The sequence below is a fragment of the Ptychodera flava genome, chromosome 4 (genome assembly GCF_041260155.1).
Source record: "Ptychodera flava strain L36383 chromosome 4, AS_Pfla_20210202, whole genome shotgun sequence".
Lineage (NCBI taxonomy): Eukaryota > Metazoa > Hemichordata > Enteropneusta > Ptychoderidae > Ptychodera > Ptychodera flava.
The window spans coordinates 40,644,150-40,767,402 of NC_091931.1; the positions used below are offsets into that span (position 1 = coordinate 40,644,150).

At 37.9% G+C, this 123,253-nt stretch overlaps 3 protein-coding genes and 1 long non-coding RNA gene across 4 annotated transcripts; 2 read left to right on the forward strand and 2 right to left on the reverse strand.

Moving 5' to 3' along the window:
- Positions 1-313: 313 nt before the first annotated feature.
- On the forward strand, positions 314-1,484 carry LOC139132288 (uncharacterized). The gene is made up of 3 exons (XM_070698677.1): positions 314-389; positions 589-780; positions 1,347-1,484. Exons 2-3 carry the CDS (start codon positions 592-594, stop codon positions 1,482-1,484), a joined length of 327 nt encoding a protein of 108 aa, XP_070554778.1. The 5' UTR covers positions 314-389; positions 589-591.
- Positions 1,485-46,180: 44,696 nt separating this feature from the next.
- LOC139130524 (uncharacterized) lies at positions 46,181-48,623 on the forward strand. The gene is made up of 3 exons (XR_011551890.1): positions 46,181-46,299; positions 46,584-46,772; positions 47,254-48,623. It is a non-coding gene; the product is annotated as an uncharacterized lncRNA (long non-coding RNA).
- Positions 48,624-55,585: 6,962 nt separating this feature from the next.
- LOC139131762 (uncharacterized) lies at positions 55,586-74,977 on the reverse strand. The gene is made up of 7 exons (XM_070697992.1): positions 74,180-74,977; positions 69,727-69,820; positions 63,829-63,923; positions 61,693-61,794; positions 60,788-60,847; positions 58,219-58,323; positions 55,586-57,302 (listed from the first exon to the last, which is right to left on the reverse strand). The coding sequence occupies exons 1-7, from the start codon at positions 74,246-74,248 to the stop codon at positions 57,237-57,239; spliced, it is 591 nt and encodes a 196-aa protein (XP_070554093.1). The 5' UTR covers positions 74,249-74,977; the 3' UTR covers positions 55,586-57,236.
- A 6,370-nt stretch (positions 74,978-81,347) lies between these two features.
- LOC139131761 (uncharacterized) lies at positions 81,348-110,374 on the reverse strand. The gene is made up of 7 exons (XM_070697990.1): positions 110,055-110,374; positions 89,410-89,503; positions 88,222-88,307; positions 87,002-87,094; positions 86,556-86,624; positions 84,481-84,561; positions 81,348-84,291 (listed from the first exon to the last, which is right to left on the reverse strand). Exons 1-7 carry the CDS (start codon positions 110,127-110,129, stop codon positions 84,001-84,003), a joined length of 789 nt encoding a protein of 262 aa, XP_070554091.1. The 5' UTR covers positions 110,130-110,374; the 3' UTR covers positions 81,348-84,000.
- Positions 110,375-123,253: the final 12,879 nt, after the last annotated feature.

Consider the following 123,253-nt stretch of genomic DNA (forward strand, 5'->3'; position numbering starts at 1 on the left):
TTGAAGTTACAATCAAATCTGAAGACTACTGATGGGAAATAAACTCTAATGATCTGCCATAAAAATATCTATTTCAAAACCTAGTACTGATATGACTCTTATAGAAAATTATGACTTTTGAATTGACAGTCAGTGATATTAAGTTGTAACATTTCGAAGCCTTCAAATACTGATTTTAGCCATCTAGCTCTAATTTTATCGCCCTATTGAATGTGGCATGCATTTACCACAGAATTTGATCTATATCATGCGCTGAAACACGTATATATATTTCACTCAGCGTCTTGAATTCGAAGAGAAAGGTTTATACTCTCCATGGCGACAGCGACCTGCATGTTGATATTCTGAATGTACAAGGAGGCTATGAATGCAGGGGTCACAGTCATCAGGTAATAAATACTATTGTCTATTCATCGTCAGATATCTGCTACTTAAAACATAGCAACTCCATATTTAGGTAAATACATATATCGTTGACAAACGTCAGGGACAGCATAACTAAAAGTCGGAACTTTTCATTGTAAAAGGGTATAAAATAGTAAAATAGCCCTTTCTTCAATAACGACATATGATTTGATGCATTTTCAGACCATGAATATCGACGCCCTTTGGCAAGAGATCTGTGTCAGCAATACAAGTTTCCTGCTGACCAAATGTGGAGAAGACACCGGTCCTTGCACTTACAGTATAAACGTTAATCAGGGTGATTCACCAGACGGGCAAAATCACGTGGAAATGCACATCGCTGTCATCGATACCCCCACGGTCCCTGTAAAAGAGGTAAGTTTGATGATAACGATGACAATCATCATCATCATCATCACCACCACCATTCACCATCATCGTCATCATCATCATCATCATCATCATCATCATCATCACCACCACCATCACCTTTTATCATCATCATCATCATCATCATCATCATCATCATCATCACCGTCATCGTAAATATGAAGCATGTTGTGAAATTATATTGATTATGTCGTACCGATTAATTTAGTGCATAGGCCGATATATAGGGGAACTACGGAGACAATGTGCTTGCAATTACGCCATGTACCGAGTAAAACACAGTTTTCCAAGACAAATAAGACTTGATAACAGTGTTTAATAACATTGTTTCTAATGATGGGAGAACTGTTAATAACCCTACGACAATCTTGTCGGTGTTTTGGTTATTGTTGTATCATCTATGCATAGGCATATGAGATACACAACACTAAATTTCCTCGCATGATTACTAAATAAAAGGCCGCTGTTCATATGGTTGGTGTAATAATTCTCAGTGTTCATACTGGCGTAAATATTTATATTTGTCTCGAATTTTGTTTGTTCGTCTGTAGGCTAACAGACTTCTTCCAATCCAGGAAACACGTCAGCCTGGCTGTTACTTCTATTCGCCATCGGAGGCCAGTGCGACGAGCTGGACAATTTTGTATCCGGCTGACCGTGACACAAGAGACAGCTTGGCGAGATGGTAGGAGAAAACCATGGCTGGAAACTGCTGGCAAGGGCTTTTGAGATTAAAGAAGAAGTCATAAGGGAAAATGCGACAAACACCCCGAGTGAGAGTTTGCTAGAAATATTGATGTCTCTCAATGTCTCTTTAACTGACATATTTGTAAAATTGAGTGAAATCCCTCTCTCAGCTGCCGCACAGATACTCAAAGAGTACTTCGAAGAAAAAGGCATAGCATATACGGAGAAACTTCCGTTTCCCATTCAAGAATAGTAACATTAGTTTGACATGTTTTCACGGAGAAAAAATGCTAGAAAGCACAGTTCATATTTCATTTCGGAAATAACATTCAAAACCATGTGAGATATTATGTCAGAAGTGGCATAGCCATACGAGAACAGAGCGCCCCCCCCCTCCTGCAGTCATGATTGAACATTCATTTCCAGGGATCGGTTGACTTGACAATGGACTCCTGACTATGATACTTTAGCCATGGAATGAATTTACCTCTGTTCTGCTATCATAAAGATTTCTACGAAGCAACACAATCAATATAAAAGTTACAGTGACTGTTTATTGACATTTTGAACTTGAAAACATAATCCACACTTAGTCTAGATATGTGTATTTTGCTAGCACTATGTGTTTTACGAGTGATCATGATACGCAAATTTTACACTCATTCAAAAACTTCACATAGAGATTTTTGAAAAGTACTTTGAGACTGAGGCACTCTTGGTAATCTGCAAACATAACATGAAACGGAATAAATATTGGACATGTAAATTTTCCTACGGCACCTCTTTCCAACACACCGCTTGCGTTAGTTTCTTATAGATTGCAAATGTGTATTGTTTTTGTTCTTTTAGTCAGTCATTTCATTAAAAATGTCGAAAAACATGATATGTTAAAATAACATATGATATAGAAGAAATCATTTTATGTAAGATATTATGTAAGATAAGATGAGATAAATGGTCCTCTTAAGTTGAATATCATCTGATGATAATGAGGAAATAAGTTTTGAGTTTTTTTTTTCATAAGAGTGTTCCTAGCTGAAAGTATCAATTTGGAATAAAAGTGAGCCTTGATTTCACTCTGTATATTTTCCCTTCTACTTTCCCGATGTCTCTGATGGTAAGAAGTAATACTCCATCTATCTCTATAGCAACAACAGCGATGGCTATTGAATAGAAAGGGTCTGCAATTTGCGAGATGTGGTTTCCGCTGTCGATGTTGAGAAAACCTTAAGTGACCAAAGGTGGTCGTCTGGAGTGGAAGTTTCACTGTAGCTAGGCCGGTTGACGATGCTACGATTTGCTGATTTCGCTGTAGCTAGGTGGTAGAGTACTGTTGTAACTTGGTGGCGATCGTCCTGTAAGAGTATGGAAGCATTCTATGAATATACCATCTCTCTCTCTCTCTCTCTCTCTCTCTCTCTCTCTCTCTCTCTCTCTCTCTCTCTCTCTCTCTCTCTCGTTCAACGGAATTCAAAACTGCTTAGATAGCTAGAGCATCGTGTTTTGTCGTAAATTTTCGCTTTAACTTAACGGTATAAATTTAAACTTCAATTTAGTTCAATTTGGAAGCATCATAAACACTTTTGCTACAAGAGATTATAGAAACATCAAAATGCACCCTAGCATACTCACCCACTTCCAAAAATACCAGCGCATTCGAAATAGTATTCGCCTTTTGTTAGTACCAATAATGTACATTTTTACTGTTTTCAAGTTCCTCCTTCCTTCTATAATGATTCTGGGTGTTGCTCCTATTTTTTACATCTTCCCCTGTCAATCTTTTCTACGACGCCATCGGTAGTTAGTTGTTCCCCTTCGTTTTAGTTCATATTTATTATATTGATGTCACCAATCTTTGATGACCCAAATTGTATTTTATTATTTACGTACAGCTATATTTTTCTGACTTCCTCAAATATTATTTTCCCACAGCTTCAATGTTGATATAAACGGCCAAAGGACCGCTAAAATATGTTTTTAATAAAGATAATGTTGAATTATGAAGCATTCGTTTCCCCCGGCACTGTAAGGGTTAATATAGGTCATTTCCTTATGAATCTTACTCCAATAAAATACTTTGCTACAAACACTTTAAAACGACTGCTACATAATTTTGTGTCATCAAAGTGATGTAATGCCAATTTCTCTTTGTCATGGACGGTAAAAGTCACTACTCTATATTTCGTTGAAAACGGAACATGATTTGTAAACATTTGCAAAGTGCTTTAATTTGTAAATCTCAGACTCCTTCGGATATTCTCACCACTTTCCTACACACCGGTATTGGTGTGCTCACATAAAGACAAACTCGACTATTTTTCTCCGCCTGTCAGTATCCTTGCATAGTGTTCTTTATAACCGAGTGCTTGGTAATGTGAGATTACGCAGAGCAAACAATAAATCTGTTGGAGAGAAACGAGAAAAAACAGCAGGGTAAACGTCTGTCATGAAAATTGAGGTTGCATGAGAATGACACGAACGAATTATGTTTTTTAGATGGGGGCGCTCTAGCTTTGTGAAGCAACCAAAACCCCCACGAAAAATTGTTTAGCTGGGGCAAAATATTCTTAACTCTTAACTTGCCAACTTGCCAACAAATTAAATCGATATAAAGCCGCAAAGACTGTATTTCTCCTGTCTCTTATCCCTATTTTCTTGTAACTGTTTAAAGACGTGGAAACATCTCACTGTAACATAATGCATACATCGATTTCCATACACTTGACTTTGTACGCAAGCGCTCCTGCTAGGCTGTTGATGTCTCTGAGCGGCTCCGTAAGCCTTAGCGAGCGTTCAGTTATTACGCCGGAATAGGCCGGCAAAATCCAGGGGTCACCTTAAATTTGAAAACTATGGAAATCCGGTCACGACATGCGACATGCGACCTGCGACTTCAAAACTGCGACAGGCATCCTGCGTGTTTGTCAAACTGCGACTTGCGTAGGGTTAGTGTAATAGGGTTAGGGTTAGGGGTTAGGGTTAGGGGTAGGGGTAGGGTTAGGGGTAGGGTTAGGGTTAGTTAGAGTTAGGGAAGTCGGACCCCCAACCAGAAGACAAGTTTTGAGCCTTGCCTCTCCCCAACGCCACCGGCCAGGGCAACGTGTAGCTAGGGTTAGGTCGCAGATCACAGTTTAAAGACGCAGGCCGGGGACGCAGGTACCGGTCACAATTACCTGCGACATGCGACCTGCGTCCCCTGCCTGCGTCTGTAAACAGTGATCTGCGACCTAACCCTTAGTTACACGTTGCGGAGAGGCAAGGCTGAAAACCAGTCTTCTTGTCGGGGCGTCGGCTCCCGGCGGCCCTACGTTGCCCTGGCCGGCGGCGTTGGGGAGAGGCAAGGCTCAAAACTTGTCTTCTGGTTGGGGTCCGACTTCCCTAACCCTAACTTAAACCCTAACCCTAACCCTACCCCTAACCCTAACCCTAACCCCTACCCCTAACCCTAACACTTACCCTACGCAGGACGCAGGTCGCAGTTTTGAAGTCGCACGTCGCATGTCGCATGTCGTGACCGGATTTCCATAGAAAACTGCAAAGGGGTAATGTATTGTTCAAACAACACAGGAGTCATTTGATTTTCAAAAGTATCCATCCCGCCGAAAAGCAATTTCGTTGTTCAAAATATTCTGGGAAATAAAAATATATGTAACAGTTACAACGAAAACAAACAAAAAGAATTCACATATATACTTAGAGGTTATTACCCAATATCACCTGTTCCTGTGTCGTATCAGCATGAGTGTCATTTGTGATGCGTCAGACACGAGACGAAGTCGAGTGTCTGACGCATCACAAATGACACGAATGCTGATACGACACGAGGAACAGGTGATATTGGGTAATAACCGATTTATCATATACCCATGCCCATATTTTGAAAAAATGAGAGAAATAAAGATTACTAGTTTCAATTTAAACGATCTCATTTATTCCGCCGCGCGCATTGATTTAAATTACAATAATGAAAACAGGCATCAATACATCATGCCTTTACAATGAACACAATGTGGCGACGATATATTCATCGCACTGTAATGGCAGATCCCTCTGGATTTACTCCATATATCTATACGGTATAACTAACGGGACACAAAGCCAACAGAAACAGTATAATTTGAAATTGGTAAGTCCACGAATTCTAGAAAATCTTAATTGAAGACAAGACACCGTGTCAATAGAACTGGGGAAACGGCAAACGATGCATCGAACGTACTGTTAAATGAGAGAATTCGTGTGTCGCATCTATTTATTCTTGAGAATTTTCAGACGTTGACGATGTGTCATAAATGACAGCCAGACGACGTCGTTTGAACGGAGGTTGTCGTGTCGCGGAAGATGGTCCAGCTGTCCCGTTCGAGACGTAGATGTTGAACGAACCGCCGTAAATCACTGCTCCACTGAATAGACCGCCCGTTGATGCTGCTTCCAACTGACATGTATTAGAACTGATGGAATCTGTTAATTTTAACTTGCGCCAGTGCTTGACTGTGAATGTTAGTAGGATGATGATGATGATGATGATGATGATGATGACTGAGGAGCGAGAATGTTTGACATTTCTTCCTGTTGTTTGAGAGAGGCGATGGCGTAGTTGTTGACAGACTGAAGTTGACTGTGACCGGACAGTTGTTGAACCTGTGTTGGTGGAATACCCGCGTGAAGCAACTTTGTGATAGCCGTTTTTCTCATACTATGGTTCGTCTTCTTACCTCTGATTCCAGCTTTCTCGGTCATTGTTTGGACTATACCACTGCCAATCTGTTTTTTTCCCATCGGTGTTTTCTTGAACCAGACAGTTGACGAGGGTGAATAATTGATCGCCAGATAGAAAGGCTGTCGGCGGTGTTATTTCGACGGGGCGGCGATAGGTGAATTCGCGGTACGTTATGATCGGACATGTATCGGGTTTCTCAGGAGTTGCGAAGATTTTCGGGATTTTTTAGTTTGGCTCCAGCCTGTCCAAATCTCGTCTTTGTTTCTCTTTCGTTGAATTCAAGGTACTCCTGATTACCGGCGGTCTTCTTTAGCTGGATGTCGCCCCATTTCAAGTCCCTGTTTTCTTGGCCTCCACGAAACCCTAACATCTTCGTATTGTTCATCCAAACCGCGTTGAACAGAGCTTCGGGGCTTGATCTTCCGACGACACCTTTTCAATCAAAAGCTTTTCTTCGTCTTCTGTAATAACTTCAGCGGCTTGCGGTTTATTTCCTTTTCCTTGCTTTTTCAACTCTACCCTTTTTGCCGCGAGACATTTTCGGGAGCGCTGAAACTCGTCGCCGCGTATGATGGAAATTGGGTAGCCGCTGTCCTGAAGAAAACGATCGATTCCTCGCTGATAATTTGTGAGCGTATCCGGCTCGTATTCTTCCCCATTTTTTGTCTAGCTCCCACAAAATAGGCAGCAAGCAGACCATCGAGTTCAGGTGGTGGAATTTGAACAATGGGGCGAGTTTCGGATGGACGCATGACTGACAACCACTCGTGGAATTGTTTCACCGCCGTGTTGGTACTTCGAACGGTGTTTTTCTTCTTTTGCTGATCCACGAACTCATCCAAGTCTGCATCGGTGAATTCAGCATAAGGGACTGGACGTAAATTAGCAGGGGGAGGGCCGGGGGGATTTCATAAGAGAGTGATCAAAATTTATGACCCTCCCCAAAGCAAGGCTGAAAAATTTATGACCCTCCCCCAAAGCAAGGCTGAAAAATTTATGACCCTCCCCCAAAGCAAGGCTGAAAAATTTGTGACCCTCCCCCAGTTTCAAAAAAATAGAATATTACAAATTGATCGAATCTTCAACGATCAAAAATTGAGGTGGGGATTTACAACACAGGGCAATGTAGATGGATACCAGCAAGGGATGTCTGCAAATTTCTTATTTGCTTCTGCTTGTGACAAGAACAAGTCTAGATATGGATGTCAGCCTTACCTAAGAATACTTTCAATGACATAGTGTCAGTCCCATTTGACCAGCATGGTTAAAACTAATCTTGTACAAAAAATCTCGATAATTCTATGCTACAGATTTTTCAGTACTTTTAATAAAAAGGAAACCCCTGATTTCTCTGCCTACACAATATGCCTTTTGATTGTTATGATAATGGTTTAATATACTGTTTAACTCTTACACTGTTTAAACTAAACCAATCACCAGATAAAGGAGTACTGGCATTCTTGTTTCCAGTGTGGTATGGGTGCATTGTTCTGGGGAACACCATAGGATAAACTCTATGACTAAATTAATTCATTGTTTGATTTTCTGCACAAGTTTGATGAAATGCTCTATTTTCCACTTTGTCAGCACACTTGTAAATGTGGAACAAACCACAAAAAACAGTTTAAGACTTCACTGGACACAAATAATGACACCACTGCTCAAGTGTCATCAGGCTATCCCGACAAACTGAATCAATACTGAGCATACCATGCTAAAATACAGCAGCTAATACTGAAAAATTGTGAAATCTTATGAATTTATATAACTCTGACCTGTAAAGTAAACATCAAAACCAACATCTTGTCCATACACCATTGTTTCAAATTACAGTGACTGACAGCTAGGCAAAACTAACAAAACAGCAAACATGGAATTTAGCCATTTTCATTGGCCGTTAAAGGGACAAAGTCACTCATTTTTGACAAAATTTTGGTAATTTTAATTTCCGTTGAATATATATGCTTTTCTGCGGCTCACTGAAATGGGCTTAATTGCAATCTGTGGTTGTCACAGCTCAACTCATATGCATGCATGGATATAACATGTGGTCACTTAATAATTTAATTTAAGGTATGTACCAAAAATTGTCACTGTAAATTTCCCATGTTAATGTGCCTTATAAAAAGTGAGAATTGAATTGCAATAACCAGAGAGTGAGCATATTTCAGTGAGAATGATCTATCAAAAGAAATTTAAATGGCAAAATAATGTCAAAAATGAGCAACTTTGTCCCTTTAACTTGGTATATATCTTTAGTACAGATTCTTTTAATTAAAATGTAAGGCTAGCAGCATGACCATTGCACTGTTGAAGTATTAAATATGACATCAAATCGATTCCAGCAATCATTATCATTCAAGGCAAATAAATTACCAGGTCCAATAAACAGTAAAAGCAAACACACAAAGAAACATAAGATCACTGACAAAATCGGTAGTACAATCTTGAACCACTATATAAGTGGTGGTACCAGGTGTCCGGAATGGGTAAGCGTACCCTGCTAGCATGCTACACCCGTCAAGATTGAACTAGTGTGACAAAGTTATTGTACGGTAATTCAGCTATCTGCTAAATTACTGTTCTGAGTCAAAGTCGGGAATACTGTCTTTCATCATCTGAGTGACAGATTTGCCATATTTAGATATAAGATCTCCATATCTACCATAGAACTTCTTAAAAGATCTAACCAACCTACTTTGTGAAAATCCTTGTCTCACCAGCTTTAAGACTAATAAGCTGTGTCTCTCTTGAAAATCTCCATATGAATCACAAGCTCTACAGTATCTCAGTAGTTGTGAAATGTACACACCATAAGCTGGACTCGACGGAATATACTGGTCAAGTAGGGAAAGTTAATGATTTCAAATTAAAATCATCCCTTTTATCATACAACTTGGTGTGTATTGCATTGTGTCACAGAGTAACATAGACAGAGTAGCAACACTTGCATGCCTTTTGTTCCATGGTCGTCTCGGTAGACTATTGGCTTTTCATATTAAAATGAGCTCCAAAGGTGTTAAACTTTTTGGAGGCTTTGTTTTGGTTGATGATTACACGAGATTATGCGAAACATACGACGAGATGGCATCGTACTGCCAGTCGCGTAGCAACCATAGTTACTTTGTGAGCTCTCAGGCCAGAAACACTGCTTCACGCCAATCAAAACATAACCGGCAGCAGTTTCATAAACATGTCCTTCCTTGACGCACGTGTAAAAGGGTACGACTGACCGTAAACCATTGAGTAAAACCAGACAGTATCGATGAAAGACTTTCAAATTTGGTTCAAACACACTCATTATATATTCATAAAAATATGAGAGGAATTTTAAAACGGTAAAACTCGTTTTCCTGAAGCTCAAAACACTCCCGTTTTCGCCAGCACGTCAATTCTGCTCAGCACCACACGACAACAACAACACAAACTTTGCCGAACATACTTTCGCTTAACAATTGGCGAAAATCCGAAAACTACCGAAGGATTCATGGTCGGCACTCTTTGGAAAAGAGAGGCGAGAGCAACCTGAGGCGAGGCGAACATGGATGGGTTACGTAACCGCTTCACGCCTTAAACAATACCCGTTGCCACTCTATCTATCTTTCTCTATGATTGTGTCTAATTTCAATAAATAGATCAAGATACGATGCTGAGTTCATGCTCTCCGTTGTTTCTTTAATTTCTAATTCATCTGGATATATGTGATGGAGGTAATTAGAAATTCCAGGATTGTTCAAACTGATGAGATCATCAATATATCTATATGTATTATTAAAGGACTTTGCAACTCTTTTAGATCCTGAACTATGAAGAGTCTGCATGAACTCAGCTTCATATGAATACAAAATAAATCAGCAAGAAGTGGTGCACAGTTTGTACCCATAGAATGCCTATAGTTTGCCTGAATGTCATATGAATATTTTTATAATTTGGTACATTGACAAGATAGTACTGTAAAATTTTGACAAAAATAGCTTTGTCCAAAGTATCATAATATTAGCCATTTCTGAACAGGGATGTAAGATTACACCACCATGTGAACTCACAAATATTTCCAATATGAAAGTGCAGTCCTCTGCTGAGTGTTGAATCATGTACTGGTATGTTGTACACCATGGAGGTAGACACCAAGCATAGCATTATGTGAAAAGGTACTAGATGACCACTAAACAAGATTGACAGTCCACTTGTTTCAAAGCTATTTTAAACTTTCCTCTGGGCCTATTTCACATCATACTTGACCCTCTGCACTTGACCTGCAAGCTGGTACGTACACGTATTCTGAAAAATGACAGTAATTTCAATGTCATTTTAAGTCAGAAATTCGTCACGTAAGTCATTAATTTCACTCAATTATTTCTGCCCGTTCTTCCTGACTGTCAAAATTGATTGAGGTCTATTAGTATTGAAAGTACTTAATTTAATGATGATTTTCACCAATATGTTTCACTTACAACTTGACTAAATTGTCACTACTTCCAAGTGTGACCGTGAATATCATTCTAAAAATATTCAAATACCTTCAACGCATACAAGTTTGTTTACAAGTTTCGCGCTGTACCAAGAAGTTCTCTGGACGTACACTGTACATTTTAGCCTATCATTTTCAGGAAATAAAGGTCTGTATGATTGACTCTTTGGCTTATGAAAAATATATTAAGGATCAGAAGGATGTTGATATTGCAATTCACAAGTCTCGGTGTTGTTTTCCCAAGCAGGAGCGTATTAGTATCACCTAGCTCTCCATGGCGAGGCTGTGTGTTACCAGCGCGCGTTATAGTATATTATTACACCTCACTCATTCAGCGTGCACTGCCATTGGTTAAACAAGACTCACGTGACATGTAAAAGAACGTGATGATGCCCTCTGCGAAAGTGATGATGCCCTCTGCGAACTTGATGATGCCCTCTGCATTTGATATTACATGGATGACGTCAGTTTATTCACTGCGCAACCTTTCTGCGCGTAACAAATTGTCGTTCGCTTGTAGGCCTACTTGCAGTAGGCAACTATGGCTGCAAAACGTCATGCAGAGCTATCACCGGCACAGTTGGACGATATTTGATGCAAGTAAACAGCAAACGAACGAAAATAGCAACAAGGAATGCAATTTCTGTGTTCAGCGACTATGCAAGCAACAAATTTGGATACGCCACCGAAGAGATCGGCAAACCTTCAGCGGCAACCCTAGACTTGGCACTGACAACATTTTACGCTGAGGTCTGGACTCGACTCATGCAGAAAGGCGAACTGTACTCGAAGAAGTTTGTTCGGTGTAATAAAATTAATAACACATGAGAGCTAGGGCAAGATCACGATTTTTTGCCTGCCCTCGGGCTGGTGGTCATGATCGAAATATTGATGATGCCCTCGCCTACGGCTCGGGCATCATCAATATTTCGATCATGACCACCATCCCTTGGGCAGGCAATAAATCGTGATCTTGCCCTCGCTCTCATGTGTTATTATTTAACTATACCACAGTCGCTCGAGAGCTATTCAGCTCTGGGACTATTCGCCCATAGACGAGTGTACAGAAGCGAGAACACCCCAAGTCTGGAAACAGAATGGCTATAAAAACCACGGGGTGTTTCTCGCTTCTGTACACTCGTCTATGGGGCGAATAGTCCCAGAGCTGAATAGCTCTCGAGCGACTGTAACTATACGGCCTCTTACCACACAACTGACCACAGGCCGTATAACGCTGGTAACGCACAGCCCTGCCATGCAAAGCTGGGAGCTACTACACTCTTTTGGTAGTACCGTGGTATCATATATTGCTTTATGTAGCTGCAGTTCCGGAACTGAAGGGTTTGCCTTTTTTCGAGTTTAAGCTTTTAGATTTTAGGGTTTGATCAAGTTGACGTCCTACCTAAGCAGCAGTCCAAATATTGAGGTAGAACGGCAATATTGCCCTACGCTAGGAGGATATGTGTACCACCGTCGCTACGCTAAGACTACTTACCCCAAAGAGCTCTCTCTCTCTACGGGTGCATAGGCCTTCGCGTCGCAACTGTGGTTGCACCTGTGTGATGAGTATGCCATTGTTGGAGGCAATCAAAGCAACCAATAGCTGAATACTCTTACCATTCTCGTAGGGCTTAGACTGCTACACCAAGTCAATGGCATATATCATGTCAAGTAGGCAGTAAATATGTACCCTTTCACTTTGGCTTTGAACTGCAGATGTGGAATGTTATGATTCAACAGACTGTCCAATAATTCCAATAATGAATGCCCAAATTGGCTCATAATGGAATAGAGCACACTTATACTCCATTAAGAGTGATTGTGATAAGTAATGCTCTTCAAATGTTTTCTTTTATATTAATGCACATGCATGTGCCTGCCATTTTTTCTAAAGAATTATAATTTAATATTTATCAAAATATCAATGAAATTCATAATTTTGGAATGTATCACATTGACAATTGAGGGAATACTGGAAACACAATGTGACACTGATCTCCATAACAATGATATATGGTCATGTACAATGTATTGAGCAGTTCAATCTCTACATGGGAAAGTACAATGTATGTTTAAAATGTGTTCCTGGTACAGATATAAAACTACGGTACATGTGTGCATGACCCCATTATTCACTGGATTTTATAATATTCATGATAGACCTGTGTAGTCAGAGAACTGAAAATACCTGTACATGTGCTCATTGCACTCATATCAAATCCAGTTTTACAAAATTTACTATTGTGTTCCAGTAGACAATGAGAAGTTTTGGTCATGTTGCCCTGTTTGTGGGGAAATGTCAACAGAAAGGCTGTGCCTATTCAAACAATAATTTAAGCAAACAATTCAAAGTATGGTCATGGATTGAATGCTATAGTGTGAAATTATGTGTTTTAAACATTGACAATACTTTGTCAATTTTTGTGCCTTGTTTCTTTGCATTTTAAACATATCACAGAAAACAGCCTAGATAATAGAGGATAGACTGATCCTGATTTGACACAGAAGTGGCAAACACTATTTCATGAACAATCAAGTCTCCATATTCTGAAATGACATTGGGATATCACCATATTTAATCAAGTTCAATCTGAATACGTGATCAACATGGCTGATTCACTGTATAAATTACCAACATTAAATTTCAACAAATGTCATATATCCTGCCATCGCAACACAAATGAACACTATCCATTCCAAAGATAGTACCCACGTGGTAGGCCAATATAAACTTGAAAAATGCCACAAGTAGCCATACCAATCAGATGACTGTACCTAAATATTTAAGTATACTAAAATCACTTTTCCGGAATCAAAATTATTAATTATCACACCAAAGCTTGCTCTTAATTTCAAACAATAGTATCTCTAAAAACTAAAATTCATGTACCTAAAAAGTGACTGATGCAGGGTGGAGCTTGGCCTTAAACTTTAAAGGGAAGTGGCTTATGAATGAGAGGGAACTTTTGTTGATCAACAAAAAGTGGAATGAGAAATAATATTGTCAAATAGTTATAGGTTCAAGATTGACTACATCAGTAGAACAATGTAAGATATTGTGGTAATATCCAGCAGTGTTTTTGTTAAGGGCGGTACCTAGGTAAATGTTACCGGGGTTCCCCGGTCATTTTACCAGGGTTAGCCTTGGTATATCAGTGCAGTCATACTAGCGGACAACAGAAATTTTACCAGGGTTCCCAATGTTCCCCAATCTTAGCAAAAACACTGTCCAAAAACACTACCGGTACATGTACACTGGGCAGCCAGAGTGCCACGGGTTAGCTGAGGAACAATAGATTGGATTTGCTATAACATTATGGCGATAAGAATAGCAACAAGAGAGACAATCCTACTTAAGATAATGGTGGGAAGAAGATACACAGAGAGTTGAGAATGAGCACTTAATAGAAAGTAAGAGGCAGTGTGCAGTGATGTCATGTGAGCATAATTGTCTATACAAACAATTTGCTTTCTACCTTTAGTGCACCGACAACAAGCCCAAAAATTGTGTGACCCTCCCCCTTAGAGGAGCTCAAAAAATTGTGACCCTCCCCAAACAGAGGCTCAAAAATTTGTGACCCTCCCCCAAATCCCCCCGGCCCTCCCCCCCTGCTAATTTACGTCATCCCTAACTATCTGGATTTGGATGCGTTGTTGTCGGTTAGACTGCTCATTTTCATTGATGATGCCTTTCCTGGTCACGATTGGTCTCATCACCACACAATTTTCAGCCAACCCCCAATGCAAATATTTCCTGGAGCTCTGGATAATTGTATGCTGCCATGATGGTTATGATATTGACAGTGAACATTTTCAACTAATCGTCCATGCAACCCCTACTTTTCGCCGTTTGAATTTTCATTTTATCGTCAGAATGGTTTAAAAATACAATGAATTGAGAGTCGATTTCTTTAATTACGAGAAAATTCGAAAAAAAACTCATTTTGATGCCTCGTTATACAATTATTGACTTTCTCCTTTTTGACCAAACGACGATGGAAATGTGGCGGTAAAAACGGTGATCGTCTGAGCGGGTACCGGGTCTAGGTAACCGCTCTCCGGCGGCCGCACGGCAGTACAGTGCGAGCACTTTGCAATAGCGGTAATCGAAAGATAGGATATCATCACATGTACAAGACAAGTTCAAACCCAAATCCTACATGTGCTTAACTCGTGTTAACCCCAAATTTCCCTGCTCTTCAAAGCCCCACCACTTTTTAATATCGATAGTAACATCGTAGGCGAACTTTGGAAGAGTGATAGCCATAAAGCTTATTGTTTGTTTACATTTAGTAGTGTCGATGTAGTTCGGGAATGGCATAAAATGATGACGTTTAACGTGCGGACTGTGACGTTTACCGTAAAATATCTACTGGGATATTTTACGGTAAACGTCATCAAAATATCGCAATATGGGCATGGGTATATGATAATATACATAAATAAGAGTGTTGAGCTAAGAATCCCTTTCACTTCTTCTATCTGATGATTGCAGGATGCATGAAACTTAAGTAACAGATATCATTACTTTGTACTTGAAGTAATTTTGTGTTATTATTTATAACGCTCTGCTTTAGCATCGAGCACTGTAATTTCCAACGAGGACATCTGTATTATATATATATATATATATATATATATATATATATATATATATATATATATATATATATATATATATATATATATATATATATATATATATATATATATATATATATATATATATATATATATATATATTACCAGACGTGGAACTTATCGTGGTTACTCTACAGACTGTTTCATGCGCTTGGCAATCGTCAGGAGTAAGTTGGCAGGCTCGTTGCTAGGGTAAAGTGTATAAGCAAGAGTGTCGAGCGCGTTCAAGTGTTAATGAGGAGAATTTGCTTCTGTGTCTACATTTCGAAGACATTCTGTACGTTTGTTTAGCAGTGTGACTTGTCTGAGTGGATAAGATGAAATTTATCCGTGGTGCAGAGGTTACAGCGTTTATCTTGGTTGAGTAAGGCTGGGCTCTGTCAATGATGAACCATGTGACATGGTCATGAAACAGTCTGTAGAGTAACCACGATAAGTTCCACGCCTAGCAATACCTATGCCCTGCGGAAACGCATCGAGCACTATACATTGCCTGAATTGACACAAAGCCACTGATCATATATATATATATATATATATATATATATATATATATATATATATATATATATATATATATATATATATATATATATATATATATATATATATTATATAAATTATATATATATATATATGTATATGTATATATGTATATGTATATATGTATATATATATATATATATATATATATATATATATAATATATATAATAATATACTTCAAGTACAAAGTAATGAAATCTATTACTTAAGTTTCATGCATCTTGCAATCTTCAGATAGAAGTGAAAGGATTACTAGCTCGACACTCTTACATATATGATTGGGACGAACCATTCTATTTGAAGGTGGTGTTAAAATTCGATAAATAATATTTGTTTTGGTGGCGACATTTTGAAACCAACTCAGAGCGTCTGTGTCCATGGTGACCCCCTGTCATGTCAACTTTGTCGAGCTCGTTTTACTTGCTGACGTGCACTCATACCAACAATTTTCCAGTCCTCCTAACAGCTCCTCTGTTGACCGTAGAAGTAACACTTCAAAATTCGTAATTATGCGAAATCAGACTATAAAAACTACTGAAGAACAAGAGAGTAGTGAAAACGCGTGTTCACTCATCCAGAACGCCCTCTATATGTGTGTGACAGAGTGGTTACTATCCATTGGCACGACCATACACGAAATCACACCAATTTGAGTTATACAAAATCACAGTGGTTTGGAAATATGCTGGCCAGGTACTCATCTGGTAAACCAATGGACTTGACACCAAAATATTGCGGACGTTGATTCATGGAAGTGTCATATCTCTATCATTCCTCTCGTGCCAGTTTGATTCCATTCTCATCATTTCTCCTATTTCGACATACTCGTAAGACGGGGGAAATTTCTTCAAATTCACACATTCCCCTTACTTAACATAATATTGACACATACTAAGCTACGATGCATACCAGCATGAGGGACTGACGCCCCGATATGACGCGTTCCGACGACCAAAAGCCAATGGTCAGAATATTAATTACTTCCATCTCCTTGCTTAAACATTTACAAAACAGGGATAAATAGGAGAGAATTTAGGCAAAAGAGGGATTCCGAGAGGCACCAGGCTGGCATGAAGATCGAGGATCTTTTCTGTAGTTAGAGTAGATTAGTTTAGTTTTCCAGTTCGTAGCGTATAGTTAGAGATTTCCAGGTGTCCCATCGTTATAATAGTCCAGCTCAAGTTGCCGTGTACCTCGAGCATTGCCTTGCGAGAATAATTCCCAGAAGACACTTCAAGACGGATGTTCCCCTCCCCTTCCCTTCTTTTATTTACTTACAGTAGGTTAAAGTCTTGGATTTCACTAACAGCTTTTCAAGCTTAAGCTTTACTTTCGTAACCTTCATTCCCGGCGAAATTTGGCTCACTGACTTGTTTGCTGCACATGGGTGATATATCAGCGGCATGCGATTACATTCATAAGGATCTAGATTAATAGGAAAACAGCTTCAATACTTGAAGGAGTTATATACATGTACAATGAGCTGATCACGGAAATACTGTTACTAAATATCGTCATTTTACACTCACTGAGACCTCTCTTTGTTACTGTTTGCCTAAATCAAGTTCATTTTTTGGGGTGAGAATAATGGCATATTTAAGCGTCAATCATGCCAATGACTGCAGTGATTCATGTGATGGCTGGCTCCTAGGTTCATAGTTTTGTTTTTGTCATCGATATCTGATAAAGTGAACTACAAGTCATAAAATTTTGCATTTACAAGTAACTGAGGAGTTTCAACTTGACTTCGAATCAGTGTGCCTGGTAGTGACACTTATGAACAATTAAAGGGAGAGCTATTGGATGGTGATAAGTCAATTAAATAAGTCATTTCCCTTAAGCTTACAGGATCAAATCATTTTTTCACCTTCACCTGGCGACAGTTTGTTTCACCAAAATCCCCCACTCCTTCAGAAATTAAATGGTTCTCCATTTCGAACATGAACAGAGAATGACATATTGCATAAATAGAGAAGAGAATGTTCATTGCCAGTAAACTTGAGACATTGTCACCGGGAAGTAACAATTTTTCGAGAGTCATAATTGAGCGATAAAATGTGGAGGCATATGGTCTGTGGTTGACGCAACGGAAAATAGAAAATAGTATACAGGAAATACGATAATGTTATATGAGGTTGATGTGTGTAGGAGGATTAATTCAATTCTTGTCTGTTGGTTTCAATTGACCACTGCCAACTAGAGAAGGATTGCTAATTGCAAGAACTGTGTGCTTGCATATTAAAAGTTACGGAATATCATATATATATATATATATATATATATATATATATATATATATATATATATATATATATATATATATATATATATAATTGCCTATGCTCACAGTAATGACAGTGTCGACATCTATCAGGAAATACTGAACAAAATTTCATGAAACATTTCACAGATGACAATCTTAGAACATTATTATGATACAGTGAGTGTCATGTAAATCATCTGCTCATTTGCACATTTAATGAACTTTTGTAATTAATCATATAACTCCGAAATTTCTATACCAAATTTGGTGATACCTACTACAAACATTGATCTACTGAGAAAATTTGGGCAGTGTCAAGTTAATAAATAGCTTATTTGCATAATTAATGAAGTTTTGTAATCAGTCATATAACTCCTAAATAACTTAACCAAATTGAGGAAATCTGCAGCAGATACTGATCCAACAGATATCTGACTGAACATTAAGTAGTGTGAAGATAATTAAGGTTTCATTTACATATTTAATGAACTTTATAATTGGTGATATTACTCCAAAATTACAGCATTAAATTTAATTAAACGTGCTACAGATGTTGATCTGATAGATATCTAATTGTCCCATGAAGCATTGAGCAGTGTCAAGTTAATAGACAGCTCATTTGCATATTAAATAGAGTTTTGTAATCAGTGATTTAACTCCAAGAGTACTGTGTGAAAGTTGATGAAACCCTTACGTATAATGATCTAACAGATATTTGATTGTTCTGTGAAATGTACTACTATGTAATGATTCTGTTGTAAACAAAATGAGCACATTTAGTTCACATCTAGTAATGTGTATGCAGTAGTTTCTCATTTGTGTATTGAATGATTCATAAATTATTCAAGAGAACTTTGTAATCTGGTTTTTTATTATTCATGGAGCTATTTGCTACTAAATATAGAGGTTGCAGTTGACGGTTTATCTTGCCGACACCGCCATAGGAAATTATAATAATGAAAGAGATTCCACAGCTGTATATTAAACAGCAAGGTGGCATTGACGGGGAGTGCTACGTAAAGGACGACCGTTACACTCCTTCCTACAAACGTAAATAAAGAGCACGCTATTGCCTGTATAAAGAATTAAGCAATCTAAAAAAAATGTTCAGCGATTTTCAAACATTTGGGTAAATCTTAAAGCTTGATATACTTTCAAGGTGCTTCGACCTCGATGGTCGAAATTCAGCTAAAACGCACATTTTCAAAATTTCTCTTGTTAATGTTAAACTTAGGTTAAACATTAATATAGTCTTATTGGTGCCTCGACATAAAAATATAATCTGTAAATAATTGTTTCTAAAAACAAACAGGGAAATAGGGAACAGACGCCATGTGGTTCAAAGCTTGAGTGTTTGATATAGTTCACTCAGGTACCATAGTGTCATGACCGAAAGAGCTAAGTTGAAATTATACTTGATTGTACACAGCTAATGACAAACAAGTCTAAATTTCTTCGTTCTCGTAAATAATTTGTTTCTAGAGATTTTCTATCTGTGTTAAACTACTCAAAAATAAGCGGTTAAACATTTTAAATAACAACTACAATATACCCCTTCTGTGTTTCGTTGTTTTCAGTAATTCGATAGCAGAATACCTATGGGCAAATTGATGGCATACTTGTGGTTTGCATGTTACTTTGTGATTCTCGCTCTAAGTTAGTAAAGCTATGATGACTAAAATGTCTGTGCAATACCAGGAATGAAGCGACCTAGCTGGTGACGCACAATATATATGTGATCTTGCGGAAGTACTTCCCGTGATGTTGAATCCCCTCCCTTTTCATTGTGAATGCACTATGGCATTTTGCCAAGTTAACATCGTGATTCCAGCGTCGCCTGTGTACCTTTCGAGGGTATTTTACTTCTGAATTTACAGGTGCAAGCCCGTCATCCTTCAAGTCATCGCTCGATAAGAGGCGACAACCATGGCTCCTGTAGGTAAGATATTTTCTACTCAAAGTGACTAAAACGTTGGATCGAAAAACTGTAAACAGTTACCTATAGATTGAATATTCGATGTTCTTCTTACATGGTGCGGACAAAGCTCCGAACTAGCGATTTTGAAAGCGATGGCTATTACATAGGAATATCATGACATTCTCCAAGACACATACAGTTGTCAATGCCAATTGCCTCCCGGCCAGTCGTGTATAGTATAAGTCCCAGTAAAAAGTTGTACCATTGTTGAAACGGGCACCTTCTCACCTGGTTATAACGCTGTCTGTTAAACATTTGACAACATTGATACATTACAGCGACGTCAACGTATTATTGATTAATGTTTGAAATATACCTCAAAGCATTTAATAAAGCGGTGGATAGGGAACTGTAAGTCTAGTGAACAGAGACAAACGACGAATTTAGACGAACTTCAATATTAAATAAAAATTCTGTACAAATAGTAACTTCTGCTTGCAAAATTGTGAAACAGCAAATAAGGACGACATTGCGATCATTTTGTAAAAAGCGCGCATAAAGAAAGTAGCTTGCGAATGTCGGAGGCATGTGAGACTGGAAAAATGCGTGTCTTTCGATCGAACAAATTATATGCGTTCAGCGCATCAACGTCATTTAAGTAATGTAGGTTGAATCATTGCACGTAAACACTATGTCATGTGTTAAGTAAGGAATCCAATCTTGTGTGAACGTATGTGCTCAACAAAACATGTGCAATTTATTTCAACCCTGAACTATTAATTCACTTCTCTATATGATCTTATCAAACTATGTCGAGTTCGTAAGCTGACTATTATTCCATTCATAGCACTCAATACATTTCAAGAGATGCATACGCTTATTGTTCATCATCTGTAACACCATTTAAAAGTTTCAAGAATAACTCAGAAAAACGTTAATGCGAGGAATCAACTTGGATCAAAATGAATGTTTGTAATTGCTATGGTTAAAGGTGTCATCATCGCTATTTTTAACTCGATAAGCTGCATTCGACGTTGTCATTGTGGCGGCCCTCAAAACGCCCTCTCCTAACCACAAAGTTGAAAATGTGAAAATCGAATGACAACATCATTATTAGAACTCCCTTCTACACCCTCTGAAATAAGAAACCCGTAATCGGTATAAATTGGTTAGAAAACGCTGTAAATGACTCGAAAACGAATTATGTACCGTAATCATTGGAAAATTTGGTCGGATTTGACCTACAGAAGAGTTTATTCCATCTTTTGCGACCGCTACGGTACTGTTCTAATTTAAATGATGATCTTTGTTAACATTTCTTTGATAAACATATGAACTGTCAAATTCCATTACCCTTGAATGCATCTCAAACGAGCGCCTGATATAGGCAAGTGTTCACGACTCGATTATCAAATGTAATGAAAGCTTGTTCGGAACATACAAATCTTGCCAAAACGTTCAAGAAATTCGAAAACAGTACAATGAACTTGATGCAATGCAGTACCGTGCAATATAACTTGTATGAAATCTTAATTTCTGTGTAATATTCTTCCGTTCAAAATTTGCTTTTAAAAGATTTCAAATATTAACAGTAAAGGTTACACTTGTGACAGATGAGAAGATAATAGATTTGCGTCATTAAACGAGCACAGATAAGCGTACCGTTATTTTATGACCATTTATGGTTACACCTTTGAAAGGAGATCGCAAAGGCAGTCACAATATCTAATTTATTTTTTTAAAGATGATCATTTGATACCCTTGGAAAATGTTCCCGTTGGACTTCGTTGGAAACAGTTGCTAAACAGAAAACGTAAATATGCCGAGCAGATACAAAAATACGCATTGATCCTGGTCGCCTGGACAATTGAAAATGCAGAAGTTACCGTCCCACATGCAAACTCGCTTCATAATGAAAGCCTTAACCATAGTAAAGTACAAACATCCGCTGATCCATGTTGGATTTCTCGCATTCAATTTTGATGAGTTATCCACATGCAGTTACAGTTTGAGATTAAAACGGCGGTCCAGGATCGCTGGTTTTTGGATTAGAATTTTCGGTCCAGGATCACTGGTTTTTGGATTAGAATTTACTCCGCGTAATGAGATACAGTTCAGTTTCAGTTTTACACATCTGCTTCAGCGCTGTCTACACAAATTCAGTCCAACCATTGCATACAAAACGTTTTGTATGGACTATCGGGAATCGAGTGCGAAGAAAGCATTCAATCTCGAGAATGCGGTTTTGTATAACCGAAATTGCATTCGGCTTGGTTCTTCAGACAGAAACTCTGTATCGTCTAATTTAAAAGTAATCTGCCAAAGTAAGATATCTGTAATGATCCGGTCAACATAAAGCAATATGAAAAGCAAAAACTCTATGACGTTTCGAATCTCTGCCGCGCTCTAGCAGTCCGAAAATAACGTTGATTTGTGCGCCGTTGTCAATCAATCAATCAATCAAATGCATTTATATAGCGCCAAGATCCATTACGAGGTAATGTTCTAAGGCGCTGAACAAGAACACAAAAATCAAAAAGTTCTTTCAAAGAGATGCGATTTCAAGCCCGTTTTTCAAGGTGATCAACGTAGGCGACAGGAGAAGTTCCAACGGAAGACTGTTCCACAGATCGGGAGCACATCTTGAGAAGGAGCGTTTCATATACTTTTGCAGGTTACACCGTGGCACATGAAGAAGACTTTTCATTTAAATCGAAGTAAGCGAGGTGAAGGTTTGGTGTGAAGCAGATTCAAGGGCATCAAATGATCATCTTTTAAAAATCATTGTTAAGGTTATAATTCTCACCAATTCGCACGAACGTGATTATTGCATGTGATCGATGGGAAATTTACTTGAAAAAATAATTAACAACTCTCGATCGTTTATTTTAATGAGGAAGCAGGAGAAATCATGGCTCGAACACATCAAACGAACCTCCTCTTATATAATCTTTGCTTGCGAAACAGAATTGTACCTTGACCTCATGCACTAACACCTTTGACCCATTGTGTGAAGACTGGGGAATCTAAGAAAGAAAAAATAAACAAAATGAAGAAAAAGGAAACAAAAAAATCCTCGGCATAAAAATTTGTAAAACATTGCAGAAATAGCATAAATTAGCGACAATTTCGATTCAGCGGTGACATCGTTTGAATAAGACCCACATCTTTGTTCTTCTGAAAATGGGGTCTTAGAATCGTATCGTCAATGTGAATATTTACCATTGCTGTCTGAAGTTTGGAATATTAAAATTCATCATAGGATACCTCTAAATGGCATGTTCACACGATGGCAATGGTCAACTACTACCACTTCAGGCGACCAGCTGAGGAAGAATTTCTGCTACAATAACTTTATATAAGCCACATACACCAAAACATAATCTTTCCATGTTCACCCTAAGTTGCTGCTGAAACAACTGATGGTCAGTTGTTCACGAAAATTGCTGGACTTTTGTATTTAGGGATTTTCTTGAATATAGTGACAATAGCGACTCGCCATACATTTTAACGTTTAAATTGTGCAGAATAACACAAATTCCATTCCTTGACGAGACTTTTGAATCAACACCGCGTCTCATTTTGTCCTCTATTTTCTTTCATTTTAATCAGCATTGTCAGATAATTTGTTCCACTACTGGCCGAATCTCCACAAGATGTCCACTCACAGCAGAGTTCAATTAAGTACAAGATTGAAGTTGAAGACAACAGTGTAAGTTGGTCATATCGAACGCAAAATGTACAGGGTCTTGACTTATAATTACATTATTCGCCAAAATATTTAATAGTGACATGAAGATTAAACAAATTGATTCTACGAAGACAATTGTATTTTCTCATGTTCTGAATACATTCATATATCCGAACCATGGTTAATTAAGGTCAATATTTAGGCCAATAGCAACTACTACATGATATAATTTTGACATATAACTACAAGGTTATGATACATCATATTTTTGGTCTTATTGACAGCCTTCAAAATACCGAGTTAAAATTCGCAAAATTATGCAAATATCATGCAAACAATATGAACAATGTATAGCAAATTATATCCAATGTAGCTACTATTTTCTCCATATTTTAAGGGTAACATATTATTTATGCAATACTGAAATCAAATTTCCATTAAATGTACCAGGTCATAAATAACATCATAGAATTACAAAAATATGAGTAGAAAAAGCTTAAATATATAAAAGTTATGTTTGACTTTTGAAGAGTATGAAAGCCATCCACATAATCCCAACAACGCAAGGATGGGGTGAGAATAGAACCTAAATTAGTTTGATATTTTCATTTGAAACATCACTAGTTGTTTATCCGATTTACGTCGTTATTGATTCAGTGTATCATTCTACAGTTCTTATTTGATTAATCAGACATTATTATCTAATTATTCAGCATGAGTGACCTTGTCATCATTATATGTCACAATGTGGTTATTCTGTCGTTTTTATATCGTTATTTGGTCATTATTGCTCTTATTTGGTTATTTAGTAGTTTTCATTGGAAAATATACACTCAATTGAACATCATTATTTTCAAAATCTCATGAATGCATCTAACACTGTGAAAGTATGTGTAATAACACTGTAACGACTGGTGAGTAAAATGCAACACAGATTGCTGCTAAACGGCATGTTCACACTGATAAAGATCGACGAGCCTCAACAGGCGAAACTACAGGGACATTTTCAGCAGTCACAACTCATATTGCACATAAACATATCGATAGATGGACAGGCAGATAGAAAGACATAGGGACATGCTGACAAATAGAAGCAGTAGAGTATCAATGCCTGTGTGAGAGCACATAAAACTTAGGTAACTATCCAAAACATGAAAGCGATATGTTTCTCGTATAGTTTGCATAATTGATAAAGTTTCTAAACGATATGATGACTAGCCACAAAGTTTTCGATATTTTTAGTCGTATTGTGTAAATTGTGAATTAATGTCATCGTATCTTCTATTCTCTTTTACCGTAACTTTTTATTGCTAGATCCAATCTTACTCGAAAGTTGGCCAGATGTTCACAAAGATATTAAACTTACTTCATCATCGAATTGGCCGACTTTCATTGATCATGGGATGAGGGAACATGACTCTGGTAAGTTTGTCTTACCATATACCTTGAGCCAGGAAGTAGGCCTTGTAACGGAGCGGAAGCTGCAATTACTGAGGGATACCAAATCGTGGCATAAGATGAGAAAAGAATGGGAGAAAAAATTAATATATATTTCTGTAATGATATGTGAGTATCAAATACCAGAATTACGTAAGGGCTTTCATTTTCATGACTTTGAAAAATGGTTCAGATCAGTCAAACTGCAGCAAATAATGACAGTGGTGTAAGATCTTCAAATTAAAACCCTATATAGGTTTTGATTTAGAGGTAAGGATGGGAATTCATGATTATGGTATATGTATAAGTGTTTAAAATGGGTAGGACAATTTATTTTCTGCTTTTACTATGTACATAGAATTCATTCTGAAGAAAGGTATCCTTTGCGAAGCTACAATAGACCACCGTCAGCACTCCATTACAGTGTCAAGATCAGGTGTAAAACTTGAGATTCCTCCTGGAGCTGTGACTAGTGGTAAACGAAAATACGTGTACGTCGGGGTAAGCTGGGTGGACGCCGATAGATGCAACTCCATCGATGGGAAGAGGAGAGTCAGTCCAGTTGTTGTCTGTGGTCCACCAGGAACCAAGTTCAACAAACCAGTCATTCTCTCTTTTCCGCACTGCGTAAAGTATGACAAAGACCAACCCTGCCCGCTGAAGATTCTTTGGAAAAACACCAATGGTGGTAGAAGAGGAGGGGATAAATGGATTGAATGTAGTGATGAAGACACTAGTTTAAGAGTGGCTATCGGTGAAAATAGGTGTGTCGTGTATACAGAACATTTTACGAAGTATACATGTGTTTGCGAGCAAGTTGATCATCCACATGAATATCTGCGGCTAAGTGTAATGGCCTATCATACGGTACGGTCGTTAACGATGCCAATTAACGTCAGAGTTTACATTGGCAATGCAAATCCTGATGAAAAGGAGGTAAGAAGACGCCATTAGTTTACTCCGTTTCGGTAGTTAGTCAAGTTACCTTGCAGGAAGAGACGCTAATCAAAGTGACAAATTCACTTCTATAGCTATGCTATCAATTAAATGGGGTTTGTCGCAAGAATAAGCTGTCTTTATAGGTAATTCAGCTGTCGTTCGTTATAATTTGGGGACATTTCAAACTTCCTAATTTAATAAAATTGCCCAGTTTCTTTCATAAGTAGTTTTTATGCCAACAGAGTGGCAGAATTCAAATTTACTCAGACATTGTCAATTAAGTCAGAGCATAGACCCTATGGTCAAAGAGAGAATGTTTCAATGTTTTGTCTGGTTTTCCTGAAAAGTTCTATCAGAATAACTGTTAGCCTTATAAATCGTAAATTGGTTTATGACTTATATAAAGATGATATCATTCTTCAGTGATTTACCCGACTAAATTCATGGGCGCCGCCATGGTTTTTTTTTTTTTTTTTTTTTTTTTTTTTTGAGTGCTCGTTAATAAACAATACGAAACGCGCAAAGTTTTTACTTTATAACATGCCATTTATAAAATGTATCTCTTCAAATAGCCGTTAGTATTATTATCCAACCTGCCACTGATACAAAATATCGTTACTATCACGCCTAAAATATAGAAAAAGAGAGAAAACAGTGTGCATATGAACGACGACATACTAAAAGAATGCTGGGATTGATTTTAGAAAGCGCCCTCTGTGTCAATAACCATAGGCGGCCCATACATATTGATAAGCTTATTATTGAGTTTTTCTCAGTTTTCTCTGTCACTGTCTGCCCCTCTCCTTTTCTTCATGCTCTGACTGATCGTAGTAAATAAATAAATGACTATATAGCCTAACCTATAGCCTCTTGACTCTTTATTCATTTTACACTCCATTACAAGGACGTATATCTCTCATACACACATGCTGTAATTGATTAGTCAACACAACTAATTATGATAATCCGTGGACTTATCAGAGTTGGTCAACATCGGAAGATAGTGATGTTAATGAAAAAGGCCCGTCTTTCGCGATGTTGACCAACCCGTAAAATCCCTGATAAGTCCAGGATTAGCATAATTAGTTGTGTTGACTAATTAATTACAGCATGTGTGTATGAGAGATATACGTCCTTGTAATGGAGTGTAAAATAAATAAAGAGTCACAGAGGCTAGGTTATGTTATATAAACCATTTATTTTATTTATTCCGATTATTCAGAGCATGAAGAAAGAAGAGAAAATGATAGAGAAAACACTGTGAAAAACTCAGTAGTACTTATTGGGTCGCCTGTGTCAATAACTTGATGCAAAAATGTCCCATTTTTTAGACGGAACGCTAGTTTTCAGCTTTCAGTATTGAAAGTTTGGCAGTGCAGTTACTATTAAATGCAACGATAAGGATGGCACAATACGTACCTTGTTAAACACAATAAGTTGTTATCATGGTAAAAATTGCCAATTTATGTCCAACATATTTACACAATCATTAAACAGAAAATCTATACCTGCCGGGTCTGACATCGTGTACGTGTATGAACTGTCATCAGAGGGTAACTGGGCATAGTGATCGTACAAACATATATAGCAAGTAACAATTAATTCTATTTTATCCTTTACCATTACTAATTATGATCCATACAAATAATATTTAATCTTGACACCTGGCGCGACACAAAGGGGTGAGACCTATATGCTATTGTTTTAATGAAACGCCATCTGAACAGCTGTTCATTTGTCTAAATAGTTTATTCAATCTCTCGCAAGTCATATAATTTGCACTTTTAATGCCAAATGATCAATATATGCACATTTAGTTAATTGAATGCAAGAACGATTCGAGCATTGTGACTATTATTCTTCTGTAAACGCTACAAAGAGCTTTGTCGGCTGCCGGAAACTTACGATGGTAGTAGTAAAGAAAAGGTGGTCAACTGGGATAGAGTAAGAATTTTTACACCCATTTTATTCATTATCTACATGAAGCGAAGGAAAAATTAACCATCCATGTAACTAAAGTATGACCCTGACCTATATACGAACTCACGCACGCGCAGCAGTGCATTGTCCTGAACTAAGCGGGAAATTCCCTGCTGAGCATGTTTATACATGTACGGGAAATTCCGTGTGAGTCATCACCATCAAACTAGCCTATATAAAGGAGCCCCGTTGTCAGTCCGGCCGGCCGGTCGCGGAGTCTAGCTGATGTTGAACACGAAGTTAACTAAATTTCATATCCATTTAATCCATAATGTCTTAGGTATCTTTCCAGAGGTGGACTAAATCCTTCTTGTTTTTGAATTTCTAGCGCCTGATGAAATATGTCCTGAATAAGTTCTGACCCCGGAGCCTCCTCGTTCCGAAGGGTTGCGCCTTTTTCTTGTATTTGTGTAAGCAGCTGTTTATATTGAACATAATAATGTTTATATTTCTCTCGTCTCTTTGCTACACCAGTTTTCCCTTGTATCACATCAATAACAACACCTGGTATAGGAGTTAAGGCTAACAGTACCGGAACTGTTGGAATTGCTGCTATGACAGCAGAGCTTACAAGAATTCCCTTAGTAATATTGAGAGCCATATCAATTCGACCCATTAATTTATAACTTCGTCGATATGCAGCACTTGTTCTTTCTATGTAATCAGCCAATGTTCAACGCTTTCAACAACTGAGATGTGCATTTTTACTGTATATGTAAGGGGGGATAAAAAATAATTGTAGTAATATAGAAATACAATATGGCAGAAGGAGGAGAAGATATACCACTCCAGGATTTCGATGATGCAAATTTAAATGATGATGATGCTACTGCTGAAACATTCTTTATAGACGATGATAATGCTCTTGCAGAAGCTGATCCTTTCCTGGCTAGCCCACAGGTTGATCGTTTGATTGGACAGAGAAGAGAACTTACACAAGATATGGCTGAACAACTCTTAGACAAATATAATATTACTAATCAGTATGCACGAGACGAATTGATTATGAATGCTGAGATTAAAGGTGGTGATCTGTATTATAAAAAAATCAGAGTTACAACAGATAAAGGAAGTAGATTTTTAGAGAAATCCTCAATAAAAAGGTTAAAAGGAGGTTCTGAATTTGTAAACAAAGTATATAAATATAGTGAGCCCGAATATGTGAGTCGTACATTGTATTCTGTAGATGTGGAAAACGATAAAATACCGGCTGAGAAGATGACGCCAAAAGACATGGGTATATACAAAGATAAACTGACAGAGTTACGGCAAGATGCTTCTGGTAATGCAGATAAAATACAAGCTTTTGAAAATAAAATCGAACAATGGAACAATCTAAACCCAGAATATATAGCTCTTAATGATGAATTAAAGATTGCGAATATGCATCTTGGCGAGCTTAACAACGAAAAAGTTAAAATAAGGCTAGAGAAAAGAGAAGTTGAAAAACAGTTAGAGGAAATTCCTGTAGAACACACCCAAGCAAAAGTAAAAGCTGAAAAACTACTAGCTGAACTTATAACAAGAGAAGCTAAAGTTGACAATCGAATTGAATACGAACATGGTAAGATCAGTGGGGCACGTGAAAGTCTGGCTACGACTAGGTCTCTTCGTGATGTAATTTCCGATCCAGAATTGTCACTCAGGCTGAAGCTAACAGAGTTATTTAAACGAAATGGTATAACAATCGCTGCAATACTGACTGCCCTTGGAATGACAATATCAACAATTGCCCTGGCTGTGACTAGAGGAGGAGGGGAGCAGGGGGAGCAGGGGGAGGAGGAACAAACGCAGGAGGTTCAGGTCCGCCCAAAGTGTATACAAAAGCGAAAGAAATTGTAAAGCAATTTGGCGAATGGTTAAAAACATTGGCCGCAAAAAGTGCTGCTGCAATACCAGGTTTAATCGGCTCCCTCGTCAGTTTTCTATTAAAAACAGCAGGATCGGTTGTCGGATTTGTCGGAGAACAGCTATGGATATTTTTAACTGGTTTAACATTAGTCATTATAAATAAAATTATGTATTAATATATGACACCCCTACGGCATCAACATGTTTGGTGAAAAGAATATTGCAAAGTTTCTTTCCAAAAATAAAGACCTGTTTGGTTTCTCTGTCGAATTGGAATGGTGCAAACTCCGGCGGGTAAATCGACATATCCTTCGAGCAAATCCAGGTGCCGACTCAAAGATGATAATCTATATCATAACATTTTAGCTTTCGTGAAGGAATGTCAGAAGACTAACTTCTTTAAGCGACTAGAATTCATAGCTGTATTCCAGGATACTGAGGATGACCAAGAGGCTCATCATCTCCAAGAATATTGGGTCCTTCGATTGATTCGCGACACAGGCAATCGATTTATCTTTCAGGCAGACGGAAATATTTACGTAAAGATGTGATTTATTTTCTTTTTTTCTTCTACTATATACATTACACGAAAAATGGGGTACGATAGAACATTATCACCGACTTTCACCAACCGAATACCGAATGGAACGAAGTCAGAAAGAACTCATCACGTGATTGCTCATAATCCAAGTGAGGCAGATCCAGGCCAGACACTTATCATACGATGTCCAAAGTTAGAAAGCGGAGTACTCTTAGTTCCAGATACTTTCGACCTGGTTTTTGATCTCGAAGTAATGGGAGATGAATATAACCGAGTAGTACAAAATGTTGCAAAAAATTTGGTGGAGCGTATGAAACTCACATTTGAGGGTCAGACACTTTTCGATTTGAATAAATATAACCTTATTGAATGTTATCGCGATCTCTTCAAACATAAAAAGGAGAGAACGAACATGACACTGTACGGAATTCAGAACGAAAATCTAAGAAAATTAAGAAGCGGTTCGACCGATGGAGATCAAAACGTCGTGGGCGATAAGTTACTTTTCGACACATATAACAAAAATATGCTATTCGTCTCACTCACCCCTCATAACAGGTCATGGAGTTGCATATCCAAAAGCGTTAGGGAGTCATATTGAATGGGAAATTACGTTGGCACCCGCCCCCCAATTACTTGTCAGTAATCAGGTTGTTACAACCAATTATAAATTAAAAAACATTCAAATGGAATACGAGACAATTTCTGACCTCGATCTCGCGAGGTCAACTGCTGGTTATTACAACGGTGGAAAAAGTTACCTTTACGAGCATATACATTATTTTAGAACAATCCCATTCAAAGAATCGGACACGGTTATCAATGAAAATATAAATGTACCACGACGTAGCATTAGAGGTATCGCAATACTCTTCACTAAAATCAGAATCAGCAGAACTGAACAGTGAACTTTTCTTTAACCCATCCATTGAATCTGTGTCTGTATCAATCGAAGGCATTGCAAATAAAGTGTACGCTCAGAAGATGATACCAAGACAATTTTGGCGAGAGGTGCGACGGTATTTGCTGAAGATAAAGATTGGTGTGAAATTGATATAGATGAGGCCGATTATTTGAAGAATAAATTCTGTCTGTTTATCGATCTGCGTAGTTTTAAAGATATTGAGTTTCATGGAAATGGTTTAAAAGTAATGAACACAAAGGACGGAATTCAACTTGAGTTCCTGAAGAAAGATACCGCGTGGGGTGGCGATGACGCTCACAATGATAATATATTTGCCCACATTTATGTTATCAGTGATGCCCTGGTCTCTATTGAAAATAGTAGATTAATGTCTTTACAATATTAACCATGACCCGTCGTCCGTCCTATCGGCCATGTTTCTGCCAGCCATTCGCCCGTGTCTGGATTGTATAACTGCACACGTTTGATATCATTTGGCGCCATCATGATTTTACTACGCTTTTCACTACGGATTTCTCCAGCCTTTTTCCGTACAAACTGTACAAACTGTGCCGGCTCCGGCTTCTTCCCAGTTTCAAATAGATCTTTATAATCTTCAAAGTTTAAATGTTTTCTAACACAAACATCTTTCACCCCTTTATTTTTTTTCGTCTCCGAAGTTGGAGTTCGAAAAGCATACACTTTCGAGCGTATGCCAACAAAATCAAGAATAGGTTCACCATTCAACTCATCTTTAAATTTACCTATCACTTTTTTATTAATCTTCGGAAAGTTGGGGGCCACCATGGGTCCGCTCATCCCACTAGTATCAATATATAGACTTCTCACCATTCTTTTCAACATCTTCTCGGACTATATCATTGAAAGTTACGTCCGGGTCCGGGATCGGCACACTGTAAACAAAACTATCAGTATCCATGTAGGCTAATCGTATTCCAGGGAACTGGGCCCGAAAGTAATTGTAATGCGTCTCATACATAAGCAGCTTAGAAAGTTCCAGTACTGCGGCGCCGATGAAAACTGGTTTTACATATCTATGCTCATCCGTTTTCAGTTCCAGTAGGGCACTGTCGCAGGAATCGCCATCCTCTTCGGAAGTTATGAAAGTTATATGTTTCATCTTTGGATTATACTTCTGAATCTTTTTACGTCCACTATCCGTGCCGTTCCAGTCCGAAACAAATTTAAAGTCTCTGTACTTTCGAACATCTTCTATTGTCTTACCGAACATTGCATTATTCATCAGCTTATAGAAATTCTTTTCGAAATCTGTCCTCCCTTTGCCCTCATTTTAGTGTTAAAGTCAATATATTTCGCGAGACATGGAGCTTCATCGAAAGCAAGCACCCGATAAATCTTTTTCAATCTCATTCCCATCCGAAGATAGAATTCCAGCAACTTGTAGTGTAAGACGTATCTCTCTCTATCCATCACACTTGTAATCAGTCGACCGCCCTGCCTCGGAAATTCATAGTGATGCGGTGCTAATGGCAAATCGCTGTGTTCTTCATGTAATTCGGGGGGATATTCTAAGTCTACTTCTAGAAAACTTGGTGGAAAGGTGGAACCAGGTCCCCACGCTCCGGCTCCGCCCCCCGCTCCCCCCTCGGCGGTCCATTCCTCCCACTCTTCCATCGTCATCCAATGAAGTCCGCCCGTAGGCATTGCCTGACTCATTGCCCAGCCGTAGAGATTGTTTGCATCGAGATATTTTATTTCGGTCACCGGCTTCTCTGGATCGTAATTCCCGCCGGCGGGGCCAGCGTAAGCAGGATGATTTGTCTGTAAATAATGAATATTACACTGGCTGATGCCGCCTCGAATTCCCCGTTGTACGAAAGTCATCTGCTCAGCATCTTGAATGAGTTTAAACTTATTACCTGTGTAAAGTAACATAGCATCCCATGTCAAGCCAGGCGCTGACATATAGTGGGCTGGATCTAACTTGTACGCTTCTAAACATGTGTCACGGAAATTTTCAAATATATTTGCAAGAAGTAGAACGTCAGTCTCACAATAGAATTCCATATAATCACGAATCGTCTTACATCCAACTTCGTCCCATACTCTTAATGCATGTTCGTAATCAGACTCAGAAATCCCCTCTTCCGTCAATTCGCTATAAAATTCCTCCCTCTCCGGGAGCTCACCCTCTCCCAGTCTGTCAACCGAGTCTAAATATTCGTAGGGGAAGAAACCTTTCGCCCTTTGAATGTCCGGGTACGAAAGTGGGGCCGCCGTCCACCCATCCTCCGGCACAGTTTTTGCCAACTTCGCCAATGACCCCATCATCAGCTGAGCACTGTCCATAAACTTTATAGAAAAGAAACGTCTCTTTATCTCCCTCTTCCCTCCGGCAACAACAATTGAGGCGTGAAAAATAAATGTTTTCGAGAGACCCATAATTCCTCCATTGCTCGTCTTAGCTATAATTTTAGGCTCTGGTCCGGAACCCCCATCATCTCCTTCGGTAACGATTTCATGTAATTCTTTCAAAATAAAAGAACCATCGTATCCCTTGAGGTTGTGAAAGTAGATAGGAATGGTTCTCGACGGCCGGCATCCTTCGCAATAGAAGGTCGCCTCCTCCTTCACTACTCGGTATCCTGCCGGCTCTCCACATGCAATACAGACTGGATCACATCCGTCGCGCCGGTAATTAGAAGGATCCCTCATCGGTATTATTTTCCAATAATACGATTTAGAATAATACTCGGCCCGTTCTTTCATATCCTTTAGAAAGTCTGTAACACAGGAGAGACCTGTGAATGTTCTTTTACCATAAACAGTGGGTCGGCCCGGGCCTCGTTCCGAAGGTCCCCACCCCCGTTCCACCATAACATACGAAAGACAAATTGGAATGTGTCGGCCGGTCCCTTCTCAATAATTGCCTCAGTATCTGCATAGACGACGTAGGGAGAAGGAACCTTCTTCCGATGTCCTTCAAATTGACACACTTCCTTAGGAAAATCTGGCTGGGCAGTGTCTGTTCCACAGTATACCTGATGTTTTTCTAATTCTTCTGTTGACTTAAAACCTCTTTTACAAACCATACAAATACACTTCCGTCTGCGCTCATTCTTTCGATTAGTACGAGAATTACGAAGGCGATTTTCCGCAGTAATTGGTACGAAGTGAGAACGGCCGCCGTCTTCACCAACTATCAGTAAGATATTTGCTATTTGATTCCTATCGGCTTCACCTTCGGAATGGGCTCCGCCTTCGGCTCCGCTACAGCTACTATATAACACATTTATGCCGGACGGATCGGGATCATTCTCGTAGATCTGAAATACTTGAAGTTTGATGCCTGGATTTTGCTGCTCGAAGCGCCTGAATACAGTCAGATCGGCGGGCGTAGGAAAGGGAATACCTTCCCAACAGTAGTCAGCAATAAATGGGGCGTACGTCTTCCAGTTTCTCCTTACCTGACCACCCCTCTTTTCACGAAACTCGGGGTCGGTCAACTTTAAACTTGCTACGATGGCGTATTGAAAACAGTTCTCGCTGCCCGAAGGTAGCACCAGATCGCTAACACAATGCTTATTTTTTAACCATCCGGGAAGTTGGACTGCGCCAGCCCCCGGGCCAGCCCCGAGTAAAACTTCTACTAGAATTACTTCAAAATTAAGTATCTCCTCGAGAACGAGACCAGAACCCTCAACATTTTCAATTGTATCAAGCATACGATCGTAGCGATCTATTAATTGTTGCCCCACATCCGCCCCTCTTACATCTTTTGTGTATGTATCATTTAATTTAACATACAATGAACGCGTTGTGTATTACCAGTTTTCGGATCCGATAATTTGACTTCCATTTCGGTATAAACAGAGTACATCTTTCGGGCCCCTTTAACCATACCTTCAATATCCACCAGCTCCCCGATATCCTTGACTCGCTTGACTTCAGGAAATTTTTTTGTAAAACTGCTCCCTTGAATGCTGTATGTAAACTGGCCATCTTTATGATATATACTATCCTAAAAATTTTTAAAATGAAAAAATAATTATTCTATGATAGGTCATCAAAATCCACTATAATATTTTTGGTCAGCATTTATTTGTTTATATATCTCGCCTAATCTTTCTAAGTCGACTAGTTCTTCCACATCTTGAATTTCTGGTTTATTAGGCGCAGCACAAAATAACCTCTCAACAGTGAAAGAAAGAGCACGTTTATTTAAGCGCGGTTTAAATGCTAAGAATTCTATCTTACTACCTTTCCTGATATTACGAGGTACAATAGCAGGATTTTCTCGGACTGGCAATGGGCTCACTGTTTTAAAACCGCAGTCAATTTCTTGAACCATATCAATACATGTAGCGAAATCGTGATTTCTCCCTCTCCCTCTTTTAAACTGAAATTTAAAATACGCCACTGGCTGAGGCCCCTCGCTCCCTCGCTTCTGATACACTTTAGATGGATTGTAAAATCCGCAGGAATTATTCTTGGAGTGAGCGGCCAGGCTTGCAGCATAACTTTTAGCAGTGCTTGCATCGAAACTTTCACCTAGGGTACGGAATATTATTAAATCAGTAAACTTTTGAAGACTCGGTTGCCAACGGACACACACCCCATCACATGTAGCTGGATCTTTAGAACCATATTTAGGTCCGATGTTGAAAACTACTTCTAGCTCACTGTCTACGTATATGAAAGGATCTACATATTCACCAAATACTAATTTGCCTCCATCATCAATTTTGATGTTTTCTCCGGTTTCAAGTATTTTTATTGCATCTGAAATAGAAAGGATTGTCATTGTCTTATCGTATATATCTTAATAAAAAAAAATTTAAAAAAATTTCTATGATATAGTATCCCAAAAATGTCATACATATTCATAAATGGACCAACTGGAAGTGGTAAGAGTTACGATGCAGTAAATTTGGATCCGTATCACGTACCAGAATTTGACACTAGTTTTTCCAGCAACATTGCCGACTTTTATAATGGGCGCTCCCACGTTTCGATTGCCGATTTTCAGAACCAGTTTATAGAACATACGCTTAGTTTACAATGTCAGGCTGGGAGGAGGAGGGAGGTTTCCCTCCCTTCAGAACAATACATTATTTGTGACTCTTCCATAATTCAACATCTGACTTTTTCTCGAATCCGGGGCGTTTCCGTGGCAACGGAAGAAAAAAAGATTGTTTCTAGAGCATTTGACCATTTACCCAGTTTCATTATCATATTCAAAGATATGCCTTGGGATTATTGCAGGCGGAATGTGTTGACTCGAGCCAGGTCGTACGAAATAGCCGCCTTAGAAGAACTAGAAGAGATTCACAACAAGTTCAAACAGACTTTCTTAGAAATTTGCCACGACTACAGACTTCCATGTTTGGTAATTCGGAACGCTCTTACCCCCCTCGTTCTCAAGAATATACTTAATCCAACAATTGATACCGAGACAGTCGGACCAGTAGAATATCCACGAGCTTTTGACTTTGGAATTGCATGGAGCGGCGGCAGCCAGGGATTTTTAATAGACGGTTTCAAGGAGGAGGAACTTGAAAAAGCGTACTTCCCACCTGGTCAAGAACAACTAGAACAACCTCGAGTCTCACTAAAGAACCTACACAAACTTCTTAACGCTTGTGAATCTGTGTGTGCTTATAATGCTTCGTTTGACCTACGAGCACTTGACATTATGAAAAGTGGGGACTTTGAAGTTACTTGTCTATGGCTTATGTCAGTTGTGTACATTATACTTCAACCAGAACTTATCGATAAAGCTGAACAAGGGGACTCGAAAGAACGGACTGTGGTAACATGAGAAGTCGTTTTGAAGATCTTGCAAACTTAATATGTTCAGGAACGAGGGGGTACCACCTCATCCACATACGGCCGAAAAAGATGCAGTAAGTGAACATTACTTACGACAGTACATGATAAATACTTGGCCAGGTGGGGGGTGGAAGTGGGGTGGTAAACTGACACTTTCGGCTTTCAAGAAATTAAGACTTTTTCCATGGTACTTATTGAATAACTTTCGTAAATACTTACGTTAGTACTTACGTAGTACTTGACAAGTACCATGGACAGGAACTTACGAAGTACTTACGTAGTACCAGCACAGGAACTTACGAAGTTCTAATAACATTTTCCTCCGGCTCCCAACTATTGAAACTTTCTGGATAACCTTTCCATTTTATCAGATAATATTTCTTTCCTCTAATTTTTTTCGTCTTCAAAATTCGTTCTACTCTGTACAGCTCGTCCGAAAGGGCGCTCTGAAGTTCATCAGAATAGAAAGTGCCGAGTATTTCCTCTCCATTCAGATCTTTTATTTTGTAAACTGGTGGTGTTCCCAAGCCAGCTGCGTACACAACTTTTGAAACTACGAAAATCTCCTCTGTCCAATTTGGTAAATATCCTTTCTTGAAAGTGGTCTTGTATTTTGTAATTCGGACTCGTTCTCCCGGCTTGAATTCAGGGTTGGCTCCCCCGGCTGCCAACTCAGGACCGAATAGTGTATAAAATGCCTGCCAATCGTTCTCCTCTGTTACGTCCCTGGGTTTCATTTTGATACTTCCGTGAACGGTGTTATTGTAATTCTCGAGAAGGTGGGGTAGAATAGAAAGCCATTCACGTGTCTGTCTGTATGTAAAGTATTTCCACATCATCGTCTTGAGGGTCCGATTAAAACGTTCAACGACGCTAGCTTTTTTGTCACTGTAGGTGTGAAACAATGAATGCCTGACTCCTGGAGCCACCCCTGCATTTTCTGATTAGTAAATTCCCGCCCCTCATCTGTCTGAAGTTTGTCGGGTCTTCTCCCAGATTTCTTAATCACATCTTGTAGTGCCTTCAGAGTGTCATCGGCCGTTTTTGACTGTATTGGCCTAGCCCAGGCATATTTACTGAGTACATCGATTACTGTTAGCATGTATCGAATGTTATGATTCTCTTTTGCGAATGCTGCAGGGAATTCCACAAGGTCTGCTTGCCACTGTGAGTCTATCGATGTTACAAAAACGCGTCGGCCGCCCGTAGCATGAGAACGAGGTACCGGTTTATGTAGATTATAAGTTAGCTGAGTTTTTAACCAGTCCTTCACCTCTTTCTTAGTGACGTGGAGTCCGCTGGCCCGTGCTGCGTCATACAATTTTTGTACACCTCCAAAACCAGTTTTCGGGTTGTAATATAATTCTCTAAGAGTACCTTCGGGGTGCCTTCGGCTTCAGCTTCCATAATTGCTATATTATACGAATAATTTTATGTCGTACGGATTCCGTAAACGAAATACTAGTTTACTGAATGGCCTACTTTTCAATTGCTTGATTAGGCCCACGGCTTCCTGTTCTGACACCTCCATTCCATATTCTTTTATAATAGTTTTGTTGTCTATCTTGTTCGGTGTGTAAAATAGTACTAACATCTGTATGTTTTCCCTGAATGGTTTACTAATACTAGTATATTGTTGAGTCAGAACCCAGACAGATAATCCGTCGTGCCTTGCGCTGAAACCAAGTTGGACTAAAACGTTACTGCGCTTCTTCATATCTTTGGACGAGGCGCAGTCGTCGAGGATTATTAAAGTGTTCGTGCCGGCCCATTCTTTATGCACGTAGGTTAATGTATCATCCACTGCATCGAGTCCGACTGGAAATATAAACACATTATCATCGGTGAAAATGAATCTTCTATTATACGCTTTATTATTCATGAATGTTGGGCAAATGAATATCACATATTCGAATTTCCTTAAGTACGGACCGGTGAGGAGGTCCAACATAAATTCTGTTTTGCCAGAATATGTCGGTCCAGTTATAATCATGTTGAATGGTGGGGTTACGTATATTGACATTTCCTCTGGATCTATATACTGTAAATTAATGAATCTCTTCTAGTTCTTTTAAGTTACTGGTTCGAGTTAGATGAAACCCAGTCACATCGACAGCATCTGAATGAACTATATAGTTAGTGACTTTATTCCAGTACCTACAATAGTAATGAATATTGCTAAAGATAACAAACCAATTTTACCATATTCGTGAATAGGGTCTGCAGATGCTGCCCGTTCCGGGGAGGGGAGGGGAGGCCCCCGAGTCGTGTCATTGTGAGGTGGTGGTGACTCTCCGGGCTCGTCCTGCCACTTCACAGGATCTCCCCCCTCCTCCCCTCCTTCCATCTCGTGTACAGCACTTTCTCGAACTTCCGTGTTTATATCACCGTTCACCCCGAAGGACATAGATTCGTTGCGTATTGCAATTCATTATTATAACCCGAGATTGCCGGGCCGAAAGAATGACCATTTCAGACGGTAAGAGAAGTAAATTGGGCGAGACTGCCATATCAAGTTTGACACCAGTATTCATTATTGTGTCTGATATCGCCTATAACTAATTACTTTGTCGGTATTACGAATTTCATCTTCGAGGAGAACACCGAATTCTTTTCGGACTTGCTGTGCACTGCCAGTATCACCCACTATGGTACTACGAATATTTGCTTGTGCGCCAAGTATGCAATATACGTAGGCTTCAAGGCTTTCATTGAGGCGGGCGAGACCGGCCTTTGTTAGTCCCGAGTCTCCCTTCAGAGGAATGAAACTATTGTATTGTCCCTCCGATCCATCATTTCGGAAGAAATAATAGTGTGGTCTGTCTTTGTCGGGCAGTACATGTTTTTTCTTTCCAAAAATGGTATGTGTATAGAAAACGCCTCCGTCGGCGGAGAGGAAAAAGTCCCGACCGTTGTATATCGCTTTTGGCTGTCGAACAGGCCCACGATTAGTGTAATATTCATATCCATAACCAAGACCTTTATTTTGACCTTTTCGATAACGAAAGTCGGACTTCGTTGACTTATATTTCCAAATTCTGTACATAGAAGTTCATATTGGACGAGATTGTACGGATTGTCGCCCGCTTTGAAGGTGGGGGTATCGTCTGGAAGTGCAACGCCCATTTCGTGAAGGATCCGACGTATTGTAAAGTATACATGGAAACGGCAGAATGATCGTATTTGCGGAGGAAATTTCTTATCGAAGAGATGGGCGAATGATATACCACAACCAGTCGTGCTGCACCATACAGCGAAATTCAGTTGCTGGTCCCAGTATTTCATCTTTGGACTGCCCAGCCAGACATTACTTTCTTTCGCTGATCGATGAGTGATTACGTTATCTTTGAACACATCCCGTGGATGGAAAGTAAATTTATCTGTCGGCGTTACATATATTTCTAAGTCCATGAGAATAGGTTTTATTCCCCGTCGGTTTGGAAGGAATATCAGCATGCTGTACTGTTGGTATGCTCGTCTTATTCAATTGAAAAGCAACTGGGAATAGGTCTGTACTCATTATTCGTGTTTCTATATACATATAGATTTAAATGGAGGAGAATTTTCTCGGAATCCCTGTCGGAATCCCTGTCGGTACGGTTCTGTTAGGGGTACTAACATTCCAGACTATGTTAATACTTTATTTCGGATTCAGGTTTAAACGAATTTTTTATTTTTTACTAAGAATAGATAACATACTGCAAACAATGGAGAATTTAATAAAGTCATCGGCAGCGGCAAATATGGCAGCGCATTCCGAAGGGGCTTCGGCACCTTCAGCGCCTTCGGACAATAATCAATCCATAATAGAGACAAAACGTGAAAAAATACTCTGTGTCATCGCAAGTGGTCAAAGTAAGTTATTTTTGGTAAGGAGATTTCAGTTGCTGACGTAGAAAAATGGAAAGATGAAACGGTGGTTAAAGCCTTCAAAATGTACGAAGCGAAATACAGTTCTCTTATAAGTGATACCATCACTCAAAGTTTCATAGATCTAGGAGCCCGTGCAATCAGTCAGGTAGTTCCAATCGATGATCGAGATAACTATGCCACTGATCTTAAAAAGGATTTTATTCTAAACAGTGAAATAAAACGATTATCAGGACGGATAGGGTACACGTGGGGGCCCTGATTGCTCTAATTTCCACCGGTTTAATTACGGGTAAACATTTAAATTTTAAAAAAATCGGTTTTAATATAGTACCTGAAATAAATGGATTCAACTTCACCGACTCAGCAAACGACTCCGCCAGGGACGACCTTACCAGGGACGATCCTACCACCAACACCGACACCTCCGACACAGCGCAACATAGAGAAAAGTGTCGTTACCGACGAAGCATCCAGGGAGAGTTGCTGCGGCAAGAAATTAGCGGAATGGAACAGGCAAAACAGGGAGAAGAAACTAAAAGCAATGGAGGGGAATGGAGGGATCGATGCGGTAGCAGACCTACCGCCTACAATGAAAGAACAGTGTGATAATAATTCACGCTGGTATAATAAATGTTATCTTGTTTTAGGAATTGTGGGAGTTTCATTGACTGCATTAGGGCTATATTGGGGGCGTGCTCGACATACCCCCTGTCCCGTTAATCGATCGAGTCCAGATCGGAAGATCCTCCCCAGAAAGCGAAAAAAACAGAGCCGTAGCGGCTCCCTCAAGAACAGTTCCGAGGGGAGGGAGGGGGAGGGGGGAGGGGGAGGGGGACACAGTCCTCTACATTGTATGAGATGGATTAACTCCCCATATTTTTTATTTTTATTTTTTATTTATATACTAGTCAGCAATCATGGATATTAAAACAGTTGTAAACACAATGTACGATGGTATTGTAATCGCAGGACTTGCGATGGGATATCTTATGATCTCCAGCAAATTTCTGAAAATAGAGGTTGGCGATCCAAGTCGACCAAATTTAACTCGCTTGGCAAAATTAGGCGGTGCGACTGCTGCCGCGGTTGCGACCAAAGATCTCCTTGAACAGAAAAATATTATTCCTGCAGAACCTTATACTTCGTAATGGGCACCTTCGGAATATTATTCATCGAACATTTATACTTAGTAATATATACATACAACGTACAACGATGATCATTTGGATGAAAGCAAAACAGGTGAACTGTTACTGTTAATTTTTACCCTTGTATTGACACGACACAGTTTACGAAGATAAGACTGCTAGAGTGCGGACTATATAATTCATGGCATAACATAACATCGACGAATAATGTAATAAAATATCAAGAAGGTGACCAACCGAAGAAGACTAAATCAATACGTCCAGGTAACTACAATATCGATACGTTAAACAAAGCAATCGGGTTGAAGCAAAAAATTAATTTTGAAAAACATCTGCCGACAAACCATGTTTATCTAACTTTGGCTAAAGATATTAAAGTCTATTTCAATGCCACAGGTAGCTTCGCCAACGTCGTCGGCTTTTCAGATAAACCTGAGAACAACCCAGTTATAAAAAGTACTATGAGTCCGAAGAAAGTGGATTTCTTAACAGTCACTAAATATATAGTTCATTCAGATGTAGTCGATGTTACTGGAAATTATGTTTCATTTGGTTCGGGTGCCTCCGGAGGATACATACAGGGGAAGTATCGAACTGTTTACAAATACTTCCCATCCGGGATACGAGAGAAATAAGTGAAAAGGTTACTTACGATTTTAAAAACGGAGCAATTCTATGCCATTGAGAAAAGGGGGAGATTACATGAATTCAATTCGTATCTGGATAACGATCAGGATGGGAACATGATCGATTTCAATAACTGGCCAATTAGCTTTTGTATTGAATTATTGTAGTCCCGAAGCGGGCCCCCTACCGGTGTAACCCTATCGGAAGATAAACCATCCCACGACCAATCCTCCAGCAATATAGATCATCTCATATTTCTTTTGCTCAGGACTGGGCTGATAATAATCTGAGAATTGAACTGCCCCTTCGGAACGGTCTGACGTAGAGTTGCTTTGCACCGCTTCTGCTTCTTCCAGGATTTCTGCATCTGTATCTCTTAATTCTGCCGCAGCATGTGCATCCTTTGCCTGATTTTCTCTTTCCCAGTCAGCCTGTAGTAATCTTTTTTCTGACCAGACGTTGCGATCATGTTCAAATTTTTCTAATGCTTTATCATGTCGGACCTTCTCTTCAATAAGAGCATCACCATTACCGGAAAGCTTTTGTCCGATAATATTTCCTCCTGTGAATGCCGTTGCATTTAATACAGCACCGAGAACTGTCATTCCTATAGCTGAAGCCATGGTTGTGTATATTACAAGGTATTATTTTAATTTTCACTGTATATAGGTCCCTACGGAGTATGTCTGATCCAAGTGGCTTCGGTCTAGGTACAATTCGTATGCAAAATCTTGAGCTTGAAGATCTGAGTGATGTTAAAGTTAACAATAATACTAAGATGGCTGCTAATCATAATAAGGATTACGTCCTTCGTTATAAAGACCGCGAAAAATATTTCGTTTTAGCCAATGCCGCGGTGCAATCCCACGAGCATGCTGTAGAATTTTCCGAACTTAAAGACATTGATGAAACTGTAATTGACGCCACAAAGGCTTCGAATGATCCTACTCCTTTTGCTCTGACATGGGATTCGGCTAGTCAGAAATTCATGCCTTATAATGTGCCGCGTAACATCTTAGATATATTGGATAGTGAAATTAGCTGGAGGTGTTACTGAACCTGCCAGGGACTCCAAATGTTATTTATTTCGATAGCAATGTAAACAAGTACAAGTTGCTAGATTTTCGTAGTTGGCTTACTCCTACGAATCCATACATTGCACTTCTTGGTATACCGATTCACCTTAAAATTAGTCCTCTTAATACAATAATGAAGGCAGATAATACACTAAGAAGGTGGATAAACGAGGGGGAGAATTATTGCTCGTATACAGCTAGCGGAGTTCCAGTTAGATTATTTTGGGACACAACTTTAAAGAAACTGGGTCTTAAAAGTGTCGGTGATGAGGCAGCTGAATCTCACTTTACAGACAGTAAATCAACAGATGACTGATAATATGAAAATACTTCAACATGGTACAGTTCTCATTAGATGTGTAAAGTTAGCTACTGGAGATGAATTTGACGATTTGGTTGGATATTATGCTATGAAAACAGATAACAGAACAACTTGTGATATTATCATAAGTATCGATAAAGATCGGGGAGGGGAAATGAGTATTGAATGTTTTGTTGGTGGGAATAGAATAGAGAACGACTTAGGAACTACATTTGTACGTAGAGATAAAAGAGTGAACACTTTAGATATCAGTACCATTCATCTGAAACGTCTAATATTATTTGAAGTAATGGTCTTCCGTCACATTTTAAGTTCAGAGGAAATTACTAAAATTTTATCTATCAGGTGAACAAGTTCGCCCCGATAGGAACTCCGAGTTCAGACCTCAGTCATGCAGTAGAAAAAATTCACATCAGCTAGACTCCGCGACCGGCCGGCCGGACTGACAACGGGGCTCCTTTATATAGGCTAGTTTGATGGTGATGACTCACACGGAATTTCCCGTACATGTATAAACATGCTCAGCAGGGAATTTCCCGCTTAGTTCAGGACAATGCACTGCTGCGCGTGCGTGAGTTCGTATATAGGTCAGGGTCATACTTTAGTTACATGGATGGTTAATTTTCCTTCGCTTCATGTAGATAAATGAATAAAATGGGGTGTAAAATTCTTACTTCATCCCAGTTGCCCACGTTTACTTTACTACTGATGGTTTCTTGTTGACACCGCCGTCGCCAACTTAGTGCTGTATAGTGAGGACTAATTGATCGACACATTTTGAACTGTGTTCGATTATGGTATTGTCTCATTCAAGTGTTAATGCAGTACTTCTTCTACATTGAATTTGTATGTTACCAGTACATTAAACGTGAAGAGCAGGATCTACATGGGACAATCAGTGATTCCACAAAATTTATTAATCTCCATGGTAATAGCGATCTGCACATTAAAGTTGAAGTGGAGAGTGAAGGATACCAATGTAAAGGTGATGACAACAAGGTAAATTGTCCTCGGATTCTGTTCTTGAAAGACTTACAGGTATATACAAAGAGCAATATTTTTACTAAAACATCTCTTTAAACAATGACTTTCTATAACCGAATTCAATGACATGTAGAAAACGATGTTAAAATTGTGATTAAGCGTTTCGTCACTAATTTGTACTTTCTCTTTGACAACTGTCAACCAGAAGAGTCGAAAGGTCATGTAGAAAAATTTCGCCAAAGTCGTGCTTCCTCAGAGTGTACTAGATTACAGCGGACCAAGCCCGTCATAATGTTTTTCACACTAGGAACGGATGGAAGTATATTGCCCTTCGAATCACCAGAAACGGAAAGAGTTGGTTCGCCATCGTGTCTTCATAGGAACATAGCTCGTTCCACAGGCGTACGGAATGTTTCCTAGATCGTCGTCGGATGGGAAGTGACTGACACTGTACTGTGAGGCCGAAGGCCGAACCTCAGTACTGTATAAGAATACAAGGTATGTCACGGAAAAATCGACCGGTGGCCCAAAACAAACGAAATAAGCATCTACCTCAAAAGAATTACATTGACCGGTCGGAAATACCTTCAAACTTTCAAATCTTTACTCTGGTTACAGAATTCTTTCAAATCTGCCAGTTATGGGCGATAATTGACTGTCCGGCGAATACTCGCACTTGCATTGCCACTCCGCCATTTTGAATAGCTGTTTTACTCCCAAAAGCCTTTGCAAGTGGACGAGTGACCCCGTGACCCCACAACCGCTAAATTCAACCGTTAACCGTTAGGTAAATTTCATACTGTCAGTGAATACAACTTCAGCTATCTGGCAACAAGGCAATCAATGCAAACCATTGCCTCGGCAGCGTGATGTTCAAATCCCGCCATCTGACATTTGTAAACAAACTCTTTACGGGTCACTCGTCCACTCGCAAAGGCTTTTGGGAGTAAAACAGCTATTCAAAATGGCGGAGTGGCAATGCAAGTGCGAGTATTCGCCGGACAGTCAATTATCGCCCATAACTGGCAGATTTGAAAGAATTCTGTAACCAGAGTAAAGATTTGAAAGTTTGAAGGTATTTCCGACCGGTCGATGTAATTCTTTGAGGTAGATGCTTTATTTCGTTTGTTTTGGGCCACCGGTCGATTTTTCCGTGACATACCTTGTATTCTTATACAGTACCCGAGGTTCGGCCTTCGGCCTCACAGTACAGTGTCAGTCACTTCCCATCCGACGACGATCTAGGAAACATTCCGTACGCCTGTGGCTCGTTCAATATTTCACAAATAGCGCTCTCTCTCTCTCTCTCTCTCTCTCTCTCTCTCTCTCTCTCTCTCTCTCTCTCTCTCTCTCTCTCAGATAATAAGTTCAGCCGAATTTTGGGCACAGGATTACAATTACAACAATTACAGTTTTATACTGGATAAATGTGGCGATGGCATTGTTCCTTGCATGTACAGTATAAAAGTTTTTCCGGATCCTCAATCAGACGAGCGAAGTGAAGTGGAAATGCGTGTCGTCGTCGATAATAACAATGGGGCTCAATGGGTAGGTTTCATGATGATAAAATGAGCAGGATCATGACCGTGGTGATTACGATGCCTGCAAAGATAACGGGATCTTACAAAAATCTGCCATTATAATTGGCAAAATTCTTCATCGTAATGATTGCAGAGTCAGATAAACAATATAAAGAGTAGTTTATATGTTTACTTTTTATCTTCAGAATTATAAAACGCTTGCAAAGGAGCATGACGAACAACATCCTAGAGACTTGAAAAGCGACGACTTTGACATTCTCATGATTAGATTAGTTTGAATAATATGTGGAGTTCATATTCCCGATTTAATTTTTTTGCATATTATTATGCTTGAATTCGTGAATTTATTTTTTTTTCTTTTTCTGTATTTTTTTATCACAGACAAAATATAAAACATAAAAAGGTTGACGACCAATCAACGTTTTTCGGATCCATATTATATGAAACAAACTTTTTTTTATTTTGGCCTCATGTTATTTCGTCGTCAGGTAGATCAAAGACCTCACATCGTCAGACAAGAAACTGGGTTGAATAGAGCCGAGGAGGAAACTTTTGGACCTGGTTGTTATTTAAATTGGCCAGAGTGCAATACGATGAGACTACAGATGTATTGAGCTGAAAATGACACCCATAACGATTCTGGTTCGTCACATGATAATGTTATTACAAAATTGACAACTTTATTCAATCATTGAGCTGAGTTTTTTTACAATATTCAAATTGAATTGTTGTCGTGTATTCAAGATTTATCTCAAGGTTGAGTGTCAACTTCTATCTATTAGAGGTAATAAGATCAGATGAGCATTTAGCAAACCACATTAGGATAGAAGGGTAGTTCTAGTTCAAGGGAGAATTAAATGTGTATTTTTTACACTAGATTTAGATCTAATTGAAGAATAATGTCGCTATGTCTGTGTACCTACTTTACAATGTTTTACGAGAAAAAATCTCCGAGGTAATTTTATCAAGATTGTAATTTCCAGATATTCGCATGTCGATATATTTGGAGAATCGAAGTTTGCACCATTTTGCTAAATTTGTATTTTTTGCATTCAAACGGCGACAGAGACGGCAAGGTGAGTTAGAAATTGATGTCTCTTTTGATTTTTGTTTTTCTAATCCAAACAGTTTAACGCTTTGGGATGTATCTATTCCTGAAGTGTCCAAGTATATACTGAAGTGTTATCTTTTGCATTGTAGTGTAGTCCAGAGGCAATAGTGCTGAAATAAATGATGATTAAATGTAATATAAGATTGTGGGCCGCCATTGAAGATATATCCGTCTTACGATTTATAACTGCAATCGGAGAACAAGAAAGCGATTCCTCTAAAGAACATTTTCAGATATATTGGCGTGCCTTGACGAAGCTTTACATGCTATATTTTAAAACATTGAATATTAGCCTTGCAGACGAACTTTCAAACCAAGATTAGATTATTTGTAGTCAGCCCCGACTTCATGTACATAATTAAAATACATATGAAGCAGATTCATCAGAAGAAGGTTCTATTGGAAAAAGGAATCCAAGGATAAATGTTATAGCAGTAGTGATGTCTCTTTTGTCTTGTATACCCATTTTATAATGTTTTACGACAAATAATTTCCCTGGGTAATTTTATTAAGATTGTAATTTCCAGGTATTAACATGTTGATATATTTGGAGTCTGTGAGTTTGAAGTATTTTGCCACATTTGCGTTTTTTAATTCAAACGTCGAGAGATGCTGTGATGTTAGGTAGAAATTAAGATTTTTATTTTCACCCAAACATTTTAACGTTTTGAAATGTATCTATTCTGTGAACTGAGGAGTAAGGACGCTGAGCGCCTTTGACTATGAACAAACATTTTTGAACTAACATGTCAGCTTAGTTAAATAAATATAAGCCGGCTATAGTGCTGCGTTAAGGTTTATTCTTATACATTTTGTTTCATGGCGAATTTGAGTTCTCTGTGACACAAAAAAGAAAGGTAGGAAACAAGAGCATGAGAAATAAGAACTTGCTGACGAGGCAATAAACTTAACTGATACCGTCATATATTACGATTGAAAATGTCTTTTCTATTCTTACTGCTATAAAGTATTAGTCCAGTCACTGACACAATAACATGTGAAGGAGCCTAAAATCAAACAAATTGCAACACAATCATTCATGTAGTTTTATACTCGGGATTCTGCTTAGTCATAATCAAAACGTAGAAAAAAATCGGAAGATATGAAGTTTTGTTTTCAATGTAGCCTAGAATGAGATAGTTCCATAACTAATGAGGTAGAGTAGTCATGAAAGAGACAGCACTACCAGGTTCTCAACGTTATCAAGCACTAGTCTAGCTGTAGTAATTTCCAAAATACAGTCATCTAAGATCATGCCAAAATTTGATGATAATTATTTCCCCACATTGATTCATATGCAATGAAAACAACCCTCTACCCATGCATATTTAATCCGGCACGTAATGAAATTCGCAATATTGACTAATTGCAGCGTTGCTGACCAATTGAATTTTAAAGCCTTTTAGCATTCTTTTGTTTCCATGTTTCCAATTCTAGACATGCACATAATGAAACAGGTGCACAACAATATACAGATGTAATTTGTTTCTTTACTTGTTCATTCATTCATTCATTCATTCATTCATTCATTCATTCATTCATAGTTATACTGGCTTGCTCCATCAGTCAAAATGTACTGATTTCCAGGGAGGGCCAGTGTAAAATAAAATATTGTAATAAATAAAACTCAAAATACATCAAAAGGATCTGGCAAAAAACAAATATGTTACACGTAGTCCCTAGTTCAGAAGACAATGTATTATTAATCTCACTAACTGAATCATCAGAAGCTATAATGGCAGTGTGATCGGCATACAAAGCAATTTTACACTTTGTTATGGTAGCTGGAAGGTCGTTAATATAAATTATGAAGAGCAAAGGGCCAAATATTGAATCTTGGGGTACCCTATAAGAGATGTATTCCTTCTCAGAAAGCTGACCATTTAATAAGAGTTGTTGAGATCGGTCTGAGAGATAGTTCTGAAACCAATCTAATACCGATGCGTTTCAGTTTGTTGAGTAAGAGATCGTGATGCACCTGTCGAACGTTTTTCCTGTAAGCTTATTATAGCCAATATTTGCATAGATATGATTCGTAACATCGATCAAGGTGGTCGACGTACTATGTTTTGAGAAAAAACTAGACTGGTTTTCATCAAAATACGGTTATCACGTAAATAGCAGTATAACTGGTCATAAACAGCCCTTACGAAAATTTTGCGCACGACCGGAAGTACAGATATAGGTCTATAATTGTTGAGGTCTGTAGTATAACCAGACTCGAAAAGGGTGCAACTTTCACTGTTTGCCATTCAACTGACACTATATTTGTTGACAAAGACAGATTGAACATCATAGCCAGTGGTTCAGCTAGAACACTGGCTTGCACCAACTTGGAAAAATCGAGTATAAATATTATCCAAGCCTAATGATTTGTTTGTTTGAAGATTACGTGGCTGATTTCGATTAAACTGGCGGAGATGTTCGCGAATGAGAAACTAGTTTGTATATTGTCGTAACAAGACAAACGAAGAATGTGCTCATTTTCTAAATCACTAAATTTCTTGGCCAGTAAATTTCTAACGGAGGTAAAGAAACGATTAAAACTATTCACAATGTCAGTGGGTTTTATAAATGTAGTAGATCCATCTTTGAAAGTATTAATTGGTAGCGAGGAATTACAGTGAACAACATTTTTGATGATTTTTTGGATTTTGATAGATTCTGATTAATGATCACTCTTGGTCCGAGAAATCGACTGTGTGACCTTGTTACGTAAACGTGTATAGTCTTTACAGGTACATGAATTAGGAAGATTTAAAAAGTACAATGAAAGTGATGCGATGCAGTGCCATGCAATATAACTTCTATGACATAACTGTGACCATCGTAAACTAGTTTCGTCCATTTAAATGTTTAGCTTTTAAATATTTCAAACATTAACACTAAAGATACGCTTGTGACAGACAAGAAGATAATCGATTTGCCTCATTTTTCAAGCACAGATAAGCTATCCGTTTGAAAATGTCGCCAAAGTTTTTGTGCCTGAAATTGTTTTTCGGATCATCATCCAATTATTGTAGTGCGCAAAAGAAACTCAAATTTCTTGCGTGTACCCTCTCATCTTACAGTCAAATAATTTCGTTATTTTACTAATTTTGACCACAGTTTATTTCTTACAGATAGTTTTCAATCGGATTCGAACCCACAACATACGGCATCAGTCGCCTAGCTGAGAGGCCAGAGACAGAACCAGTCGGCTAAATCTCCACTCCCAAAAAGAGTGGTTCAATAGCCGGCTAAGTTGTTACATTTTTCTGACTGAGACCGCTCAACACGTTGTAGAGTTCGTGAAGCACTCACGCACGCATGCTCACTATCATACATCGCACATACACACTACATCGAAGCGAAGAAACGAATTTCATCGCTTTAACTGGGCGAACAATAACCTCGGGGACAATTCTGTCCACCAGCAGTGTTACCAACCCAGGATAGAAAATACGGATAGTTTTCAATCGGATTCGAACCCACAACATACGGCATCAGTCGCCTAGCTGAGAGGCCAGAGACAGAACCAGTCGGCTAAATCTCCACTCCCAAAAAGAGTGGTTCAATAGCCGGCTAAGTTGTTACATTTTTCTGACTGAGACCGCTCAACACGTTGTAGAGTTCGTGAAGCACTCACGCACGCATGCTCACTATCATACATCGCACATACACACTACATCGAAGCGAAGAAACGAATTTCATCGCTTTAACTGGCGAACGATAACCTCGGGGACAATTCTGTCCACCAGCAGTGTTACCAACCCAGGATAGAAAATACGGATAGTTTTCAATCGGATTCGAACCCACAACATACGGCATCAGTCGCCTAGCTGAGAGGCCAGAGACAGAACCAGTCGGCTAAATCTCCACTCCCAAAAAGAGTGGTTCAATAGCCGGCTCGTGACCTTTGTCATGCATCGTGGAATTTAGTAAACATTACGACCAGTGTAAATATTGCGATGAGAATTTGGATTACCATATTTAACAAAACTTGTATTATTCACGCTCCATTTATTGAAAAACAAGTTAGACATATTGGACAACCTAAATGGATGATAGTTTTAATGTAATGCATGAAAGAGATGCTCTGCTAGAGCAAGTGAAATCGGACCCTGGCAAGGAATAAATTTGTTTACATGATTGAAATATTAAAACGCGAGTATTTTCTGCAAGAACTCAGTAAGGGTTTGAATCCTAAGGTAGTCTGGAACATTTATGACAACAATACAAAACCTGCAAAATTATGGAATTTTGATTGAGAACCTATAAATCACCTTTAATTTTCAGGATAACAAAGACAATCCACTGGTTTGTCATTTGACATGTCACACAATAAGTATACTCTTAAATTTTAGCGTCATTTCAATCGCAAAATTAGCTGAGACCGCAGTAATTTTATTGGTGCTATATAATATTTCATAATGGTAGGACATTTATGCTTATCCATTATTTTCCTTCAACCTCAACTTTGCTGTCGCCAGTTACGGAGCTCAAACATTTGCGTCAGGAGAAGCCTGAAGATAGCAGTGCGTGTTTACTTAAAATGTCAATCATAATGGAATTTTGATCTGCATACAGCAAGCAAATCACATTTACTGTAATCAACACAAAGTAGCACACTGCGTATAGCATATAGCAAAAGCTATAGAGTGTTTTTGCTATGTAATCTTTCATCCTTCAAAACAGCAGGGACACTCAGGCATAATGTACACTTATTCAGATTAGTTGAAAAGGTATCTCACGATGTAATTATCTTCGATGTCACCGATTCAGGTTTATTGCAAAGTGAAGATGTCAGAAACTCTTACTGACATATAACTTACATATTTTAAAGGAAGTTTTTGTGATTTCTGTTATATTTATGTGTATCAGCCCGGTTAATACTATCAAATGCCCTATTCTCACAGGATGAATATCTCTCTTTCAAACTGTTAAATCAAGGTTACACCAGAGCAAGACTTGTCTCTACATTCAAACGCTTTTTGGCAGGTATCGCAAGCTGGTAGATAAGTACAATATCTCTCTTCGACAAATGATCACTGATGGCATCGGTGACATTGGGCCTTAGTTAGTGACCACTACCTATCTGACTTACAGATTGATATATGGCGGGTGCCACATGTGGGCAGGATGCGCTTACTATTTTCGAAACACCTGACATCACTTCTTGGTCTTTTGGCCAGAGGTCCATATATCTTTCTTTCATGAATTTGACTTTGTTTGTACCGTCTATTTACTGTCTGTTCTGTGCTGTTTTGTGTCTATGTTTACAACTATTGTCTTACAAATTTTGACCTAGTGTTATTGGATTATGGATTGGTATGATTGCGATTATTATATAAGCATACCTTTAAGAGAGAATTGTTGTTTGCATTTTGCATTCAGTTTTCGTCAGTCATATAATTGATCACCACATATTGGGAAAAAGTTATGAAATTCGCCAAATTTTCAACATATCCAAATCTGGCATTGTACGATTTCCTTAGGGTTTATCTTCCTAATAAATAGATTGTATAGATAGTAGTCCTTGCAAAATCGTGTCAGAATAAAATCTTTAAGGAGTCTCTCCCTACTTAATTCTTGTCACATAGTTGCAGCAAGTGGAAAATAAAATACATGTCGACTGATTTCTTAACATCTTTAATAGTAGGGTTCCGTAACATTTTGAAGAAAAGTATAATTCGCACAGTTGAGGTAGACCAACAGCAACACCGACATAACACTTGTCATCCCGGAAGGAGCTGTGCCTGAAGGCGAATGTAAATACGTCTCTGTCGGGGTTAGCTGTGATAACACCGATAGATGCAATTCAATCGAAGGGAAGAGGAGAGTCAGTCCAATTGTTGTCTGTGGTCCACCAGGAACCAAGTTCAACAAATCAGTCACTCTCTCTTTTCCGCACTGCGTAAAGTATGACAAAGACCGACCTTCTCCGCTGACAATTCTTTCAAGGCCATCAACCGATGGTACCGAGGGCGGAGAGGATACGTGGTCTGAATGTAGTGATGAAGACACCAAAACAGTTATCCATGGGAATAGATGTCTCCATCTTCAGTACACATTTTACGAAGTACACATGCGTCTGTCAACAGTTAAATGGTCAGCACGAGTGTGTACTGCTAAGTGCCATGGTTTTCCAGACGATATTTCGCCAAAAATGCCTGTAAAAGTCAGGGTATACATTGGCAATGCGAATCCTGATGAGAAAGAGATAAATTGTTATGTATATGTAGATACTATGGGATTATTAACACGTTTGTATGCACATACAAACGTTTTAACTATCCATTTAAATATTTATATCATGCATTTTAATTCCATGATTCAAAGATTCTAGCCTGATTCTATTGTCTCATGTCTTGGCCGATACTGGAATGCGACCGCAATCTTCTAACATAGCTCCATCGTATCGGCGATGCAATACGATTTAAATTCCTAGCAGTACCTCATCCTTTGGATTTTACCCCAGAGAATACTAAGGGTTTCAGAAACATAACAGTGCCTCAATCAAAAATTGCATTATGTCAAATAGGGAAAAATTAATAACAAGGTATGACTATTTGTCTCTAATTGAAAACATGATTAAAACTTTATACTTGCTTGAGTGGCTAGTGTTTCGATGCCCTATGATAAGTTGTTTTTTGAAGTTAAAATCAAATCTGAAGACTACTGATGGGAAATAAACTCTAATGATCTGCCATAAAAATATCTATTTCAAAACCTAGTACTGATATGACTCTTATAGAAAATTATGACTTTTGAATTGACAGTCAGTGATATTAAGTTGTAACATTTCGAAGCCTTCAAATACTGATTTTAGCCATCTAGCTCTAATTTTATCGCCCTATTGAATGTGGCATGCATTTACCACAGAATTTGATCTATATCATGCGCTGAAACACGTATATATATTGTACTCAGCGTCTTGAATTCGAAGAGAAAGGTTTATACTCTCCATGGCGACGGCGACCTGCATGTTGATATTCTGAATGTACAAGGAGGCTATGAATGCAGGGGTCACAGTCATCAGGTAATAAATACTATTGTCTACTTCATCGTCAGATATCTGCTACTTAAATTATAGCAACTCCATATTTAGGTTAGTGCATATATCGTTGACAAACGTCAGGGACAGTATAACTAAATGTCGGAACTTTTCTTTGTAAAAGGGCATAAAATAGCCCTTTCTTTAGTAACGACATATGATTTTATGCATTTTCAGACCATGAATATCGACGCCCTTTGGCAAGAGATCTGTGTAAGCAATACAAGTTTCCTGCTGACCAAATGTGGAGAAGACACCGGTCCTTGCACTTACAGTATAAACGTTAATCAGGGTGATTCACCAGACGGGCAAAATCACGTGGAAATGCACATCGCTGTCATCGATACCCCCACGGTCCCTGCAGAAGAGGTAAGTTTGATGATAACGATGACAATCATCATCATCATCATCATCACCGTCATCGTCTTCGTCGACGTCATCATCATCATCATCGTCGTCATCATCATCATCACCACCACCACCACCATCATCATCATCACAATCATCATCGTCGTCATCGTCATCGTAAATATGAAGCACTTTGTGAAAATGATATTGAGTATGTTGAACCGAATAATTTAGTTCATAGGCCGATATATAGGGGAACTACGGAGACAATGTGCTTGCAATTACGCCATGTACCGAGTAAAACACAGTTTTCCAAGACAAATTAGACTTTGATAACAGTGTTTAATAACATTGTTTCTAATGATGGGAGAACTGTTAATAACCCTACGACAATCTTGTCGGTGTTTTGGTTATTGTTGTATCATCTATGCATAGGCATATGAGATACACAACACTAAATTTCCTCTCATTATTACTAAATAAAAGGCCGCTGTTCATATGGTTGGTGTAATAATTGTCAGTGTTCATACTGGCGTAAATATTTATATTTGTTTCGATTTTCTTTTGTTCGTCTGTAGGCTAACAGACTTCTTCCGATCCAGGAAACATGTCAACTTGGTTGTTACTATTATTCGCCGTCAAAGGTCAGTGCTGGGAGCTGGGCAGTTTTGTATCAGGCTGACCGTGACACAAGAGACAACTTGACGAGAGTGTTAGGAGAAAACCATGGTTGGAAATTGCTGGCAAAGGCTTTTGCGATCAACGAAGAAGTCATTAGGAAAATGCGGCAAATGCCCCGAGTGAGAGTTTGTTAGAAATATTGATGTCTCTCAATGTCTCTTTAACTGACATATTTGTAAAATTGAGTGAAATCCCTCTCTCAGCTGCCGCACAGATACTCAAAGACTACTTCGAAGAAAAAGACATAGCATATACGGAGAAACTTCCGTTTCCCATTCAAGAATAATAACATTAGTTTGACACGTTTTCACGGAGAAAAAAATGCTAGAAAGTACAGTTCATATTTCATTTCGGAAATAACATTCAAAAACCATGTGAGATATTACGTCAGAAGTGTCATAGTCATACGAGAACAGAGCGCCCCCCCCCCCCGCAGTCATGATTGAACATTCATTTCCAGGGATCGGTTGACTTGACAATGGACTCCTGACTATGATACTTTTGCCATGGAATGAATTTACCTCTGTTCTGCTATCATAAAGATTTCTACGAAGCAACACAATCAATATAAAAGTTACAGTGACTGTTTATTGACATTTTAAACTTGAAAACATAATCCACACTTAGTCTAGGTAATATTATGTATATTTTGCTAGCACTATGTGTTTTACGAGTGATCATGATACGCAAATTTTACACTCATTCAAAAACTTCACATAGAGATTTTTGAAAAGTACTTTGAGACTGAGGCACTCTTGGTAATCTGCAAACATAACATGAAACGGAATAAATATTGGACATGTAAATTTTCCTACGGCACCTCTTTCCAACACACCGCTTGCGTTAGTTTCTTATAGATTGCAAATGTGTATTGTTTTTGTTCTTTTAGTCAGTCATTTCATTAAAAATGTCGAAAAACATGATATGTTAAAATAACATATGATATAGAAGAAATCATTTTATGTAAGATATTATGTAAGATAAGATGAGATAAATGGTCCTCTTAAGTTGAATATCATCTGATGATAATGAGGTAATAGCTGAAAGTATCAATTTGGAATAAAAGTGAGCCTTGATTTCACTCTGTATATTTTCCCTTCTACTTTCCCGATGTCTCTGATGGTAAGAAGTAATACTCCATCTATCTCTATAGCAACAACAGCGATGGCTATTGAATAGAAAGGGTCTGCAATTTGCGAGATGTGGTTTCCGCTGTCGATGTTGAGAAAACCTTAAGTGACCAAAGGTGGTCGTCTGGAGTGGAAGTTTCACTGTAGCTAGGCCGGTTGACGATGCTACGATTTGCTGATTTCGCTGTAGCTAGGTGGTAGAGTACTGTTGTAACTTGGTGGCGCGTCGTCCTGTAAGAGTATGGAAGCAATCTATAAATGTATCTCTCTCTCTCTCTCTCTCTCTCTCTCTCTCTCTCTCTCTCTCTCTCTCTCGTTAAACGGAATTCAAAATTGCTTAGATAGCTTAGAGCATCGGGCTTTTGTCATAAATTTTCGCTTCAACTTAACTATATAAATTTAAACATCAATTTAGTACAATTTAGAACAATTTTGCAAGCATCATAAACACTTTTGCAACAAGAGATTATAGTAAACATGAAAATGCACCTAGCATACTCATTCACTTCTAAAAATACCAATGCGTTCGAAATTGTATTGGCCTTTAGTTAGTACCCATAATGTACATTTCTTACTATTTTCAAGTGTCTCCTTCCTTTTCTAATGACTCTGGGTGTCCTTACTACTGTCAATCTTTTCAACGACGCCATCGGTAGTTAGTTGTTCCCCTTCGTTTTAGTTCATATTTATTATATTGATGTCACCAATCTTTGATGACCCAAATTGTATTTTATTATTTACGTACAGCTATATTTTTCTGACTTCCTCAAATATTATTTTCCCACAGCTTCAATGTTGATATAAACGGCCAAAGGACCGCTAAAATATGTTTTTAATAAAGATAATGTTGAATTATGAAGCATTCGTTTCCCCCGGCACTGTAAGGGTTAATATAGGTCATTTCCTTATGAATCTTACTTCAATAAAAGACTTTGCTATAAACACTGATAAACGACTGCTATATAATTTTGCGTCATCAATATCATGTACTGCGACTTTGTCTTTGTCATAGACGGTGAAAGTGCACTACTCTATATTTCGTTGAAAACGGAACATGATTTGTAAACGTTTGCAAAGTGTTTTAATTTCGGATATTCTCAACACTTTCCTACACACCGGTAAGCTTAAAGCTTATTTGTGTACTTACATAATGATAAACTCGACCATTTTCTCCACCTGTCAGTATCCTTGCATAGTGCTCTTCATAACCAAGTTCTTGGTAATGTGAGATGACGCAGAGCAAACAATAAATCTGAAGGGAAAATACGGGAAAAGTTATACAGTAGGGTAAACGTCTGTGATGAAACTTGAGGGCGCACCTGAAGGGCACAATCAAATCTGGTTTTCTAGGTGGTGGGGCGCTCTAGCTTTGTGAAGCAACTGGAACCCCTCGAAAAATTGTTCAGAAAGGGACAAAGTATTCTTCACGCTTAACTTGCCAACAGCCCGACGAATGAAATCGATATAAAGCCCTAAGGACTGTATTTCCTCTCTTTTATCCCTATTTTCTTGTGACTGCGTAAAGACATGGACACGACTCACTATAACATAATGCATACATCGATTTGCCTACACTTTAGGGAGCGTTCAGTTATTATAGCCGGGGTGGGCCGGCAAATTCTTCCTGCGCATCAGTCAAAATAAGTGAACCCCCCTACCCATTGCACCAAAAAATTGATGAACCCCCCCCCCCATGACAAAAATTTCATGACCCCCCTCATTGCTTGAGTAAAGTTACACACACTCACCTGGGGGTGATAGAATCCATAAAAAAGATTCTCAGATTTTTTCAAATGACCCTCCCTACAAACTCACAAAGTGTTAATGTTCAAATTTCCCCTTCTGACTTGCTATGATTTTGAAATTACCCCTCAAAGGGATTGGACAGAAATTACAGGTGGATCGCAATATTTTTGCGGAAGCGTGTGTGTACAACATTTTGATATTTGGATTTCATTGATAATCAGCTATTGATAATGTTGATTCACTATACATGACAGTGTATGAGAAAACTATGTAATACTTTTTCAATACAAAACTATATCTATGCATTTATAGATATTTGATAATAGACATAAATGTACTTAATTGGAATAGGGTTGTTACAACTGGTATGTGGACAAAAATTTGACTTTAGAATTTCACCAAAAATGTTCATCTATGTTCATAATATAGGGGTGTCTATGATAAAATTTTGAATAATTTTTTTTCCAACAAAAAACGTGCTATATTTTGCATATACAGACGTTGAATAATTAATATAATTGTACTTGATTAGAATATGGTTAAAGGTGCATATTATGTTTACAAGAAATCTGATTTTGGAATTTCACTGAAAATGTTGATCCACTATACATGGGAGTCTATGAGGAAACTATGGATAATTTTTTTTCCAAACAAAAAAAGGTAAATCTGTGTATTTATGTACTCTCAATTATTAATATTAATGTACTTGATTAGACTAGGCTCGTTACAAATGGATATGTGTGCAAGAAATTGGATTTTAGAATTTCAACGAAATGTTGATTCACTATACATGGTAGTCTATGCGGAAACTATGAATAATTTTTTTCCAATACAAAATATCTAAATCTGTGTATTTATAGACGTTTGATAATTCATTTTAAAGTACTTGGTTAGACTGGGATGGTTAAAGGTTGGATTTTGGAATTTCACCGAAATGTGGGTTCACTATACATTGGAGTCTATGAGAAAACTATGAATAATTTTTTTAGAATGGTAAACTCAATGAATTTGTACTTCTATAGGTGTTTGATAATTGATATAAATGTATTTGATTCAAATAGGGTATTTGAAAGTTCAGATGTTGACAACAATTATGATATTGGAATTTCACCTAAAAGAATTATTTAACTTTTCATGGTACTACTAGTCGACAGGTAACTGTTAAATAATTTCCTTGACAAAACTTGCTATATCTCTAATATGTAAGTATATATAGGAATTGTTCATTGCCCTCAGTGAGCTCGATTTACAATAAGACAAACCTCAGAGTAAAATAGCTTGTTTCAATGGAAAATTTCTTAAACTCTTGCATGTAAAAAATAGTCAAAATACATTATTCATAGGGAAATGTTCCATTAAATAATATTGGATCAGAAGTGGATAATTTCAAATAGGCATGTCGTTCTGACACATAATTTTAATTCACTGTGAAACACAAAGCAAAAGATGGATTTCAGAAAAATCGAGGAAAGAAACTTGCGAACTTGATGAGAAATCTACAGTTACCCTGATGTGTAATTTGTAGAATAGCAGTGAGCTAAATCATATTGCTGTCGTGATGCGAGTTGTAAAAGTTGTATTTTAACCCTTTTCTTGCCAAGTCTATATTTCACCACCGGGTCAAGATGGTTAAAATTAATGAAACACAACGTATTCCATATGATGTATTTTAACATAATACTGTACATTTGAAGGCTGTTGATACTGTAAAGTTGATTTTTTTTGGACAAAAGATACTATAATATACCAAGCCAAGTGGGTGAAAATACGTCATGTTTTGACTCAATACCACTTTTTACTGACTTGGCTGATGGGGAAGTGATACAGTTATTACTGTCTAGTAGGAAAAGGGTTAATTGAGGACTCGAGTAAGGAGGGCATACAGTCTGGAAGGGAAATTGACTGTAATCAAGTAACCATCCAAGTGACGATATTCTGCGGGAATTTAAGAACACAAATAAAGTACTTACATCCAGCGCTAGAAATAGCAGCATTACCAGTAATGTCCCTACCACAACACCGTATTTTTTCTGAAAAGGGATCAGACATGCTACATCAAAAATTACAGTCAGGAGACACCTACAATTATAGTAATGGCAAATTTAAAGACATGGCGAAACGATGATGCCTTCATGCGTACACAGTGTGAGTCCATATTTACCAATTATTTCTTGATATCGTCCTTATAAAAATCATCAATTTATAACTTGATCACTTGATATTTTTGTCTTTTTAACCACCGTGATCAAGCTTTTCTGTGGTCGTGCGCCTGACGTCGGTCTCCTTTCAAATTTTTGAGAAAGGAAACTCTATCCTTTGAGTATTATTTTTTAAAAGTGACTGTCACTTTTCATCCTCGATCAAGTTTATATAACTAATCGAAATGTGCGCTTTCAAACACGACAAAATAAATACATGTTTAAAAAGCTTTTTTCATCGGCAACGCCGATCCGACATCAGCAGATGGGTTAGCTTTATCTTGCGATCAACACTTGTTTGAAAAAGTGAAAAATGCTACAGGGATTCAAAATAAAACAAACTAATTTCGATTTGTTCTCATGTTAGCAGAGGCTCGTGTTCGGTTTGGCGAGATGACTCTAAACAAAGTATGAAAACAAGAAATAATGGAAAAATTATCCGGCTAGAATTCCGTAAATAGTAATTTGCACGGTTTGAAATCTAATCATCAAAGTTTGTCATCGAATAATTTAAAGTGAACATAATTGGAAAGGTGTTTATTTATTTATTTATTTATTTATTTATTTATTTATTTATTTATTTATTTATTTATTTATTTATTTATTTATTTATTTACTTACACAATGTGTCTATATCGATACAACAGCATTATAAGTTTGAGAGATCATATACTTACTTCTGTAGCTTCCAAAATTGCAGCCCATATTTGAAGAATGATTTCAGTTATTATGTACAAAACCATTCCGCAAATCCAAGGCAAGAGCAGTTTCCTTTTTTCCTGTCCGAACAATGAACAAAATAGACGTGTCTATTTAGTACTTTTTCAATAAACAAACTACTTTTTTTCTGTATAGACTTCCTCTGCCTGTACATTGTCCTATTTTCCCCAACTCCTGTTCTAATTAACATTTCATAACCAATTTCAAAATTTGTAGCTGGTGAATTTTCCATCACTGATTCATCAGATTTCAAGATCAATGTTTCAATACTTTCAGCAGAATTATGATAATTTCTTGTTCACCACAAAAACCGGTAACACAATTGTAATCAGAATAATTGCTGTAAGTGAATCATATTATGGGATATTATTAAGACGGACAAATAGATAGATAGATAGATCTGCAGAAAGACTGATAGGAACACAATGTGTGTACGTGAAACTACAAAATTCTGCATTTGCTGTTTCGTCTACCCAGAATGTTGACGTATTATCCGACAGCAAACTGTAAGATATCATCAATATAATATGTATTTCGGCACTTCTGTTTTGTGTTCTAGCCAAACACTCGAATGAGTCGGTTCTTTGTATCTACAATGCTAGCTATAAAACTTGTGTACGACCACAGTCCCTCTATCCACCGGTCTGGAAACGTGGCTGGTTTCTTTGTGACACTCCGTGATATGAACCAATACACGATTCACACCTTGAACAAAGGACACTGACAATGTTTAACTGGCCGCTATATCGATGTCGCTACCCCACGATCCTATGACAGCCGCAATGTGATCGTTCAAAAACATGACGTTTGTGGGTTGTTATTTTCAGAATATCACAAAACATTACAACTTGTTCACTTTAGAAACACTAAACAATTTTTTTTTTCATTAAATGGGTAACGTTGCCCCTCTAGATAAAGCTTGAAAGGGACCACACATATGGTTGCAGTATGATCACGATCGAAAAACAAAATGGCCATGCACTGTTCGCAAGTGTCATGGACTATTGCCCGAAATCAAGAAGACAGGCAAAATCAGCTGAATATTAACATCGACAGCTGAGTAGTTCATTACCAAACTTGTTATTGTGTTGACATGATAGCATTTTGTAAAAGGTATTTACTGTGCCTGAGCGCGAGCGTACGTATCGAGAGTTCGCCATATTGACGCTACATGGGAAAATATATATGCGAAAAAAATCTACGTGCATTTCTGCAGTTGTCGTTCCTATTCTGCTCAGTTAACAGACATAATTTCACAGAATATTACACAGAAAACATATTTAGATCATATTTGGAGGCACTGACTACTAGCATTGCAAGAGAAATGGACGACAAATTTTCCGGTGTGTTTCCAGCCGTGCCTGAGCGAGCGTACGTATCGAGAGTTCGCCATATTGACGCTGCATGGGAAAATGTGCGACCACACAACTAAAATCTACATGCATTTCTGCAGTTGTCTTTCCTATTCTGTTCAGTTAACAGACATGATTTCACAGAATATTACACAGAAAACATATTTAGATCATATTTGGAGACACTGACTACTAGCATTGCAAGAGAAGGGGCCACAAATTTTCCGGTGTGATTCCAGCCGTTGCTTGTGCTACGTACGTCAACACACTCGCAGCGGTCAACCCCAGAAATTATCGCACACTATCATCATTTACGATGGGATAAGGATTACGAAAAACAAACACCGGTTTCAGGATATGATAATTTCTGTCTTCGTGTCGTAGATAGACGCAGAGAACACTTAATAGAGCCAAAAACAGCGAAAATTCGAGAAAAGCGTACACGCATCGGGGACTGTGGCATGCAGAACAAACCCAAGCTACGCATTATCACGTGACTGGCCCTCGTATCGCGGTTCGGCTGTGCGGTCTAGGTGATTGACACCTTTTACAATAGGCGTTTCCAGACCGGTGGATAGAGGGACTGTGGTACGACTTACAAAAAAGTGTAAACGTAATGTATACGCAATTATCCACCTTGGGTGACTGTAGTCGTAAAACTACTGAACAGCATTGTGACACTCATAGAACTCATAGCGATTTGTTCAAACTGTGCGGAGACTGTGAATGCAGAGTACGCACCTTGTTTACTCCAATGAGCATGATCACTGAGAGAATGACCATAGTGGAATAGCGAACATACTGGGCTATGGCGACGCATTTGAATGTGTCCAAGGCTGCGGATAAAAGAGGTGAAAGAGACGACGAAAATCAACAAATTATACGAACACGATAGTCTTGTCCTCTTCGGGATGTCGCAATCGTAAATACAGAGGAAACCAAGAGGAATGACGTAAACATGGTAAAGAAAGAAAAAAAGACGAATGACCTTGTGCAAGGAGGATCCGAGACGGAAAACGGAAGAGGAAATATTTCGGGGGAAAACAGTATACATTTTGTCGCTTGTTTGAACCCGGAAAAAAACTGTATCAACGTAAATCATAAGGTTGACATAGGTATATTCCTGTCATCTGTTCTTAAATCCACAGCAACAATCAACAAACTTGGGTATGACAGCCGGAAGATATAGGAAGATACATGAGAGCTAACTAAACATCGACTTGACAAGTTTCTAACGACTCTACGATTTAAGGCAGACTGGCGAATTTTATACGCCCGCAAAAAGGGACAACAAATGAAGAAATAGCCTTCTTTTTCTTCTTCTTATTCTTCTTCTTCTTCTTCTTCCTAGTCTAGCCACCTTCAACAAATTGAAGATTTTGCTAGTTGTGCGCAACTGAATTTACAATGTAGATAATCACTCATAGAAATGTGCTACTTTGGCTTTGAAATATTCGAGTGTTTCTGCTGTCACAATGTCTGGGGGTAAATTGTTCCAGTCAATAATAGTTCTTGGGAAAAATGATTCTTTCCTGTAGTCTGTCTAAAATTTTGGAACCTGGTACGTTCTACAGTGCATGTGTCTTGTGAGCCTATTTGGGTGTTTCAGAAATTTATCGTTATCAATGGCTACTGATTACGTACTAATTTTAAATAACATTGCAAGTCTGGTCTCTTTTCTACGTTGTTCTAGGGATTTCCATTGTAGTTTTTGTAACATAGCATTAACACTTGATTGAGAACGGTATTTGTAGAAAACGAAACGAGCAGCACGTTTTTGTACTTTTTCTATGTTAATGATATCAACTTGTCTGTATGGGTCCCAAACTGTAGGTGCGTATTCCAGCATAGGTCTAACAAGAGCTTTGTAAGCTTTTTCTTTTACTGAGTGGGAGCTAATGTTGAGATTTCTCCGTAGAAAACCAAGAGTTTTATTGGCTTTGTAACAAATTGAATTTATGTCTTCCTGCCAATTTAGCTCAGATGTCAAAATACAACCAAGATATTTATTTTTCCGTCTAGTTTGTAATTGTAAATAAGTGGTGGGCGTTTTCTAGTAACTGTGAGTACAGAACACTTGTCAGGATGAAAAGACATCTGCCATTTATCTGCCCAAATTGCTATCAAGATCAGCAGACTGTAGTGGTTGCACAACTCAATATCCTTGCCTAGTTTCTTTACTTTACATTCTTTGTACTTATTTTCATAATGTTACTTTTCTTCTGCTACGATGCAAAGAAGGTCGGAGAAAAAACGAAACTTGTTTACCTATTTTTAAAGATACCAATGACAAGGCCAGCAATAGATCTGAATTACCGACTATTAGAGATGTTCATATCTATCTCATGATAGAATCTAAATGGCTTTGGAATATATTATGGTCTCTTGATAATTCTGAACAAATTTATAAAGTTGTTATGGATGGTCAGTTTCTTCAGACCTGGGGGGGGCGGTGGATTCATGGGCGGGGGTCACCCTGTTTTGACTTTGGTGATAGGGGGGTCACCATGTTTTTGAAATGCCCAATAGGGGGGGTCAGCGTGTTTTTGAATTTTGACAAAGGCTCATCATTGCCTAAAATGCTAGTGTCAGCAACAAATTTCATCATTCAGTTTCATCATTTGGCGCGCCCTTCGGGCGCGTAACTTTAATAATCAGTCATATTTTTCAGCACGCCCAACTTTAACATATCAAGCATACATACATCAGAGATATCTGTATGTTCAATATTTTTCAGCATGCATGCCCTTCAGGTTCATGACTTTAATATACAAGGCATATATATCAGAGATATCAGGATGTTTCATATTTTTCGGCGCGCCCTTCGGGCGCCATACTTTAATAAATCAGAGATATCTTGATGTTTGCTAAGTGAAAGTGTACCATTATGAAATCTGCATTTCATATGAAAAGGATGACAAATTCCTGATACTTTTCTGTTCTCTCTATGAGAATTCAGTATGAGAAAGCAACATGCACAAATATTTCACAATATATATTTGATACAGTGACTTATTTTAGAGATAGAAAAATGACAAGATATCTTTCCTTCTCATTGATGCAATTATTTTCCTTTGTGTCACAGGTTTTCTGTAGAAAGATGCTTTTTTATGAACAAAATAACAGTTAAAAAAGGCAGTTTTTGTCATTATTAGCTGTGCTTTTATGGTTTCAATGTTACAAGAAAAGGTCCTCTCAGACACTGTACACATCAGATTTGGCTAAAAAAGCTCTCTATGGCTCCTCAGAGATTTAATTGGATGGTTGGCAAGTCTTAACACCCATCAAAGTTTTTGATTCACTGCTTTTTCCTCTTTGATATTAATGATTGACATCCATTTCTGTACAACAGTTCAGGACATCTGGTTAAGCATAGAAAGTGTGAAATACATTCACAGCTCATTCAAAATACAGCTCATTCAAAATGTACTGTATTCAAACTTTAAGACTGACACTTTGAAATTCCTATCTTACAACTAACATGTCAACAATTTCATTAAAACATAGAATGACTATTTAAAATATAAATGTATGTAAAATGTAAAATAATATATATATATATATATATATATATATATATATATATATATATATATATATATAATTTGTATCCACCTTTTGTTTTACCTATGTCGCGGGGGGTCACCCTGTTTTCGAAATTTGGAATAGGGGGTCACCCTGTTTTCAAAACTTGCAATAGGAGGGGGTCAGCCACTTTTTGACGTCGGCAAAAATAATTCCAAAGCGCCCCCCCCCAGGCCGAAGAAACTGACCAGTCCCTTATCGAGGAGAAAATCCCTGGTAAATCAAAAAGAGCGTACACTGAAGTTGAACCAAATTGCACTATTGTATATCGACCGAGGCATGACACAATGACCGTGGTCGATGAGCTGTGTCAACATAGTGCCAGAAGATTTACACTATATGTCAATGACAATGATGACACGGACTTCTCGCAATAACAAAATCCTTAAAGTTTCCACCAACAGACTAAAATTATCATCAAATGAAGAAGTTGTCGTTTTTGGAGTAATTTACTTGCATTGTATTGGTCGTCAGAAATGCACCCATAGGTCACATCTCACCCATATGGTCTATGTGTAAACACTATATCAAAGGTACGTTGGCGACTGATGAAAGTGGAAGCATATTTGTCATGACGCACGTCGTAAAATTTAAATGTTGCAGCTATGTTGACGTGATGCATCTGTGGGCATATCGTGCATGGAATACATTTTTGTAAGCAAGTCGCACAGATGCAGTTCTGACGATCCCCTCCCTTTAAAGAATTTTTCATCGAAACAAGTATATTCATATCTAAGAAGAACGTTTATTTACGCATTAAATCGGTGGGTCGACCAAAAATGTATAGGCCGGCTGAAAAAAAATAGCAGGTTCATTGGCAAAATGCTCGGGCAATATGAAAAAGTGGCCGATGAACACTGCTTAAGTACACTGAAAAAAATAATTGGAAATAACATCTTGTGTTGATTCTCACTTAAAGATCACATTAAACTTTTTATATGATATTCATATAGAAAGAGAGCACGCTCACAGGACTCTAATATAAATAAGTAAAAAAGTAGCAATGATAAAACATAAAATGGGAAAAAATACGACAAAATGTGGAAGAAGTATAAAGACAAAGGGATGCCACAAAATTGACAAAGTTAAAAGCTGCAGTAAAGAAAGAAAATTACAAAAAAATCAAAACGGGTGACGTGCGTCTAAATAAAGTCTCATGACCCCGGACAGACAACTTCCCCTTTCTGGAATAAGGCGTAATGGAATCCACCGTCCAGTGATGACCATTAATTATGAAAAACGTCACGTACCAAGAATAGAATAACGATGTTATTGATGTTTGTTTGGATTCCGAGGGTAGGATGAAAGTTCCGTCATTGAGATATCATGTGCAACAGATCTATTTCACCTAGAGCAAAGGATGCAAATTACTCCACCACGGAAACAACACGCCACCTAATGACAGAAACGATGCCTACCTCTATACATAAAGCCTAAACCCTATATCGTTGCGACGTTGTGACAGAGCCCTATACTTGTGCATGGGGGCGTTATGTATTCGTATGTTTGCAGTTTATTCACTGCGTCGCGGCAAACAATTCAGTTTCGGTTGATCTAGTAAGTACTCTCTTCTACAGTTACCTGCAGCTTACCTGATGTTCCATCTCTTTGCACTTGCCCAAATATGGTATGAAACTCGACAAACGAGTAAAAGTTGAAATTCCCCAAACGTTTGAAATAGAAACAAGTCTGAAAAAATACTACCAAGGCTTGAAACTTGAAAAGCACAGTATCAAGAAGCTGACCAACTATAATTAAATCTGCTGTTGTAGATGAAATGCGATATGAACCGCAAGACATTAAAAATGGTAAGGTGATCACTTGGCAGTTCGCCAACGAGTACGTACGGTACACAATTCATACTACCATCATCTTCGACAGTCACATGTCTGGTAACATGGATCGTTAAAAAACTTGGCCTTTAGAAGCATCCTCAGTCTGATGAGACAAGGAAGGATTACACACCTTTCCCGAAAAAATACTCTTAGTACTAACATCACGGTTCAGATAACTACTGGTTAATTGACCAAATCAACAACATAGCCTTGCCCCTACTTGTGATTATCTTTACAAAATTAGCGTATTTTGCAGCCTTGTTTATCACTTTATTATTAAATTAATGATTTCGCAGGTTTATATACTTGTGCGCTATTGAGTGAATTGAGGGTGAATAAATGAGTCAGTTAATTTTTCAATCAGAAAGTTAGCCTGCTACTTAGTTAGCAATCTGCTTGCATAGTTAGTTGGATGGTTAATTAGTTAATTATATGGTTGGTTCGTCTTTAAGCAAGATGGTGATAGTACTACAAATTATGTTAGCTGTTTGATGGTACTGTCAGCTCTGATGAACGAACTGTCCTACATCAAGTTGGATTTCAAACAGACAAACCACCTTATACGCTCAGAATGTATTGTATGTAAGTCTGAAGAGTAAGCTAAATCCCTTCCCACGCTAAATAAAAAAACTAGATCATCGAGTTTGGTAAATGTACAATATTAGACATGTGTATTTTCTATAAAAAGTATCTGATCACGCGCGTCATATACAAATGATTCATTGTCATTTTAACGGAATCGCAATGGGTGCGGTCCTTCATGATCGTCTATACTGATTTCATATGATACAATTTTAATTTTCAATTTTCAGTATTTCGTTTTGGTGCTTTGTTATAGTATCACCGTACATTTTAGGGATAAATATCATTCAGTGGCTCTGCAACAATAAATGTTACTAACACAAGGTTGGAATGCCGCATATTAAACACAGTAAGAGGTACACTAAATGCCTGGCCCGCGCCCGAATCTTCATACTTGTTAAGCAAGCTACGAAAGCAAGATTTTCAAACTGAAGCAGTGTGAAAGGGATTAACACCAAGGGTACTACACTGTGGTTATAATTGGTTTATGGTTGTCGTTCATTATTTATGCAACAAATAAATGTTAATTCAAATGATGACTGGTGTTCTCAATTTGTTAACGGAAACGGACACCAGATCGGGATACGTCGCTTCACACTCGACCCGAGAAAAATGGTTTGAAGCTGTAATAACTTACTTCTTTGGATACCCTGGGTAGACGTAGTGTTTGCTTCTGTCAGTCCGAGCAGGTATTCTTGAGTCTGCAGTACAATACCCAGGACACATATCGTCTGTCAGAAAAGAAGTTTATAATAAAAGAAAATTACAAATAAATTACCGTGAATACGTCGGATTTTGAAAGACACTTGTTGAAAGGGTCGACCATGGTTTGATTTGTATAGTTTCCTTTCCCTGTCCTTGAATTATGGTAAAATATTTGCCTTGACCTCATTTTGTATAATATGCACTGTGAGTGTCGTCAAATGAATTCTAGTCCAAAATCAGTTGTCAGCAATAAGAATGAACATAACGTACATACTAGCTGTGTTGCCCAGTTGAAGAATGGAATTTTGAAATAATGTTGTTGTTGTTTTTTGTATGATAACAAACTCTATTTTTCGAGCAAAACAAAAATAACGGAAGATACATCAATAGTTGCAACCACTGGATCTTTGAAACCTTCGGTGTCTGGCGAATTTCAATGTAGGTTATCGGAACTTTATACGCAAGGAAATTTCCATAGTCAATCAACAGCAGTCCTTTATTGAAATAGTTCTAATGACTTTTTGGTAGCACCAAAACTATGAACTTGATAAGACCAAAAGCTGTGATGATTTTAGGGGGTTGTGTTCATATAACTCATGACCATTTCCTCAAGGTAACGAGAATTCGAGATTAGAAACTTAAGGAAGTCTTTCGCCATCGATTTTTATCACAAGGTATTAGCTGGAAATTATGTATCAATTCAGTGTTAAATTTAATGAGAGTGTCTAGCCATTTATCATGTCAAAAATAGCCCTCGATATTTTATTAGGTTTTGTTTCCTTGATGCTGTCTCTTTGCCGATCAATATTGCCTCTAACAATGGCGTCTGATTCACCGCCATCTGAGTGTCAGTAAGTTACGGAACAACGAGCAGCCATTGTTGTTGTTGTAGGGAAAAAAAAGCTTTAAGTTATTTTCATTTGTGTGTACTCTGAACGAAATAGTTGTGTCATTTTCTCGTGCCACTCATGTGGTTACATGACCACTCTTAAAAAACAGACGTCCCTTAAGTCATTAAGATATAGGCCTATTGCAAAGTTCTTTTCAGGGTACAGAGTGCACGTTGATGACATCGCTTTCATGTTAGGTACTTTGGTGGCTCGATTTAATCTGGCTCAGTTTTGCTCAATAATGATGGAATATGTGCAATCTATTTTTAAACTTTTATCAAAACTGCTCTTCGAAATTCTTCAGGTAGGCCTATAGGTGCACAGGTATGGTCAAAACCAGAATACGCCAGAACGGTATAATGCGCCTCGGGACAGATATTCGGATGCTAAAATTTTTATAAATCTCTTATGGTTTACCATTTTTGTAAACGCTTTAAGTAGGCTAACTAGAATTTTCACCGTCTTATTTTTGTGAAAATCGAAAATTTAATTCTTCTCTCATAAGGTTAACACAAGGACGGTGGCCATTTTGAAGTCAAATATCGGCATGATTTGTTTCTCTGGTACCAAAATTTTCACCCCTTTGACCCGTGATATTTATTCTAGATTTTGAAAGAGCACGGTTGAAAACTTTTAGGGACAAATTACAAGTCTTTCACTTTCTGTGTGCACACTACGTTCAAAACCTATAGGCCTACTCCATACTCAGGTGCCGAAGATTTATCCGCGGAGGTAACAATAACAAGGTTCCCCTGAGGTATATTATCATGCAGGATGTACTGATTGAATGCAGTAGTGTAGCACTTTTGTTGACTAATAGTATACACATGTTGACTGGCCACGAGGGCAACAGCATACGTCTGTAGCCTACCCCGAGGGACTGTGAGTCACCAAAAAAAACTGACTGTTTCCCGAGGCCGAAGGACGAGGGAGTCTGTTTTTGGGGGTGACTCACAGTCCCTCGGGGTACAGACGTATGCTGTTGCCCTCATGGCCAGTCAATATGTGTTTTATAACACACCTCATCCGTAGTCATGCATAAGAACGTACCATACTCAAAACTTGTCGCATGTAAGCTTAAGCTTATGATGTAATATGTTGGAGTGGTTCGGCAAGAAAAAGTTTTTTCCGACAGGGTCGCAATACTTCTGCAAAACGTTCAATGCACCTTTGATTATCGTTTTCGTTCGTTTCAAGTCCTTGTTTGAAACCAGAGCATTTAGTTCTTCTTCACAAAGTAGGATAAACCGACAAATTTCTCGACTATCGTTTCGCTCGGCCGCAGACGACATCTTTGTTTACATTCCAGTTCGCGCATGCGCTAATGTGTTTTTGACGTCAGCGGGCATCATTTTTCGGAACGGATTTCTAACAAAAAAAACAGCCAGATTTGTACAGGTCTCTGGATTTATTTTGTTCATACTGCCAGAAAATCTGTTTTAAACAATTCTATTTTGCAACTTAGTAGAAACCTTTGATTAACGGGGTTTAAGTTTTTCTGCCCATGACGATAAATGAATTCGACGGGGATTCGTACATGTTGCCATGCAATCTTCAAATTTTACATGATTCAGACTTCAGTGGTGTGACATCAGAACTACTCCTCTTGACCTTTGATAAGACTGGTTAGAAGTTCAGGAATCTGCAATTAATTTTCACAGTGTCATGAAAATATCCACTGTTGAAGTTTGAGTTTTTCCCGCTTCCGTGTAGATAATTGCCTGAATTAATTTTACGAGCCAGGGCAACTGGAGTCTAACCGTACATTTTACATTTCTTTATACATGACCGTGTTTAGCAATTTCTTGGTGGGAACTTTTATTTTCATCGAGTGCTGGTTATTTTTACTAATCACTGCTAATACTAGTACATTGGCTCTACGATTGTCTCGGTGCTTTGATGATACAACACAATCTCATCTACAAAAAAAACACATCTGCTTCATGGTCAAACTTAACTATCGAAGAATAGCCGTTTCCAGCTGACCCTTATATCCCCTGTAGCCCTTCCACGTGTTACAGGTACAAAATCTCAAAGCTAACAATACACAATGACCCAAAAAGGTCGAAAAAAGACAAGTAACAAAAAAAGGCAAATTTAGGTTTGAAAAGAACAGAAAACCGCGACATCTTGACGGGTAAAAACGACGATAGGACAAACAACTCTTGAACAATATATGACACGTCTTTTTAAACTTACAAATACTAGAGTTAAGTGTTTTCTCCTTGAGTAGCTTGGGAGTTGTCTACAAACATCACCGAGGTGTCGGCAAGAGCTCTTGAACCGCCAAGCTTCGCCGCGACTACTCTATCGAAGCGAAAGTCATGCTGAAGTTTATCCACCCCTGCCCCCTCAAAAACCAACCTAAACAGACAAACTGTTATGATACCAATAAGCCAAAAGAATTGGGACAAGCCTACTTTTAAAAAAAGAAAAGGTATAATTGATAGATGCCGGGGGTCTGCGCATAACAAGGACATTTATTTACTGATGACCACTGCCTTCCTGGTATAGCAATGCCCTGCCTTGGTCCATTTTCAAACATACTGGCGGAGCCCAGGGAATCTCATCTTTCTTGTTCTTTTGATTGTAAACTACCTTCATCAATTTAAGACGAAATTTGAATGCCCTGAAACTGTGTGCTTTCATCGTTTTAGCATTCTAAACATCGGAAAGCAATTGCTAAATTCGGAGTAACAGAAAGGTTTCAACTGTCATAGCTAGTTGTGTAACAAATGGTCGTGCTGTCAGGAAACCAACCGTAAACCACACTAACAAGAACAACAAACATTTAAAAAAAAATCATGAAATACAAAATATTTATTCGAAGTATTTTACCGAGTGTTGCAAGTCAAACAGCGTTTATAGCCGAATCTTTTTTTACCGCAAAACATTAGATTTTCAATAATTTGTCAACCCCGGATTCACACATTGGCAGGGTATGCTTTTCCGTATGATCAGTTAAGTTTGGTGGGAAAGAGCTGGCACTGGTGCAATTCACGTGATGCCCTGACAGTTTATCACCTGTTCAGAATAATCAATTAGTCCTAAATATAATTGTAGCTCAGCTCTGGTTTGGCCAAATCGTGTAAGGTAAATTTGTTTGGCAATAAATTATTTAAAGTGGAAATAACAGCCATTTCAGTTTGGCTTATCGTATGTTCGTGACTTTTTATCTAAATCGTCCGATTACTGACCTGTTAAGAAAAACATTGGACAATGTGAAACAAAAATACCGTTTTCAATCGAGTATTTTATAAATCAAAATGTGTTTTGTTTTTCCCATACTCAAGTAGAAACAGACCTTGTCAGACAATTAAAATATTTACACAAAGACCGTTCCTGATGTAGAAAAGTTAGTCGGAGTTCCTTTTTGAAATCGGCGAGTATCGTGATGTCGAAATATGTCTAATACTGTATAGCATGCATGACAAAAATGTAAAATCGATTTTTCTGTATATATTTCTAAAATAAAGCAAAAAGAATTAAACTTACCAAAGTATATATAGCGCTTGCAACAGCACCACCGTGGAGATCAAAGCAGCAACACGATCGGATCAACATCTTGGGAAAAAACTCGCAATATTTTTAATTTCGTGGTTTTCTTCTCAAAAACACACTTCACATGACTTTTTAGAAGCGGTTGTGCAGCTGATGATACTGATAAAGTTTGTGTGGTGTATTAACTTCTAGCAAAAACACTATGCTTCGAGGAGTCTGCTACATACGAGTTTGATCAAAGTAGCATCTGGCGAAAACACGGCCTCTCAAACTATATTTAGATGTGAACCCGGAAGGTTGGTTCGTTTACATGATAACAATAGCTCCCGGCCATCGTCATCTGAACGTCACATGTCCACACGCAAGCAGAAAATCCCGGGCTAAATAATCGAGTGACCGTGACATTACACAACATTCATGAGTACTTCACGTTGTCTGTGGATTGCGCGTTGAGAGACACCGGCCGTCAGATCTTCCTGGAACTTATCGGTCAACACTTGTTCCTGATAGCAGTTACATGTACATTCAATATCCCGGCGGTATGTACAGCACCAATACCGCACCGGTTCAAAGTTGATAGAGGCCGTTTTCACCATGGACAACTACCACGTCGTCAGAGCCTCGGATTGCCTGATCGGTGCGATGGTATGGCGGAAACTGTGACGCACCGTTGCCGTTTCATTTGAAAGTAGATCATTTTGAAGCCTTAATGGGTAGGACCTCTGACATTACCTTAAAGTTCACGATACTTCAAGCTGGCAATTGTTAGCGTAATTTAGTTCCTGGTTGTTCATCGACCCATCCATTCTTAGTAAACACCTACCTGGCGGAAGTTGTATCGTCAGTATCGTGTTACGTGAACGTGTTAGGAGGTATTGTCACGAATCATGTCTGAGATAGATTTCAGCTTTTTTTAAAACCCGGTACCGGAAAGCATTTTTAATCCGTGCGAATATTGATCCCATGTTACCATTTGGGCCAGAGTCATATGTCCGGAAAATCCGAAGATTTTTCGCTCGGATGTTCAGTTTATTGTCAAACATCTGCATATCTGTCAGGTGATACGCGTAATCGAGGAGGAAAAAAGTGAACACAGATCTCGTAAAACGTTTAATGTAAAGTAGAATAAGACCTATAAACAAAATTGCTGTGGGTGACTTCTTAAAATCCCGTCTTAGCAGATTCCACGTGTAAATCAAACGAGATCTTCAGTCGCCAACTGCAGATTTAATGGCCTTCTTCATACGTACGTAGAATGTTTAAACTTTGTCGAAGAACAATCAGAACAATACAGTATAAAACGTGATATTATAGCATGTTACCATGTGCCATTCTGATTGGACGAGAGAGCTCATTCCAATGATGCTGAAATACTGTTAGGGAGCCGTCATTATTTATGGCCTGGGGGGTCGGAGGAATCTGAGGGGGGTCACTCAAAAAATCGAAAGCTACAAGGGGGGGTTGCTCAAAAGTGGAGAACAAGAAGGGGGGGAGCTACTCAATTTTGTTGACATGTATTGAAGCATTTAATGGACTTACGAATTAATACAACAATAATACTAAAGATATGTATATTCATACCCGGTATTTGTGTACACACACACACACACACACACACACACACATAATATAATATATTTATATATATATATATAAATCATAATACAGGTGGTTTCAAGTAAAAACTAAAATCTCATTACACTATGTGTTTCACGTTATTGTGATCTGATCAGCTATTCGGCGTGGCAAGCCTTATGTTAGAGGCTAGTACTGAGTACATTTTTCAGTATTTCCTGATTAAAGATTGATATACTTGCCTGATCATTAATGAGAAACGTCTGCTTTCTATATTCTACATTGTATAGGTTACCGATAGGGGAAAATGTGTAAAGCAAGCTTATTCTGATGCTATAAAGTTTAAAACCAGTTGAATGCCTTGACAACAAACCCATCTTTTATTGCAGGAAAATAATAATAAATAAATGTGAATAAATGTATGTCTGTCGCTATTTTTTCGGTTTCAAAAAATATAGTTGAAATCAGTGAACTGAAATATAAGTTTTGGAATACTGTCTCAGATTTATTTTCCTTTGAGTTTTTTATACGAAAAAAATACTCCCCAAGTGCCACCAAATAACACCATTTTAACCTCTATTTTTCAAAAGCTCCAATGGCAGGAGGGGGGACACCCCCCTCCTGACCCCCCCCCCCCCGCGCCGCTTATGCGGTCTCTTGTGGTGCTTTTGCACCACATCTTCCCCCTCTTGAAAAAATCCTACAGAATAACTACATGTCACCAGAGCACTGGATACAGACCTGTACATCAGCCCTCGCCACAGCAATTGGAACCTCCTTCCGACAAAGACCTATACCACAGAGTTTAATCAGGGTCTGTACAGGGCCTGTCGCAGCAGCAATCCATTTTACTGTATAGATATTTAACTTTCCCATTTTTGGGGGGGAGGGGGGGTCACTCAAATTTTCTGTAGCAGAGAGGGGGGTTACTCAAACACGTCATGGTTGGCAGGGGATTACTCGAAATTGTGGAGTTTCGAACGCAATTCCTCCGACCCCCCCCCCAGGCCGTAAATAATGACGGCTCCCTTAGTGGTTATAGCAGTGCTAAAACGGGCCCGAAACCAGCATTGATCTGAACGATTAGGCGTCTTAGTAATAAATGCGGAAACCAATAAAGGGGATGGCATTAAACTTGCAGGGATATTTTGGGGGTATTAAAGAAATTAAATAAATAAATGGTTAATATACAAATGTAATAATTAGTATTTGCAAACTCTAAACTGTATAGATTTTTCCATCCCCGTTTTAGAAATGCCTCACTTTACTTTTGGCACTTGGCTATACTTCACGGTCACTTTTTGTCGTCTGCTTCACTGGATAAATATGCTTGGCCTCGGTGCCGAATGTCCAACGTACGTCCGATCTCTCAGACGTCCGTTTTCTGCATTTGCAGCTTTAAGTGACGAGAATATCCCGACGACGACAGCGACACACAGGTTGATATAGGCCTAATATCATAGTAATAACCCCCGCTGCAGGCGGGTATACGCTAGATTTTGGTACACCTTGGCTCCACAAAGCACGGCTCCTGCTGCATGTCGCAAATTGCACCAAAATCGACTGTGGCGGTATGGCCTACCCGCCTGCGGTGGAGGTTATTGCTTAATTTTACAATGCGTCACATGCTCATTCCGAGTCGCAATTCGCCGGAACATATCAGGTGAGGAGAAAATAGATACTACTCCCTACGCTTTCGAAAAAGTAACGTCCCATGGCAATCTTAAAAAGACCATTTCCCTCGAGAAATATTTCTTGAAAAAATTCCCAGTCACGTGACCATACGCAGAGTGTCGTCTGCATCTTCGGGTGGTTAGAGCATGAGGATGAGCGACGAGCCTCTAAGACAGCAAGATTTTCTATTTCAACAGCGTATGTAGGAACTTGAAGAGCTAATCGACAAAAAAGATTCTGGTGCAACCAGGGATGTTATCCTATTAAGAACATTTTTGCTTCTTTTTGTGAAGAAATTGGCACTACTATCCGGAGTTTCGCCACGACAAAGACGCTCTGGGCGAGTATTAACAGCGACAGTGTTTCTACTTCTGGTCATATGGAGGTCAGAACCTGATTTATTTTCTGATGATAAACGCGAAAATATTAGTGAACAAAAAGGTAAGAAATTCGTTCGATAGCTGCAAAATGATACTTTATTTTGAGAACACAAAATTGACAAAAGTACATGACTGGATTCAATAAAATGTTTTTCCAAACGATGTATCGTTTTCTAAATGGTGTACCATATTGGAATTGGTCACATAAACAAACACACACGGTAGTATAATGGTAGCCTGCAGTGAAGGAAAGCAATTGAGAGTGCTCAGAGAAGAACACACTTCCCGAATCAGTCTGCTCAGTGATTTGTTTACTACTTAACTCTTGGAATACCAGATACATCGATTGTAAACTTCTGCTTTCTGCTACTTACAAAGAACACAACAAAATTATTTATAGGTGCAGTGATAAACCCATGACATGTTAGTAAATAGTAGGAACCAAGAATCACAAAATTGGTAAAAAAATGTGCACTGTTACTGCAGATGGACAAAATAATTTGATGCAGGACTGACAACAGAAAGAAATCACTGTCCCAATGATGGGAAAAAATTTGCTTCCATACCCGCTTTCTCCAACCAATCCTCTAATCAAATGATTCTCCCTAAAACTCCCCTACGGGATGTTAAGGAGCCGTCATTATTTACGGCCTGGGGGTCGGAGGAATGTGAGGGGGTCACTCAAAACATTGAAGGGGGTCACTCAAAATGTCACCAGGAGAGGATGAAGGGGGTTACTATATTTTTTGTGCCAAATAAATTGAAATACCCCTCAGATTGCACCATTGCACACATCAATTTCTCAAAATTTTTGATGCGAGAGGGGGACACCCCTCTAGTGCTCTCCCCTTTTGGTCTTCTAACAGTTTTACTGGTAAAAGACAAATTGAAAATACCTCTCAGATTGCACTACACTGCACCATTGCACACATCAAACTCAGTTCATCCTTTATTTATCACAGAAACATACATTTTAATTGACCTCAGTTCGTTGACCACTTTGACAGTTAAACATACCATATCCAGGATTTTCATTAGAAGCTGGCAGCTGGAGAAATGACACAAGAAGCCTGTCACAGATTTTTCATTCCTGCATATCCATTTGTCTTAAATCTCTGGCAAACTGAGAACTGTTTTTGACAAAATTTATTGTCATTGTTTTGTTGTTGAATATTGTGACTCAAACACTGATCATGCAAAAAATGTACAAAAAATATCAGTTTTCAAAGTCATATTTCAAACAGTTTTACCGAGTGCAAAATAAATTGAAAGACCTCTCAGATTGCATCATTACACACCCATCAATTTCTAAAAATTTTCAAAACGAGAGGGGGAACCCTCCTCTGGTGCTCTCCCCCTTGGGTGTTCTATCAGTTTCACTTAGTAAAAAAACAAATAACTAATAAAAACACCTCTCAGATTGCACCAGACTGCACCATTGCACACATCAATATCTTAAAATTTTTGATGCAAGATAGGGGAAAGCCCTTTCAAACACTTTCCTCCTAAGCCTCTCGCGTGTTCTCCCCTGTACTTTCACACTCTGCCCAGTCAGATATCCTAGTGAAAACCCTGTCATGATACCCATCCGAATTAAACAATATACTATATGGTTAGATACTGGTTATAGCGGGAGCTTTTATATCTTTATTTTGTTGTGATTTTGAATTTCATTTTGATGGTTTCACCGTTTTCAACCATCATGCGATAACTGATCATCATCTAGCAGGGTACATCAGGATTTGAAAGGTCTTTACTGTTGCTGTATTTTGTAAATTTTACAATTACATGTATTGGTATTTAACTATTCTAAGGGGGGTCAGTCATAATTTCAGAGTTAGAGAGAGGGGTTACTCAAATTCATCATGGTTGGTGAGGAGTGTCACTCGAAATTTCAGAGTTTCCGATGAAATTCCTCCGACCCCCCAGGCCATAATTTCTAAATAATGACGGCTCCCTTATGGTTGGTGTTAATTGCCACATGGTAATTTTTTACATACTAGTTTAAAAATTACAAGTATTATTCATCATAGCGCCCCTACGATAATTCATGGGGAGAGGGGTAAAAGGTAGACTGAGGATTCAGTCATGTATGGGTCTCCGCCAACTCCAGTCCCAACAACCTTAACCAGTCCGGGTCAGCTCCAAAATTGGAGACGCTATACCATAATATTTTCCCCCTCTCATTAGCCAATCAGCTGCCAGCGCGCCATCAGTAAAAATTGTATTTCCTGGCAACCTCCACATGCGTCCTTCGTTACGTACGCCATACTGTGTCGAACTCCCGCGCCGTATTCTGTCATAATGTAGAACAGTTGTGTGGCCACTCTGTCAAAACACAATTTCAAAATCGCGTACCAGTTTTATTCTGGCTAAGACAACCAAACCCCATACATCGCTGTGATTCCTAGACTCTGGCTTGAAGTCCTGCGAAATATAAATCGTGTACCTACACAGATCGTTCAGAATACTCCATTTGTATCGGAGATGGCAGCGACACAAATTCTACCGTATGGGGAACAGTTGTGTGGCCACTCTGTCAACACATTTTCAAAATCGCGTACCATTTTTAGTCTGCGTTTGACAACTACAAAACAGGTATCGTTTTAAAGCTCTGACATTGCTCTTCTTTCTTGCAAAATGTTATACGCGTACCTACACAAATAACCTTTATAACAGTATTTCTAATAGAGATGACGAACATCCACAAAATGATTCTCGGCACTTGAGCGAAATCGATAAACTGGGGGTAGAAATGAATTGTCAATATTTCGAATATTTGTTCACTAATCGGACTCCTTGTTGGACATGACCTTCTGCAGAACACGTGGATTATGTTGACTGTCGAAATTCGTCGAAATTCACAAGACAGGGGCTTAATAAGCGGCCCAAAACTGCCGATCACACTTGGTGGGTAATTTGTGACCCAGCGTGACCTGTACTTTATTAATGATGTAATCTGGTCGATGATTGGCTGAATGCCGGAATACATTATCATAATGAGTCTCCAATTTTGGAGATGACCCGGACTGTTAACCGTTGGGGTTGGACTTCTTTCAGTCTATGAAAAACAGTACATGGTTTGAAAACTTTAAACTCATGCGGCCACCTCAACATGTATCTGGTTAAGGTAGAATGCACCTCTGGGACAGAAATTCGGGCTTTCAAATTTTATCAATTCTCTTCTGACCTATCACTTGTGGGGGTTCATTTTAAAGCTCTTGATGAAAGAAAGGTTTTCTCTGTCTTAGTTCCTTGAAAATCCAAACTTTTATTTTTTCCCCTCAGAGTTACCACAGGGATGCGCTGCCATTTTGAATTTTGTCTCTCTAATACCGAGAAATCTTGGGTAATTTGTCTCTCCAGTACCAAAGTCTGCACGGTGACCCCTGATTTTTATTCTTGCTCAAAGTTTGGTAATGAGAGAATGGTCGAAAGTTTCATTGAGGAAAGTCTGAGCAAAGTTTAAGTCTTTCACTTTCGAAGTGCATACTGACTTAAAGGAGCTAAAATAACAATTCAGCTGCACAAAATGGCAGGCCTAAATGCACAGAATATCATGGCAGAATTTATTCTTGAAATTGCTATATAATTTTCATACTGAAACAACAAACCTAGAATTCTGTAAAACACTCTTTTTCACATAATATTATATAACACATACATGTAGTAATAATAACATAAACGTTTTTGAAAAAGTTTCTACATTGAAAAATTGGCAATCTACAAATGTAGACTGTATCCAGTACAATATAATTAATGCAGTCATGTTGTGCCTTCGCATTATTAAACAAATTTTTATCTAAAATTTTTACATAATGTCTATTATGTGATCACAGGGAACTCAGATAATGTCCGTCTTCGTGGTAAATAACACTACAGAGACCTTAATTGTTGTGGTCTGTGTTTACTGTTTTGGTATTGTTGTAACACTGTGTACCAGAGAACACAACCGTAGGGTTCTGTGTGCCTATACTCATGCATGGTTCCTCCATGGGGGATTGTAACAGAAGTTGATCTATGTGCACAACCAATATCCCAACACTGAAGGTATTTCAGCAAGGTGTGAAATTTCATGAACAATCATTTCCATCCAAACATACTCAGGAAGTTGGTGAGAAAATGTTTTCCCCTTGTTATTCCAGGTAGGTTTCACTCAGAAGTGTGACCTCATTTCCTGACCTTTGGGCAAGATCAAAGGTTAAGCCTTTGGGCCAAGGGTCTGGACTGTTTCGAGTCCATATATCAACTCTTCATGACTAAACCAAATACTGTAATTATTAACATGTGAAAGCTTTGTCTAGAATGCCATATGCACTCGTAAAATGTCAAATATTTAGCATTAATATTTGATTTGGTGCTGTAAATATGCATATCAGATAAAATAGACATTTAAAAATTACAGAAAATGTGTTTCATTTTGTATGATTACTATACTGCCATGTTGCAAACAGTGTCACCTAGTTACTAAACTCTCCACACATCTAAGTTGTTCCTTCAAGGTATTTACAACCCAGCCCTTTAATTTGACATTGTCAGGCATGTTTACTGAAACAGCTATTGCATTTAAAGTACAGGTTTATGAAATTAAGAAATAAAGTACTATTGTGCAAGTCAAACAGATCATTTGACAGCACAAATAATCTCGTGCAACAAGAATAGCAATAATAATATATCGTGATTTTATAGTTAAATATACATCTCTTTAGATTAGATTAGGAAATTTATGTGAAGTAAATGAAACAAAAGGTGTTATGGTATTGTTTCTGTAAAATTCTGCAGGTCAAAGGTCAAATGCCACTTTCATAAAAATGACCACGGAAGGTTTATTAATTAATTCAATGATCAACATTTCATTCAAACAGAAATGCAAAGTTCTGCTGGAAAATACAATACAGAGTCAATTCAGTACAGAATAAAGTGAGTATGGTTGGTTTTTACAAAGTGTTACATCAAACTGGTGGCATCACCTAAACACAAGGATACAAGGACAAGGTCAGGCCGGGTCATTTCCAAAATTGGCAACTCATTAACATAATATCCCATACTATGTGTTCCCAAGATTAGCCGATCAGAACAATTGGAAGTGTGCTGCATCATGGAGAAATTTAACTGGGTCAATTAAAGGTCATAGCCCTCCTCCTGCCTCTGTCCAATTAGGTGTCAAGATTCAGTACCCTGTCAGTGGTAATTTGAGCGCAAAAATTTATTTCTTGTAAATGACCCACTATATCATATCACTACTAGCAACAAAGATAGATCAAATAAGTGTGAAGTTGCTATTATTAATAATGATTAACAATTTAAAATTATAACTGATGTAAAATCAGTATTTTAATGAAGAAAAAGCGTGTAAAGGTTACATCATTGTCGTATCTCACCTTTTTGCCAGCAACTACACATAACAAGTCAAAGCTGGCCTATGACACACAGCTTACTGTCGTGATTGCAGTGAGTTTCAAACGAGAGTACTATGTAAATGTCTTAGCCCCAAAAGTGACAAACACCAATCAACTGTTAATTACTTTCTTGCAGATGAAGTGTTACCAAAATAGCATAGTCTGCATCTCTCAATCACTTGATGTGTCATTTGAAACTCTGGTATTGTTCTTGCTTGCAAAGCGAGAAAGGTACGCATACGGTTCAAAAACAGCATTTCAAATAGAGATGATGAATATCTACAAAACCTGATTCTTTACAAGAGACTTTGAAAAATTGAAAACTGGTGATAAAAATGAATCACACATATCTTCACTACTTTTCCATTCACAAGACTCATAATTAGACATGATCCTTTGCTCAACACATCAAGTTCATGGCCAAACATTGCCAAATTTCACAAGACAAAGGCTTAAAAACAAGACTGACTGACCACTTGATGACCTATAGGCATGACCTCGTGTATTGGTGATGTAATTCCATCTGTGATTGATTATGTTCCCTGAAATGAGTCACCAATTTTTGAAATGGCCTGGAGAGCATATTGGTCATTGAAAACAGCAAATGATAAGGACATCATAAATTTGCATTATTAAAATATGATAAGATGTTTTGACAGAATTTATGAGAAATCCTGTATCCAAGCTAAACATTTTGAGTAATGCCACTTACAGTGTATCTGAGTGTCTGTTGACAGATATTATTTAAGGCAACTGTTCTCCTAGCTTCCAGCTTTACAGCCTTCGCTCATGAGAGCTGTTGCTTTTCTGGCTGTGGTGGCACTGTTGCTCCGAATGTTTGGGCTGATGATGGAGGCACAGCACTGGGTTGATATGGGGGTGCTGGTGGGAAGGTTGGGGGAGCATAGACGGCATATGGTGGTGGCGCCACTGGATGGATGTATGGATTGACAATGGCTGCCTCGGCCATGTTCTGGTCACTTCTCATTGGTTGGATGACAACGGTGCCACCTGGTGGTATGGTTGAACCAATGATTGCTGGGGTCATTCCAGATTGGTAAACCACAACGTGTTGCATCTGTAAGGACAGTTCAAGACTTTGTATGTCATATCTGCAAATCAGTACAGAGTATAAGCTACTGTCCTCTGATGATGCAATACTTTACTCTTGATACAATCTGTTACAATGTACACATTTGGTACAGTATCTCTCACACTATTGGATAAAACTGCTCTGAATGTGTTCAAAAATCACGTCTATACTCACTGGTCTGGAGATATCTTGAAGACGTCCTCGTCCAGCCTTCAGCTCCTGGTACTGAGATATCACACAAAGAACGCAGTAGATCTGCAATGAGACGAAAAAAGAACTGTATGAAAGTCTGTGCAATCTTTAACTCATGCACCAAATCATTTCAGCTTCTAATGTGAAACTGTTGCATGACATTGGATCCATGACGTTTTAATAACTCAGTATCTAGATCATTCAACTGTTGTAATTTCTGATTAATGCTGATAAAATTCATGCACATATTAATGAACGAATGAATTATTGATGCAATAAGACTGTTTCATCCTTTCACAAGCCCTACAACACTGTAACAAGTAAGATAATTAATATTTAATTCGAAATTTGTTCTCATTTCAAAAATTCACAAAATGAAACAATGCTCAAGGTCTGACAAAAATTTCACAAAGATGGATTGGAAATCTTGAAAAACCAAGGAAAAATTTGTTATTCTATTTCCTTGTAGTAACTTGACTTATCAGTCCTAGAATGAACCAAAACCAGATATGAACTGAATGGCCTCGCGTGCACATTTTGTAAAGTACTTCTTGGGTATTGGCTTTTATGAAGAAGGAAAATGTGTCAATAGATGACAAAATTTGTTCCCGAATTTCTCAAAATTAGAATAGTTGGACGATAAAATGTTTCAAAGTTATAATATGAATATAGAATGTAAAGTACAGCTTATAAACATTGAAAATTTACAGAATTAAAACTTTTACAAATCATTTACATTACATTGTTTTTATTCCCGAAATTAATCCAATCTATCTAAATTTGACATTATCCCCACTGTATTACGCAATGAAAAAAAAGAAAAGAAACCATTTGAAAAATTATGATCCAACAATATCTGTCGATGCAAGTGCAAATGGCTGAGCAGGCTCTTGACTGGCAGAGGTCGCGTTTGCGTATAAATTCTGCATATTTCACATAAAATTGCCATGTAGAACGAGTTGACCTACTTCACAGTATCTCAATGCGCCCAAAAACGATACAATCATCTGTGCCGCGCCGTGTAGCAGCAAAATGAGTTCGTGACTTTGAAGTACGCGTTTCAAAAAATAAATACCCATGGGAACCTGCTCACCACGCCACGCAACTCATGTACAGCTGACTATGGTGCACTTGTCAGGCGATGGTCGATGATTCTGGTTATTGCCTATATTGTCAAGTTCAATGCCTAATTTACGGAAACACGAACTCTGTCTAGTGTATTCGAAGCTCTGCGTACAGGTTGTGCACACGGCCTCTACCACGTGGTGTCCTGTGGACAGTGTGGTACAAGCCGTCGGCCTACCACCGTACCGCCGGGAAACGCAGACCTATTGTACGCAGGAGCTAGCCTACTGCTGCTGATTTAACATCAATGCCAACATGGAAATCTCATGAAAAATTTGTCATTGTTGGTTCTGTAGCTAATACAATCTTGAAAAGCAACTTAAAAGACACAGACTGTCAATACGTCGCCATAATATTATGCTGATCTCAGCGGAACCATGCCGGAATATAAATTCGCTGACACACACACAAGATTGAAAAGTGTCACTCTACATCTCATTCTCAGAGAAAAATGCATTGATCAAATATTATGACGCTTACCTTCGATAATCTAGCTTTTGGTTCGCTATGTCCAGAGTAACCCACACGATTCTTAAAGTCAAACGTCGACACGACGACATCAACAGTCAAAACTCAAGATTAGCGATCAGCGCGGCCGAGTGACTGAATTCAGAAATCACTTTGTGTAAAATGTTTTAGTATAGCGCCCTCAACATACTTATTTAGCCTCCAATAGACTTATACAGGCCACAAATTTTCTTTTACTCATAACTTGATAAATTCGCAAAGCACAACCACCAAAAACTAATCAGTTCTTGCAAATTTGAAGAACAAATTGTGTGCGAAATGTGATCGGAATCTGCCAAGCCGTTTTTGAGATATCGTGCTAACAGACAGACACACACACACACACACAGAAACGCCTAAACCATAACCTCGCTGCGCGCATGCGCACGCGAGGTAAAAATGTTGATCAGAGAACTAGTACTCACATTGAGAATGGTACGTCCGATGTAGAAGACCAGTTCAAAGAGGGAAAACCAGTAGGTATTATCAAGGTCCTGTTTGTTTCAAAGAAAATGAACTCCGTCATTATGATCTACATGACTGAATGTAAAATTTCACAAAAATGCATGATTAGCTGTGATGAAACAAGACATATGTATATGTGCTAGAAACAGATCTTAAATTCGGGTTGTCAGATTTCAGTACACATGACCAATACTTAGTTTGTCATGATGTGCTCCTAAAATGTTATAAATGTATGGCACCAGTGAGTGTCATACACCAGTATCATTGGTGTCTAATATTACTAAATAGTAATTGAGCAATCTCAGAGAGACATACAGACCTCTTTAGGTATATCATAAAAGTTACTGTGATTTGACCAAGTGACTGCTTAGATTAATAGTGATATCAAAAAAAAAGATGAACTTACAGATTCTACAAAGATGTAAACAGTGCATGCCAGTTCCAACAACATGAACAATATCAAGGCGTGTATCCATGGTAACAGCATTGATGGACTATCCTAAAAGATACAAAGAGTCAAAATTGTCATTTTTCCCCGTTTTTTCACCTGGAAGTTTTGCATGCATTGATGGGAATCTTGGCACAATTAGTGTGTATGCTATACTGATACAGTTCAACCTTTTCAATGTCCTAGGTTCATGGTGCTAAACACAAACACAACATGTGTATTGCATATAGATTGATCAGTTGACTACGAGTTTATAACTTCTGTTACAGTTATTAATAACTTTACTGAATTCAAGTATCAAAGGCAATAATACCACATGGTTATGGAGTTCAATAATCTGACTAAACAGCGCCCTCTGTGTTGGAAATGACAAATTTATTATGTTAACTATGGAACCACAGACATTTAGACTGACTTTCTCAGTCCCTCACTGCCTACGAAGTATGGCCCTCCACCTCCTGCCCTGATTTTCAGTTTAGTTGAGCCCAACTCAGCAAGCTAGTATAGCCATACATGTTTACCTTGGTACTGGCTAACAGCCAGACAGTTTACAGCAAATCAATTTAGATAAGCGATTAAAAGATGTGTAGTTAACTAAGGGCTGTGAGAAAGTTTAATATGACTGCCTCTCAGAGTACTTGAATAATCTATATGACCTTGCTATGAGACACAAATTAGATACAGTTTAATTACAAAACTTTCAAGTCTCAAATTTGTGTTTTCTTTTGATAGTTGCTGGTATAGATGATATCACATAATTGCAACAATGTCTCTGAAAGCACAATATAATTAAATCATGAAAGTGAGAATGGATTATGTAGATTATGCAGAGTACAGTCAAATATATACAAAAAATAACAGTTGTGGATGGTCATGTTGTAAAACTAACTAGGTAATGGATGGTATCATGAATATTTCAAAATCTTAAAAAAATATTTGTGATAGTCCAATGGTTCTGACAGGCAAAATTACCTAAAATGTTGGTAAATCTCTGCAAAAGATTAGCCAGAAAAAAGTAGAGCTACCATTGGTTAAAATTGATGACAGTATTGCAAGACACTCATTAACCGGCTGTTAAATATCTACACATAAAATCTTGTTGTACTAAGCAATGAGTATGGAGGGCAGCCTACAACAGAGGAGTAAATCATGAATATGCTGCAAACAAACATACTCACCTTGTGCACACCAACAATGAGAACTATCGATAATGAAGCAATGAGTATGTATATGGACAGCATCACGTAAAACAACACTCGTAAACCTGTGTGTGGGAAATAAGAAGTGTAAAAATACACAAACTTACAGAAGGGAAAAGCATAACTTGCATTGTGGCAATAATCCCTACAAATATGCTACAAATATAAGCAAAAATCATCATTTTTTGTATCTGAGTAGTATTTCTTGAAGCTACGAAATAAACCCTTTCAACGCCATGGTTTGACACAGTGTTATTATGCCAGCCTTGCTGTTTTAATCTTGTCTTGATCTGATTAAATTTTCTATAATTTGATATACTTTCGGTGTTCAATGTTGCATTCTCAGCTGGTTTGTATTTGGCTGTACCAGTATTTCTTAATTGTTTTCATTCTACTTTGACTTAATCCACTTATATAGCTAAGCTGCTGGATGCTCAATCAATAAAACAAAATAACATGAGAAAAGAATGCTCAAGGAAACTACATCATTCCCTTGGGTCAAACAACAGTATAATTTTTATCAGTTCGGTAAAATTAAGCAGGATTTAATTTGACCAGTATTTACTGGTCAACACCAATAATGCATTTTAGACATGTACAGGGTGAGTTGACAAGTTGAATATTGTGTGTCTCAATATGTTACGGAATAGGATAAGATACTGTAGTTGAGATTAAGATGTAAAATATAATGAAAAGGTATCTAACGTTAAAGCTACTCTCCCTTTATCAAACCTTGCAATCTTGGATTACTCAATCCTAGCGCTAATAGTCATTATAAACATTGCAATACACCACCACATGTGCATATGAGTTTAAAATGTCTCATATTTTCAGGAAAGGAAACAGACACCGTGGTGTAAAACCAGCTATTCCTACTGGACGATACTGAAATAATTGTCAAACCCAACAATCTGCAAATACAATTCCACCTGCCAATGATGTTGTCATTCCTCCTGATTGTTTCCTTCAATTCAACAAATACAAACTTTGGAGTTTGTGAATGTCGGTATGATGAATGTTGCAATTAACACGTACTCCATGTGTACATGATGAAAACTTTTTCTGAATATCATGTACAGATAATATTAGTCTTCATAATCTCATTTGGGATATAAATTATCCAATTGATTCCTGATGAAACAGAGATTGTTAATATTTCAGATTTACCTTTAGCCTGGTACTCTGTGATTTCTTCCATGTCAAATCCACCATAGTAAACAACATTGTACAGATCAATGGCAATACATATCAAGGAGAAAATCTGTCAAATAAAATTAAAATACATCATAAGATGGCGAAAAGGCATTGAAACTCATATCATAGACACAGTAGAATAATTGTTGTGGGAAATTCTGCAAAAAAACCTATTTGAAATAAAAAGACAGTTAACTACATTCATCATTCATGCTCTTTTGGTTTTCTTAACTCTTGGTCTAATGCAAAAATCAATAAATCTAAGACCACAGACTGTGATGTGTCCAATCTGATCTGCCCTCATTATGATGTAACAATCTAAAAACCCAATTTACTCAAGTAATATTAGTCATATGGACTGTTCTCAGGGGGTTACTACAATCACCACCAGAGGGCGCACTGTATACAGCAAATAATTATTGTACTGCGGATATGTAGCACAGATGAGGAGGAGGGGCAAAAGCTGCAATTCTAGAGAAGTGGTAAATGTGAACATGCATAAGAATAACTAGAATGGCTGTGGAATTCAAAAAAATGAATGAAATATAACAGCAAACTGTCTGCAACCTTTGCTTGGACAATATAGGTGACACCATAACTCACTATTTCAATAATATGTTACAGTTTATAGTCTTAAACAGCTGAATGTTGATACATTTTTATGATATTTGAAAAATGTCTCCATTGGGAAGGTAGGAAGTTGGAATATTACTAGAGCCGTGAACTACAACACGCATCTAGAAGTCTGCAAAGAGAAACTAGAGACCGTGATGATGTCAACAAATACAGTGTTTACAGTATATTTCTCTCTTAGCCTTGGCACTGATACTTAAAGCTCTACATTTTTTACACTTTTTTGCACTTTGATCAAGATTGGTGTCATTTTCATCAAAGTTTATGAATAATGATATATGTTTATTAGATCAGCTGTGGTGTCATGGTACAGAGAGACTATTGGTCTCTTGGTTTTGTTGATAATTTTAAAACAAATTTTTTTGGTTTCATGTACCAGATGTGCAAGTGCTGAAGTACGATCCTTAAGTCTCTTGACCTTGACATAATCCGTATTCAGTGTCTACACGCCCTCTTGTTTAATTGCAAATTGTATTTTTATCAGTGATCATAACTCAGCTGTTCTCTGAGTCATTGCATACAACCTATAAACAACAACGTTACCATTCGGCGATTTATCATGGTTAAAACTCTATTAAATGTCACACAGCACTTGCACCAATACAAAAATTTACAACGACATTCTTATTAAGTTTCACAGACAGTCATTGCGCTCCAGTCTACTTCCTATAACTGACAGCTCTAGCTGCGATAAATATTTACATCTAGATTAACCTGTTACTCAATATTTCATATTTATTGCCACAGTTCCTGCTAATGATATATCTGTGTATGGTTTTGAGATCAAATGATTATAATAAACAGTTCCCTGCAGCTATAATGGTTGTCATGCACCATTTGACACTAACATACATCCGCAGAATGGTGCTCCAGATCATTACATCACTTTGTTTCCGCATGAATTAATACATCTGCATTGAAAAGTGAACCTGGGCATTATTTTATCACCTTGTCACCTGTCAACTATTGAACTTTTTTCTGACCAAATAATACATGAGTAATCAGAAAACCTTTCCTTAAGATTTTTCAGGGGGAAAATTCAAAATAAAGATGGAAGTAAAGTCTAGACAGACAGTTTGATCAAGCACCTATGGTTAAACTGACATACTGGCGATCTGCACATCAAGTGGAATTGGACCATTAATTGTTATGTAGGGTTTTCACAACACAGCAGTTCATTCTGGCATCTCATTTAAGTCCCAATTCACTGGCAATTACTAGCTCACTAGCTCATTTTTGACTCCAAATCAAGTTCACTTTAATGTTGTATGCTGAGTTAAATATCCAAATTCTTTACAGCAGTAGCTTCATTCATAATTAATCTTTATAAGAAACAATAGTCTATTTCATGGTGATGAAGGACAAATCTGAGCAGAATGTAATCACACCATTATAATGAAACAATCTATGACAGAACTCCGAGCAACAAAACTTTCATTTATGGATGATGAGTGCTCCAGTCAATGGACCTCATAAAATTTGGACTTTTATAGGCCTGTCAGGTTCAATATGCTTATAACCATGACATGATCACATCCATACAAATGTTAATAAAATGGTCTGTAAATCTTGGTATTGATTTTCTCCTGAAATACAAATATGCAAATTCATTGTTTTAACCTTCAAAATTCTTCCTAAAACTCGTCAATATCTCTTTTAGGTCATTTTAAAGTCACTCCCATATACATTATTATTTCTTCATTCTTTTGGAAGATCTTCACTATCGCAAAATTAAATATCAATGTGTTTGCACCTGAACTTGAAATATAGACTTTGTCAAGCTCTAATTCATCAACATATGAATATCGATCTGTCAAAGTAAACATATTCATCAGTCACTAAATTTAAGTGCAAGAGTTTAATCTAGCAAGTAGGGATGAATTTAATCTGCTGTTTCTGAAAATGGAAACGAAAAATTAAATCGATATGTTGTAAACCATTACTCACATTTTTATGACCTTTTGAACTTTCAGCATTTTATTATATGAAATATATACATAAGAAGACAATATCAATGAATGAGTTACTTTCTTAATTGAACAATAATGGTGCTTGTTTTAAAATGATGTCAGAGCTCAGAGCAATGGGGTCATTACCCAGAATGCATCATTGAAAATCATCACTTCTTCAAGTCGTCTCATTTTTGGATGATAGCAATTAATTTGGAAGGAACTGACCCAAACCTAATGTGTGTATGGTGTTTTCTGATTACCAAAGTACTTTTATAGAAATCAAGCATTACACAAATTTCCTGCAAGGTGATTCACACACACATACAGACAAACAGACAGTGACTATACCGGTATATAGCATGACAACCTGGAGTTCTGTATGAAGCACCATAATGCAGAAATGACAAGTATGGCAAAACACTGTACGCAGGGAAACTTGTTTGAAATATTTTTTCTTACATAAACACTCTTGTAATGCTGTACTATTGATCCTCATATGGAATGTTACGAAAAGTCATGATCATACACAATGAAAAAGTAATAATTACACAAATTAAAGCTCTATGGAGAATGAATGAGAAGTAGAATGACTAAAGAGACTTTAAGGACAATGTTCAATGTAAGTGCAAGTGGGACCATGACTATAATTAAAACACTCACAAAACAAACAAAATTCACTGTATGTAGGGGAAGTTTAGCTCTATTTCGATTGTTGTAAGCAAATATTATACACAGACCAACTTTGTTTTGAAAATAAAATGAAAATAGTACATAAAATTCTATATTGTGGCTTTCAACTTTCCTTAAGGTATTACATATTGCACCTCAAAAGTGCAAGACTTAAACTACTGAACTGTTGCTCAAACTTTCCTCAACGAAACTTTCAACCATTCTCTTACCTAATCAAGAATAAAAATCAGGGGTCACCGGGCAAATTTTGGTAACAGGGAAACAAATTACCAGACATTTACCGATACTTGAAATTCAAAATGGCTGCCATCCTTGTGTTAACTCTATGGGGAAAAATAAAATTATCGATTTTCAAAAAACTAGGAAGGTTAATATTTTTCTCCCTCTAATAGCTTTAAAATAAGCCTCATAGATGATAGATAAGAAAAGAATTGAAAAAATTGAGTTTGAATATCTGTCCCTGAGGCACATTTAACCTTAAAAGCTAAAACACACAGATGTTACCAGGTAAATGGATCCCACCAGGTATAATCCAATGACATATGTACACAATTCGATACAAGACGAATTTGTTCAAAATTCTATCTGAAGCTTTTACCAGTTTCTGAAACATAGACATCATCACTCATTCAAGCCGCATTTTTCCTTTGTAGCGATAGCTTTCTTATAGAACCACAACAACTGCATTATTCAATTTATATCAGCCCTGGTTTTATTATAATAATAATTTCATTTGTACAAACACCCAGTGGGACAGACGCCCAGTTTATTTTTACTTTCATATTAGGTAATATACAGCTCTATTCAGCAGACAAGGTCATCAACAGATTAAGCATGCAGTGTGTTTCATGCACCTTTTTGTTCTCAATTAATTAAAGCGAGGGGAGTCGTCTGCAGAACTGCAACCTGTTTACAAACAATTCATGCACAATATCTAGACCCATCACGTCAACATAAATGCAACATTTAAATGTTAAGAAGTACATTATGACAAACATGTTTTAACTTTCATCAATCACCAAACATTCCCTGGATACAGTGTTTACATCAGACATATACTGTAGGTCCCACACAACTTTTGAGCACAGTTCTGATAACTCGGTCCCTCCCTATAAAGTAAATAATAGTTTAGCTACCAGCTATTTATAACGGCAGCTCCAAGCCAATTTTACACCATATTTTTAAAGTATGTAATTTTTTGAAAGTCCTAGCCACACCACCTGCAACCGTTTTGCAATCTGGCCATGTTGTGATGCCACATGTTTGAATCTGAATGACTTTAAACAAACCAGGAATTATTTTTTAATGTTAATGTGCAGTACATAAAAACTTCACGGGCCATATGACATCTTGAACACAAGCTGTTCAAACAGTATGTTTTTGACTTGTAATTCTAAATTTACCAAAGAACACGTCAATGCACAAATAGTAAAATATTTGAAGAATTTCACGTTTGCCTAACTGAATGTATCCCAAGAATTTCACATTCTGACTGTGTTCTATTCTGGATTTTTTTTCACTTAATTTTGGTCCAAAAGTTCTTTAGCGAACTTTAATCACAGATGAGAACACTTATAAAACTCTGCATCCTCCTAAAGTCTGTCTCCTCATTAACAAGTCAGACCTCTTTAAGTTTTAGGATTATTGAAACTATAATACAAAAATCACTAAAAAAATATTAAACTAGCTGTCTGATAGATTGATAAATACAATCATGTTTGGGAGGGACTGTCAATGTACAAATCTATCATGTAATAGCCAAATTTCATTATTTGTGATATGCATGTTTTGTATAACTTTGATGTGTTTCCCAGTATGTTTTTGTGTTTGACATTTCCTGTATCTGCTTTCAAAATTACACTTAAATTTTTTAATGCAGGGTATAAGATCGTACTGTCTGGTATTACCATTGCTGACTGAATTTTCATCCCAACAACTATTTAGTTGTCAACAACTAAGATTAATTGTGAACAATGCATTACACTTCAAGGGCTAATATAGTTCCTTGCATTTCAACATACGGTGTACCTTAGTGAGCAGTGGAAAAAATACACTTGTATTGTAGAACATAAATAAATGAATGTATTATCTAATGTTACAGATAATCCCTTGTTAAAGTCCTGTATATCTTTTTGGAACTTATATATCAGAATGCTTACTTAAGGATGACCACAAAATGTTATTCAATAAATTGGCAACGATTTTAAAAACTGATAATCATTTTTGAATTGCAATTCAAACATGGCCACCAGAAATACAAGCTATAGTGCCTGAATTTGTTTGACCAAATCCATCACTAAGGATTGCAATAGTGACATGTTAAAAGACAACATGGCTTAATAACAGGAATTCAAACATCTGTCTGAAGATTAGATGGGGCTCCGTACAGAGCAATAAAAGACAATAGCAACACAAGTCTACATTAGCAGTTACAAGTTTGGAATGTCAGTATATAACAATGGAAGATTTAGTAGGCCTACATCACAGAATATGAAAATATACACATAAATATTTTATCATGCTTGCATGCATACATATACTAAAAATAGTGACAATAATCACTGTTCGCTCCCATACAGTTATCAAAACAAACCAACAATTGTATGAAACATGGACATACACATACAGACAGACTGACATACACAGACTGGCTTAGAGTGATGACATTGACCCCAAGTGTGCCTTGGCCCATGAAGAGTGATAAAGATATAACAAAAAGCTGAATGTAATGATAAAATAGTTAAGTATAGGCCTACAGACACTGAGGGTGAATATGTTACAGCAATTTGATTAGTTTCTTTTCGTTTTCTACTTCTGTGATAATTTTTAAGACAATCAAACTGCAAGGCAGTTTTAATATGTATTGACAAACATGTTATCTTTTACAAGCACACAGCAAACTGTTCATGATTTTTCATTTACAATATTTGACATAGACTGAAATACATAACATGCAACCAGTATTTACATTTTGCCCATGCACCAGATACATGGAGAGATTTCAACATATAATCATCAACTCAGAAACCCTAAAGGGAAAAGTAAACATTGTTTTCTTCCAGAACAGCTGGTACATCCACATCTGGAGCAACATACAAACTTAACCAATTACACAAGGATGATGACACAAGAGATAAAGTTAAGAAATTTAACTGTGGTGAACTTGACTATTCCTTTCAAATCCTTACCTAACTTGATTGACATCTTAAACTAAATACACTGCATGGTTAATTGCACACAAAATACATCAGGGGTGTACATTTGATAAAAGGGAGTTGTCTGAAGATTGATGAGGAACATTATCTTTTTTATCCGATACATTGTACATTCTTTTTTCCCACTATCCCACCTTTTCTTTTTGATAAACCTTCTGTGGCTGATTTTTTATTGACATTTGTTTGGATTTTTTCAAAATCTGCCAGGACTCTTTAACATTGAAAAAAACTTTGAATATATTTGTTGGAAACCAAACCTGCTGAAATCACCTCAGCTATGTTTTCTCATTATTTTTTACCGCATTTCAACACCAAATACAGTTTACCATTTCAAATGCTTACTGAATCACCGCATTATCTTGAACATAGGGCCAATGTCCCTGAAGCTACTATAGACATGGATACAAAATTAAGTATTTCCTGACTGTATGAAATCATCTCACTAAGGTCATCCTAGGGACCTGTTAGCCAAATATTAAAGCTGTCTGACCAGCGGTTTTGAAAAAAACAAGCGACCCAATAGTCGACAGAGCTCTGCTGTGTTATGTAGAGAGCAACTTTTCTTGACATGTATTGATGAAGAAGGTTGAGATCTTTGATAGCTCATTGCAGGATGGCCTGACCTAAAATGGCAAAATTAGCTGCAAAAATACAAAATTGATGATTTCATCATAATTATGTATAAAATGTATACCAAATATCAAAGCTATCACATGACTAACTTTTGAGAAACAAATATTTTGACCAAAAACGGCAAAAATTGACTAAAAAATACAAAAATTGAAGATTTCATCAAATTTCATTATATCACACTAAGAGAACCCTAGGAACCTGTATACCAAATATCAAAGGCATCAGACAAGTAGTTTTTGAGAAACACATTTTTTGACCAAAAACGGCAAAAATTGCACCAAAAATACAAACTTGCAGATTTCATCATATATTCTATATATCATATTAAGTATATCTGTAGGAACCTGTATACCAAATATCAAAGCTGTCAGACGAGCGGTTTTGATGAAATAAATTTTTGACCAAAAATGACAAAAAATTCCTTAAAAATACAGATTTGCATATTTCATCACAATTTGAACAAATCCAAGTTGGGTTATCCCTAGGGATCTGTATACCAAATATCAAAGCTGTCTGACCAGCGGTTATGAAGAAAAAGATTTTTTACCAAAAACGCCTTTTTTGGCACTAATTTGCATATTTTTGGCAATGACAACTTCATTTGAACAAAATCTCATCTACAGCCCATCATCTATGTACACACCAAATATCAAGATGAAATGTGCAGCGGTTTTGGAGTTTTTGATGTTGACGGACAGACATACATACATACAGACATACAGACACACAGACATACAGACATACAGACATACATACATACAGACATTTCCCTAGCCTATAAGAATAGCTTCCATTGCCATATATACATATGGCTATGGGAGCTAAAAACCACCTTCCTTTTTTTTATAAAAAAAGAAAATATTATATTTTTTTTTGCATTAGCATCTGAATAAACATAGGGCCAAAGTCCCTGAAGCTACTATAGACATGGATACAAAATTAAGTATTTCCTGACTGTATGAAATTATCTCACTAAGGTCATCCTAGGGACATGTAAACCAAATATTAAAGCTGTCTGACCAGCGGCTTTGAAAAAACAAGCGACTCAACAGTTGACAGAGCTCTGCTGTGTTATGTAGAGAATAACCTTTTGTGACACATGTATTGATGAAGAAGGTGGATATCTTTGATAGCTCATTTCAGGATGGCCTGACCAAAAATGGAAAAAAATCCGTCAAAATACAGATTTGCATATTTCATCAGACTATATTAGTCTATAATAGCAAATAAACGAGAGTTAATTACATTCTAATTAAAGTAAACAAGACTTGCTTAAATCAAGATTTACGTCATAATAAAACAGCATATCTGTCAGGTTATAAAGAATCTTGAGCTGGTTATCTTTTATTTTCATCATATTAACCAAGCACATTTTAACTTTCAAATTAACATTGTAAGTAAGTTCTGTTGAATAAGTTGAGACTGTATGTACTCAGAGAAAGCACACTGAAGAGACAAATGTTTGTAACTTAAGAAGTTCAAGGTCATCAAAAGCATTGTAAGGAATCATGTTACACTTTCATTGCACTGTTTACACAGATTGCATAATTGCTATAAATAGCACAAGGAATCTTACAGCCCAGCTTTACCATAAAAACCCTATCACTTTGACCACTCTTTTAATTGACCACTCTATTTTTTTCCTCAAAAAGTAATCTTATTTTATCCTTACCAAGTCAACCATAAATGAAAATTAGAACTTTCTCTATCTCTATTTATTTGACCACCCTATCATGACAAAATATTATGAGCAATTTCTTTTAGATAACATAAATGGTGGTTCAGAATATATCAAAGTTGGGATTCAGGAAAGTTGCCTTTACATGTTTTAATCCGCCAAGATTGTAAGCATTTCACTATGAACTATCAAAAAAAGTTGAACTTTCTGATAATTCCACACTAAAATTATTTTGGCTTTGATGATTTCCTAATTAATTCAATTATTTACAATCATATTAATTATTTTTTTCTGGGTGAATTGATAGGGTTTATACAGTACAAGAATTACATACAATGTAAGTCAAATTTTGACCAAAAATGACAAAAAAATTCCTTAAAAATACACATTTGCATATTTCATCACAATTTGAACAAATCTAAGTTGGGTTATCCTTAGGGACCTGTATACCAAATAACAAAGCTGTCTGCCCAGCGGTTAAGAAGAAGAAGATTTTTTACCAAAAACACCTTTTTTGGCATTAATTTGCCTATTTTCAACAATATCAAAAAATTAAAAAAAATAGTTTCTCAAAATCATATTTTTCATCTACACAACAAATATCAAATCAGTAAGTACTGCGGTTCTCAAGATATTTGAGTGGACGGACGCCTCACAAACGGACATACATACATACATACATACATACATACATACAGACTGACGACGGACGCCGGACGGATACCCATCCCAATAGCTTCTATAGACTATAGTCTATAGTAGCTAAAAAGTATTGTATACAAATCTTAGCATATTGAAGCCAAATCCAGCAAGTTCCTTAATTGATCATTTGCAAACCTCACGATATCTATGGCATCAAAATTACAGCCTACAGCTATGAGATGCAGAGGAGCTGTTCTAATCAAATGATGTGTTGCTTAGCAACCATATCTTTCACCAGCAAAGGAACTGTCACATAGCCGAGTGCGGGTTTAATGACATCTGCTAGGTACGTATATCGTGGTTGATGGTTGTCAATATCCTCATATATATGGGTCTGTGTAATTATACACACATGTACAGGCAAGAGGTAATTCATGGTTTAGCATGAGTTTTAATCACTTATACTTCAAATAGCTTGCGCAGAAGGCTGCCAAAGACGGCTGCAAGCGGCTCACTGATATGTGTGTGTGCATCTCTGCAGTATGATAAGATTTTTTTTCCATGACCACTGCCATTGCAATCCTACAACATTTGTGAGTGCGTCATCTCACGTCTTGTGTCACGGGGCCAGCTTCAGTATATTATTAATGGATGAAGATTTGTGAATGATAAAGTTGTCAAAATACTAAGACAACTTTAAAATTTAAAAATAAATTGAAAAGGCATAAATTATGTCTTTTGAGATGTAATATATTGCCTTGTTCGATCTGCTGTCATGACTTGTGTCAAGGGCCAACTGTCCTGGTGGAAAATATGCTGGATGAGTAGGTCCAGTGAGCTGCCATACACATCTATACAATGTATTAACAACAAGACTATCAACACTTGTGACCATCAAAGAAGACTATCTTAAGAAAATATCTTTATCATAAAACTCCATCTACTATAAACAGTGAACTGTCACTCTCAATAGAAAGTATATTTCCAATCTTAATCTGGGCGAGCTGATGAGCTCAGCCATGCAGCTATGTGATATTATGGTTATGATATCAGAAAAGTTTGCTGCCTGGAAAGACACGGCCAACCTCAATCAAAGGGACCCAGGGCTTCGACATGTCAAACAATATAAGTAGTATCTCATTTCAAAATGGCCAGCTTTGTCCCTTTAACCCTTTCACCACCATGGTTTGTCCCAAATCCATTGTTTTCTATGGTAAAGTTGGACCTGTATACAGGGAACTGGGGGTGAAAGGGTTTTTAAAGCTCCCAACTGAGGACTGTCAAAACAGGATGAGTGGATCTGTCAACAAAGAACAATGGAGGTCGGAGCTCAACTTTCAGTCATTGCTATTGGCTGTAATGGGGCAGGCTTTTTGTCAGCTTTATCTGTACAAACAGAACTGGACAAAACTTTCCAGTGAGAACAAAGGATTTAAATCACATAAACAATCAATGTCAGGCACTAATGCCAAAACCAGGGATTGTGAGGACTGCCCCTCTAAGCAGCTACGAAAACAATTCTTCACCCAAAGGAAGACAAATGGTTACTTCAAGGTCAAGAACATAACCAGGTGAAATTAATCATACTCATCATACGAGTGGGAAGTTGTATCTTGTCCAGCATACAAACTGATTGAGCACTGAGTAATATTTGTCAAGGAATTACGTACAAAGCTTAGAGAATTGGTGAAATACTTTGGTGTTTAACGTTATAATAGATCAGAGTCAGTTGTGGAAAATGTTACATCTAAATATCAACACCTAAAATACCAAACAATACAATGTTGATCTCAGCAATGTCACAGAATCATTAGTCAGTGTATATAAGCCTTATAGAACACTTATACGCCACATGAAACCTAAGCATTTATGATTTATGTTGATAATATTTTTGCCATAAACTGTTTTACTTCATATTGATCTATGAGTTAAATATTGAATATGTGCTGTCACACTGTTGTGAAAAAATGTTTTATTGCTATGATTATGAAGCTGATAAAATAATTGAAATACTTGTTTGATAAATCAATACCAATAAATCAGTTGTACAGAATATTTTGTTATGTAGGAAATCCTTTTTTTATCATTTAAAGGGGCAAATTCATCATATGCAGGTGCTTATTTTGCTTCTGAAAGGACTGATGTTGGTTACGGTGCCATTGGAAAATTTAGACATCCTAAAATACCTGAAAAAAGTGGTCTACAAACCATACCTCACCTTGAACCATATGTGATTAGTAAAAACATATGATGACAGATTTTTCACCGTAAATGATAGAGTTAACACACAGAATATGGCACCCATTTTAAATTTCAAATATCAGTAAATCTTGGGTGATTTGTTTCTCTAGAACCAAATTTTGTGCAGTGAACCCCAATTTTTATTCTGGATTTCAAAGAGTATATTTGAAAGATTCCTTGCGGAAAGTTTGAGCAAAAGTTTAAGTATTTCACTTATGAGACGCATACTACCTTAAAAACAAAAGCTTGGATATGAAAAAATCCAACAATGATATTGTAACTTGGTAAACTTCCTTCAAACACCATATATGTTGCTAAATGACATGTTGGAGATTGTGCAAAGCAGATTATATGTACCATAATTGAGTATCTGAAAGCATATATATGCAGTTTAATCATATAACCGTGGCATATAGTACATCTGTAAATTTGTGTACAGTATTGAAATCGAGCTAACAAACTCTCTCTAAACACAATTAAATGTGTTTAATTTTCCACAGAACGTTATACTAAGACTCGACAACGAAATAATTACAAAATTTCTGCTGATGATCCTCTGATGGTTGCTTTTCATTGTAAACAACTCTGAATGGTAAAATAGTAAAGCAAGATTGAATTTATAATCACAATATCACAAATATAAAGTAACTGAGTTCAACAGAATTGCATTTTGTATTTAATATTTTTGATACATTGAAAAATGAAAATCAAAATGTACAGACTTTTCCAAGATCAAATTCTAAGGAAAGTTTTATTTTGAAAAATACAGACAGGTAAATAAATGATGTATAAACAAATAAACAGATATTAATGGTTGCATGAACAAAAAAATAAAATGTATAAATAATGAATAAATATGCATATACTTTATGAAACTGTCACGTTTTATTGTATTTAATGATATCACAGAAAAATTTTCAAACTTTATAGAGGGGGATGTTTAATGATGTTGGGGTGTTATTAGCTTTACATTTCTTTTAAAATTTTGTTTTGCCATTGTTTTGTCATTCTTTCTGAGTATTGAGGTTGTTTATATTTGTGAACAAATATTTAAAAGTTCCAGATATCTGTAGCTGTATAACTCCCCTGGTTGTGATGTACTATTGGGGAATGAAAAACTCAACACTCACTACAACTTGGGGAGTGGTGGAATGATACTGATCACAGCAATTCAGGATGACACCAGTTCAAAAGGAAATGACGAGATCAGATATCCAGAAATCCACTTTCATGGAAAACCTGTGTGTGTGTGTTCTTGTCCGTCCTTCTGAGAATCAGCAGTAGCAAGCACAAATCTTATTGGTTTATGCATTCTGAACATTGCTTTCAGATCTAAATCTCCTGAGATACCAACACAACCATTCAGACTATGTCAATGGGTCAAATAACAGAAATGTCATTTTAAAGGCATTTTGCCAGCAATGCTGACACTGAGAGAAATCTCAAATCCTCTTTGTTCATACACAGTGTACAGTACTGTGGTCTGATTCTGTCTTTGCTGGCAACACTAGAAGAATATACACAAAAAAATTATCTTCCTAATCTTCCTTTACAGCCTCAGTATATTATGGTACACTGGGAGCTCTCAGTCATTTTTGTAAATTTAGCATTGGTAGTTTTGAATGCCACAATACAGAACAGATTTTAGACCAGCCAAAGTAACTCCCTGACTAACATTTCTTATCCTTTCCTTATATCATATATCAAGCCGGCCTCTTCCCCGCAGCAAACAGCCATATTATTATCACACATTCAGCAATATTTTGAGTACACACAATGGTTTGAAACATCATACCATCTCTGTGTCCTCCAAGTTGAAGTGACATGGCACTGACTCCAGAATATTCTCTCTTATGGAATAAAAATTTACATGATTACATTTACTGATATACATGCAGCTGGACTTGGTGCAAACAAATTACTAGTAATTCTAGGGCAATAAGCAGTACCTTTTGTTCTCTTTTTCACCATTTTTGTTTTTAATATCAACAACAGTCTCTCATTCTATTCAACAAACCATGTCGAAACAGTAACTACTTAGCTTGTGAAAACAGCATCTATACATGTAAAATCAACCTTTATTGTTTATGTTTGATTTCTAATCCAAACCGGAGTTCACACATCTGGACCATGGCACACTGAGCTGACAATTTGAATACTGTGTATCTAAACATACTCAGGAGAGTAGAACAGGAGCTCTTAAATGGGATTAAAACACAAATAATGCAAAAAATCAACAAAAGTTACAGACAGTTAATGTCCCTTTAATTGACTCAAAGATATTATCAGAAATGCGGTCTGTATTGCAACCTGCATGCAACCAAGACATCGACTTGATCATGTTCTCTGAGTATGAGCAACTAATACCTAGTATTCAGCTTGCTATCCTGGAGTTTTTGACTAAAACACTGTTAATATATCTGTAAACTGCATAAGCCTTCCGTTGACAAATCACGTGATAGGTGTTTCAATATATTTCACAAAATATTCTTGTTCAGAAAAAGAACGAGAAGAAAAGAAACACGAGGGTAGACTAGCTGTGAAAAGTTACAGTAATTACCATACAGCTTCAAAGCAATATCGGTTTTGATGTTGTCACAATAATATACTACCTGTTCTTCTGCTCGTCTTCACACCTCATTCACACTCAATTATTTTAATCAATCTGCACTAGTCCTAACAGAAACAAGGTTTACAAATCTTGAATTATAAAAGTAATTTGGAAGATCATGCCTATAACATTATAAAGAGTTTGAAAAAATTCTTCCGATGAACCCCTGCTGATCCCTCTAGACTAAACTTTGTACAATGATAAATATCGAATCCTGTCCTAAGGTCAGTTTGTAAATGCTGGGCTGGAAAAACTTTTCCCGAGAAAACAAGTCATGTGTACTTGTGTGATCAATTAGGATTCCATTTCTAGACAAATACCGTTAATCCCTCACTTGTTTTATCATAAATTTTCATGTTATACTATCCTGACGACATCCACTTGTGCTGTTATGGCATGAATTTATTTCACAAGTCTAGCTTTAATAGGGAGCAGTGTGAAATTTTAAACAACTTGCTAGAAAGGTTCGTTTGGCAATCTCAGCAGTGAGGAAATTAGCATAGAACTCATGCCCAGGGGCCACTTCTCTGTGGTTTTACTGGTTTTGAGTGCTACTGATACTTTTCTGATGCAACTGGACTGCGTCTAATCACCACAATTGTCTAAAACACGAGGAGGCATATGTACGGTAGACTGTAGACAACAGTCAATCTAACACTTTTACTTGTATTTTCAATCACTGTGTTTAATACGCAGGTTTTCGTGTTTGGGTTTGCTTTACTTCCTCATTAAGAAAGAAGATAAAAATTTTGTATGGGCAACAACCATAATACACCTCCAAAATATGTTCAACATAATACCGGTCATAAAAAATATAATCGTGCCCTGTTCAGGTATAAGCCTTCTTTTATAATTGGAAAGACGTTAATTTGTAACATTTGGCGGTTGGAAGTTGCAAAAAATTACTTGTATTTCATTATTAGTTTTGATATTAACTCTTTTCCTGCCAAGTCCATATTTCACCACCAGGTCAAGATGGTTAAATTAATGAAACACAACATATTCCATATGGTGTATTTTAACATAATACTGTACATTTGGAGGCTGTTGAAAACATAAATACTGTTAACTTGATGTTTTTGGACTAAAGATGCTATAACAGACCAAGCCAAGTGGGTGAAAATACGTCTTGTTTTGGCTAAAAACCGCTTTTTACTGACATGGCTGCTAGCGAATTGATACTGTCTGGCAGGAAAAGGGTTAATGTAATACTTCACAAATACAAATTACAGCCAAAAACAGGGGCAGTGAACATATCTATTTGTACAAAAACCTGTTTGTCTGTGATATCTCGCTGATCAGGTGGGGCATTTTTTTCCTGCTGTATCAGCTTGAAATTTTTCCTTGGAGGCCAGGTGGAAAAATTTAATATCTTGGTCAACTGGCAACTTGCAAAAGACCTATTTATGGGTTGAAAGGGAGTATGATTTAGCTGCATCTGTGAATTTGCCAATGAGGCAGAGAATGGGAAGTAGCAAAAGATTGCAGCAAGAAGTGAAAAGGCAGTCACGATATTTTGATTAGGATGAGGGGAATTGGAGATTTCCAATTTTTGTAGCAGGAAAAAAGTGGGCGAAGGGGAATTCATCATAGACAGTCATTATTTTCCCCTCCAAATTTTAATTTTCTTCATAATACACATTTGAAGAGCATATTTACATTAAAAACCTCTGTTGACAATTCCTCGAAATTGCCTCCAAATTTTAATTTTGTTCATAATACATTTGAATAGCATGTTTACATGAAAAAACCTGTGGTTACAATTCCTCTCAATTGGCTGGCTGGCTGCCCCTGCTTAAATGTGTAATACTCAGTAACTCTGTTAATAGTATTTTTGATCGAATTTTTTAATAACACACTGATGTATGAGAAGATTTTTTGCAAGTTTGCTTCAATAGTGAGAGTTGATAACTTTTTTACAAGACATAAACTTGTTTGAAGAAAAGGAAATATTCATCACTAGGGAAAAATGTGTCTCAAGGACAGATGTTTAGACTCTGAAACTTTTACAATGCTTTTTCGGTCTTCTGCTTGTATAGACTCATTTCTCACTTTTTCTGCAAAGTAAATGTAAGTAAATGTTTTCACCATCTTGTTTTGTGAAAATTAAGAACTTTAATAGATTTCCTGATAGCATCAAGTTAACACTGTGTTTCTTGACTATTTTGAATTTCAAATATCAATGAATTTTTTGTGATACCTTAACTAATTCCAAACTTCATATGGTGACCGTGATTTTTGTTATTGATTCAGATGAAAGAAAATGGTTTACATTCTCTCTCTTTGGAAAATTTGAGGAAAAGTTTAAAACTAAATTTGTTTTGAGTCAATATTACCTCTCGTTTTATATGTCAGGCCCTAAATCTCTCTCATGATGAAAAGATAACTTAATTATTTATGAGTTTTGATTGATAGAACACTGAAACTTGACTGAAAGATTCAGCTGTTTGCGGGCACTCCGCAGGTCAGAGGTCACAGAGCGCCCACACACAGCTGAACCATTCTGTCTAATAGACACTACAGTTACAATGCTTCTTAAATTCACATCACAATCTGAAAAATATTTCTGAGTTATAGAGTTTAGACTGAAGAGCTTCTTCTAAACATCCTGATTAAACAGGTCATAGGGATCAACTCATGAACTGGAACTTTCATGATAAAATATTTTTTATGAAGAGACATGAGGCAGACAATAATGAATGGTTTGGGGAATTTATCTCCAGCATATGCAAATATTTCAGTATTATCAGCGGTGCCAGTTGTTTCTAGAAATAGATGAAACAAAATTCTGTAATTCCCACCAGAATTTCCATAGATATGGCTGGTATGTCCCCATTTCTTCATTTTTTTCTTACTCCATATTTTAGGTCACAGTCTTCAGACTTCATCAATCTCAATATTGAATCCCTATGAAACCAGCAAATTATGAATTTGGAGAAGACATGAGGTGATAATGAGATCACAACTGGGTCATAGGGTGATCAACCTGCAGAAATAAGGTACCATGGGTATGTGTGAGAATTACGGTCAGTTGCATGAGTTGTAGAAATTGGGCTACAGTGGGTTTTGAGGAGTATGATACCATGGTAACCATTAGTGAGCATCTTTTACGATTGGTTGTTGAGAATTAGGGTATCATGGGTTGTGAGGACTAATTAAGTTACTATTATTAGTTTTGAAAATCATGATGTCAATGGGCTGTCTGAATTAGGGTATCATGATATGGGTCCACCTAGTACTTGCAGAGCAACAAATTAGTATTCATTTTGTAAAGTATATTCATGAGAATTTTTCAGTATGCAAATTCAGTGATGACTCATTATCAACATAGAATATTTATGTACCTCAGATCTTGATTACACGGCTTGTGAGAGTCAAGGTATGGTTGGTAATGGAGGAACTTGGGTATCAATGGTTGCATGAATTAGGATTTAATGCGAGAATGGGGGATCCGGGGAGTCATGGGTATAATGTAAGAATCTGGGTATCATGAGTTCATGTGAGAATGGGTGTTCTGTGGGTTGTGTGAACAAAGGCTACCACAGAGTTTACCATCATGGGTGATGTAAGAATTGGGGCACCATTGTGAGAAATAGGTTATCATGGGTGTGTGACAATTTGGGCACCGTGTTTACAAAATAACATCCTGATAACAAGGTCCATTGATGCCAGACAGCAGATGCGCCAACCAAAGCATCCACACTGAGTCATCCAAGATTCAGATTTTCTTGGAAATGTCATACCAATTTCCTTCCTTTCTTCTGCATGTCAATGCAAATCAAACAAGGCATTTCAATTTACGAGTCATATAATAAAAGCCAAAATGTTCTCATTTGTATGCCAAAAACAACCACAACAAGAAACCTTCAAGCTATTGAAAATGACCTACTTTCATAAATCTACAGTCAGATGTCCAGGGTCAGCTTTATTCCCTTGTTTTTCCAACTCATCAAGATAAATCATCACCTACAGTCTGACCCCTGAGGGCTACATAATGCTGATAAAGCAATATCAAGTCACCCACGTATTTCTCTATCATATAAGCTAGACGCATAAAATAAAACTGCAGTGTTGATCTATTATTCTGTTTTCTTTTCTGTTTGTAAAATGCACTTTCTTGATCTTTTTCTGAAATCATGATTTTGTAGTGCCTAGCATTCATCTTGTCAATACAGTCTTTGTATATGTAGAGTCCGATGTTAGTGTGATGATTAAAAAACTAAATTTCAGTCTTTTATCAACAAAAACGTTCAATTGTAGATGCATACAATAAGTTGTGTATATGGCTGCTATTGCTGATGCTAATACCTAAAAGGAGAAAGATGAGAAAATAATTTACTTGTTTTTCAGAACAAAAATAATTGAAATATTATCAAAAGTAACAGTAATAGTCCCTTATGTTCTCATTCATTTCTAAAGTACTAAACTGTAGATTATCACTCTGTTTTGTGATCAATTTCCACAAATGTCAAAATAAAAATTTTGTTGTTAGCTGATCAGTCAGTGTGGAGTTTGTTCTGCAGTCAAAACAGGTAATAAATATACACTCATCCTTTGATAACTCTTTTAAACCCTATTTGTCTGTGTTACTGTGCAGAAATTAGTCTTCTAACTTTTCCTGAAAAAACAATAACAAAATATTGGTGGTACAAGTACTACCAGGTATTCCTTTGACTTGAAGACATCCCTTTTTGAAATCAAACTATGAGGTTGTCAGCATCTCAGCCCTGCATTTCAAATTCATTGAAATCAGAGGAATTTGTGGATGAATGTGAATATGAACAACTTTGATGATAACATCACTTGCTACCCGTACATGAACAGTGTTAATCCATCTCAGATTGAATTAAGACTCTGAACTCGTCCAGACACTGGTATGAGGATTACCTTGTGGATATTCATTGATTTCGATTTATCACATCTATACATCCATTCAATGCTTTTGTTGAAAGAGTTTTTGATGGCCTTGCCAGTAATAAATGTTCAAAGCAGAACACTGCAGACATCCTTTCATATTCAAAATTTTATAAAGGAGACCTAACATTCAGGGATAACTACATGCTAAAAGAAGGGTGGATTAATATTTCAGACAACAGAAGCTACAAATCAGAAGCCATTGTTGGCCTCCATTGCTTTTAAATGCATTTCATCAGATAATACACGTCACTTCACTACTCAGAAAGTTAATTTAGGTAAACGGTTGCCATGTGGACGTGACTGACGAATGGTTGCTGACCTTTCACCTCCAACAAAAACAGAGAACCAGTGCCATGGAATATTCCTGCGTAAATCCGATTCAACATTCATTTCACATAACTCAGATTTGATAGGTTAATTTGGTTGCCATAGAAATGAGCTGACGCAAAGTGGTCATATGCCATGGTGAGCAGTTCTGGAGACTCCAATTTTGAATATCTAATGAAGAAGATTGAATTTCACGGGAATTATTATTCCTTCTGGGAAATTATTATTATTATGTTGTTGTTGTTGTTGTTGTTGTTGTTGTTTTTGTTGTTGTTTTCTTGTGGAATCTATTACAAGTCAGACTGTATGAACCATTTTGTTCTCAAAACAACAAAATGACAGTTACTATCCTGGACTACATAAATGTATTACACCTTTGAATCGATAGCCCATAAAGGTGGTGAATTTTCCAGTTGTTTGCACACGAAGCAATCCTTCTTCTATTTAAAGAGGCCATTGAGAACTTTGGATTTCAACCTCTTTGGTTTCATACATGACTAATGCATAGTCCCGATACAGATGTACAGGACTATTGGGAGATGTATACAATGTGCTCAACCAACATATCTACCTGTCTGTCTAGAGTCTATCTCCACTTCAACTTTCTTGAAAAGCATTTGCACGATTCCGACATGATTCAGATGTGAGAGAAAATTCGAGGGGCGGTAATGATATAAATTAAAATTGAATAACGTTAGCCCACATAATAGTGCGACCCACATTACAAAGGAAAGTGGATGAAACTCATGAGTAATACGCCTGTGTGACTGTGATGCTATTATATATTCTACCCATTAAACATGTAACATCAAATTTTCATTGCTATTTATTATGCCATTTTCGGCTACCCAGAAGGGTAAGAATCACACGACGCCGCTACAGTCTTTTAACATTATACTTGTATATGATATGATGTTGTAGACAATCACTGCGCAATCGACTGTAACAACTGACATGTCACTGCAACGTATGTCACGTACATGTACTATGAAGAAGCCAAAAACGTGGATTTTCCTTTACACAAGGCCTGAGATTTTAACTTGCATTGCTCTTGCATCACGTAAAAGCTCTGTACTTACAAGAGTATAAATCCCACTGGCCAGTGATCCTGATCGCACATTGTTCCAGCAACAACACTGTTTCAGAATCGCCATCTTTCAGCTGTCTGTGCCAGTGGTTTCGGAACTGTGATGCAGCGTCGCCGGCTATGGATGGGAAGGCAGGCGACAGTTGACCAGAGAAAACTGCGCAAGGCTTCCCTAGCACAAGGTTTGCGTCGACATCCGGTCAGTGTGTTAAATGCTGTTCTCGTTTGACGTCAGACAAGCCAAGCAGTTCATCGGAAGAAAGAAAGAGTGATGACCGCTGTCATTTCGCCTAACCGCTTTCGCTAGAAACTGGGTTTTTTTTTCCCGCATAGCGCCCTCTAGTGGCATGTTCCCCAAACTCTTCTGTCCCGCTTCTGTCCGCTTTCCTGCGCTTGCCAGAAATAATAAAAAATAATTAATTGGTTTTCTTTGCTCGTCAGTTGATGTTTTGTTCATAGTTTTCCAGATATTTGCCTCATTTTCGTATGGTTTAAGTTCTAGTGGCAAACTGCTTTCAAAATGTGATCCGGAAAATAAAATTACATCAACGATAGTCATACAACTTTGAAGGTACATGTTTTACAAGATCACTAGGTCCATGAACAATTAATTGGGGGACATGATACAGGAGGACCATGCATCTTGAACCCCCTAACCACTGATATGTTGTAGTACCAGACGTCCAGAATGGGCAAGTGCACACTTCATGCATGCTACGTCAATGAAGCCACTGAGTCGCTTCAGAAAGTAGGATAAACCGAGAAATTTCTCGACTATCGTTTCGCTCGGCCGCAGACGACATCTTTGTTTACATTCCAGTTCGCGCATGCGCCAATGTTTTTTGACGTCAGCGGGCATCATTTTTCGGAACTGATGCCTGGCAGGCAACAGTTCCGACAAATGATGCCTGATGACGTCGTTTACGTGGATCAGCACAAAAAGAACGCATCCCACGTGACTATCAATTGGCGAATTAGAACACAGACTGCGGATGAGGTGTGTTACAATATACACATATTGACTGGCCATGAGGGCAACAGCATACGTCTGTACCCCGAGGGACTGTGAGTCACCCCCAAAAACAGACTGTTTCCCGAGGCCGTAGGCCGAGGGAAACAGTCTGTTTTTGGGGGTGACTCACAGGCCCGAGGGGTTAAAGACGTATGCTGTTGCCCTCATGGCCAGTCAATATGTGTATATTGTAACACACCTCATCCGCAGTCTGTGTTCTAATGATATTTGAAGATCACACCTCCATATCTAACGTTGTTGCAGTGGCGGGCAGATCGAGTACGGGATCAATAGATCGAGCGTCATGTGACGAACTCTCACAGTACGATGATGATGACGATGATGATGATGATGATGATGATGATGATGATGATGATGATGATGATGATGATGATGATGACGATGATGGTCATGACACATTATAAAGACACACAACAGTAAACTGCACAGGTACTCTCTTTTGACAACAGATTAGAAAACACGAAGGCTTGAAGCAATAATCTCACCTTCAAGATCACTGTTTCATAGATAAGGAGTAATGATGTAAAATAAATGATAGCCCCATAGAAAGTTTTTGGAATAGAAAAAGGTATTCAGTTAATTACATCGATCTTTAAATGCCTCTTGCGCCATCAGTCAGAATTATAAAATATAGGAATGCCGACAGTTCACTTTAAGTCTATCGGCTTGTCGTTATTACGATTATCATAAAAAGCAAATATTACCATGCTTAGTGTTACGGGTGTATTAAACTCGGGGCTCCATTTTCTTTACAATATCCTACGTGAAGGTTCATACACCTATTGGACATTGACACCACAGCAAATGTGTTTTTGATTAAACTAACAGAATCTCAATTATTTTTTAAGTCAGTTTCATACAAAATGGACATTATTAACAAGGGCAGCTTGTGTTTTAGGGATGGACCATTAGATCTTGGGAGGGGTTGTCACAATGAAATTGTTTTTTTTTACTATTGTAAATTTCTAAAAAAATTTTTTTGCAATTGAGATTAGCTGTGCAATTTTTTTTTCATAGTAAATTTTCAGATTTATAATTTTTTTTTAGTTCATCGCTGTCTTAGGATAAAGAGGGCAAAGATGTGGTGCGAAGCACCACAAGCGACTGTGCAAGTGGTCACGGGGGGGGACGGCAGGAGGGGGTTGTCCCCCCTCTGTCGTCGGAGCTTTTGAAAAACAGAGATTAAAATGGTGTTACATGGTGGTACTTAGGGAGTACTTTTGCGGGGGGAGGTCAGGAGGGGGGTGGTCCCCTCCTGCCGTTGGAGCTTTTGAAAAATAGAGATTAAAATGATGTTATTTGGTGGCAGTTGGGGAGTATTTTTAACGGGGGGAGGTCAGGAGGGGGGTGTCCCTCCTCCTGCCGTTGGAGCTTTCGAAAAATAGAGATTAAAATGGTGTTATTTGGTGGCACTTGGGGAGCATTTTTTTATGATTACACATCTTCCTCTGAAACATGGTCTTCTTGCTCCTCAGTAGCTTCCTATAGTTTTGAAAATTGACTATTTTGGTTTCCTGGCTTCCCTTTCTACTGCGTGGTGAAATGCCTAACATCATGCCTATCTCATGATTTACAATTGATTTTGACAAGCTGAGAAGCTGTTTGCAAAATATAGTGAAATTTGCATATTTGTATTTTTGGAGCAATTGTTGCCCTTTTTGTTCAAAACATCTATTTTCTCTGTAGCAGCATGTCCAAACTGATTGGATGTGTATAGATGTGGTGAAATTTCAATTTTTGTCTTTTTAGGGCAATTTATGCCATTCATGGTCAAAAAATATGTATTCTCTGAAAGGGCTTGTCCAATTTCTTTGAAATTTGCTACATAAGTCCCTTAAGATTTGTTTAAATCATGCTCCTTTTGTGATGGAAAAATTCTTCAGATGATTGTAATTCAGCATTTGCTACACACAAACGATTATTTATGCAGATTTATTCAGTATTTGTTATCGAGAAACTTTCAAAGTTCAACCCTTTTGTGTGTTTTTGTGTTGGGATTTGTTGGATAGATGGCATTTTACGTAGTGTATTGTTGAATGTTAAAAATGTGTTGCTGTTGTTTTTGAGGCTGTTTTTTGAGAAAAAAGAATTGAAAATGCCTTTTTAAAAGCAAAATAATACATGACTTGATATGTTGTTTTATCATTATTGACATGTTTCTACTTGTTCATCCATTCTTGCATTCATCATTGCAATAAAATGCTGTGAAAAAAATGAACCTGATGTGGCCTGCATCTGTTTACCTTGATCTTAAAAGGCAAATATAACTTTCTGTCTTGACAACCATACCATAGTTTCAATGTTTTACCCAGTGTACCTGCTTGGTTTGTACGCAGGAAACAAGTAGAAAACAGGCTCTATAATTTTATAATTTTCAAGTGATCAGAATACAAAAGTCCTGAAAAGATAAGATAATCACAACTTCCAGTATAAGGGATACAGTCACTCTAAATGTATAAATTAAAATTAAAAATGTGCCTGGAGGATGTACTAAAAATACAGAAAGTTGCTTCCTGTCGGTAAAATCTAAAAAAAATTCAAGATTTTAAAGACTTTTGCAGATTTTTTTACGCATTTGTCTTCTTATTATTTTTTTATTTTGCAAACTAGTTTGAAGATTTTTTTCCCTAACTTTCTGCTCTGAATTTTTTTTCTTCTGTTTTTTGACCAACCACCCCCCTCCCAGATCTAATGGTCCATCCCTTACTGGGCCAGGCGTTAAAGGGATACAGTCGTCGGAACTGAGCTCAAAGGTTGTATGGGACCCATACGACCAATGGCAACACTGTATACAAGGTATGATGGTGATTGATGAAAGTTAAAACATGTCTATCATAATCTACATCGTATAATTTAAATGTTGCAGCTATGGTCAGGATGATATGCATCTAGATATCGTGCACGAAATACATTGTTTGTAAACAAGAAGCTCGCACAGACGCAGTTCTGACTACTGTTTCCCTTTTAAGTGACTAAATTTCAGTAACTAAGTGTGTCGTACGACTTTGTTTTGATCAACATGTGAATTACACGTGATGTGTGTTTATAATAATTGTAGCCCGTGTGTTAATTTCACGAGCTGTACTGTATTGATGTTTATGATTGGATAAATTCTGTCGGCTTCAATTCATGCGTATTGTATGATTAAAGTCACGCTTTTAATTTATACCTTATTCTTTGTTACATCGCGAGCGTCCTATCTCTTACGCCTGACAGTATGTAACTTCTAGACATAGGGAATGGGTGATGACTTTGAAGACTATAAACTGAGAGTCAATACTCTGTTTATACAACTTCTTAGTGGGAGACAGTGAACTGTAATATAATTACCAAAATAAATATTTTTACACGTTTTGACAATTTGTATTGTTGTTCTTTTAAATGAAGCTGTAATTGACTTATGGTATTCTGACAGCTGAAAGGTAGATCAAAGGTTTCGTAATGGCATTGGCGTAATGAATGCTGGACAGTCACTGTTAATCATGATGGTAATAGTCTATCCAGTACGATCATTTCCTCTATTTTCAATTTATTTGATAGATGGTGAATGAATTCTATCTTGTGTAGCAAGAAAATAGTGGTTATTTAAACACAATGGACTGATTTCAACTTTCGACGTCATAAGTGATCGCTAAACCTGAAACTGCCGGCTTCTCCATGTATTACATTGGAACGGTGTTGAAAAAAGTCAAGCTACTTTCTATGAATAAAGAGATTTGATTATATACAATTAAAAATTATCAATAGAAATCCGGTTCTGAACACTGACTTGTAAATTTCATCAACCGTCTTATTCACTTGTAGGCGACGTAAATTTTTTGTATCATTGACCATCGTGTCTCCACATATCCTCCATCACTTTTCATCCTCACCCGACAAACGAGATAATGTTCTCGTTTACGATGCAAGTATAGGTGTACAGATCCGTAGTCGCCATTCTCTATAATTTTTGACACAACCTGATGACGACCAGCAAGATCTCATTGAAAAAAAAATGTGCACTTTATAGCAAGTACAGAGAATCAAGTAACGTGTGAATTAGCATCATCTTCCATTTAATAATGATTGATCCGAACTTGGGTCGAAAAGTTAAGTTCAAATTGACAATCATTTCATCCCACATCTCCATCCTGGCGTCCGTATGCTGGAAATAATGATTCAATTTTGATTTCACGTGACATTACAGTGTCTTTTCATGAATTCCTTTCGTCAAAGCATCACATGAAGCATACGCAGTTCTATTGTGGATAAGTGTCTGTGAGATTTCTTGCAATGATGTGACATGTACGAATAAGTTGGCGAAACTATGTACACTTGGAAACCAGCCTTTTAAATTCAGCGTGACAGTTAGCTCAAGGCCTTTTGACAGAAATAATACATTCGATATCACCGAAATGGTGTTTTGTGTAGACGACTTTTTAAACTTAACTAATGGGCTTTTAAGTAATTGGGAAAATGAAATTAATGTTTTTTCGACTTGCCGAGGAATGCTTCATTAGCTTCGAACAGCACGTCTTTGCAGTCAATGAAAGTTGAACAGTACTATGAACGCAAAATCACCGAAACAAATATGTATTGAAAAGATAAGAAAGTTGGCACTCAAATAAGCTCGACTTTAGTTGGCACTTCGAAGACTTTCGGCCTTCAAGAGGCCGAAGGACGTCGAGATGCTAGACTACCTCGACTAATAAGTTTATGCATTCATAATTGTATGAAGAAAAGAAAAAATTATAAAGATAAAACGTCGACAAATTATAAACAAGGGTGCGGCATGTTTACTGTTGTAGAGGGCTCTGTCTCTGCACAGTTCACGTTCACTGTGATGTCCGTTCCGAACCGCATAGGGCCTGTACCGCTTCATCGAATACCACTCGAATGGCTTCTTATCAGCATGTCTACCGTGACGATAACATTGTCAATGTCGTTCTGCTCTGATAACCCCTGACATGTTAGCCATCATCTCAAATAACCTGGAGCGTTTGTAAGCCCTGGAGAGCCCATTTACCAAGTTGCCGGGCAACTTTAAGATGTTACCATGCAAGTGAGAGAGGGCCTACATTATTTAATAATGTCGTCTGTACAAACCCCAAACACCCGCATGTGGGCAGTCATTTAAAAGTCCATCGATTGAATAATCAGTTGTAGACTTTTATAGTGGCAATAAAAATTACGTCAAGAGCAAGTTTAAGGTTTTCAACATTTCTGACTTCTTGTCCAGAATTGGGAATCCCCTAAAACATAGATAATGAAAATCACAAGTAAATTTATTGATCTGCACCATGTTTGTAACGAACTCGAAATATTGATTGTATTTTGAAAATCGGATGTCACCGAAAAATATCTGCACGTCTATGTATATGTGTATACATAGAAATGGGGTCAGAAGGCAAGAAATGGGTGAAGAGGGAGGGGAGAGGTAGTGATAGCTTATTTATACGCAATGTTTTAATTGTAGTTGTGTAGCAAAACCCGTGGAAACCCGGCTGGATATAGCCGAACTTTGTTTTCCGAGGGTCCGTGCTTGTAAGTGGCTGATATTTTCGGGCTTTGTAACTCAACGCTTGCGACAAAGTCTCAGTTCAAATCAGTGCCGTGGAAATGAAATTTTTGTAGAAAAGAAACACCGCAAATTTCTGCGCCCTGAATTTGAATCTTTTTGGCGTAAGCTTGTTCGGTACCACTACATGGCGTCGGTTGCCATGGCAACACCAAAATGTGGTGGCAATCCACGGAGAATTTCGCGCTGCCGTTTGACAGAACGGTGAACCCTGTTATGGTCATCCTTCCTATTATCAAGTGGCTAATAACAAGAGTTTCCGGGCAAATAACAAAGAAAAGTTCCCTTAAGTAAACTTTAAAACATGGCTGTGTGGTACACCGGAGTCTTGTATTAGGCCTAATGCTGACCATTGTATTTCGTTCGTCTTTTTTCTGCTGGCGATAAAGCGGGATTGCAGTGGATTTGTACCATTGGCTATCCCAGGCCAGAATGCATTTACAAGAAGTAAACAGAGATCACTTTCAAAAGCCATACCAGAGATTAATATTCAAGCCGATCATTGTCAAAATCACAAACGGTATAAGCACTCGATAATTGTCGAAGATAAATGTCAGCCCCGTATGACGATACGCAAGTCCGCGAGCGGAACAGCAAACCTGCCCTGGAGGAACTCACCGATGGGGATTGGTTGGTAGGGCGACACAACGGTTGTGAAGTCACATTAAATGAGGCGTGGGGAATGAATGAGCTGACGTGAAGGGCGACATAGAAAACGAAATAATGGCAACAGAAATAGAACTATGTTAACTTTGTAAGGTGAGGCTTGGTGTGCTCGGTAACTCACGCGTTATAAAGAAACGCCTGCGACGTGCAAATGTCAACGTGTTTGAAGGCGTGTTGTCGGTAACCATGGAAACAAGGCCTGGTATGTCCCGTTCATAGTGGTATGAATTCAGCGTGTGTTTTGAATCATGAGATTGCAACAATTGTGTTCTACGTGTATCACCTGGAACATCCTTATCTCACCTGTGGTGGCGGCAGTACCTGGCATCTGACGGCGACAATAACGACTAAGCTAGGGTGTCAGCTGGTACACCTTACGCTCTAGCTGGTGCCCTTAGCACACGCCGTTTTGCAAAACTGGTAATTGAGTTTACACAGCAGTGACAAGCAACGAACCAAACAATGAGTACGACACCGAGACACTCATGACCATTGAGAATGTGGTCACGGAGTACATGACAACACGCTCATCAAGTACTACTGTCACCGAGGTCCCCCCTACAAACGGACGGAGAAGAGCTGATTTCGTGAAAAACATGCTCTAGGAAAATAATGTCAGACCGTAAGCTGGTTGCGACGGAGAGGTCTCAGTCCGTGTACTCGGCCAATTGGAAAGAAGACGTGCTGTTGCAAAGAAGACTGAAAGAGATCGACACTTCGGGACGGAGAGTTGTGCACGGTATTGAGATTGACCAGCGTGTCGTCAATAAGAGATTCCAACAGAAGTTGTACCGGTCGCGTCTGGCCTATGCCCGTCTGACAGGTAACAAGGAAAAACTCAAAGAGCTTCTTTCTAAGGACGGTTACAAGTTTAATACCAATGTGTGTGGAGACGAAGATTACGCCGTCAAGCTACCAACGGCAAATCGACGGGTGTCTAGTGCCCCTTCGTTACGACAACAAGCCTACGGTCGGGCGGCCGGTGGAGAGACGGTACGGCCGGCTACAGCGGCAACGTCTAACCCTCATGCTAAAACTATCGACATCGACGACCTGTTGATGAACATTTCTAACGGCCACAAGCCTTCGAGACCTAAAAGCAGCGTTTCAATCGCGTCTCGATCCGTCAAAGTGAGACCGTCCACGGCTGTCCCTGGTCTGAATTCAACTCAGACAAACGGACACCAAGTCACAGATGACGGAATTGACGTTATTGACGTCGAAATGGGCCCACTGCCCGGAGATTCGGAGGACGATGGTGCAGATATGGAAACGAACGGTAGAAAAGTTTCCGTTGTTAAGCACACGCGATTTAAAATTGACAGAACCGGGCCCAGACCAAAAACGGCCGTTGGATTTCTAACCACACCGTCCACTACTTCCAGCAGGAGCCCGAGCCGCCGAGTGCGCAGGCCGAAGACTACAAATCCGACGGTCAAAAGCAAAGGCGGGTTATTCGACGATGTAAGACAACCGACGCTGTTAGAACTTCACAAAGAACATGTGCAAGCAGCGAACTATCCACAAAAAGTCAGACGATTTATTAACTCGGTGAAATCCTTAGAAACCGGGGACGAGGTTGATTACTACACGATGCGATTGATGGAAGACGCAGGTAAAGGAAGCAAAAATAAACTCAATATTAACTGTGTGGAAAGTTTAGCCGAGAAGAAGGATGCTCTGAGAAGCATTGGTGATCTCAATGCGAGAAATCTAACCATGAGGACTGTGTGCTGGGATTTTAAATCGAACAGTGCACGGGGAGATGAACTTGACCCGCAGGGAGACGGCGAAGACGATGCTGTTGATGATGTGGAAATGGAAGATGTGGATGAATAAATTGAATTTTGAAAAATGGGCGATTTGATTTGAAAAATAACGAGTTGAGACTCTGAATGGACACGGTTGGATTGGGATTGTTGTGGATACATGCGTAAGGGACTGCACAAGTAGGGAAAATATATTGTGTTTGTACAATGCTGTGGAGATTTGCCCTTAGGGTACGAACGCTCCATCAAATATTGTTTGGTAGTTGCTTGTGTTGTAGTCGCTACAAAGCTGTGAAACTCAACTAACAAGGTACTATGAAAACATCCCGTATCGACATGTGTTAATGCATCTTATAATCACTTTGACTCAGCTTCGTTATTTTTTAGAGAGAACTGTGAGCTCCGATCCAATACTACAAGTATCTCTGCTTAAACAGAAAATCTTTGATGCAATATCAAAAATATGGATAATATGAACGGTCCTGAAGATTCACACGGTAGAATGCGCACGCAACCCGTGTATCTATCGCCCCAAGATTTGCCGGTATACCGATACCAGTTGAACACATATCTGTATTGTCTATTGTATAGATAAAGATGCCTTATATATCTTCATCACATCTCTAAATACAATATCAAATGAACAGGAGAATTCCGTACGATAAACTGTGTGATTACCAGAGCTGAATTTAGTTTGTCGGTGGAAGAGTTGTACATGTGGGCTCCGTCTGTTGGAATTTTTGGTCTTCCAAGTCCGGTACTATTACGAGTACTAGATGAGCAAACAGCAATATGTGCATGCTTGATCTTAGCAATAGCTGAGCAGAGACGTGACGTTCAAGTTGCATGCCAATCGTCTGAACTTGACAACCGTATAGTGAATGGGACAGATTCACAAGTAGCAGAGATGTCAGGATATTTCGCCTCCGTCTTGGTAAATCGAGTATCGGGTTCCAAATCAAACCGTTAGGGTGACTGATGCTAGGGGATTTCAGTTACGTTTATTGTTTGGTAATTATATATTTATAAACTCAGGCGATTTGTTGTAACAATGAGGTGACCCCACGGACATATCCACGACCCCATCCCATTAAGCTGAAGGCGAAAGGCATTTTAATGAAGACTTAAAAATCACCGGACAATGGAACTGCCTTCCGAGCAGTTAGGCTGATATGTAGAGACACTCCAAAATTTCGATTGTGATTCACACGCACTCGAGCTTACGTTATTTGTTTTTACTAGGACTGTGTAATCTTTGTTCTCGTCTGAACTTGGTTCCAAACCTTTCCTTGTAATAATGTGCTTAAGTGATATGTACTTGTGGCTTTTAATTTCCTGCGTTAGTAAGCGTTCTACAAAAACGCCGTGACAACCTGTTGATCCGTTTAGCCTACCAATACCAGATTTTGGAATACAGCTGTTTGCGGTATGGGCTGTGTATGTTTTATAGTGGGCTAACACAGCTCCCTCCGGCCACTGTTGCGTTTGTTATATAATGCTGTAAATTCGGTGGGTCCCTGCATAGCCAACGCACAGCAATGTATTCGGTCGTTCTTTTGTGTACACAGTAGTCAAGCCACTCGGCAACTGTACACAAGTCGATGAGAATTGAAAAAAAAAAGTGTGTTGGCCCGAGTGTGCGTGTGGTGATCTCTTTCACTGATGACCCGCTCTAAAAGACGCGGTATTGCGTGAAAGACTCGCCGTGTCAAAGAATACCAAGTTGAAACTTTATAGTAACGGTATGCATAGCGCTGTAAGCATAGTGACAGACCCGCATATTGAATTCAGTTAGTAACACAAAACCGTGCCAAAAACAGGTCTTCGCCAAAACCGCCCATCGCTTTATTTTTCAAAAAAAAATCAACATCAACGGATCGATACGGACCGAATTTGTTGCGTAAAAACAATTTAATCCCCTTTTACTATGGAAGAAACTGAATAAAAATAACGATCTATATTTCCTATCCGCCTTTGTATCAATGTTTTTTAACTTGAATTGTCTGTGTTTTCAAGTCCGGATGTGTCCGACACACCTGTCACGGTCACAGATTGGTCCCACAAGTACCCTTTGGTCACCACCGATGAGTTTTACTGATTTACAACAACTAGGTCTGAATTGTTTTTCAACAAAATCCACAAGCAAACAAGATCAGATGACCTCTGAGTTAGCTTTCACCCTAGAGTTCCTACAAGAGATGACCCTATAGTAATTACTAATATTGCTCACCCCCCCCCCCCCCCCCCCCCCGACATAACCGCTACTCTGGGTTGTAAATTGTTAACGGCCCTTTGCTGTCAATTTACCCGTCTGATGTACCTAAGTAACCTAAGAGTTTAATTTGGTCTTCGCACAGTCATACATGTAAGAGGGATTTGTACTCAAGGTTCCTCACCGATTGGAAGAATTGTGTGTATAATTATCAAGACCGAATCGTACACGAACTGAAGTTCCTTCGTGTTGCGATTGCGTACTATACGGGAGCGCTACGCGACATCACGTTCAGTAGTACATTATATGCTTGTATTCGCGGCTGGGCTTTCGAGGTCATTTTGGGTAGAATGCCTTTTAGTGAACGGCCACAAAAAGAGATAGCCTACTTGCCATTTGTCCGAATACATTTAATTTGTATTTCTAAAAGTGTGGTATCAAAGTTATTGGCCTTGTTCGGCGAGTTCTGGCTGTGACTCAGCCGTTCTGCAGACATGCACGTGGAAATAAACAAAACTCACAAATCAATTTCTGCTCAAGATTTCTGGAGTACAATCAATCTAAGCCCATAAAGCGCTGCTTTATTATAGCCATTGTAGGCGTGTTTGGCGATTACGTCCGCTTGTGGACGAACTGGAAGTGCGATTTTTTTTATATGGAGGCCACTTTTTAAAACTTATTACAATATCGACCTATCCGCCGCAAGGCCGACAGAAAACAGCATGTACCAAGATAAGGTCACCCAGTAGGTTGGTAAAAGATGAATACGCGATAGCAGACAGGGTTAGTGGAACTCAGCCTCCTTTGTCAAAAAAATCGATACGTATAGGAAGGGTTCTACTGTGCGCTTTGACTCTGCATAAAATTTACTCAAGGTTTACATTAAATGCGCCTGAAATGGTCGCCATTTCACAGGGCTTTGCCAATGACAACCCGTATATTGTTTGTCCGTAGTATGGAGTTTTATTGCGCGTTCGCGCCAGTGTTTGTCTAGGAGCTCTTCGAAATGTGGCCATTACTACACAGTAGAAATAATACTCTGTGTGCCAGTGTCAGTGTGAAATGTTTTCTTGGGTGTCGTCATGGTTACGAACTTGTCCCATTGCCGCAGTACCAATGATGGCACATTTGCTAAAGAAATTCATAAATCATTTTAACGACGCATGTACATTGCATGGCGTCGCCATTATCTTTTGAATATCAATACAAGATGCGTTGTGGCATGAATACCTCATCTTCCTTTGCGAGGTCGTAAATTCTTTTGCCCGCAACAAAATTATGTGAGTGCACCAAAAGAAACAGGACACGGCGAAAAATGTCACGCCACTGGCTAGTTGACTCCTTGTATCTTATACATATCGCATATAGCCTTGTGAAGGTAATTTTTTTCACTTCAGTAAAAACATTGAATATGAAATCGAAGAAGGCAATTTTAGTCGTCAATATTTGTATGACAATTTACTGAACATAAACAAATGCATATGGCAAACGCATTACACAGCACAAAGAATCAGGTTGGCAATTTTTCACGCTCGATCGCGTAGATTTGACGCAGCAATGCTTATGTTTGGTTCTGGTATACATACCTGTAATTTTACTAATGTGATGTTGCCATGGTTACAGTTATATTGTCAACCTTTCACTGGTCTTGCTTCTGTTGTCTCTTACAATCCACATTCATTGAAATCAAAATATCTGTTCATATAGAGAAGTGCAGTGGTCTGGTTATGTCACTAAGTCTACTGTTTTGTTGGCTGTATTTGGCCTTGGATCCTGCAAAGCCTACGGACGATTTCTCGAATTACTGTGTAATAAAATAGAAGGATCCGTAGCATTTGTTGAAGGGATAATAGATATCTACAACTTTTTTATATATCCATTATCTCTTGTCCTATAAAATGAATGCATTTTCGTACTCTCCTGCCAAGAGTATGTTGCAATACAATGAATTCGT

Bases quoted from the DNA above. Each gene is read 5' to 3' on its own strand.
- LOC139132288 (XM_070698677.1), top strand. From the start codon at position 592: ATGAATATCGACGCCCTTTGGCAAGAGATCTGTGTCAGCAATACAAGT. The intron at 781-1,346 runs GTAAGTTTGATG...GTTCGTCTGTAG, and splicing joins CCACGGTCCCTGTAAAAGAG to GCTAACAGACTTCTTCCAAT.
- LOC139131762 (XM_070697992.1), bottom strand. From the start codon at position 74,248: ATGTTGATCCGATCGTGTTGCTGCTTTGATCTCCACGGTGGTGCTGTT. The intron at 58,324-60,787 runs GTAAGTACTTTA...TTTTCCCTTCAG, and splicing joins TGCTATTTCTAGCGCTGGAT to ATTTATTGTTTGCTCTGCGT. The intron at 57,303-58,218 runs GTAAGTACACAA...ATACTCTTACAG, and splicing joins ATGGTCGAGTTTATCATTAT to GACGACGCGCCACCAAGTTA.
- LOC139131761 (XM_070697990.1), bottom strand. From the start codon at position 110,129: ATGGCGATTCTGAAACAGTGTTGTTGCTGGAACAATGTGCGATCAGGA. The intron at 86,625-87,001 runs GTAAGTTCATCT...TGAAACAAACAG, and splicing joins TTTACATCTTTGTAGAATCT to GACCTTGATAATACCTACTG. The intron at 84,562-86,555 runs GTGAGTACTAGT...GTCTCATTGCAG, and splicing joins TCGGACGTACCATTCTCAAT to ATCTACTGCGTTCTTTGTGT.